Source organism: Fistularia commersonii, chromosome 5, assembly GCF_037954325.1.
Source record: "Fistularia commersonii isolate RoL2024-O1a breed Wild chromosome 5, RoL_Fcom_v1.0, whole genome shotgun sequence".
Classification (NCBI taxonomy): Eukaryota; Metazoa; Chordata; class Actinopteri; order Syngnathiformes; family Fistulariidae; genus Fistularia; species Fistularia commersonii.
Window position 1 is genome coordinate 13,222,364 of NC_141288.1, and position 143,613 is coordinate 13,365,976.

Here is a 143,613-nt window from a genome sequence, read left to right on the forward strand (position 1 = left end):
ATCACCTGGACTTCATCTCAAGCACAGAACAACAATGCCACTCAAATGCTGTGAGACAGCAGAGTATTTGATTGAAAACTATTGGGTTTCAGAAAATGTTATTCTTCATACTCAGATTATGTGGTGCCACATTCAGTTTCAAAATGTACAATGCATAAAAAAAACTTTATTTGTACAATTATATTTCACATCTTTTTTATTTCCTCTGACCTAATGTTTTACAGTGATGATAAAGCTCCCCTTTCCCTGGAACTGCTCATTGACGCAGATGTTACACCAACTGAGTCCAACTTACTTTTGGACCCAAAACAATATTTGGGAATTGTTAGATTTGAACACAGCAAGGAGGGTTTTTGAATCACATTTAAACATTGTCATACATTTCCTGTTATATTTGAGCAAAACTATTTGAAATGACATGTTTTGGTGCCAACGAAATTTTCTATTAATGTATTATGTTGAGGACAGTCTTGAGGCGAAGTAGTGATGGCCGACCCCGTGAACTGCAAAGGGCCCTCCTTGTCCTCTCAGTCCAAGACAAGGGTCCAGATCTCCGAGCCAAGGGTGGATGAGGCTTATTGTATCGGAGGTTAATTCGTAGCTACGGAGAGCAGAGAGAAACAGAGACAGGGGCTGTGTCTGCTTTTCTTCTAGCAGGACTCTGCTTTATTGGCTATAGTGAGTCCCCTTGTATGCAAAGGTTTAAACAATACAGGTATTGAGAAGTATGAGGTTGCCCACAAAACGGGTGTCAAAAATGGAAATGGAGAAGGAATGTGAGACAGAAACTATCTTCACAGCCGTTGCAGGCCGGTGAGGGCATCAATGGGATTGTGTCTCATGGGAAAGAGATGGAAAAAATGACAGAGACAGGGGTATGTCTCAGAGAGAGAAGTGAAAAAGTACAGGGGATCCCAAAAAATAGAATGGTAACTGAAAATTGTCAACAGTATTTGTTTGAAAAATTGGGAAAATTGTGCGTGAATGGTTGTCTGTCTGTTTATGTGGCCCGGTGATTGACAGTCCAAGGTGTAGCCTGCCTCTCGCCTGATGGCAGCTGGGAAGGGCTCCAGCATCACGCATGACCCTGAGTAGGATGAGTAGTCAATGGATGAATGGATGGTTGGATTTGTTTGAATACAGAATCTCATCATAATCACCATAATGTGTTTTTCAATGGAAAATGTTCAAAGTTTTGGTGGACAATGGCAGTACTAAACCATTTCTTTGTGGTCATTAAGCTTATAGTTAATTTAAATAACATATATGATGATATAAACAGAATATAGATAACATAACATAACATAAACAATGCTCTAAAATAGATTAATCCATAATATTAAAAATTATAGATACAACTGTTTTTTATAATTCTTATTTTATATTCAATGTACATCTTTGTTTGCAAGTCAACAAAGCGAACAGAGTGAAACGAGAATATATTGTAAAGCAAGTTTGACGTGAAATTCTTACAGCTGCCGGAGGACGATCTAAGAAACAGGCTGAATCCAAGCCGCAGTCCTCTGTTTATCTCAGTTTACTGTGAACGCCGCTTCCTACAAACCCAGCAAGGATGTTTTTCATGTAATTTTGCGCCCATTCAGTAAATTGACACGCAGGTGAGTCTGGCCCCGCCCCTAGCAACCAAGCGGCGCTCTTATTGGCTGATTCGAACAGCGCTGCCCACAAACATACAGCAGCGGAGAAACGCGAGTAACTTGATGGTCGGAGGTCCAGCTCGAGATTTCCTCCGGATAAAAAGCTTCTTTAGGTCGTCTCCAACGCTGTAAACCCACTCGTGATACTGGTAAGTGAGAGTTGTTACATTGTGTTACACTGCAGAATCGTCATTTGCGGAAAGTTTTGTGTGAAAGTTGTCGCCTCGCTTTGCCTCTAGGAGGTTTTCTCCCTTTTCCCCCCCAAATCCATGCGGGAGCCTCGTGGAAGCTAACGGGGATCCGGGAAGCAACGATGTAACACACAGTTTTTAGTAGTTTTTTCTTACCGAATATTGTTGGAATGCTATTGTTGACATTATTAACTTAAATTGATATCTCAGTGCGTCCCCGAAGTTGACTTTGTCAGGATTTGAATGTTAAGTGACATTTTGGAGACTTAAATGTTTTGTATGTTGTTGATTCAATGGAAAGATGCTGCTGTCATCAGCTGATTTAAATGGCGGTCGTGCTATTCAGAGTAGTTTACAGCTGCATTTGACAGACGTAAACACAGGTAATTGTGTTTGACAAGTCCATGCGTGCTTGTAACGCAAACACATGCACACACGTACGCGATTATCAGGTGAGAATAAATAGGAAAAGAGGATCAGTGGTTTACACCTACATATTTGAGTTGGCAGGTAATGCGGGGGCAATGAATTGCCTCAGATAAACTTCACAGAGGGTAGCAATTCCACTTCTTGATGTAGCTTATCTCCCAATAGATAATTTAGTTCCTATTTATTCATTTCCACAGTGCCTGGTGAATATAAGTTCAACCAATTTAATTCTACGATTTAAATCAAATGTACGTTCCCCAGTAAATTCCTTTTTTTTTTCTTCTTTTTTTCTTCAGACACATTGTTCCTGATTTTAAGTATGCACTTGTTCAATTTCCCTTTTTACTTTCTTGGGGAGAATTTCTTGTCTTTTGGCCTCTGTTAATTTATTGTTTTTGCTTAAGAAAACTTCCTGTCATTTTTTCCTTATTGGGAAATTGTCTAGAAAACTTTCCCTGAGAATCAGTGACATGCTATGATTCAGGAAACACTCATTTGAGCTGCTGTTGAGCTGTGATGCAAGACCGAAACCCACGTTTTTCCAATAAAACTGGAATTATACAACTGACTATTTCCATTCATAATCTAGCAGTTATTGCATTTGTTTTTTTATCCTGTGTTGTAATGTCTTTAAGTATTCAATTTTATTAAAAAGCCTTCGTAGTAGATTGATGCATTGATGTTTTTTGTTTACCTTGCAAAGAAGACAAAAATATAATGGTATGTTTGAGAAACATTCATTGTGAATCCAGATAAATGTTTTTGTCATCAAAAAGGTTTAGCTTGCTGATGCGTTTGAAGACCATTCAAGGAAATTTAGTTCAGCGGGAAGACAAACACAAGGGACAGTTTCAGCTTCATGTGAGCACATTTTTATCACAATAACATTTTGTGTATCTGTGTACTGTAGTTGTTTATAGTTTGCTCTCAACAGCTTTTTGATTACACCAAGATTTTGATTGATTGCATTTTAAAAAGTTATTCAGAATTGCCCCCCCCTCACACACACACACAAAATGATCCATATTGCTGGAGTGTTTATTCTGACAGAGCAATCATGCTGCACATATATGAAACATGAACAACATGTAAGGTTTCCTGCTCCAGGAAAAGGGATGAAGTAAAGGGTCAGCTGCTGCTTCCTACACCCCCTCATATTTATACACACAGACAATGATGGGTTCATTTTTCAACCTTGAATTTGCAATGTAACAACTTGGAAGTGGCATTTTATCTTTTATTGACATTTTCCTCTCTAAACTTTTTGAGCCAGGAAATGACAAAAACTACCATTCACATGCTGTTCAGAAAATGCCATTGCCGTTGTTCCTCAACAACCACATTTAATCTGAAATTTAACATTGATTTCATCATCAATTACCTAATCCAGTCAAAGTTTTATTAACCAGCCCAGCTGTTGACAAAGCAAACTAGAATCTAGGATCGTAATAAGGTGTGTGTTTAGTTACTTGAAGTTGCGGCAAGATATCAAGATATTTGTGCTGCACTTCATACAATCCATAGAAGCACAGGACAAAAGCTGAAATGGAGTGCAGCTCTGTTCCCACTGCTCTTACTGAAATTAAATGCTGCTGCTTGTGGACTTTCTCCAACCATTGAGTCACAAGTCAAGACTTAATTACAAGGTAACTCAGTTTGTTTTCTAACAAGCAGGGTTTTTTTTTTCTTTTTTCTGAGAGACACACAACTGATGAATAGAGAATCATCCAGAGAGCACAAAAATGAAGGATGGGTTATTTATTACTTCTGCCAAAGAGGTCATGCAGTTTTGGGTAACATTATTTAGAAAAACTAATGGGTTGATTTTCATAGCTCTTGGTGCAAAGGAGTTTAAATGGGCCGAAGATGCATTTGTAGTCAATCTGACTCACAGAACACCTTGACAACACCTCAGCACTGTTGAAAGGACAGCTTTTTCTTATGCATCTTACAGTCTGGGCTTCTGATGATCACGTGTTTTAGAATTACTCTCCGCATTGGTTTTTGGTTTCCAAATTGTATTGGTTTTAAAATGTCTGCCCATGTGTTTGCAACCTCAAATTAGATAAATGTTTTCAACTCTTGCTAGAATCGCAAACATTTTGAACAATGATCTGGTGGACAGCAAAAAATGTTCATGACTTCCTGGTCCCATTTATTGATCTGTATTTGGCATGTTAATTCTTTAACAGGTTATAGTAATTTCATTAGAATTGCACTAACATATTCACCTGAGTAGTATGACAATAAGACAATCCCTAATTGGCAAAGAGCTTCCTTCGAGCCTATGACGATCAATGCTCTAGCCAAAATCAATACTTGGTCATCATCCTGTCATAATGATTTGAAATGCACATCTGTGACCACATGGCTAGCAGTACACCATGTCACTGTTTCGGACCGGGCTGTCTGTGAATGAGCTCATACAAGCACGAGTCCGGCTGTCTTCATTATCTCCATCTGCTTGATCTTTGGCATCAGGCCTTGCATTTTGGGTACGCCAAGGCTGCTGCAAGAACTTAAGACCCACACACATACAATGAGACAAAGGAGGCTTAATGAGTTACATGCATATGGGCACATATGGGCTGTGTTGCTGCGTGTGAGGCCACAATGGAGATCATAATGAAATCGCAGATTACCCCTCATTCAGGGTACATTGTGTGTGTTCATAGGGGTGATAACAAATGTTGCTATTTCATAAGATTTTAAAAAGAGCTCTTCTCCCTTTTTAGTGGAGTTAGTTGTCATTTTAGAAAAAGTAGTGTCTGTAAAGTTAGAAGTTAAACTTCAGATTTGTCTTGCGGTTGTCTTTCCCATCTAACAGTTCTCACGCTGCTTGAGTCTGTTTTCACTCAGCCAGCTCACCTTGTTATCAATGACCATATGGGTCTAGTTGATCTTATGGCAGATAAAGGAAAGTTGTATTCTGTGAATTTAGTTCAAACTGCCTCATTTTTGGATGACGCAGCCGTGACATGTCAGTTTTGTATTTTCCTATTCTGAACGTTCACGCAGGAGGCAGTGGATGTTTCTTAACCAAGTTTGATTACGATGAGCAGCAGCAAAGCTACTACGGTGGATCTTGATTGGTGTGGGTGTAAAAATAAAGTTGAAGTTCAAGCAAGTTTGCTGTTATGGTAGGACGACCAGATGGAATATGGAAGTTCTATACTATAAAGAATATCCTTTTGAAGAACCTATGTAAACTTTGGTTCCTACTATTAAAAAACAGCCAATGAGGGATTTGTCATTGTTTTAATGAAACACTCTGCATTGATACTTTCACTGGTACTGCTTGAAGACAAATATAAAAATGATGCATGAAGCAAGATTTTTCTTTTTGTAACAATGCATATTTTCTGTTATCAAATGTTCGGACTGAAGAAAACGTATGTCCCATTTCAACATTAGAAACTGGAACATTTGTCCTCCCTATAATACAGAAACATGAAAACTGAAATATGGGTTTTTTTTATGGACTCCCCCATCATAGTTTGGTTCGTGGGAATATGAGTGCCTTGTTTGACACACAAAAACTCTTTGTTGTGTGTGTGTGTGTGTGTGTGTGTGTAGATCTTCACTGGTGCTGCTTGACATCTGTGCTAACAGGAAGAGGATACTGTAATTGAGAGGCAAACAGCGAGCACATGGAGTTTGTCTAACCAACATGATAAGCTTAAATTCAAATAAGCAAATGCCAGTTTGCACTCCGTCGTGATAAAGTTACTGTATTGCAGTGCGTGTTAGCGCTTGAGTTGAAATAGAAAGTTTGTGATTTATTTATTGTTTATTCATTTCATTGATGAAACTTTATTTATAGTTTCATTTTGTCATTCCCTCCTGAAGTTATAATGGATTACTTGGCATTTGATGAAATTTGTAGAGGATAGAAGTTGTTGCAGCATATATAAAACATCAGATTCTGTTACTGATGTGCAGAGTTTTTCCACTGCTCTGACTGCATAGACTGCCCTAGGGTGGTGCATCTTCTGCAGACAACTTCATTGATTTACAGCAGCATCTATCTGTCTATTTGTCTGCCTGTCTGTCTGTCAGTCAAACAGCTGGAGCATATATCGACAGTATATATGATTGGAAGTGAGATCATACTGTTGGGATTCTTAAACATACCTCAAGACCACCCTTAAACACAAGTTTAAATTAACAATTATTGCCATGTATTGCTAAGAAGGCCCCTTGTCTGGATAGCTCATGAAAACATCTGTTTCTGTTTATTTATGTGGATGTTGCTTCAAGTTTGTTGCTTCAAGTTTGTATGACTATATTTTGTAAAGTTTCATAGTTATACAAAAAAAAAAAACAACCTGTCAGTATTTATCGTTTCTAAGGTTTGCCCCCACCTCAAGTTTTAGCTTTTATGAAGCTGATCATTAAAAAAAAGGTGTCCCAGTTTTGTAATCCGGTAATTTCCAGTGCTACACACGCTCCCAGATTACGGAAAGACAAAGATGTTTCACCGCTCATACAAGAGGCTTCTTCAGTTCTGAAGAACTAAAAGAAATGGGTCTGATTATGCTGACCCTAATGGGCCCTCAACCTTTCACATTTCCATAACCTGACCCTGGGACGGGGCTGTTTGATAATGAGAGACGTATCTAACCCATCACTGATGAGCAGCAGGGCTTGGATTGTATTTTCGAGGTTGAAGAAGTCTAGTACCTTTAATAAGCAACACCTCTCATTGGTCTGATTAGATGAAATAAAATGACAGCAGCAGAAGGCATATAATGGCAGAGTCATGTTTTACAGTCTTTTTTACAATTTGATTTTTGCCTCTTTTGACAGAAGTTGATGCTCTAATAGTTAGAGCTCTAATAGTTAGAGCATCAACTACAGCTATCAGAGTCTAATAGCTCAGCAGCCTAAAGGGTGTCATGGCGAACCAAAAAAGCGGAATACCTTGGATCATAAATAACTGTTGCTGCACCTCTGTTAATGAGAGGAGTTTCTGTTATAAAGCTTTTTGAATGTAAACAGGTTTATTTTTAGCCAATGCCAGTGTCTCAAACTGGCAGTTCAGTGAGTTGGCCATGTGTGTATTAGGTCAGGAGAAACGGTCCAGATTGGGCACCCTGCCAGGCCTGCTTCAGTTTCAACGCCGTTGTGCTTGTGTTTGTCACTTCTGACTGACTCACTAATTGTAATCATGTAAAGAAGGAAAACAAAAATTTGGAATGGAAACAGAAAATCGTTAAAATACAGGCATGTGATTAGCAATTTGGCAGATGTGTGCCACAAGGAAGTCCTGAAAGCTTGACATTTTGAAGAAGGAGAAGAAATGCCTTCATTGTCACATACAGCTATATATTGAGCATAACATCAGTACAATTTGACCGCAGCATTTAACCCATCATGGATGAACCATGAGCAGAAGGCAGCGGAACAGCGCCAGGGAGGCAGTTAGGGGTTCAGGGTCTCGCTCGACAACACTTCGACAGGCTAGGAGGAACCGATTATCGATCCACGAATGTTCGGTTCCAAGGATGACTGCTCTAGATTTTTGTGCAACCCCAGTCACGAGTCTGAGAGTCCCAGCTCTAAACGTAGGTAGGTTACTGGGACATAAACACTTGTCTTTCAGGTCACGTTCCTCCATGTTTGAAAGAAAACAGATCGGATGATCTGTCGTCTGACAGTATCTCACAGCTCATTCATTCATATGTTTCTCCAAACAGGATAGAATATCTCATTGTATCCCATTTAACCATTTGAGGAACTGTGATGATTTACACTGTCAAAGGTGAGCTGTGCCGCTCACCTCATAAGTTTGTGTATTCAATAAAGCCAATATCGACGACCGCTTATTCAACTCAGGGTTGCGGGGAATGCTGGTGGCTATTCCAGCTGCCATAGGGCAAGAGGCGCGGTACACCCAGGGCCACGTAAACAGACTGACATCCATTCACTCTCATTCGTGTAATTTTCACAATTTTTCCACGTGAACTGTCGCATTTTTTGGACTATGGGAGGAAACAAGAGAACCTGGAGGAAACCCATGCAGACACAGGGAGAACATGCAAACTCTACACCGAAAGGTCCCGTTGGAATTGAACTAGGGTCCTTCATCCAGAATATCATATCGATCAACTATTTGGATTTACTTGGTACCTGTGCTTACTTGCTATCTTGGTGTCTTCAGATTGCTGTAATAGGGATACAACCAGCTACTATGTTGAATTTACATTATTAGATGATCATTATTTCCAGAAACCAAACAGGCTGGTTTGTCTTTATTTATTAAGATCACGAACATTTTCAATGCAATGTGTTCAGCAAAGACTATAAACAGTTATGAAGAAGCTAATATTTTGTAAATGTCTTCTTTAGCCAACAAAGAAAATAGTCTGGGTTTTGATGAGATAATAACTGTTTTTTGCTTATATTTTGTAGCTCGAATCTGAAAATGAACTATTTCAGAGTGGTAGTGAAAAAATGTTGAAATGAACGCTTTTGTAATTTAGCCTGTTTTTACATATATAGCTTTAATTATGACCTTTCAAATAATTGAAAGTAATATGCAGGCACTGGTTGTAAGCCTTCAATGGTTTTTTCCTCCCATATAATTCAAGGCTCATTATCTCCTTTTTATGACAGGGTAAGACTCGAGGGTGATGGAGATTGTACCACCACCATGCAAACGTCTGTGCAGTGTGAACTGATCTGGAATCAGGCAGACAGGGTCCTATGCAAGGGCTAGGGTTCTGGGAACCTGGGCAGGCATCCCGATCCTGAGTCAGCACCGAGAAGCTTTGAAATTCTAGAGGTGATGCCGTGGTGTGAAGTGAGCCTGAAGATTAGCATCAACAAATCAAAATGGGATTGGCAGGTGGTCCCCGCTCATTCAAGCCTTTAATATTGGCTTTACTTCCACTGCCTCACCTCTAAAGGAAGAATGCTCCAACAGGGATGGCAGGATGGAGCCAAGAAGTGTTTTCAGTGTCCTAACTGAAAAGAGGGAATAGTCCTTTGCCATGAAGAAAACCTACGTAAAGTTGCGCCTGCTCTGCGGAGAAAGAACTACTATTGAAAGTTTAGTTTCATTGAGGATGAGGTGCTTGCTTCGCCTACACACTGTAGATGTATATTTACTTTTGTCATTCTCCTCCACTGAATGAATTTCTCCCTTGACGTCGTGTAGCTGGGGCCCCATCTGCAATGAAAGGGGGGGGAGGCTGTGCTCTAAATGAAACGCTCCTTCAACAAGATAATTAAGTCCAGACACAAAGGGCTCAGCAGGAAGGAGTTTAATAGAGAAGGAGTTAGTATTCTCCAGGGAAAAGCATGGTCCAGCAGAACTCGTTTGGACTGCAGTGAATGGGAAGGTTACAGAAGGTTCATTGGGCTCTTGGCGCTGGCTGGCAGCCACCTCACTCTGGATAACGGGGACACAAATATATTATTCCATTTCTTCCTCACGTTATTGAACTAAATACCTAAAAATATTCATGGTCATACCAAAATAAGAAATAATCAACTGAATCCTAGCAGAAAAGCACACATGCAGAAGAAGCAGAGAACACAGCCCAGCAGTGTGCAAGCAACCAAACGGGTAAAAAAAATTATTTTTGCTAGATCAAATAGCAAAAGGACATCTTTGGAAATGCATGTGTGGCTTGTCTGAATTACAAACAAGAGTAGGTGGGTATTGGGCTGTAATAAATCTAAAATTGAAGGACAATCAGTTTATGCATGGAAAATTTCAAGAAAAAAAATTAAAATCGAGAATTTGATCAATAGCTCTACAGTTTTAAAACAGCAATTCCATCATCCCCCTGTTGACTCTAGCTTCAAGGCCACTAGTAAGGAAGGTGGAGGGAGGGCAATGATAGCAGATGCGCCCAATGATTTTTACTTCAAGGGAATTAAAGGATAAAAGGAGTGTTTCCTTTGGAACCCCCACCAAAATCACTGGATGTACTACCTCATGGTCAAACTAGTATCTAGCTCACGTTTTTGCTGTTTTTATCCCCGAGACTCACTGTGCCAAGTGGTGTAAAATCAAAAGGACATCTGGCAGCATTCTACTTTTAACATCTTACATCATGTGTTGTTTTTTTTCCCCTAATTTTTGCACTTATGCACGGGTGCACACATTACCCTGCTGGAGCACCACCGGCGGCATGCGTGTGCCACGTGCTTGGTGTGTTGTGATGATTGAGCAGCATGGACGTGGATGCGCTCTGCTGTCTGGAATAGCTCTGATCCTCTTAACTGATTACTAGCTGCGACTATAGAGCGAGGTGACCTGCGTGGGCAACATGCAGACAGATGTCTCACCCCCCACCCCTCCAGTAAAACACACATAAATACAGCACGTATGTTTATTTCAGCCTGCAAGGAAGCCCTTTCTTCGAATCAGGTCAAAGTCCATTATAATGGTCACTTAAACCCGAACAAAAGATCTTCATGTTGTATATTCAGCACCTTTTTGGGGGTATGACTGAAACCCCAGGAGGAGACAATAGACCTCTATCTATACATTTTGAAAGAAAGATGATCGTCTTTAATATACCAGTAGGGTGCATTCAATTTTTGGATAGTTTTGCTAGTAACTGGTTTCTAAAAATCTCAAAAAGGTAAGCTAAAATGGCCAATATAAACCCATATGTAGTTGTGATGATATTTTGGAAATATTAATATCTGGAAAAGCTGCCTGATTGCTCAAAGTGTTCAAGGCCATTCAGGTTGTACTCTGTTACGAGTTTTTCAGGTATAGAACCTGACACAAGTCTTATTTATTTTGCTCAAAACAAGAAATTCAAGCTTGTCTGCCAAAATCTGACTCAAGTCTTTTGTGTTCCTGGTTTCTGTGCCTTATTTGCTCAGTTAATCCCTGGCCTTAGTGATGGGACTCTTACTCCATCATAAAATCACACAAATGTGGTAAAATCCCATTCAGCGCTGGGGATTTTTTTTTTTTGTTTTTTTTGGAGGAGCTCAAGATGGTTATGTAAGTTGATCCAGAAATTGAACCAGCTGTGTTTTTGGTGAGAAAACTTTAGGAACAAAATTATAAGAACTGCTTTTTGAGATACGCATTGTTTTGCTGACATAACTCTGATCCGTAGAAATACTGCATCACAGATGGGTGTGTGGAGAAGACTATGTCAGACATTGTCTCTTGCAGCAACCATCGGGGAATGTGCGTGGTGGAGCTCCATTGCATCCACTCCTGGCCTTTCAGTAGAGCCACTCCCAAGTTCATTCCATCCATAAAATGCGTTTTGTTTTCAGCCGCCCCTCTTTTGGCCTCGGCCACTTCCCCTTCCTCCGTGTCTGACATTTGACTGTGTGTGGGAGCCTTTCGTCCCTGTGGGGAGTCAAGCTCTCAGTCTCTGCTGGGGCCCCAGTTGCACACAACTGGAGTCCAGAGCCAAAGATTTGCCCTTTCTCTTTTGTTGTTGAGTGCAAATGGTTCACAAGTAGAGCCATTCTGGATTCTTCTTCCCCTAAATGTCACAGTTCTTGATGTCAGTGTTTCCAGTTATTCTGGTTCCCCGCCCCCCCCCCTTCACACGTTGAGAACATTTGTGAATTGTCAACGTGCTTCTTGAATTTTTCTCTCGCTCAGTTGGTGGCAATTTATTATTTAATTTTTCTTATTTTAATTTTTTTTTTTTTTTAAATGAAGAGCGCCGCGGTTTGATATCCAAGTTGAGCTGTAATTCACCCATGGGTGTAAAAGGCTCCAGTTTTAGTCAGATGAGAATATATCCTTTTGTTTCTTAATGCTCCATTTGTTCATGATTTGCCTGCATTTTATGTAAAGTAAAATATAGGGGTCTCAAGGGTCCTAGGCCTCTTACTAACAGATGGGACCCTCTGAAATTTTAAATGTGCTTTACTATTTTTATGTAGTGTTTTTGGTGTTTAAGCATAAAAAGAAATTGTATCTATCTTAAATAACCTCATGCTTATGACAGTGCTTTTCTGTGTCAAAGGAAAGAAGTGGAAATTCACATTCCCCTATTTGTTTTATTTCTGTTATAAAAATGAAGCTCCTCAAATCAACAGCACTCTAATTGGCGGGTCCCTCTTGAAAGGAAACCTATCAGCCAAACAATGCACCTAGAATATCCTATCACATATTTTACAATAATTGCAGAGACTTTGCTGTACTACTGTTCACATTAAAGTCACTTGGTTCTGCTAGCTTGCTGATTCAACTGTGGATCACAAGTGTAAACTCTGACAGACTAGAATCACACTACATGTCATGTAATAGATCATCAGCAAACGCTTGCATTGATTACATAGTAGATAAAAATTAAAGGCATTTGATTCTTTACCCCTTTTTTCAGTTATTGTAATGGAAAAAAGAGCGATGCTAAATGAAACCATAGTGTTAGTGATAGGCAATATGGAAACTGAATATCTTGATTTACAGAAGCCCCTTTTTTATATTTAAATAAATTTAGATATGGATGGTGGTGGTCAGGTAATTCTTTGCTTACTTTGCGTGTCATTTCTGTTAAACTTGTGAGGATATCTTGTAGCTGACTTTTTTCTTTACCAACTTAAAGCACTTTCCAGTGATGTTTTCAATACCTGAATTTGATGAGGTAAATCAAAACGCAAAAAATAATTTGTCTTAAAGAAAATAAAATTTCCCACTTCAGCAATAATTGTGCTAAAGATACAGATTGAATGGAAGTCTTTGCCACCCGTGCCCATCACTTCAACCCATCACTGTCATACACCAGATGGAACCACAGGACACCCTGATCTCTCCCCTTATTCAAAATGGTACGTTTCTACTGTTATCAGAATAGTCACCTAGAACAGCTGGATGCTAAACATCTGTAATCTCACATTTTCTGATCAAGCAATGTTGGAGTTTGTATGCTTTAGTTGAAAAAAAGTCATGCCTCTTGTCAAAGTTTCGATATTTGATGTAGAGAGCGTAAAGGGAACACACACACACCTTCAGTATCATTCCATCCACTGCAGCCTGATTGGGGAGTTCCTTTTGCCTTCGAGATGTGAAGGACCTGTGTGTGTGTGGGGTGGGTGGCAGGCTAAACAGAACAATGGTGGCTTTGTGAGAGGGTCCCACCGTGACAGGATTGTTGGGGATGGGGGTGGGGGGCAGTCAAGGCTCAGCGATGCATAGCCACTTCATGAGTCAGGGCTCTTTTGCACCTCCTCCCGCTCCCATCCATCCTCCCTCCCTGTCATTTTCTCACTGCCTCTCCCTCCCCGCTCTCTCGCAAAAACCACAGCGGCAGCAGGCACTCTGGCAGAACGGCTCTGAGCAGTTGCCGGATTTGGTAGCTCAGCAATGACAACAATGTGCTTCTGATGCTGAGAGAAGTTGTGTTTTGCAGTTCCCTCACTTGTTCCTTCACAGCTTCTTCTCAGAGGTAAGTCATCTGGTGTTGTCATCTTTCCCATCTGGCTCTCCGCCACTGACTTGCATCTTTCTTGGGTGCAGCGTCGGTGTCGGGTGACTGGATGTAGCTCTCAGGCAGGCCTTTGATGAACAATCAAGGCTGTTTTTGTAGGCTCTGTGGTCGTGCAGGCATTTTGGCATGAAGGCATAGGGAGCTTTTTCAGTCTTTGCATGATGACATCATTAGAAAACACCATAACACAAATGCAAAAATATTGCATTACAGAAGTTTTGCAAACCCACTTTGGTTTTGAATTCTTGTTGTATGAGGCGATTCTTTTGTGGCTGTGTGTGAGTTTGAAGATGGGGGTGGATGGGGGTGGCAGTGGCGGTGGGGGAACTATTGCCTCAGCTGTGTTGACCAAATTAACTATGTTATTGAGACCTACACACTGTAATTGCTTTCTCCCCAACCTGCCATCACCACAGCCTCTCTTTGTCAAACACACTCACACACCCATGAGGACAGCGGCGTGTCAGGGTAATCCTTCACATCCTGCGTGGGAAAGGGCAGAGAAGAGCGCTGCAGCTCACCCCGTCACTTCCTCATGAGAAAGTCTGATCTCGTAGAAACAGTGCATGGGCTGATTTTTACCCAGAGGGCTGGTGGTTGTATCTCGGGAGCCTGTCTGCCGGGTTTATCCTGTTTATCGGTCACTGCAGCGTTCCCTCATGACCACTGAATCGCCCCTCAGGAAAGACACTTGGCCACAGATTCTTAAAGTAAATCACAAAGACAGAACACTGTGCAAAATGTGACTGTTCTATGGATGATCTGAAATTGTAATTCTGAATAATTGGGATCAGTTATTAATGATCAGATGTAGTTGTCAGGTTGGACTTTTCTCAAATAAGTCTCCCTCGATGTGAAAGAAGACGCAAAACAACAGCACTGGTTAAATTAAGTTACTTGATGAGAAAATAAGGTTACACTCTAAATGGATTGGCTGTTTGTAAACGGTGAAGGATGCAGGTCATTCATGGATAGACAAAGGCTTCAGTGTCTCCAATAATCTATTGGATTTATTGAACTTCTGACACCTTCCGTGTCCTGCTGGCCCATAGGTAGCCGATGTTATTAAATAAGTGTGTGTGTGTGTGTGTGTGTGTGTGCGCACATATGTATGTATGGGGTGTTTATATGTCTATGTACACATGTATGTGTATATACACACATATGTATGTATGTTTGTGTGTGTGTGTACATGTATGTATGTATGTACAAATGTTGCACATCACTCAGTCATCATTGAGTTGCTGCTGATTGAAAGGTCTCATTGGTTGGAATATCAACAAATTCCCTGCCCTTACCCTCGGATATCCCCATTACTTTTGTCAAAGTATCGCTTGTGAGGGGGAAAAAAGCTTTGCTTCTCCAGCCCAATCCAATAACTGTTCTCTATGATTTCATGGAAAAGTTTCACAACCTTGGAGCAGACAAACCTCGTGCACCTCAGTGATTGATTGTACCACACATGAACAGAACCGCTGGAAAAAATTAAATCTGTGATCGACTGTTCCTCTTTGATAAGATGACTTGAGGGATCTGCTGTTTCTCATCAATATAAAAGTAGATCAACCACATCTGCTGCCTGATGAATATGCTGCATGATCTTGAAACATTAGGACATCCATGCAAACTTGTCTGATGTCAACTCGGGAGTTTGTCATCCACTGTGAGCTACGTTGCGAGAAATGTGTATCTGGGATTTTGATGAGTTAGTTGTTTTTCTAATTTTTTATTTTTGTTCTTTTCACAGAATGAAAAAAGTGAATCATCAGTGATCAGCCATGGCCGTCCAGACTGGCATCCAGGTATCTTCATTGTATAGCCACACACGGGATTACTTGGACAGAGTGCTAGCTTGATATCAAAGTGCCAGAAAATGTTGCTGGAGTGCACCAAATTTTATGTGTAGCTTCCAGGGGGGCGGATCCCTGTTTGTTGTATCTTAGCAGTCAGTCAACAACAGTATCTCCAGGCCAAAATGAGAAGAAAGTCCCAGGGTAATAGTCAGTTATTCCAATTAAATAAAGAACTCCAGACAACTGTCTCTTACCCAACAACTGCTACAGGCCCACCTGTGTTACAGCATGCTGTCTTGTTGTTGTTATGCATGTCTGACGTTCCATTACCCAGGACCCTGAGGAGCTTCTCCACACATGTTTTTTGGGGGGGAGCGGGTGGAATGCGCAACACTTTCCTCACCCTCCCAGCAACCAAATGTCAGTCCCGCAAATATCCAAAACAATGAACATATCGAATTACAGCTTTTGTCACATGGTCGCAACTCTTGAAGAAAGGCTGTCCCCTCCAACCCTGTCATTGGGGTTGGAATGTCTGGGCTCGCCCTACCCATCCTGGCCCACAGTTTTGCAAAGTATGTATCTTGACGCAATGTGAATAATGTGTCAGGAAGCATCTTGGGATAATGTAGTTTTTGATGAACTGTAAATGTATCCTTTAGCTTCAGGGACAACAGTCAGTCCAAACATCTGGAGTTGGTCATCCCAAGCAATGCTTCTAACCACGTACAGAAGTTAATGTCTCGTCCTTGAGATTGTTTAATCTATGAATAAGAAAGAGCTAAGACAAATTATGTTTGTTTTGGCTTTAAGTAGGACCCTGACAGTACATGCACTAGACTGATCAGAATGTCTGTGATTTCATACAAAATGTCTTTAAAAAAACATACATATACTGGATGTGGCTTTTTTTATTACCCTTTTTAAAATTATTTTCATGAATAGTGTTTTTCACATCAACCCATACATTTCATTTTCAGCAAAAGCAGCTGATTCAATATCTTTCTTTCACAGTCTTGATGTCTTCCTGACATTTAATTTGCATTGAATGCTGGGGACTGTTACGATCTATGTGACAGTTGCTCATTGAAATCAACTTTATCGGGACACAATGTAACCACTGCTTTAACATCAATGAAGTCCTAGATTAATCTGATGAAATAAAAACTAACTGGGATGCTATCGGTATTGAGTACATGCACTTGTTTTGATACAATTTTCTAACACTATACAGTATTTGCCTTTAATATTGAAAGAATATCCGGTGTTTAATCAATATTGGCCTTATTTCTATGCATAAATATTAGTATATTTTACAAATAATGAGGATAAATGAAACTCCAGAAGTTTAAGCCATAAAAAATGCAGAAGAAGAATAGTTCACATAAAATCTGTGGCGTGTGTGTGTAAAAATCTTATCCAGGTTTGTTTTTATTTTTTTTGTATTGCGTTAAATTGATTCATATCAGGCTGAATGTGACTACAGAGGCTGTGGACACTGCAGCTGCTATTGTAGCCATGTCCGGGACTCCTCTGCTCATATCGAGCACAGTCACATGTGATAACTAAACACACTCTGACTGTTTTGGTCACCCATGCTGAAAATCTATGCACTCATGGAAATATAAGAAGGATATGCACACATGAATGGAGGAAGCAGTACAGCCCAGAGATACATTGAATGCCTGGAATCTAATCTAGTCTATCAAGTTTTTTAGTCCAGAGTGGCCAATAAAATTCACTTGCTTTTTTCAGCAAACTAAGGAGACAGTGGTTTTGGATTTTTTTTTTTTTTATTACAGTGAAAAAAGCAAAATTCTGTGTATATTTGTGTTTTGATATCTGTAAAGACAGTTTCTGCTACCCTTATACCCTTTTAAAAATTTCCATGCACAGTTTTTATAAACATGGTCTTTTTATTCGCTCTTACATTCATCTAGTCCAGGGGTGTCAAACTCAAAGCCCGTGGGCCAGATGAGGACCGTGAACAGGTTTAATCCGGCTCGCAAAGCTAAAAAATACCAGGTTTGAGGAGTGAATTGAACAATAGGTACGTAACAGTAGTTCATATGTCATGATTTTACCCACCTTAGAATAGATTTTCCCTCGTGTTGCCCCTGAGCTAAAATGAGTTTGACACCCCTGATCTAGTCCAAATATGTATTCTGATTCAATTTTTACAGTTATTTCCTAATTGGTGGCATTTGTATTGTATAACTCTGCCAGTATTAATGTCCTGCTCATAGCCTATGACCTTCCTACAAACAGCTATTGTTCTAGGAAGGCTCTCCACCTAACTGGCTCTAGTTAAGAGCATCAGCTAAACTCAGAGTGTAAATGTAATGTACAATGTTGTCTTTGAGATCTCAACAGTGAGTTGCATTTCTTTGCGGGATTACTGGCCCAACTAATGAGCTCAGGGTGTAAGAGAACGATTAACTGTGAACGCCACTAATCTGAGGGCAACATAGATCATAGTCTATAACATTAGACTACTTTAACCCTCAGTACCCGTTGTGTACTTGGATCCAGTCAGGTGACGGAGCCCAAGACTGGATTATCTCCGCTGCTGAGTTTACATAACCTCCCAAAGGTTAGAGAGGCAGCCTCATTATCAAATTAGCTGGATGTGGGAAACACATATGTTGTCGTGAATCTTTGAAGCGTCCGGCCTCTGTGACCTGTTATATAATGTGTGTGTTTGTGTGTCGGATCAGTTCCGTTTGAAGTGAAGAAACACTTTCAATTTAGAGCATCAGGTGTTTCTGCCACGTTCTCCCGCTTAATGTGTGCATTTGCGTGTGAATCAGGCAAACATCCTATTCCCTGTGATGTCCACTTCAGGTATGGTTAGCCAGTTACTTAACCTCACACTGAACTACTACAAACAAATGTCTTATTATTATAATTATTCATAATGCCCTTTGACTGATTTGACTAGTAATTTATGTTTACTCTTCATTGTATAAATTGACCTGGGTGATGGCATCGCTGTTCAGTGCACTACATTGTGTCATCGTGAAGGAGTGTTTTAGATTGATTTCTATATGTATTAGACCTGGCCTCACCTTTGTCCTCAGCGCTGCCTTTGGCCTCTTGATCTTCCTTGACACCAGAGTCATCCTACAAACCACCATCCTATGTTGTGTGGCTACACTCTCCCCAACTACTCCTTTGCAGTCACTGATCTCTTTTAGGTTATCTTGTCTACTTGCGTGCTCCTACCTCCGCTCATATAAGTTACCTTATGTTCCTGTTTTTCCCGGAAAAAAAGTGTTCACTACAGCCATTTCCATCCTCTTTGCAAGTCTACCACCATCTGTCCTGCGTTCCTATCCTGTATACCAAATCTACCCATCACTTCTTCATTCCTACTATTGCCTGCACCAACATGCCCATTGAAGTCTGCACCAATTACCACCCTCTCATCTCTGGGGATATTCTGCATCACTTCATCCAGCTCATTCCAGAACTTCTCCTTCTACTCAAACTCACATCCCACCTGTAACAGCATTGAGCATCACACCTTCAGTTTCCAGTTTTAGACTCATTAGTCTATCTGATATTCTTTTCACTTCCAGAACATTACTAACAAACTCCTCTTTCAAGATAACTCCTACTCCATTTTTCATCCTGTCAGTACCATGAAAGTATAACTTAAAGCCTGCTCCTAAGCTTCTAGCCTTACTGTCCTTCTACCTGGTCTCTTGGAAACACAGTATATCCACCTTCCTTCTCTGCAACTCTTCTCGACCAACTCTACCTTTTCCTGTCATGGTCCAGATATTCAAAATCCCTACTCTTTGTCCCAGACTCTTCCCTTTCCTCCTCTTGCTTCTTCTGAACACGCCTCCCTCTTCTCCTTCTTTGACCTACAGTAGCACAGTTTTCATTGGTTCCCTTTAGGTCATCGGTACTAATGGCGGTCGTTGTTAACTCGGGCCTGAACCGATCCTTAATGATCAGGTTATCAGGTTTGAGTCACATACTTGGTTTTGGCAAAATTTCTATGCCGGATGCCATTCCTGATGCAACCCTCTGTATTTATTCGGGCTTGGGGCCGGCTTAGGTAGACATTGGCCTGTCCTGCCCTGAGGCTATATATATATATATATATATATATATATATATATATATATATATCACAGTTAAAGCAAGAACCAGGCACCTATGAATTGTGTGGTTCTTGAGTATCCAGCCTGCACCCTGTGTATGTCGGCTCCAGTTCTTTCTGAAGTCCCAGTTAAGTTTCCAAAGCAAAGCCATGGACGGCTGTGAGCGTCAACTGTGGTATAATCACGCCCGTGTCCCGCTCAGCCGAAGGTTTCCTATTTGTTTGCAAAAAAAAAGAAAAAAACTTGATGAATTCAAGCCCGCTACAAGATCCAGCCTTGTTTTAGGTAAGGCGGTGAATGGCTTGCTCCATTATTGCTGGCTGACCTATGATGAATGTGAAGATTCAAGGCTGTACTGGAAGTCAAAGGGGTTTGGATGTAGTGGGTTGGGGTAGCAGGAGGTGGGGAGGTCATCCAGAAGTGACTTATGTAATGTCTGGAGAATTAATCATCACGCTGTACATCTGCTGTTGATTTCTCGATTAACCTCCTGCCACCTGCCAACAATTCAAGAGATGAATGCAAAACAATATGGTGGCTGTGTTAATGTGATTCATCTCTTTACGAGGAACAACATGACTCATCAAGAGTATCCATTTATACTACTGGTTTGTCAATCCATGGTGGTCAGTATATCTAATATTTGGCTGAAGATATTTGTCAATGGAGATTTAAAGGGAACTGTCACTCTTTTTAAAACAAATACGATTTTTCTTTCTTACGCACACCGTCCATGGAGCGGGAGAGGAATAGAAACTAGAAAAGTGAGCACGCAACAGCGGAGATGGATATGATGAGAGGCAGGAGTTGGATCAGTGACTCGCTCCAGGCTTCAGCTCTGGACTGCTGACCATTATGGCACTCTCATTTTATACACTGCCATCTGAATGTCTGCTTCTTCCTTCTTTGTGAGGAAAAGTCAGAGAGTTGTGAGGGTTTCTTAAAGAAGCCTGTGGGATAATAAGGGCTGGGTGGTTGGAAAGGAGGCAGGAGCCTTTTGATCTCCAGCAGAACTCACAGGTTTCAATGTCAAGAGTGAGAGTGGTGGCGAAGTGAAAATGTTTGCTTGCTGCTTCTTCACCCGAGCAGTAGCAGTAAAGGACTGACCCAGTCCCACACACACACACACACACACACACAAATACACTATATGGCCAAAGTATTCACTCACCCATCCAATTAATCAGAATCAGGTATTCCAGTCACTTCAGTGGCCACAGATATATAAAATAAAGCACCTAGGCATGTAGACTGTTTTCACAATGTTGTATGAACAACGGTTAGGGCTCATGATGGAAGTGTCTGATTTCAGAGATGCTCAACAGCTTTGATGACGGTGAAGTTGATCTCAGACTACTTTAAATACAGCATCATGATGCAAATATGTGTCTTGATATATCACCATGCAGAGTGGCTCAGGTGCATTTTTAAGTCCCCGGTCACATCAGATCACTTAGCTGCTTCAGTAGCTCACTGTTCTTAAAAGTGTTCACTGTTCTAAAACTTCACCAAGGAGGTGATACAGAGTGTGTTTATTGTCTTTGCTCCATCTCCCCCTAATTTGTAAAAGGACACACCAAACACTTGATAACCACATAATCTGCCTTCTGTCTGTCTCCTCCCCCTTCCTCATCCATCAGGTGTGGTTCGGCGAGAAGTTTGATGCCCCCCTCCTGAGCCCTAGGAGCCCTCGCAGCCCACTGGCACATCGCCATGGCCCCGGCCTTGCAGATGTCTTCCAGTATGACCAGTGGCTGGCGGTGCGGCACGAAGCCACCCTGGTGCCAATGCAAGAAGACCTGGCCATCTGGCTCACGGGGATGCTGGGTATGCGGCAATTATACCAGTGGCTCTCACTTGTCTCTCTGAGATGTTGAGGGTTTCAGAACGAGGCAGTCAGATTTGATACGTGACACATTTGAATCTGCTGCATGCAAACAGTCTCCCCCCCCCCCCCCCCCCCCCCAGCCCCCTTGAGGCCTGGAAAGTACTGAAACACAGTTGACACTGGTCTCATATGTAATTGGATTTGGATGCTGCCCTTAGGAAGCCCCAGAAACATCAGCGGAACAAAATCCCTCATTCCGCTGGTCCCCGCCATTATACTGACGTCCATTGTCCCTTATGAGATAATGGAGCAGTGAGGAAATTGAAACTGACTCCATTGTGAACCAGTGAAACCTTTTTTTTTTTTTTCCCCTTTTGGGGTCCTGTGACACATTCAGTTTCTCTCATGAGGAATGTGGGGAGTAGTCTCGCTCTCAGCACGAGATATTAGCAACGTGACTACAGTGTCCTGTATCCCATTTTTTTTTTTTTTTGAAAACCTTCTCACTGACCTGATCATCAGTCCTGAGGGGCCGGATGCTGCAGAAGCAGGTGGCGTGCAGCGGATTCCATTTCAACCCCCCAGCCTCGGCCGTTGTCAAAGGGGAAACAAAACTTTTGTTCAGCAATCTTTGTCACTTAGTATTATGGCCACTGTGGATTTCCATCAGCGTGAATCCAGAGGCTTTGAGCCGCCTCAGGCAGAGATTGACAATAAGAGGCTGTGGGAGTGACATTTCAGCTTCTACTGAATAGCACAATTGTTCAACATCCACTTTGGCTTTTTATAAGGCTATAAAACAGAGACAACAGGAAAGGCTCTTTTTTATCAGAAATCAGTGTTGCAATTGTTTTGCTCTGAGGACATGATGTTGGGCTGGAAAAGGGTCAGTAGATCTGTACAGGCTTGTTTGTCTCGCTTTTCTTCTGCTACATTGACTCTGTCTTTTCACCACAATTTATCCAGGAGAGGAGGTGAGGGCTGAGTTCTTCATGGAGGAGCTGAACAACGGCGTGAAGCTCTGTCAGCTCATTGGCTCATTGCAGACCAAGATTGCCCAGAGCTGCCCTTCGGCGCTTGGCAAGGTGAGTCAGACCGGCTACAGCCAAAAATATCTCAGACGCCCATCCAAAGGGCAGCTCCCGCACCAGGAGGCAGTTTGGACAAACCTCTTCCGTGTTAATTCTGTCGTAAAGTCTTCCCGTCTGCCCCACGGACCTGCTGTACTTTTCTATTAACGCATCGGGCTGAACTCGTGGTTGAAATGTTGGGTCTACCAACTGCCGTCTAATCTGTGGCAGCTAATCTCCAACACCATTGCAGAACACTCAGTTGACTTAAAATACAGCTCTCTGTTCTGACTGGCCTTCAGGTTTTTGTGTTGGTAGGATGGCGTGAGAAAATAAAATTTGATTTTGGTGTTTTATTTTGAGATAAATAGCAAGACATTATGTGAAAACACAACTTGTGAACAACATCATGCCATCACATAGTATTTAAAATCTAATAGGGGAGGGATGAAATATCCAAGAGCATGCAGCCTTTTAGAAATATTTTTATATCTGCTATATTTGCCATTCAATGAATTGTTTGATTTCTACATTTTAAAACACAAATAATGAACAAGTCAAATCATCAGATATTTTTATGTGGCTGCGGATGTCTTAAAACCTTCTGCTTGACTAGAAACGCCAACATTTTTGCCAACGAATGTATTTCTGCCACAGCTCTTCCCGACCAGGAAAGTAGCTTGCAAGCGGGATGCATCTCCGGGCTCATTCTTCGCCCGTGACAACACTGCCAACTTCCTTGCCTGGTGTCGCCACATTGGTGTGGAGGAGACCTACCTGTTTGAGTCTGAGGGCCTTGGTAGGTGGATCGCAAAGCCTCTTCTCTGCGCAGCGAAGGTTTAAAAGCATTTGTAAAGTGTTTTGATATGGAAAGAGAAGCGTCCCCAAGTGGGTGGGTGTCAGATCTGTGTATCCGAGCAATATAAGTTGGATTATTCAACTTTCAACAACGTGGCAGTTCCTGTATCTCAGAGTCTGGAAATGCAGGAAGGCGTCTACCTAACCACATTTCTTGCACCTGTCCAACTTCAGCCAAGACGTGCTTCTTGTAAAAACACTAAATCATAAGTGATTAGTTTTCCTGAATGTACTTGGCTACGGTGGCAAAAACCAATCCTCTGGAAAAATACCTGCTGGAAGCTGATTCTCCCTTGTTTCTTCTATTTTTTTTCTCTTATATTCCTTCCCTAAGTGTAACGTTAAGACAAATGGGGACACGGGGAGGTTTAAATCAAGGAAAGCTCGGACGAAAGGAGTTTTTGCTGAAATATCTAGTTAATCCCCAAGGTCTTATTTTGCTTTGGTGCTGGATCTATCAGAAGAAGGACGGTTTATCATGTGAAACGAAAAAGCACAAGTCCAACGAGGGCGATTGGAATACTGAACCAAAAAATTCCTTGTTCAGAGTCCACCCTCTGAGGGGAGCATGGCTTCATATCAAAGACGCTCTGAATGTATAACAGACCAGACTATGACTATAATCTGCCTATGAGTCGCGTCTTTCCTTAAATCTCTGAGTCTTAATGGTGTAATAGGATCCGCCATGCCGAGCGATCAGCGTTTCTTCTTCATGGGGGACCCCTTCATTACATGAAATGGTTCCCTTCGGATAACTGATTGGAATAATTTCGGGGAGACTTAAAGCGTGGTTACAGCCTTATTCTTAATCTATTTGAGCTTTTAGTTAATATCCTTCTGTACCTTTTTTTTAAAAGTCTGTCTCTTATGTGAGGCTCATTGGCATCTCTGTAACTTTTGTTTCATGTGCCCTGTTTTTCAACCGGTTTCATCTTGATCCATCTCACATTCAGGCCGTTTGTCATCTGCTTCATGTTTTTTTTTAGTGTTGCACAAGGAGCCACGGCAGGTCTGCCTCTGCCTGCTGGAAATTGGCCGCATCGTCTCCAAGTACGTCGCCGGCATTACTTATTAATTCATTAAAATGATTATGTCGTCATGGACCACTTGGGTGTCTGACCTGCGTGCGTGTCCGTCAGGTATGGTGTGGAGCCTCCTGTGTTAGTGAAGCTGGAGAAGGAGATCGAGTTGGAGGAGACGCTGCTGCTGACGGAGGAGCCGCCTCCCGCCGTCAAGACATTCAGCGTGTGCTGCCAGCACGGTGGCCTGTACCAGCCCGGGGTGAGTCCCAGCTCAGAGGAGGACACCGACGTATGATGAATTCTAAATATTGATAACCAGACGCAGGAATGTTGGCAAGAGTTCGGCCATTGCCATTTTCATTGTACCTAAACCCCCCCCCAGCGTGATGTCATTGGTTTGTGGTTTGTTTTGTTTTGAAGCCTTTGAGCCCGGCGTTTTGGCCGTAACTTCTACAGTTTTCGAACTGAGGAGGATTCAATCTAAGCTTAAAAAAATATCATCAATAAGAATGTGCAGAAGGCCTTTTTTTTTTTTTTTATATGGATGTATACTGTCAATGCTGCTTCGGTTTGGAAGATCATATCTGTGGTTTTAGCCCCCCCAAGCATGAGTTCACTTCCATTTTAAATTCAAATGTTTTTAATAAGCAGTAATTTTCACAATGAAAACAATCAAGTTTAAAACAAACAAGTTATTTAGAAAAAAGAGAAAAATTAGAGTTTTTACTCAACAGTGAGGTATTTATGGATGTTAATTCATTTATCTTTTATTTTATTTGCACCACTGAAGTCATCCCCCTGCTAGCCATTGGAGAGGTTGCAGGTTGTGCTTCGCGAAAGCCGAGCCTCAGATAGTCTCGCTAGACAATAATTTAACTCACGAGCCACGACCCATGTTGCTCCCATTGCAAAAACATGAGAGCAGCCGGGCGCCTCTATGTCACATAGGTCAAACATGTGAGTCCGACAGCCAACTTGGCGGCTGGCAGCAGTTTCTCCTGCTCTAACAACACCCTGCAGGGAACATGATGCAACACATCGGGCCACGTGACGCCGTGCGACTCATGCGTGACATTTAGGCAAGAGATATGTCGTCATACAGCCAAAGGAAGAAGCGAGGGAAAAATATGAATAATCTTTTTACGCGGCACATTCTTGCCGCCAGCTGCGGCTGCAACATGTCAGCCGACGCTGTCAGTGGGTTCGGTCCCACAGGAGGCAGCTGTGCTAAAAATAATTGCATCCGTTGAAGTGGAAGTTACGTCCAAACGTATCAGCCTGTACACACTGAAGTCAAATTGAGTTTATCTTCGCAATTCTAATGAAAGCCGATCCAGTCGGATGCATCTTCGTACCCATCTGCTTGTCAGTCCATTTGCATAACTTTAAATGTAAAATATTTCTCTTTAGTATAGTGTTCAAGGACCTGGAAAGCACAAACATGATTGAAATAATGAAATGTGTCAAAAAAAGACAGTTTTCTATGGCCGTATTTAACCTCGTATTTAATACTCAATTTACAAAAAAAAAAAATTTGATCATCTCAAATAGTTTCCAGCTGTGGCCACCGGGGGGAGGGAGGGGCAGTACAAACTGCACGTGTGTGTGTGTGTGTGTGTGTGTGTGTGTGTGTGTGTGTGTGTGTGTGTGTGTTAGCGGCTCGATTGGAATCGGAGACACGCAGTCTGTCCTCCACTCATTCTCCCCCCTATTATCCCACACATTTTCCAGGAGCACGGTGTTGACGACCCGCCCTGCAACTGCTCCAACAGGGTGTCCATTGAGTACCTGTCTGAAGGACGCTACAGACTGGGAGACAAGACCATCTTCATTCGAGTGAGAGCTTTGAGTGCACATGTGTGCGCGCGTACACATACACACACACTTATTCCAGATGAGGTGTCGAAAAAAAATCAGAGGTAGGAGCACGGAAGAAGACTACATCTCGTATAGACCAGGTAACCTGAAAGAGATCAGTGACTGCAAAGAAGTTGTAGGTGAGGGCGTAGCCAGACTGCATAGGATTGTGGTTTGTTGATCATGAAGGCAAAGGCAGCGCAAAGGACAGAGTGGTGGAAGCTGAAAAGGGAGGAGTGTTGTATGGTTTTCAGGGAGGAGTTGAGAAGGGCTCTGGGTGTTCAGGAAGGGCTTCCAGATGACTGGACAACTACAGCCACTGTTATCAGGGAGACAGGTTGGAGAGTACTGGGAGTACTTACAGTATACATCTGGAAGGAAAGTAGATAAGGAGACTTGGTGGTGGAATGAGGAAGTGCAGGAGTATTAAGAGAAAAGCAGTTTGCAATGAAGAAGAGGAACACTGAGGGGACTGAAGAGAACAGACAGGAGTACAGGGAGATACATTGTAAGGTAAAGATAGAGGTAGCAAAGGCAAAACAAAGGGCGTACGATGACTTGTATGCTCGGTTGGAAAGTAAGGAGGGAGAGAATGATCTATGCAGATTGGCAAAACATGAGAGATTAGATGGAAAGGATGCACAACAGGTCCGGGTGATTAAGGATAGAGAGGGAATTGCATTGACAGATGCTAGAAGAGTGATGGGAAGATGGAAAGAGTACTTTGAAGAGCTGATCAATGAGGATAATGAAAGAGGGAATGGTAGAAGAAGTGACTATTGTAGACCACAAAGTAGCAGAGATTAGTAAGAGTGAAGTGAGGAAGGCATTGAGGCAGATGAGGAGTGGATAGGCAGTTGGTCCTGATGATGAATGTGTGTGGGTATGGAAGTGTCTAGGAGTGGCAGCGGTAGAGTGAGAAGATGCCTGAAGAATGGAGAAGAAGTGTGATGGTGTCTGTTGTTAAGTATCAGGGGGATGTGCAGAATTGCGGAAACTATAGAGGGTGACAGTGGTGAGGTGTGCTGTAGGGGTAACAGAGAAGTTGAGGGTGTAGGTCGGACTCCATCAGGGATCAGCTCTGAGCCCTTTCTTGTTTGCAAGAAGATGCTATGCTATGGTTCTCTTTGGGAGTGACAAGAATGGATAGGATCAGAAATGAGTCTTTCAGAGAAACAGCACATGTTAGATGTTTTGGAGAGAAAGTCAGAGAAGCCAGACTGAGATGTGTTTGGTCATGTGCTGAGGAGGGATAGTGAATATATTGGTAGATGGATGCTGGAATTGGAGTTGCCAGGCAGGAGGTCTCGAGGAAGACCGAAGAGAAGATTTATGGACGTAGTGAGAGAGGATATGAAGGTAGTTAGTGTGAGAGTGGAGGATACAGAAAATTGGGTTAGATTGAGAAGGTTGGTTCGCTGTGGCGGCCCGTGAAGGGAATAGCCAAAAAAAAAAGAAGAAGAATAGAACTAATGCTTTCTTTTATGGGCATTGTGTTCATTTTCATTGGATTCCTGGAACTCGATCACTGTTTGGAACTGGAGCGAGAGCATTGTGTGTGACCGTGAGTTTGTATCTATTTAAAGCCCACATCGCTGCAGCCCGCGGCAGCCAAATGTAAGCTTGTTACCTAATAATGGCGTTAACCGATTACGTCACGATTGTGCTGCTGTCCGGTGCCAAGCCCCGGGACACACAAGCTGGTTTACTCCGATGTCACTGTCAATTGTTAAATAAAATGTGCCGTTTCTCCGGCTCCACAGATGCTGCATGGCAAACACGTGATGGTGCGCGTCGGGGGGGGCTGGGACACTCTGCGCGGCTTCCTGATGAAGTATGATCCGCTACGTGTGCTGCAGTTCACCACACTGGAGCAGAAGATCCTGGCCTTCCAGAAAGGCCCCCCTGGTCTTGGAGGTCACCACAGCAACATGTCTCCGCCACACCTTCCCGACATGGACCCACTCACTGCAGTAAACGACCTCATCTCCTCATCGGTCTCATCCTCTTCCTCATCCTCATCCTCGTCTTCCTCTTCCTCTGCCCCGTCCTGTAAGCCGCAGTTAGTGGCGGCACTGGGTCAGACGTGTCGCTCCCACACAGCATCTCCAGTCTGCACCCCCACGCTTCCGAGAAAGGGCGTGGCCTCGGCGGTTAAAAAGAACCTCCAGATAACGCCTTCCTCCCCCAGGAAGCCCACCCAGCTGCCTCTTCCCGTCACCATCAAAAGCTCCTCGTCTCTGCCCGCCACACCTGTGGGGAGCTCCAAACAGTCCCCTGGCCCCGGAGTGCAGATGCCGCGTCGGGCGCTGACACCCTCAGCCGCACCTTTGTCTGAATCTTCCTCCAAGCAGAAACTCAAACCGTCACCCTGCAGCACCCCCTCGCACCCCCGGAGCCCCGTCTACTCCGAACCGTCCTCCAAATGTCCCAAACCTTCCAGCCCGTGCACCTCACCTACCGCCGCCCCAGTGCTTCACCCCGCCACGGCCCCGGGACGTGCCCCAGCCGCCAAAGACAGCAAACCCCCAGTCGGCGCTGGTCAGCGAGCTCGCCTCGCGCAGCGACGCCCCGGATCCCCGGCATCGCGCCTCCGGCTGGAAGCTGCGAGGCGGGTGCGAACGGGAGCGCGGGCTGCGGTGTCACCAACTCCTAGAGGGGCACCAGCGGGTCATCTCGGGTCACGGACTGCCTCTCCGACCCCGACAAAACTCACTCCCGCCCCACCTGCCTTCAAAGACACCGCTGCCAAAGCCAAGGGGCTGGCCCCGACCAAGGCGGCGGCTCCTCCGCCACGAAACATCGCTGTCCCCGGGCGCGTCCTAGGGGGCAATGCAGACACCAACCCAACCAGCAGAGCTAATCAGAAAGCATCAGCCTCAATACAAAAGGCAGGGCGGAAACAAGCCGCCCTAAACCCCCTCACCAGTGGAGCCCTAAAAGCTGAGGAGGCCCCGTCACGAGCCGTTACACCGCAGACCTCCGGCACCAACGCCAGATTCAACAAGCCTGAGTCCACCACTGGCAGGAAGATCCCACAGTGGAGGGGCAAACGGGAGGAGCCTTATTTTGAGATGAACAATCGGAGACAGCAGAAGACGTAACCCCGCCAAGAGCTCGCGGCCTGGTGGCACTCGGACCAGTATGTGTTGGACTCGACTAACCCTTCCTGTTTCCTCCGCAAATTTATTTTTTATTTTATATAAATATTTAATAGTCTTTTTTTTAATTCAAAAGGGTCAAAGATGTTGTGCTTTTTTATATTTTATCTTTTTGATGACTTTTTTTTTTCTGTTTGCAAGTGCATCTCCATGAACCTACCTGTTAAGAGTTGCATATTGTTTACATCTCCTTGTCCCACGTACAAGCTACAGAGTGAAACAACCTCGGTAGGACTTTTAAAAAGGAAATAAGAATCTTTTAGAGAAACCTCAAAATGATGATGCCATAATTTAGTTCAGGGGAAAGCAGCTCCCATGCGCTTCAATAGAACCAAAGTCCGATCATTTTTGGATGAAACGGTTCATCCACTGGAGCCTGTTTGCGGTCCAGTTGTGTGTGTATGTTTGTGTCTGTGTGTGTGTCTACTAGTGAGAAAGTGTTTCCGCTGGTCTGAATTAGTAAAAACGTATGGGGGGGGGGGGGGTCTGGACAGCGCGGGCAAAGCGTCGTCAGGAACAAGCCTTTCTGTCTTGTGCCTTCAGCAGCAATCTGGGCATTAGAATGTATGCGGTGGGAGGGTGGATTGCTACCGATGAGAATTGCACAGTGTGAACAAAGCAGATGAACTACTGATCAATTGCTCTCCTTTTAGCAGATCGATCACTTTAGAGCAGAATCTACACTTGTTTTTCATTTTGTTTCTAATTTTTAGATGTGTGTATAAAATTTCTAGTTTTCTATGTGGTGTCAGTGTAAGTATGTGTGTGTTTACAAATAGCATATATTATAGCAGATTTTATCAGAGGCTTTTTTTCTCGTTTGGCACTTTACAAAAACCTGTTTGTCACAGTTTGAATGTGGGTCCTGTTGATTGTGGTTCTACTTTTTGTCAGTTTTGATTAATAAATGGACACGTCTTTATAAACAGAGAAAGCAAAGTATTCTATATTTTATTCGATATGTTCCTGTTTTTCATTTTAATCAGTCAATATCCAGCCTACTCATTCCAAAGCTTTTTCCTTTGGGAGGTGGGATTTAACCTGGAGTGGTCGCCTGTCAATCACAAGGCCACATATGGAAATTTAATCATTCACATTGATAATCAATTTATGTCTTCAGTTCCCCTCCTGACTGCTTTTGGACTCTAGTTAGTCGGGCTCAAACCTTCTGGCTAGGAGAATAAAGTCACTAACACTGCTCCACCCCGATTTATATATCAATACAAAGTTGTAGTAGTTTAATTAACAAGTGTTGAATTTTGTTTGATAAATAACAAATTTTTTTTTTTCCTAAACAGTTTATTTTTTTTCATTTTGTTTTTAATTAATAGGAAAAAAAATCCATGATTAAATTATTTTTTCATTCACTCACCTCACATCAAAAGACAAGAAGTCATTACTTTATCTGAATTTAAAAAAAAAAAGAATATTCTCTTTAAAATAATCAAACATAACTTTGAAATTAAAATAAAACCTTAAAATGAAATTTAAGGGATCACATAAATATTGGCTTAAATTAGACATTCCTGTGACTGACCGGCAGTCAGTCCAGGGTGTACCCCACTCTGTCGCCCATGAATGCCGGATAAGCGGCAGTAGATGGATGGATTAGACATTCTATTTTAACATATTTGATGCATTTATTTAGTTGAATGCATAGCATCATATGTTAAAGCAGAAAAAGGACCTTCACATTTGGCAGAAACTGACCTGGAGTCAATTTCCCTCCTGACTCCGCCACTGCTCGGCAATAGCGCCACCTGCCGATGCAACTGGGGAAGTTTTGATTCACAGACTTCTGATTCCTGTTTTTCTTGTTGGTAATATTAATTTAATGAATTTTGGTATTGTTTGATAATGATTTGATTAAATACCTTTCGGCTTTTGAGCTGAGGTACCTTACGGAAACTTAACCTTTTCTTTCCCTCTAATATAGGTTACATTTCTGAGAAATTGTGTTCACCTGACATAAATTCTATGCTTTTGAATGACAAAATTGATTTTTCAAAAACATTTTCTAAACACTTACAGTAAAATGATTCAGCTCTGATCATTTCACAAATAATGACCTATTTAAAATGTTTTAAAGACTTTAATTAATGAGAATGAGGTGAAAAGGCATTTTCATTCTACAAGTAATGTCAGGGTTCACAGCTGATCCCCGTCGTAATCTGCGCCAGCTGCAGCAGATGCCGCTAATCGAGATCCCTATAAAGGGCAGCGGCACTCTCTGCCTGGCGCCGGGGGATTGTGGTCTTCATGGATTACTGTGGGACCCTGCCCCGACCCGTCCAGTCAAGGCCCAGCTTCTGCCGTTCTGTCTGCATCCCGTCCAGTCTGCAACCCGACCCGTCCAGTCTGCATCCCGACCCGTACAGTCTGCATCCCGACCAGTCAAGGCCCAGCTTCTCCCGTCCAGTCTGCATCCCGACCCGTCCAGTCTGCATCCCGACCAGTCTGCAACCCGTCCAGTCAAGGCCCAGCTTCTGCCGTTCTGTCTGCATCTCGGCCAGTCTGCAACCCGTCCAGTCCAGTCTGCAACTTCAACTGAATAAAAGCGCTTTCCACCCATCTCTGTCCCGAAGTGTGGTTCCCTGCTCGAGTCCGCCCCAGCGCATCGTGACAGAATCCCCCGGCCATCATGGACTCGGGGAACCACACCCACCCAAGCCAGCTCCGTGGTGCGCCAGGAGGCGCCCATTGAGGCGGGCCCAGACGGCCGGCGTGACCTCTGTTCCCTTCCCGAGTCACGGCCGGGCCCAGACGGCCGGTGTGACCTCTGTTCCCTTCCCGAGTCACGGCCGGGCCCAGACGGCCGGCGTGACCTCTGTTCCCTTCCCGAGTCACGGCCGGGCCCAGACGGCCGGCGTGACCTCTGTCCCCTGCCAAAACCCGTACTGTTGAGGCCCAGCCTCTGCCGTTCTGTCTGCAACTCGTCCTGTCTGCATCCCGTACTGTTCAGTCTGCCACCCTGCCTGGGGCCCGCCCCGTCTGCAATCCGTACGGTTGAGGCCCAGCCTCTGCCGTCCCGTCCAGTCTGCAACCCGTCCCGTCCAGTCTGCAACCCGACCCGTCCAGTCAAGGCCCAGCTTCTGCCGTTCTGTCTGCATCCCGTCCAGTCTGCGACCCGTCCAGTCTGCATCCCGACCCGTCCAGTCTGCATCCCGACCCGTCCAGTCTGCATCCCAACCAGTCAAGGCCCAGCTTCTCCCGTCCAGTCTGCATCCCGACCAGTCTGCAACCCGTCCAGTCAAGGCCCAGCTTCTGCCGTTCTGTCTGCATCTCGGCCAGTCTGCAACCCGTCCAGTCCAGTCTGCAACTTCAACCGAATAAAAGCGCTTTCCACCCATCTCTGTCCCGAAGTGTGGTTCCCTGCTCGAGTCCGCCCCAGCGCATCGTGACAAGTAAACTTATAGGGGTTGAGTTTTGAAACAGAAACTTCACGGAACAGCCTCTTCCTCCAAAGTTTCACTGGCTTTTTTGGGATCCTGGTGAGAGACACCACACAATCTAACTTTTTCCTCACAAAGAACACAAATGGTAAACCAGCTGCTCTTCACCTGACATTTATTACATATCAAAACATTAAATTACACAGACATTTTCTTCAGGCTTTCTTGGTTAATCAATAAAATCCTGAAAGACATCTTCAGGCTTAAAGAAGAGCACGACCTCAGTGCATCGGAGTAAAAGCTGAGAATGCAACCCTGAGAAGTACGAGTTCTAACACATTTGATGATTTTAGTATCAATCGACACAATTAGAGCTAGAATATGTACACATTAAAATCCAGTGTGCAAATTACAAAAGTACCAAAGAATTCAGTTTTAGCCACTTTAAGACAACACATGTAGGAAGGCAAGTCCAGGAAGACAAAATTGAGATTAAAGCTGTAAGAGAACTTCAAATAATTGACTCACAGATTGAGCTGAACCTGGAATACAAAACATCTCAAACACTACATGAAGTTAAGTCTTTATTTCATGATTTAAACACATAACGCAGTTTGTTTGAAAACCAAACAAAGTGCATGTGGGGGCTTAAGGTGGGGAGATACTGATATATCTCATCTGGACTAGGCATTGGTGATCTTTTTATTTTAACAATGACGTGATGGTTAAGAGCTATTCTTCACTGAAGGTCAAGTTCTTGCACCTGCACAGAAATTTTTAGCTAATATTTGGAAGTATCAATGTGAATTTTAAAATATTTTGTCAGTTGTTCCATGCTTATTTGTGAGTTAAGTGTTTTCAGTTTTGCCAACAGGGTTTATCAAAAATAAATGACCAAAATCCAAGTTGGATTTTGGTCATTGGTCATTTTGGTCAACTCCAGGTTGTAAGTAAAAATGTGTTTCACAAGTTTCCAAATATTATAATCTGTTTTATCGCAGTAAGATGATAATTAAGGGTTTAATACTGAAACTCTTCAGAGCCACAATGCCTTCAGTGTGACTCTTCAGTATGATGTGACTTAGTGCAAAGACAGAACTGAATAGAAGCAACATATATTAAAAAAGCTACACTTCCATTATTAAAACCACATTTGAAAACAATTTGATGATCTTCTTGGCCAGTGTTGGTAATCAATGTGTTAAGACTCTCAGAGCGTCAGTGAAACGTTCCCTCTTGTTGCTGCATCCGTCGCTTCTTTCTACTTCACTGGATACTGCCTCCTTGTGGCTGACAGTTCGACACTCCGCTGTCACATGTTTGTCCCGCAGAGGCTTCACAGGAGCAGAGGTGTATGTTCACCTGCCGGCTCCATGCGCTTGGTGAGCTGCCTTGCACGAGCCAGGAGGCGGTTGGGCAGCGAGGGGAAGTGGTGGCTCGGATCCAGAACGTTGGTCTTGCGGCGTTCTCGCTCCTGCAACCACATGAGGTATGGGCTCGGGGGGAAGAAGGGGCGTGGGCGCTCGCGGTAGAGCTGCAGGATGATACCGGAGACGCCGAGCACCACCCACATGGTGATCATGGCATAATCTTGGAGACAGCAAAAGAAAGGTGTCAGTGTGTGTGTGTGTACGTTTGTGTGTCTCTGTCCAAAAAAAAAAAAAAAAAAAAAAACCTCACTAACCCACGCTTACTGTTCTGTATATTTCCTGTGCGTCGTGTATTTGCAAGTGTATTTGCAGTCCCTATGTCCTCTATTGTAAGTCGCTTTGGATAAAAGCGTCTGCCAAATGCAATGTAATGTAATGTATCAGCTGGACTTGGACGCACAGATCTGACTTCTGATGTGTCAATGGAAACTTACCTAAAGCTTGGAAAGGCACATCAGTGAACGCAGCGCTGAAGTTGTTGTTTAAGAGGCGTTTGAGGATGTTTAGGGTTATGTAGGACAGGCTGGTGTAAATGTAGGCGTTGACTGCCAGAATCACAGCGTAGGCTCCGATCACCCCGCAGGTGGTGATGTTTCCCTGGCAGGAAACACAAAAAGAACGCCATTTGGCTCAATATCGGTCCAAAATTGCAATATGATAGTGTAGAACTTTACATTGCCACTAGATGGTGCGAAACCAAATTCTTCCGAGGAAATGTGGGTTGAATTGAGTTACCTCTCTTGGCCAGCGCACAAAGAAGATTGGCGTGATGATCATGATGCTGCAGAAGGTCACCCAGAAAACTGCATCAGAACGTCGGAACATTTCCAGGTCACCTGAACAGAGACATTTTATTCAATTTGGTAAATTATATTAAACTAGCAGTAATAAGCGTTAAGAAATTGTTTACCAATAGTTTGTTTATGTTCAATGTTGTTTAATATCTACAAATGTGTGACGTTAGTATTGATCTGGGGGGTTTCACAGTGTAAATTAACAGTGAACTTTATGATCAATAACTGTACTACATTACTGGTGCCACTACTTTTCTCTTACCGAAGGGAGTGAAGAGGACCGTAGAGGCGATAAGAAAGCCGAGCATCAGGCCAACCACCACAATGCAGGCAATGACCGAACCGAATCGCCACCAGCTCATCACCAGGAGGACCCCGCCCACCACGCCAATCACGGCCGACACAGCCAGGCGGACTACAGGGGAAGCAGACATGCGATGTTTGGTCTGTCAAATGCAGTTACAGTCGAGATCTTTGTGGCAAAGAAAGTGCAAGTAAATCTAAATAGAAAAGACATACGGTCATAGTTGAGGTCGGTGGTCCTTGTGACCAGCACGAAGAAGAAAAAGGCGGTGAAGCTAAATCCCATACAAAACAACTCTGCAGTGGAGAAGAAGAGCAGGGGTAAGAAAAAAAATAGAAATTAAATGCTGGAGCTTCAGATATGACAGAAGCTGCACTAATGATTCTCAAAGCTCAGCAACTGGAACAGGATGACAACCACATGGCCCGGAATAAAGACCTTTCTTCGGGGGCATCATGGGTTCACTTTGGAACAAATACATTCTGCATCACATGTGAGGGAAACCACGAGAGATGAGAGTGTTAGTGCCATTTTCCATTTTTTGTTATTTAGTCTCAGATTTGGATATAATATTATTGCATTATATTTTGGTGATTGTTGATTATAGCATAATTATTTATAATTACTTTATTGTATTTAATTTTGCTTTTTTGTTGAGTACATGCTTATTCATGGCATATGTATTTATGTTTATGTTAACCAAATAAGGTTCAGAGCGGGTGCTGAGCTATGACGTGATCAGTTCAAATGTGAATTGAGGTAAAACTGTTGGATACCGGGGCTGATTCAGTGAAGGACGGAGCGAACACACTGTTTTCTACCGTCGTCAACAGTAAACAAGCGTAGAGACTCATTCTTTCCGTCTTAGAGTGGTTAAATGAGTGAATACTTTGGCAAATACTTAGAGGGAACTTTAGCCACTACAGAGAGCAAGAGAAATTTTACATCACTGAAACACTCGCAAACGAGGGAGACTACGGTCCAGGCAGGATTATCCAAATTTGGCTCTGCAGGGTTTGCAAGAGGTACCAGCTAATGGAGAGGGGACTTTGGAGAATGGTTTGACCCTTAAAATGTGTTGTATTATCCACACAAATCAGTAATGTCTATTTTTTTAACAGCTGCATTTTAAAATGCTAATTTAAAGGTCCAAAAAGAAGTGCTACTGTTTCCAGGTATTTGCTGAACATCGGTCAAAACAAAGAATGAAGAAAACCAAACTGTAAACACCAGTGAAGAAAACGTATTGATGCAAAAAGTATAGACTTTATGTTAAAAAAAAAAAATCTGGTGAAATAAGAGATGCTCTCTCTTAATTCATTTCTCTAAGCGCATATGAAAGGTATCAGAAGGCTACTGAAACTGAGAGATGGAAGAAATTCCCTTCATGGAGTATGGTTGCTACATGTCCATCCAGGCCTGATTAAAAATGAGTAGAAGCTGTTTCCACAGTTCAACAAATCTATTTATTAAAATCCATACCCAAAACAGGCAGCTGTCAGGCTGGTTCACTGCTGACATCAACCGACTCGTGTTTGATGAAATCAAACTACTCACCACATTTGAAGAATCTGTGCCCGAAGAAGCAGACAAACAGCCCTGCCAGGCCGGTGATGGTGAAAAAGATTTTTGTTGATACCTTCCCTAAAAATGAGAAGAGTTGCCTCATCATTGTTGATGTCAAGAATCAGCTTTTCTAACTGTCTTATGATATTTGCACAACAAAGAAGAAGTGTGTCCCTCAGAGGGACAGAACCACATTTACAGTCATGGAAGAAAGAGGTAAGAGTGGAACTGGCCTGGAAGATGATGGAGGAATATGCAGAAGGAGGGACTGATCTGAATTCATTTACATGTATGAAAAATTTCTGTTTGTGTTTAAGTGTGCATGTATATGGCGGTGATGGTGTTTGGGGGTTGCATGTCTGCCTCCTAAAGGCAAGTGTCTTAGTTTATATAACGTCCTAAAAAAGCTAAAACAGCATTTATCTCCTGAATGGGTTAAAAGCAACCTTTACTCTGTGCTGTTTTCAAAAGCCATGCCGTGTTTATTCCCACTCTATCCTTTTCCAGCTTAGTTTGTTTGTAAAAGTTGATTGCACAGTATTTATTCTTTTCTTCTTTTTTTGACTAATGTACAATTACCACCCTGCAAAATCAAATTATTCTTAGTGAGATTTCTATCTCTCTGTTGGTCAATAAACATCTGATTCTGAAGTGCAATGAGCTATGCCTCATCTACTTCAGTTATGTTAAAAGGGGAAAAAAATCAAATACATTAAAAACCTAAACAAACAAACAAATAAATAAATAAATAAGTATCAGCATTCATTATTTTTACACATATTCCCTAGTTTTCATTGGCTCCAAAGTGATGTTCCACGAAGAAATAACTAAAATCCTAGGTGTTCACATCAAGCAGAAAAAACACTTCTCACTGGAACCTCCTATACAAGGTAAGAAAAGGTCTTCACATTTGTGATTTTGAGCTGTTTGATTTTAGCCTTATCCTGATTTCCATTTACAAATTAAAAGTCAAATTTCTACATTTCAATTTATGAATGTAACTTCTTATAAATGTCTTCATGGACAATTTACTGTGATTGATTCAAATGTACAATACATGCTGATCTGATGTAATTTTTTTAGGTCAAATATTGGTAATAGCATCAAGCAACTTTGATTTAGATGTATTTGTTATAAGTTTTCATGGGATGAGAGTTGTAACGTGAATCAAAATGTAATGCAATAATTACAGCACACAAAAATAATAAATTATCTTCACTTTCTCATCTCTGCAAGCCCAAAAGGTGCTCACCGAGTGTTTGACAGCTGTCCAAGGTGGAAGCAAAGCTGCAGGCGTACGTGTGGACGGGGACGTAAGAGGCTGAGGTGTTCAGGAGCGGATCTATGACAATGATGGAGTAAATGACCCCCTGGCCAGGGATTGAGTTGAACACTGCCATGGTCATATCTGCTGATGACAACGTCATAACCTGCAGGGACATCATGTGATCATGAAGTTGCAAGTAAAGAGGCAACTTCTATTTCTTTTATCTGTCAATAATCTAATCAGGCATCGAGCCTTATTGTTGAATTTTCTGAAAACCCACCCTTTGCTCTTTCAAAGGGCGAGTTAAAGCTGATCTAATTACAGCAAATCATCAAATATGAGCAGCAATGTCTTAGACTCTCCCTCCCCCCACCAACAGAAACAGCCCTGCTCACAGTTCTGCTCAAGCAAAAACATATGACACCATTCTAACAAAGCAAAAGCTTCCTGCTTTATACCCGTTTGCCGTGTTCCACCATCCCTTGGACGTCGGCCACGGCCTGGATGCCACTGAACAGGCTGCGCTCTGATAGGTCGTTCTCGGGCAGAAAGTACTGGTAGATGTCATACTGCAACCGCCATCGTGTGTTGGCTTGAGTTGAGGTGTCACAGGACTGAGGAACATCCCCCCTTGGTGGGAGGAGATGAGAGTTAGAAGCTTGCTTTTCCTAATTTCTTCTGATAAATATGTTTTTCTTACAATCCCAGCAGGACACCATTAGCACTTACAGTAGGTTGGTTTTTGACTGAATTTAGGTTGTGCTGTCACTTAATGGAAATGTAACATTTGTTTTCAAATAAGCTGATATTGTGTTTTTTTTTTAAGTTTTGTTAATAAAACATCAAGTCAAACATCTTTCAAAAGTCAGAAAATTTACTTTAATGAGACAACATATTTTTACACAAATTATAACTAAAATCCAAAGTCTACTTTACATTACAATCCCATCTAATGCACTTAATAGTTACACAGTATTCATTAGTATCATTTCACATGTGTCACATGTAATATTGGAATATTGAACTTTGGTGTCCTAGCGTGGGAATGGTAGGTTACTTGGCTGATACCTTTTTTTTAGTGGAGTAAGACATGTGGTAATATATTTGATTGACTGAGACTAGGAATGGAACGTGTCAGTTTTTTTTCTTACAAGAACTAGTGGCTAACGAATGTCATTCTACATTTCACTGTGCCTGTCTGTCTGGTCCTGAATTCCTGTTGCCTGGTTAGCTTGAATGGGTGGGGCACAATATGAGGGATCATGATATTAGAATCCAAACCCCTGATACTTAGCAGGATTTCGGTGCACAATGTTAGCAGTTAATAACTTTTGTGAAGGACAATGTTAAACAGAGTTAAATCAGTGGTGTCTTGCTCTGTATTTGTAGGGTTTAGCAAGCTCACATCACAGTTATTGTTTGTGTTATTGTCGTGCCGCACAGACAGTTTCTATTCCTCTAAGTGAAGGTGTGAAGAGGATGGGGGCTTTTAAACATAACGGAAGTAATTCAAAACAATGTTTTTTTATGACCCGAACTGCAACCTTGTCTTTTTTTATCCAGTCCAAAGCCCAGACAAATCCAGTGGGTTGGGAAGGGCATCCAGTGTAAAAAACTTGTGATATAACTAAATATGCAAATCCAACTTATGACCTGTAGAGAAGCTTTCTGGATTAAGTGGGTCAAGAAATGAAGTTTTTTTTTGGTGTGAGAGAAGAGGATACAGAGAATAGGGTTGAATGGAGGAGGTTTATTCTCCATGGCAATCCCTGAAGGGGGCAGCCAAAAGAAAAAACAATAATTTTGTATGACCTAAAATTCTACCACATTATTGCATGCTGTATGTAATTTCTAGGAATGGCATTAAAAGTGAAGCTGTGTCAGACAGAGTTTCAGCCTTTTTCTTAGATACGTTAAACATTGTTATAAAGAACTGAAATCAACCATTGTGTTAACCTTTTTGAAGTTCCTACAAATGAACAGTCCCCTTAGAGTCCAGGACCTTTGTTTACAAGTGATAGCTATGTAAAGTGAGCAAGTGAGACTGTCTGCTCTGTTTGATTTCTGGAGTGTTATGCACAATCTTCACAAATATACAATACAGTAATATTACCAGGGAAGAGAGGAGGCTGTGAAAAAATGAGAAAGACATGAAGCATGACTACATTTCAGAGCAGAGACAGTGTGAGGCCGTTTGACCAGGAGTCTTGGCAGGTGTGAAAAAAAGCTGAAATGGGAGGTCATTACCTCCCATATCCTAAGTTGGCTGGGGCAAAACGGATTGTGGTCTCATAGAGGGTATAGTGGAGATGGACGTTCGGGTCAATGTCCAAGTTAAATTCTATGTTACAAGCTCCAGGGACTGGGTCTGAAACATAAACAGTTAACACTGATTTGACAAGTACCAGCAATTTCAGGCAAAAGGAGAACAAACAAAAAAAAAAAATTCTATTGAGGCAGGGTGACTTGCTGGGATGATGTGAGACACAACAGGCCGGCATGATCAACCATGCAGTCAGTCCTCAATTGCACATGAGCTTCCTCATCATAAACCATCATACACTGGGATTATTCAGCTTGTGGCAAAAGTATTCAGGCTTTGACTTTATGGAACTACAAAAAGCTACTTCCTTTTTTTTTGTAAAACAGATTGTACAACAAATGGACAGTGAGATAATGTTCATGGTCCATCAGGTTACGGTCAGAAGTCTTACCTGTGCTGGTATAAGGGAGAATAACCCCAGTGGCTGAAATGGTGTCACCATTAGGAGAAAATAAGAATAAAGACAGGGATGTTTGTCCTGGCTGGAGAGCGGTCAAGAGGCCAGAGTCCACTGCTGTTAGAGAGAGCCCCAGCACTGGAATCTGAACGAGATCAGAAATGCACACAGAAAATGTATAGAAACACACACATAATACAGAGCAATTGAGACAGTTACCTTGAAAAACAACATGAAAATATAATTGTCTGAAAGTCAAAGCAAAAAATGTATACAAAACACTTCCCAAACCAGGGGGCTAATAGTGAAATGAAGTAGCTGATACAAATGAGGACAGTTGGCGGGATCAATCTTGCAGCAAGTGATATTTGCCCTTCATAAACACTGATAACAGAGCTAGTAGTTTGTTTCTTTTGTGGATTAACATGCGAGTCATTAACATAGTCCTGGTTAGGAATTTGCATCCACAGCACGAATACTTTGACAGCTGCCATTTTTAATGGCTCATCTTAAAATAAGATGAGTGAAACACATTTGACCAAAAAGTCAAAGTAAGTGTTTGTGTCTGGAAAGTCTTTGGGCAATTAATTAATTTTGAGCCTATTTTATGGTTTTAACTGTGAAATTTGTGCAATGAAGCTGACATAATTGCAATTAACAATGTGGATAAAGCACAAATAAAATAGTCCACAGCAAATGCACCAATTACTTTGGATGTAAAGTATGTATATAAATGTCTTCATAAAGACATACTCAACATTTTTAAAAACAAAGTTGTATCTGTTTTAGGATTCATATGTTAGATTTGCATATTAGAGTGCCAGGCTGTGCGGGGATTTACTAATTTCAAGATTAACCACATATATGCATGAAATATAGGCATGCATGCCTTCGTTCTTACTTGTGGGTGCACATCTTAACATTAAGTTTTTCTGTGTCTAAACAGAGTTTGTATGTTATTTAAGTAAAAGAAGACTACAACAAGAAGCTTGATAAGATTCATTTGTTCGTTGATGTAGACTGATTTTGTTATTCTCAGTCTTACTCAACTATCATCAAAGGCTACAACCACATATACTTTAAGATAGTAAATAATTCCAGGGAAATGTTTTGTAGCATCGAGGAGTTGTTACATAAGATATGGATTGATGAAAGTTATTTGGTGTTGAAATCAGTGATACATAGAAAATCTTCTATAGGAGGACATTAATAGGGTGAAGAAAATGTGAAACAAAGAGGGCTGAATAGAGGAAGCCCAACTTGCTCGTCATTGATGTCATATTGTGATGTGCAGGGAAAACATTTAGATACAATTTGGGAGAAAAGCTTGAATATACTGCATATTTTCATTTGACTAAGGCTGAATTATTGTTGTGTAACCAGCCTGTAGTACTGTGCCAACACAGTATGACTCTCAGCCCTTCAGCAAATACAATTACTCCTTTGTACAAGCCTAGAGATTTTCAGACCGTACCCGAATGGATAGTGGTACTCCATTTGCTTTGGTTTTGCCTCTATTTATCTAATCTAAATTTTGTCTTATTCTAATCTTTATCCACAGTGGTACACAGGCTTCACAAGATAGTTTCTTGAAATGTGTTATTATGTTGACCAACAATAAGCCACAAATGAAAAGATTTTGCAAAACGGAACTGATTTGAATCCTTATATATGACATGTTGTTACTTTATGTGTTTCTAATACATTGTTTCTTATTTATCTTTCTCCCTGTTAACTCATCATCAGAATGTTTTACACTTACCATAATGTGTTTTGCAGGTTAATTTGATAGGAAACAGTCATACAACAGAATGTTTACCTCCACATGTATTACTTTCCATTCGTCTTTCTTCTTTTGATTTGCTATTTTTTGCTGACTTCCTTTTAAACCTTTGACTGGGACCAACTCTTAGGGTGAAGACTTTTCCTGCTATTAAAAATTTTACATCAATGTCAAAATTTGTTTTCCTTTTCCCTCTTTCCTCCTGAAAAATAAGGTTTAACTTTATTAAGCTACTTAAGTGACCGTGAAGCCTGGACTCGGGTCGAGCTTTCTGGGCCTGACGCCAGAGGGCTTTCCCTCCGGGCTGCCCTGTCTGCCTCTTATGACCACTGGACTGTATATCAGCTGACCGCCACTTCCCACAGTGGGTCAGATGGCCTCAAAAACAAAGCGTCATTCATTAATCAGAGGTAGCTTTAAATTCTTGCCTACCTTCAACTTCACCAGCCAATTTGCATTTTTACCAATTCATCAAGTGTGATACTGACAGAAAGACTGACTTATGGACACAGAGGAAAGTAATTGAGCATGTCATTTGCTCATCATTATCATCTTGCAGCCTATTTACTACAGTGGCCCGAACAGATCAATGGAATCTGTGTGCTCCCTAAACAAGGTCAAACAATAATGTTAGTTTTATAGCCATTTGTGAAAAGTATGAGTATACTGAGGGGTAAGTCAAAACCACACACACACACACACACACACACACACACACACACACACACACACACACACACACACACACACACACACACACACACACACACACACACACACACACACACACAGACAGAGCTGAGAAATAAGAACTAAAAACTGAAATAAGTTAACAAGCAGCCTTTTACCCCGCTGTACACCATTTGTGTATCCTTGTGTATCTCATTGGTTTCACACAACACTAAACCTACGTACTGAATACATAAGATTTTATTCATTCATGCAATGTTTATTTGTTGCAGCGATCAAATTTTCAAAAAAAAAAAACCTTGTAAGTCTTGAGAATAGAAACACTAATGTTGAGCTTAGTTTAACCAAATCAAATTAACCAAATCATACTGTGATGAGTTAAAAGGCTTTTTTGTTTGTAATTTTTTGTCCTTATTTGACTTTACTGGACTATAGTTAGGGGTACTGTGACACATACCATATCTACACATTTGGAACACCTTTCCATTAAGCAGCACATTTGCCGCTTTCCTTTCTGACTCAACATCCGACACGATACTTACACAATATCCACGTCTGAAGTAAGTTTTTTTTTTTGTTTCAACTTTCTGATCTCATTTGTTTTGTTTCCAAACCACCTCTGTGGTACCTTGCATTTCAGTTGAATTTGCAGAGATTTGCTCTTTTTTTCACGACATATATAGACTGGTGTGAACATAACATCCTAACTGCCGGATGTTGTGGTAACTAACAACACCTAACAGTAAGTAGATAAGTGAACTGATGTATAATTCAAAGTTCTTCTACAGGACTGCTGCTTTGTACTCTAAAAATTGACAAGTGAGTCATGAAACACTCTTCAGTGTAAAAATGTACCTGAATGTGGTACATGTGTGGTAATGTGGTTAATGTGCCTTAATGTAGAATGTACAATTGCTTATTCATCCATCCATCCATCATCTTATCCTGCACTCAGGGCTACAGGAGCTTCACACACTCACTCATTTGGGGCAATTTTCCCAATTTTTTCCAATTAACCTGCTGCATGTTTTTGGACTGTGGGAGGAAACACAGACACGGGGGAGAAAATGCAAACTCCATACAGAAAGGTTCCCTTGACAGAATCGAACCAAACTGGCTGTGAGGCCGAAACACTAACAACTGTGCAACCGTGCCACCCGCAGTTGGTTATTGATTATGACCAATCGAATTAAGATTGCAGAAAGGGACATTTTATTCAGCCAGACTGTGTAAAATAAAATGAAGTTAAAAATGTGGATAAAATTGGTCATTACTTTCCAAATCCTTTGCAACTAATTTAGTCTGTAATGTGAGTGATTAATATTTAATTTCGGTTTAGAATCAGTCATTTGGTTATTGTCAATATCTTATTTTGCACATAAATATTTCAATGTGCTTTTCTGTTCTCAATATTGTCTACTGACTCCATTTAACTTCATATACTGAAAATCCCCTCACCAGTAGAATTCTGGTGAAAACAAACCTATAATGACTTGAATTATTGAAATGCTTCAGTGAAACTGGTGGACAGTTTGGCAAAAATAAACATATCAGTTACCAATATCAAATATCATTCATGATTGAGAATATGTAACACACAGATATCGTCGAATGAAATATTAAAGAAATGAGTAACACTTAAAGCATTGTTAAATATGAAAGGTTTACCAGCTAGATGTTTGACAGAGGAAGTAGACCATTCAAGACTTAGATTAACTGCTGGTTCTACCCCATGTAACAAATGTCTCTCAAACAATGGGGAACTTCAGCACTTCCTTACCTTAGTATAAGAGAGTGTGGCATTGTGGTGCTGCGTATGGAACTGAAGGGTCACAAAGGCAAAGTCTGAGGGGATCCTGGACACCTCGGCCTGCACCGTTTCATTCTGGGAGATATTTACATTCTGGAATGTTCCCGGCAAGAAAACCACCCGGTCTGTCACAGAGAGGAAACAGATTTATTTTCACAAATCACATGATAATAACTCATTGATCGAGGAGCGCTGCTAATCACTCTTTCTATACCATAGATTTTATGAAATGTTTCACATTCCTTGGTCACATGCAGAATTATTGGTTAGTTATAGATGCTGCAAATATCTCTATGTTAACTGAGAAATAGTAATCTGGAACAGAACTTGACTGAAAAGTGACAGAAACCATTAAATTCTCAAGCCTTCATCTCTTTATGATGAGACAGCAACTATCTATTGCTAGGGAATCGTTTAGACCAGGGGTGGGCAGTTAATTTCTACAGGGGGCCACTTAAAAAATCTAAAATGTGTTGGGGGACCGAACCAACAATGACTAATAATTTAAATACTGCTAAAATACATTTTCTCATTCAATCTTTTTTATGCATCACTTAAATCAGATTCCTTTGATAATAAGAAATAAGAATATTCTGTTAATATCTATAAAAAATTACAAATTGTCATTTAGGTTCGAAGGGAGTAATTATTAATAATCCTATAAAAGTAAGTTTAAATAAAAAAGCACTATCATACCATCACATTTTACTTTTTTTTTTTTTTTTTGGTTAATTTCTTCACAACTGTAATGGTATGTATTATGCAACAAGTGAATTTCTCCATTGTGATATTAAAAAAAGTCTTACATCTTAAAGATGAACAACTTATCAACTTTATGCATTAACAATAAGTGATTTTAATCGTGTTGATGGTTCAGTGAAATGTTCAGTGAGAAAAGTCAAATCTTTCTGGGCTTCAACAAATGCATTGAAATCTGGTTCAATGTCTTATGTGGATATGTGCAGGACAGATGGGAGGTGATCACCAGTAATGGAAGACCTGTATCTGGACTTGTTAAAACTTAATCACTGAAAATGTCTGCTCACATACATATGTAGTTTCAAAGAGCACAAGGATCTTTTGAGCATGTCCTCTCATGTGTGGAAAGTTCTCTTTGAGTGAAGAGTAAAAGTCAAGCAGTGGGACAGAACCACAGCGCTCTGCCAAAAGTGTCAGACTGCATGTCAATAAGTTCCATCTAAACATCACTGGATGCATTATAAACACTGCAAGTGAAGGGAGAAAAAAAACATGTGCATTTCACTCTCAATTGTTTTTAAGTCTTAAAATCACCTTGAAAACTAAAAATGCAAGGAATCTAACATGGATGAGTACCTGTGGAGCTGATCTGCTGATGGTGTAGCTTGCATCAGTGTTGAGATGTGAATAAGAATATTATCTCTCAGTTGGCTTGCAAGAAACTGCACATTTCTACTGAAAGTTTTGACTGCTCAGAGTTCTCTCTAAAAGACCAACAGTAAGATTTCCTGCGATATTTGGACAGGCATCTGTTGTCACAGCCACCAGCTTGTCCCATTTCAGTCCCAAGTTTTCAACACATACATTTACAAACTCTCTTAAGAAATCATTCCCAGTTGTTGTTCCTTTCATTGACCAAATGCCTGCCAGCTCCTCCATGATTTTGAAGTCTATATTAATCCCGCAATCGAAGATGAGCAGCTGGCAGTATCCCCTATATCACAGCTCTTATCTCAAAGTCATTCATGCTGTCCTTCAGTTGTAGCTCCAGGTTTTTAGCTATGTCCTCAATCCTTGTCGGTACGGCGGAAAAGGAGATATTCTCAAAAGCACCCCCTTTTTTTTCAGGACACATTAGTGCAGACATGTCCACCAAACACTCCTTAATAAACTCTACATCAGAAGATGGTTTGTTCATTCTAGCAGTCTTGTGAGATCTGACAAAAGTTGTCTTGACTGCTGCACCGCTGGATGCCAAGTGTTTTGTTCAAAGTGTCTGTTGAGTTTGCAACTTTCCTAGCAATACAGACGACTCAGTGGCGCACTCTTGATCTGAAAAGTTCTTGTATTTCTTCTCAAGGTTAGTCACGGAGTGACGATGGAGATTGTAATCCTTTAACACAGCCACTTGTGCAAAACAAACTAAACACACAGCTTTACCTTTGACTTCTGTAAACAAATATTTCGCTGTCCATGCCTTGATGAAAACGCAGCATTCAGAATCAACTTTTCTTTTTTACCATGAGTTGACATTTTGAGGAATCAGGGATATTTTCCAGCTAGCATAACTTGTCACTGTGCTGTCAGTAGCGTCAAGGTGCGTGTACCCATGAACAATGTTGTGTTGCATCCACGCCAAAATACTTATTTAAGACTGGCAGAACGCGGGCAAGACAGGGATGCCCAATGGGCTGTAAAATGCCAAGGCCTGATTTAGACCATCACTTAACAGTCCAGGTGATTGTACTGCATTCGAGTCTCACATTCCCTGATGATCAGATAAGCTACATGGTCAGAAGGTTCAGTGACCAAGAGGAGAATGTCAAATTAAAAGCAGTGGGCTGTGATCATATGTCCTGTCAACTATCATAACTCAAAAAAGTATAATTTGTACAAATTGCACTATTTATTATCTTATGTAGGCTATCTGCGATTCAGCCAACATTATGCCCAGGTGGTAACTCATCGGTGAATGTCACTAACTTTTAGCACAGTGGTTAACGCGTCTGCCTCACAGCACAAAGGACCCTGGGCCAATTTTGACAAGGGAACCTTTCTGTGTGGCATTTGCATGGTCTCTCCCGTGTCTGCACACCTCCCACAATCCAAAAGCATGCAGCAGGTTAATTTGAAAAAATTGTGAAAATTACCCCGAATGAGTGAGTGTGTGAATGTTGTAATTCTGTGTGGCTCTGCAATTGACTGGCGCCCTGTCCAGCGAGTATGATGGATGGGTGGATCATCCAAATGGGTCTCACCTAAAATTCAGAACAATGGCTGACTTTAATGGCCACAGAGTCGCTGCTATGACATCATAGCAGCTTTGACCCTTATTACAAAGCCTGTTAGGATACCTAAAAGCAGGGTAAAAGCACAGTTGTCAGGTCTTCTATAAAAGGCCAAATGAAGAGGTTCTGTCTGTGACCAACACTGAGAAGTCACACTGCCACATGACACATTCCATCACGGCAAGTTGAACTAGCTAGTTAAACTTGTAAAGACTCTCAACATCTTACAGGCAATTGTTTGAAATTTCCAACTGATCAAAATATAGATAAAGGCTTTGATTTTCTTCTTGCATAAGTCTGTTGTTCTTAAAAAAAAGGGGAAAAAAAGACAATGTCAATACCTATGATTAAAGGATGACTTGGCTGATTGCCCATGCACTTTACCTTAAGATTTTAAGTGTTTTCATCTGTTTAGCGGATGGCGGTTGCTGCCGCCACCACTTCAGATGACTGCTGTAGCAGCAATCCAACGGTGACATCTAACAATTTGAATTCATTATAAAACTGAACTGGTTCCCAAACCAGTCTGTAGAGGATTACATTGTAGAACCATTGAAATTCTATACCTCAGTTTGAAAAAAAAAAAAAAAAAAACTAATTAAAAGAAAAAAAAAAAAATTACTTTATTATTCCAAGTGTTAAATTAATACTCTTGCTCTATCTTATTTTAGTTGATGGCTTTTGTCTGCTATGGCATTCGTCTCATCTCTGACCTTTCTTCACTGTTCACCTCTAACTGATTGACAAAAAAAGGCCACAAAACCTTTCAGCAAAAGATTACAGATAGCTGCTTTTAACATTGTCTATCACATGCACAGCATCAGCTATGGTCTTTTCATAAAGGCAGAAACAATTATAGTTTAGCAATTGTCTTTGGCAGGTTTCAAGGGCTGACATATCACTAGCACTGCACTGTTGTGTCTGAAGATGGGACAAAACGCTAGGATCATGAAACCTCTGCTATGCTATTGTCTGATATGGTTGCTTGGCTGATAAAGAAATGGAGATCGATTTACTCATCACATTCAGTTATACATACAGCACAACAGTAGTGAAATTATACCACTGCATTTAACCCATCATTGATAAACCATGAACAGAAAGCAGCCACTAAGAAGCGCCAGGGGGGTAGTTAGGGGTTCAGTGTCTTACTCAACAACATTTCAACAGGCTAGGCAAAGCCGGGAATCTAACCAGGAATGCTCAGTTCCAAGGACGACCGGGACATAGAGAATTGTGTACATGATGAAGTATCTTATATATTAATCTGGATTTGTTGCCGAGGTTAGACATAGTACCTTATCTATACTGAACTGGTGCTGCCAGTGTTTGATTTTTCCTAAGTGGACTACAACCCAAAATCCATCTTATAGTGTTTATTTATGATATTGTTAAAATATAAACAAGCCTTACGTTGCGCTTGCATATGAAGCTGCACGTCTAACACTTAGCAAATGATTTTAGTGTGAAAACCAAAATGAATTTCAAAACAAGCGTCTCTTGCTTTTCGTGTAGATTTGGATTATTCAATCTAGATTTTTTTTTTTTTGAACCTGTTCTAGCTCTGTCACTGCATACAACAGAAGTCTTCTCACTTGTCTCCAGATACACAGATTACAATGAAATAGAAGTTCAAGATGATGGTCATTCTCTCTTTGTTCAGGTCTCCATGCAAGATCTCACCTTGCACCATGCAAGATCTCACCTTGCACCATGCAAGATCTCACCTTGCATCATGCAAGATCTCACCTTGCACCATGCAAGATCTCACCTTGCACCATGCAAGATCTCACCTTGCATCGATTATCATGAGGAAGGTGAGGGATCTACCCAGAACTATACGGCTGGACTTGTTTGCTGACCTGTAGAGAGCTGGGACCACAGTCTCAAAGAAAACCATTAGTACCACACTATACCGTCATGGATTGCTTTACTACAAAGGGGACAGGACAACTGCACCGTATTGAGGGGAGGATGGATGGGGTCATGTGTCGCAAGATCTTTGAGCATTGAGGAGAGTCTGGTCCACCATTTGCCGGCTCAGGAGGGAGAACCAGTGCTCTGTCAACACTGTTTACAAAGCTGACCTCAACTCGAGACATTGTGGATTATTGGTAGGAATACTTCAGAGACCTTCTCAACCCTATTGAAACGCCTTTCAATAAGGAAGAAGAGCTGGGGGACTCTGGAATGGACAGACCTAGTTCCGGGGCTGAAGTTGCTGAAGCAGTTTATAGGTTTTTCAGTACTGGGGCTCCTGGGGTGGATGAGGTCTGCCCTGTGTTCCTCAAGGCTCTGGATGCTGTAGGGCGGTCCTGGCTGACATGTCTCTGCCACATTGCATGGATGTTGGGGGACAGTGCTACTGGACTAGCAGATCGGGATGGTGATCCCCCTTTTTATAAAAGGGGGATCGGAGTGTGCTCCAACTACAGGGGGATCACACTCCTCAGCCTCCCTAGTAAGATCTATTCAGCGGTGCTGGAGAAGCGGGTCCGCCAGGTCGTTGAACCTTGGATCCAGGAGGAGCAGTATTGTTTTTGTCCTGGTCGTGGAACAGTGGACCAGCTCTATACCCTCGACAGAGTCCTCGAGGGGGCACAGAGGTTTGCCCAACCAGTCTACATTTGTTTTGAGGACCTGGAGAAAGCATTCGACCGTGTCCTGCAGGAAATCCTGTGGTGGTGGTGGTGGGGGGGGGTCTCTGGGAGTATGGGATATTGAAGCCTGTCTTACAGGATGTTCGGTCCCTGTATAATCTGTGTCGGAGCTTGGTCTGCATTGCTGGTTGTAAGTCGGACCCATTACCGGTGAGAGTTGGACTCCGCCAGGGCTGCCCTTTGTCATCAATTCTGTTCATAACTTTTATGGACAGAATTTCTATGCGCAGCCAAGGTGCCGAGGGGATCCACTTTGGTGGCTGCAGGATCGACTCTCTGCTTTTTCAGATGATGTGGTTCTGTTGGCTTCATCAGGCCATGATCTCCAGCACTCACTCGAGCGGTTCGCAGCCTATTGTGAAGCGGCCGGGATGAGGATCAGCACCTCCAAATCCAAGACCACAGTGCTCAACCGGAAATGGGTGGAATGCCCACTCCAGGTCGGGGAAGAAGTTCTGCCCCAAGTGGAGGAGTTCAAGCTCGATGGAGAGCCACTGCTCCTCCGCACAGATAGGAGTCAGATGAGTAGGCTTAGGCATCTGGTCAGGATGCCTTCTGGACGCCTCCAGGTACAGGTATTTCGGGCATGTCCGGGGGAGACCCCGGACATGCTGGAAAGACTATGTCTCCATGCTGGCCTGGGAATGCCTTGGGGTCCCCCCAGAGGAGCTGGACCATGTGGTGGGGGAGAGGGTGGTCTAGAAAATATATTCCAGATCTTTTGATCTTTATTGAAATTCTAGTGGATTACGCTTTCAACCCCTAGTATCTGCACAAACTGAACCAAAGCATCTATGTCAAAGAACCCGCAAAGGATAAGGAACTCTCTTAATAGTGATTTAAAGCATTGTCCTTTTTAATGCGATGACTTCAGTTTTTTTTCCATTAGTGTATCAAATTATGACATGTGAAATTATAATGACAATCATACTTTTGCTTATATTTTTCCAGTAATATCCGGGTATGACAGAAGGACAGAGTGGGTGGGTAAAAGGGCCAGCCAGCAACTATCAACTCGATCATCCAAAAGATAGTCTTAGTTGTTGTGTTGTTACTCAGGAACTCTTAATGCCAACATAATAAAAAAATAAATTAAAGCCTGTTTTGTTTTTTGTTTTTTGCATCTGAAACATCACAATGTTCATGCTATTTCCTAAAGGTAAAATTTTCAAAAAAGATGATAGTGTATGGCATCACTTGAAAAGGAAAAGATCAACAACAGTCAGATGGTTTATTATTACAAAAGTAGTCATTTATTCTTTTTATTTGTTACCCTGGCTTATGCCACATCCACTAACATGAAGTGGGTGGAATAAATAGTGATCTATGTACTATACAGTCAGTCTATTCCTGTCTAAATGTTTTGACTTGGCTAGACATGTGTATATATATAAATATGTAGCTTCGATGTTCTGGAATTGTTTTGTTATCTCTATTGGATGAATAAAAAAGCAATACGCATCTAATGTTTTATGGGGGGGTCTCGGGACTTCACAAAAAAAAAATAAGATTATGGCGCAGTGTATTACCAGAAAATGCAGTGAGCTGCTAGAAACAATAAAGATGTTAAAAACAACAATGATAAATTTAGGTTGACAACAAGCTGAAATAACTTAAAAATAATAATAACTTATTCTGAAAAATAATACAGACCTGGTCGACTTCTCTTCGACGTTATGGTAAAATGGACAAGGAAAGTCCAAGAAAAACTATTTTACCGTGCCAGCGTAGCTCCGCAAATTATGAAGTGACAAAGTCATATGAACAATAGTAAATTTAATCCTGAAAATAATGTTCACATGTCTCAAAAAGGTAACTTAAAAGAACGGCGTATCATGTCGTGGAAAGGATAAACTAAAGCCCGTCCAACTGCTAGCAACAGTTACTCACTTTCCACTTGAGCTTGAATTTCACCAATCACTGGAAACAGCAGGAGCAGCAGCGGGGAACAAATCCATCGAAACATGTTCCCTTAACTTGACGACGAAATGCTTCTAACTTTCAACTTTCAGTCATTAATAACATCCGGTGTTTTGGTTGTACAAGTCCATGTAAACACAGAAGTGACATGCTGAGACGACGACAGACGGGTCAGGACGCTTTTCGCCGCTCTGCCTGATAGCTGAGGGAATTAGCTACGGAGAGAACTACGCCTTAAAGTCTCGCGATAACTCCCCTCAGTCAAACTGGAGAAATTTCAGTGGCGGGCCCCCCTGTCCAAAAATTTGCATGCATTGACGAATTACCTCTCCTCTTCGAGTCCCATTTAATTCCCAATCCGTCGTTGTTTGATAATTAGAATTGTTTTACGACAATTATAAATATATGACACAATAAACAAAATCAGCTATTGGTCGACCTGAAGCAACATTGTGTTCAAATTTCCAATGTATTTTTTTATGACAAGCACACGCGCTTACATGTTGAAAGGGTGTCAAGACTCCCCCAACTTTTAAATGTAATATATTAGAAATCATTAGAAAACTTTTATCAACATCCCATTTTAAGGCACGCTAGGGTATAGCAAATCAACAATTGGAGTCAAAGATATAATGCTCTTTGGAAGATAGCTTTAATTAAATAGAGCACAGATAATGGAAACCCAGGGGGTCTTTCTCTCAGCGCTAACAGTTGGCCTGAGGGTGCACTCCCCTGTTATGGTAACTAACGGTGCAGGTTAGTGTCACATATACAGGACAGTCTCAGAAAATTAGAATATTATGATAAAGTTCTTTATCTTTTGTAATGCTATTACAAAAACAAAAATGTCATACATTCTGGATTCATTACAAATCAACTGAAATATTGCAAGCCTTTTATTATTTTAATATTGCTGATTATGGCTTACATCTTAAGACAACTCAAAAATTCTATCTCAAAATGTAAGAATATTATGAAAAAGTAATTTTTGTTTTTTTAATTGCATTACAGAAGATAAAGAACTTTATCAGAATATTTTAATTTTTTGAGAAAGTCCTGTATAACACAACATTGTACTGTCATTCAACCATGGTGTTCTTTAACATAGAGCCAAGAGACGCTCCCAACAGTCATCAACATTATTTGCAAAGGATTCTGGGGTTCCGCTGGCCAGTCCCCATCCTCGCTACAATATGCTATTGAGGTCTCTATAAGCTCTTTTTATTATAATTTCTGCACCTCAATATTATAATCATAAATTATCATAAAAAGGACTTGTGGAGTCACTGAAAAGCACAACATACTAAAGTAACAAAAGCTAGTTTTGCACCTAAACAGTTATGGTGGTATGTTCCTACTAAAGCCCACTCCTGATGCAGAATAGATGAACACAATAACAAATACTAAAAGTAAGAAGCTGAGTACTAACCAGATTATGGGATGATAAAAATGTTGGAGTCAACACAGATAATTACTTGTTCAGAGATTTATTTTACCTGAGGCTCTTTTCTTACTCATTCACACTTTAAATCAATGCAGATCTCACAAGCAAAAACATGCTGGCAAATTTGGAGACTACAATAAGAGTACCTAAAACAAAATCATTGTGTGTGCACTAGTAGTGCCTGAATCACCAGATAAGGATGTCGCTGTGGAGTCCCATAAAATGACTGCAGAGGGAGAAAGAGTTGGAGTCATGAAGTGGCAAGTGACAGGACACAGATACTGCAGTACTAGCTTTGTCTTTTGGTCTAGACTCTAACTCTTTCGTAGGCTGGCATCAGTGTTGGTCAGAAGCGGCGATAGTGAAGTGCTCTCTGAGGCATCATCTCTCTTCAAAACTAGGAAAGCTTCCCGACTGATTCCAAGCAGCTCTCGAAGTCCGCTGTTCTCCAGCTTAAACAGAAATATAAGAAGCCATGTGACACAGAGCATGATTTAGGTTTATCATCAATTAGCATGTTGCAAACATACAAAACCTGTTACCAAGGAGTGAATGGACCACATGAGGACATAGAGGACACTCAAGAAAGTATGTGTGGTCTTTTCAAAATATAAGGGAGAGGGCTTAAGCACAATACTCATAGACAAACAGTTTCCAAATTTTGTTAAATAATTGAAGTCTTGATACTGAAAGAACTTGATAACATGGTCAGCGCTTCCCGAGTGCCACCAAAGCAGCTGCAGAAATACAGCTCTTTAGCTGGCTGAGTAGTGCTTTATATGATTAAACTGACCTCCAGTTGTTTTATTCTTTCTTCATCTTCACAAACCCGCCCCTCATCAACCTCTATTGCTTTCCTCATCACAGAGGCCATCTCATTGATTTTGTCAATGTGGGCTTGCATTTCCTATGAGGGAAAAAAAAATCACAAGTGAGTGGTGCTTGTAATTTCAAATGGCATGCTTCAGGTTTGAGAAAAGTAAAACTCTGTTCCTTTTGCCTCTAATTGTCTCATAATGTCAGGTGAAACATCTTCAAATTCTCCATACCACAGGGAAACTCAGGACAAATTTTGTCCACCATTTTCATCACACAATCTTTGATAAATTCACCCTCATTACAAGGTTTGCAGTGATTGGCAATCAGCGTTGCTGCCTCGTAGCTTGCTTTTGTGGCATTTACATTTGATTCGTAGCCTCTTGTAAAAAAGGCGCTACTGTGCCGTTTAACAGCTTCCAGTTGCTTCAATTTTTTTGCCATGTTCATTTCTAGTTAGATCGTTGTAGTTTGCCTGTTTCGTCTGGTAGTGCCTCTTGATGTTCAATTCCTTGAAAACAGCCTGTCTCTTGGCATATAAGGCAGACACAGTTGTTTTGTATTTTGGACAAAGAAATACTTCAATTTCCACTGAAAGCTACGTCCTTCAACTTTCCTTTTTTATATTACAGTCGCCATTTTTTAAATAGGCGGAAAGGATCACACAATGCCCTTTGACCCTTGTGACAAAGGTCAAAGTTTCCCACAAGTGTGGCCACAGGTCTACTGCCATCTTCTGGGGAAATATAAAATAGCTTTTTGTACAATGTGTTTTATACTGCTGTCAACAGTGCTGGTGGCCGCATAGTACTGATTTTATGACAGAGGTTACAGGCTGGTGTAAATTTGAACACGGGCCGCATTTGACCCATGGGCCATACTTTAGTCATGCCTGATCTAGAGCATGGATGGTCAATTGTGATTTAAGGAGGTCCACATAGAAAAAAAGTTCTACATGTACAGATCAGCAACATCATCATGTTGAAGTTTCATTATAATTCAGTTATACATTGCAATTTGTCCTAAATCTTAAAGTGGCATTTTCAGTATATCTGCACTGTGTGATGTTCAGACACCTAGCAGATCTTCATAAAACTCACTTTTCTCCATGTTGATGAACATGGAGTGAATCCCTTAACTTTTTATATCTTAAGCAAAAAATTATGGTTAGTTATGGTTAAACAAAATAGTAAATATATTGGTAGACGGATGCTGGAATTGGAGCTGCCAGGCAGGAAGTCTCGAGGAAGACCAAACAGAAGATTTGTGGACGTAGTGAGAGAGGATATGAAGGTAGATTGTGGGAGAGAGGACATTACAGAGAATAGGGTTAGATGGAGGAGGTTGATTCTCTGTGGCGACCCTTGAAGGGAAAAGCTGACAGAAGACGAAGAAGTTGTGTTTAAACAAAGTTGATGTCTAGCAGGATCTGGATAGAACGAAATGTTCCGATAATTTAAGAAGAAAATATTGATCTGGAAATACTTGTTGACAGAACACATAAATATGCTTTCACTCTGGGAATAGGCCTTTACTAACCGTTGTGTGCTGTTCCTTAAGCTGGGTCACAATAGTGGGGTCATCCCTCTTGCTGGCCATGAGTAGCCGAAACACCTGCTCCCTGTATTTGGTCATGATGAGCTCTAATGCAGACTGGTGTTCCTCCAACGAGGTCCGTAACTCTGCAAAAACAGTTTCCATAGAATTCAATCCTGCATGGACCAACACCAAGAACAGCCACCTGACTTAAGTTGCTTTACTCTGTCCAGCTCAAAGTGACATTATTAAAATCACTATATAAAAGATTAACTGAAGTATCTTTAAAAAAGATACAACAAAAATCAAAAGCAGCTACAGATTAACTGCCCACCTTTGTTTTCCTGTTGGAGCTCTCTGATTTGACGGTTTTCCTGTTGAATTCCAAGGATCAAACTGGATCGAGGCCGATGACGTGCAACCTGATTCAATGCATCAATCTCTTCCTGGTACTAGTAAGAACACACAATCACACTTGTCAAAAAAACTGAAAATTTTAAAAAAGGTTCACTCTACTAAAGCTAATTCATGCTGCTTCTTTAAGTTTATCATCACTCTACCTGTTTCATGGCTTCCACTCGCTTGTTCAGAGAAGTGGTTTGTTCAATTACCAGCTCTGCAGCATTATCATGATTCCGCAGTCTTTCAACTAACGTTTTGGCATCTGCCAGAACTTTCTCCAGGGTGCAGTTCATGTCTGAGGAAAAACTAATTATCATTAGGAACTTTTATAGTTGGCTTCTTGAACTTTGTAGCGTGTTGATGGAAAACAGTGGAGACTGACATCTTTGCTTTAAATTATGATGGATCTACAAGAAATGTTGCATGTTTGGTGTATTTAATAATAGGATAAAAATATGTACTTAATGCATTTTGAGTGAACATTGAACTCTTCAGTTTCAGTGAATGAATGAATCTCTACTTGATGGTTGGTTCAATATATTGTGTGAAAATAATCATTATCTACATGCTGATAATAACAGGATTTGTCTTGAAAGTCCGGTTTGTATTTACAAATCACCTGACTTGTGTCACAGGAATGAAATTGAAAATACAACCGCACATCCTTCGTACTTGAGCATTCATCTATTGATAAAGTAGAATGTCTGTACCATAAATTAAAATCCCCTTAGCGCTCAACGCAAATATGAAGTAGATATGATTATTAAAATAAAGGACACTTAATTGTTGCACACTAGCTTGTTGCTAAGCCTCTTCGTCATTCCTCGCGCCAATGCTGCATGGTCAGCTAAATCGGCCAAACATTTAAAACTCGCGTTTGAAATATTGTCAATAGTTTATATTTCAAGCGGGTCGTATGTCTATAAGGTTGTAGTAAAGCTGAATGGAACTAAACAGCGTCAATCATTTAAAAAAAAAAATGAAGTGCCAACAACAAAACGAGTAGTGTCTGCTTACCCATTTATTGACTACAGTCATGTTGCTGTAATACGTTCGGAATGAAATAACACAAATGATTTGGTTAAAGCGATGGAAACACATAAAACATGCTTTACCTGGAGAACCCAAAGTGCAAGACATTGGATTAGCAAATCGGTCCGTAACTTCCTGTTGATGTTTGGTAGCTAACATTAGCTACAAGCTAACGACAGTCTCCATCAACTATTAACAAGCTGTGGTCCTCTTTTGTAGGAAGTCACGATCCCAGTTTAAATCACAGCAGACTGTCAACAATTTCATTCAAATACGTTTCTATGCGACAAATAAACATTTTGGTCTCTAAACAGCTACAGACTATGCCAACCAAATCATCCTCGTCTACGTATAGTCCCGCGAGAGTTCAAGTTACCGTTAACAAGACAGAGTCTATGTGGCTATCAACAAAATTGCATGTTTACAGTTAAAGAAAAAATGCAATTGTACAATGGGTAATGGATCATACTTAACGTTGTCTTTAGGCAAAATCGACCATTAATAACATTAGTAATTTTACTCCGAAGCAGAAGGTGGCAGAAGAACTCAAGCTATCCTACCGTAATATGTTGCTCATGAAAAACGAAGAAGATTGCCGAAAATATGGCGGACAGGTTAACGCAACTTCAAGATGCTGTCAATTCGGTATGGCTATTTACTTACTTTTAAGAGATACTTGATTCAAAAATTTCGTTAAAACCTCTGTCATAACATTTGAATAGTACTCCTATTTTGGGGCAGCCCACCCTATTAATTCTGATACTTTACCTACTTTATCTAATAGCTATTAGCTTTAGCGTGCATTTCAAACATTTTAGCCTTAAATTGTCCCATGATTAATATATTGCCACACATGACCGAGTTGCCTATCATCTCATATCGATATGAAATGTTACCAAATGAAAACTTTATATTGTGTGTTCAGCTCGCAGATCAATTTTGTAACGCCATCGGGGTCCTACAACAGTGTGCTCCCCCAGCCTCCTTCAGCAACATTCAGACCGCTATCAACAACGACCAGCCGGCAAACCAAACTGAAGGTACAAGGATATATGTTTTTATCCATTTAAATTGCCATCGCATGCTGATTTTTTTTCGACATATTTGGGTGTTGGACTTGTATTAATTAAACGTTACGGGTGTCTGTCTAGAATATGCTCAGCTGTTTGCAGCCCTGATTGCAAGAACGGCCAAAGATGTGGACGTTCTGATCGACTCTTTACCGAGTGAGGAGTCTACAGCAGCTCTGCAGGTCAGCAAAAACAGAAGCTTACTTAAAGCACCTTCTTCATTCCTTCAAATTGACGATTACTTATTTGCTGGTTAAGTTCCACTCATAATTTGCCAAAATTTTTAAATCGTTTCTGGGAATTGGGAGTTCGTTTTGACAAATATATGTTTGAGTTTGTTGAATCCAAACACAACTGGTTGGTTTCTCATTCAGAGCTAAAAAAAAAAAAAAAACTCAGCTGGTTCCTACTAATCTAAACCAGCTGAGATGCTACTTAACTATAGATTAACTAGTGCTCATAGGTAGCGTTTTGAGACAGGTGGGGGATCCCCAGTAAGACCAGACACACGTAAACTAGGTGACACCCAAGCTGATGACCATTTGTACAGTTCAGGAGGGGAAGCCCTTTGCACTTGTAGCTGCGCAGAAGCCAATATCTCCAACCCAGGCAGTAAGACAAGAATGAAAAGGTTGTTACATTGTTGTTTCAATGCAATTACAGTTCAGAACTTCATAGCAGGAAAGCAAAAACCTTGTACATTTATTGAAAAACAGTTTTTACTATTCCTGTACAGCTCAGGCTCTTCTGTTGAAGGACACTTAATTGGACTATGACATTCATCAATACGGCCAATTACTCTGAGGAAGGTCCCATGGTCATAGAACTGCACCAGATAATTTAATGTAATCCTTTCTCAGTTCACATAGAGGTTTGCAGATTTTGTGTTTAATTTTGCACACAGTTGATTCACTTAGGCCACACAAATATGCTGTTCACAATGGAAGGTTCCATATGTCAAAAACCTCAAATTTCTGAGTGCTTGTACTTAGAACCTTGGAGGCATAGGGGTTCCCCTTGTGAGTCAAGATTTCAGCTGCATTGTCTTTGTGCAGATGGAAATGGTCACAAAATCCTGTATCATAAAATTAATTCAGTCTGTTACCCCTGACTGTGAGCAATCTTCTCACTGGTCTTGGTTGTGGTCTTTCAGCATCATTGATCTAGTCAAGACAATCCATCTTCACCACTCACTGTGAGTTGGTGTGGGGGAAGCCGATTCAGAGAACTGGGTTCGATAGAAGAAGCTTATTTACTTGAAGACTCCTATTGGGAGCAGAAGAAAGAGGTATACCGTGAACTAAATTGCGTTCACTCTGAAGTTAAACCTGTCTTTACTTTAATCCTAAATCCTCATTGAGACCTTGACAAGCTCCTGTCATCCATCAAGAAATGAGATTGTATAACCTATGACTAGGGGAAGTCTGAGACTTTTTTTATCCATGTCTTAAAAAGCCATTTCTCTGGTTTCATTTTAGCCCTGGTTTAAAACATGATTTCGTTTAGAACTTGGGCTTGTCCTCGTACCTGAATTGACTCTGAATTTATTTAAAATAAGAGATACATCATTTTATCACGGACTGGTAGGAATAATTATCTGCTGAATATCTTTGTTATCTTCTTCTACTTCTCCTTTAGTTTTTTCCCTTCAGGGGTCGCTACAGCGAATCAACTTTTTCCAGCTAACCCTATTTTCTGCACCCTCCTCTCTCATACCAACTAATTTCATATCCTCCTACTCCATCAATAAATCTTCTCTGTGGTCTTCCTCTAGACCTCCTGCCTGGCAGCTCTAATTCCAGCATCCATCGTCCAATATATTCACTATCCCTTCCCTGTGCCTGACCTAACCATCTGAGTCTGGCTTCTCTGACCTTCTCTCCAAAACATCTAACATATGCTGTTCTTCTGATATACTCATTCTAGAGCCTATCCATCCTTGTCACTCCCAAAGAGAACCCTCAACATATTCATGTCTGACCTCTAGCTCTGCCTCCTGTTTTTTCGTCATTGTCACTGTTTCTTGGCCATACAGCATCATTGGTCTCACCAACTGTCATGTACACCTTTCCTTTAATCCTGGCTGATAGTCTTCTATTGCATGGTACCTCTGACACTTTTCTCCTCCTATTCCAACCTGCTTGAACCAGTTTCTTTACCTCTTTTACACCTCTCTGTTGCCCTGGACTGTGAACCCTAAGTACTTGAAATCCTCCACATTCAAGTTCACTGCCTGCTGCCTCACCATTCCAACTGGGCTCCTCTCATTCACACACACATATATATGTCTTGCTGCGACTAAACTTCATTCCTCTCCTTTCCAGTGCATATCTCCACCTCTCTAGAGTTTCTTCAATCTGTTCCCTGCTCTCACTGCAGTCACAATGTCATCTGCAAACATCATGGTCCATAGAGATTCCTGTCTAACTTCATCTGTCAGGCTGTCCATCACCACTGCAAACAGGAATGGGCTCAGAGCTGATCCCTGATTAAGTCCCGCCTCTACCTTGAACTTCTCTGTTGCACCCACAGCACACTTCACCGCTGTCTCAAAGGTAGCATACATGTCCTGCACCAGTCTTAACAAACTTCTCATCCACTCAAAACTTCCTCATACATTATCAGAGTTTTTCTCTCTCGGCACCCTGTCATGTGCTTTTTCCAGGTCTACAAAAGTATAATGCCGTTCCCTCTGACCTTCTCTGTACTTCTCAATTGGCATTCTCAAAGCAAATACTGTATCTGTAATACTCTTTCTAGGGACGAAGCCATTACTGCTGTTCACAAATGCTGATTTCTGCCCTGTCTAGTTTCCACTACTCTTTCCCATAACTTCAATGTAACTTTATCCCTCTATAGTTAACGCAATTCTGCACATCCCCCTTATTCTTAAAATTGGGCACCTTAACACTTCTCCGATCTTTAGGCATCTTCTTACGCTCTAAGAGCCTGTTGAATAACCTAGCCAGAAACTACTGCTGCCCCTCCTCGACACTTCCATACCTCCACAGCAATATCATGAGACCAACGATTCATGTCTCATCTTTTTCGCACTTTCCCCCTTAATAAGGATAACTTGGAAGTTTCCCTTTAAAATTAGATTACTATAATCTTTTAGTCAGCAGGGGGCACCGAGTGAATAGCTGCATCAGCAGTCAACTCAACAGTTACGTAATCAATGTATGACAAACAAATAATCTTTATTTAGACTTCTCTGCTCTTTGTTTTAATAAAAAAGACTAAAGACTAAAACTGTACTAGGGTATACATTAAATTATATAAGTTTGTCAAATTGTTCCTTTCAAACTGTATTTGCAGTGTTTTTACCTCTTTCACATTACATCATTTCAATGTAGCCGTTCTTAAAAAAAAAAAAAACACTGTTGAACTTAGTCCTCTCAATCATCTCTGTTGTTGTTGTTTAACTAAAAATAAACAAATTACAGCTTGTGAGTATATATGCTAAGATTTTGGTTATACACAACAAAAGTGCTAATTTTAAAGTTTGAAATGTGCTGTACTTGGCAAGTTCCTCCAGTGTCTTAATTTACGTGTTGAATGTTTTCCTGAAAATAGATGGTATATATTGAGAAAACTCCAATGACCCCTGTGGGATAAAATGATGCAAGTGATATCTGAGTGGCTGATGTAAATTTAGAATGACAAACAAGGTACCAGCTGAATGAACTGCTCTTTATCTCTGATTTGTGATTTAAAGAGCACCATCTAGGTTTTAAATATGACAGCTGTAACTTTATGAAAATATTGTATCGTGTGTTATTCTGAACTTGTTTCAACGGTTCACAGTGCAAATGCAAATCATGTGTTGTTGTTTTTTACATGTCTCATGCTTTCAGTGTGATGGTGTTTTTGCCTTTCACTGAAAATAAATAAAATGCAGTGTTAGCCTTAGCCTGGGCCAAGCCAGATGATTACTTTGCTAATAATTTTAGTTCACCTCAAATTTGTCTTCCTTGCCTCTTATGATTTGTTTCATGTGTTCAGTTTTCATTATTCATATCATGTTCACGCATTCTTTTTAAACCAAATACTTTTTTAAACTCCAGCTTCATTTGTAAATGGTTGAGTATGGCTGCCAGAGGTCTCTGCTGCTTCAAATTTTGGGTAAAAGGAAGAGGAATTCCAGTCACAAAGTTTGGAATTTTCAGATAATTGAGATTAGACGGATAAACACACTGCTTTTTACTTGTGAGTTGCTGGTTTGTGCTTCAGTTTAATTTGCCATTACATCTTGGTGAGTAGGAATGACATTAAATGTTTGTTGCACAAACCGCTTCTAAATGGTTCTAACCCCGTTCGACCTTTCACCAGGCGGCCAGTCTGCGGCAGCTAGAAGAAGAGAACCATGAAGCAGCAGCTCGTCTGGAGGAGGTGGTTTACCGCGGTGTCATGCTGCTGGAGAAGATCCAGAGTGCGCTGGCTGACATTGCCCAGTCGCAGCTCCGCACTCGCAACGCAGCACCCAGCCAGCCTTCGGCAGCAGAATCCTGACCGTGCCAAACAGTCACAACACATTTGATTTACCTTCAAACACCAGCCAGCAGTCCCACAGCAAATGTGGAAGGCAGACAGAAAAATTTAGTGTAAGGCACATTTTTTCTGATTTGATACTTGGAGATGAATAAGATTCCTTCAGAAATAGGGATCAGTGTCAAAGAAGAGCAAGGTTATGGTCCAGTCTTTTTACGCATGGGGAAAATAGTAGCTATGTGTTTGGATAAGACTATCTGGTGTCCTGAAGTAAAACTTATTGAACCATTTAACTGTAGACAAAAAAAAAGCATATGTCCTATGAATTCAAAAACTGAATGTGGAAATGGCTACCCTGTTTGTGTTGAGGATTGCTTTTGAAAATATTTATTAACTTCATTATTAAGTTGCTTTGATGAACATTCACTTTAAATCCTGCCTACACTTTCGTGACTGCTTTATCTTTCATAAAATCTTAAGTCACTCAGTTTACTGTAATTCCGTGTTCAGTATGTTTCTTTGTTGTTTTTTTTTTAATAAAGGCCGAACAAATGCTTTGGTGTTATTTACAAATCGAAACAATAACACATTGACATTATTCATTATTCTTTCCTGAATGTTATGTTTGTATGATTTAATAATTTCTAAGCTGTCATTTTACCATACACTGCTTGCTGCTCATAAGCAATGCTGTCTCATGGTTTTTGCTTGAGGGGGAAGATATATCCTAACACTAATTTAAAATGTTGAGAACTTGTGTATATTATCCAACAACATAATGTTAGACAGCTTTTTTCCATCATACTGCTTGAATAAAAGTAAATAACCCTGAAAAGCAGAGATGTACAACTATACAAAATAGATCCGAATGTTGAATTGTAATAAATGGGATCAGACCCATCTTCTGTCATTTAAAAACTCAAGGGTTGCAATGACAGATTTATTGGAAAATATTATCTTGTTAGAACCGAAGTTTTTTTTCCCAAGAGATAGAATTTCTACAGTCTTTTTAAAAACATTAGAACTATGCAGCAAATGTAGGAAAAGCAGGCATCCTCGGGTATCACTCCTGGATATTTTAACTACATTTTAAGTTGTAACTTATCAAAAAAAAGAATTGATGTGTATGTGCTATTTTATAAAATATATTAACTTGTAAAACATTAGCTTGAATTGTATCTAGTTGAAACTGTTTTAGACATTATAACAAATCAGTTATGTCCCTAAAGAGAAAATGTCATCAGTGTCAAGGACAATTCGTGGACTCAGTGAGATTTTTGGAATTCTGTATCTTGATTATGTCTTGCATGACCTGTTTGGCGTTTTGCAAGGAATTTACTATTTTGTCAGTTTGGGGGGTTGTTTCAGATGTAAAGGTTAAATTTTGTGACTGGCTGAGCTGAGCAACAACTCACCTGGCTTTGCAAACAGCAGGGATTAATCTTCACTTGTGTGAGTCTTACCTTAATAACATGGGACTCACTTTTAACTGTCTTTTAACTTGCTCATAATGAACTGGTTAAAATAAGTACTGATCTTGGCTTAATAGATTTTTACCAATGTAGCTTGGAGCTCAAATGTTAAGACTTAAGACTTGCTTGTGGTCAGCATTTCCTTTTGGTTTGTAATAATTCTTAATGAAGACATTTTAATTATGTCAAACAGTTCAGGAAACTTAATCTGTGGTTGTATGGGTCAAATAGAAAGCGCTTTTGTGTAGAGAAGAAACCTGAGATAACCTTAATGTTCCTTAATATAACAAAAATCCACAAGCAATTAACTGCATATTCCCCAAAATATATTCTGTTTAAATTTGAGGATGAAAACATTTTTGCTTTGAATTTGATTAAAGTATGCTAGTTAAAATTCTCTAACTACTGTTTTGTTGATCACAATTGAGCATTGCTTTAAGTATATTTGAGCCTGGATTTGAAAAACTTGGGCTGAATGCCAGAGAGTTTATTGCCAAAATCTAAATATAGCCGCTGCGTCAGTTCAGTGGGCCCCGCTGATGTGAGAAACATAAAAACCGCCTTGTCTGCTGGACACCACACCCAGATGTGTTAGCAGGGTAAAACTGCCTCTATTCCCACTGACATCATGGCGCTAACAGAAAAAGCCTCCAAATATGACTCAGAGACACAGTCCGTCCAAATATGGAGACTTATGGTTGTGAAACTTCACCTTGCGGCTGCTTAGTGTTTCCTGCGACCACTGTCATGACTTCTCATAGTTAGTAATTAGGAATTTGTTTTTTCAATTTGCCAAATGATAAATAAAAAGAGCAAGAGTATGTATGTATGTAAATGTATTTGATCAATTGGTGAGCTTTAAGTACATTTTAAGTATATTTGCCAAACTTGAGTAACTAAGTTTGATAAAATATTATAATTCCACTCAATTATGAGAGATGAGAACAACTTTATTTATCCCGAAGGAAGTTTTTGATAAAAAAATAAATTCAATTAACTAAATTGTTACTAAAGCAAGAAGAAGTAAATAGAAAAATAGAAGTAGAGAATTTAGGAAAAAGAGACACTAAGGTGAGGAGAAACTCTGAAGAAAATTATTTTTCAGAAGGCAGTATTGTAAACGCTTTACTATATTTTAGTAACTTCACAGCCTTACCTACATTTTAAGACCACATTTTAAATAAAGACAAACCACATTCTCTGTTCTTTTCATTGTTGATGTTTTATTTTCTTATTTCAGTGTGGTGACAATTTTCTGTGAAAGCTTCTATGGAACTGTGTAAAGAGTCAAACTACCCACAACATCTAAACTTAGATGTATGTCACTAAATTCTTTCATTAAATTGTCTAACATGTGAATGTTGTCCACAATTTTATATGTCCAAAACTTGATTTTGGTTTGTTCGTATTTATTGCCAGTTTTATTTTATTGTGTTTGGTGAGTGTTCTTTGTGATAAGAAGTCCTGCTGTTTATGTGACAGAGCCATCTGTGGAAAACACAATAAAAAACAGATTAGGACTTTTGGCATGGAAAGAGTCTAGGAGAATTCCAGGCTGGGTTCTGCCTGCTACCTTTAACGGGGTGAATGGAGGAAATAACAGTTTCCTAAATTTCAAGATCGTAAAATGAGAAAGACTGAAAACACATAATAAATATTCAAGTTGGGATCATTATATTTTATGTAGTCTAACAGAGTCAAGTTACATTTATTGTGAACTTTTACAGCAAATGTGTCAGCTCTTCCCATAATGGATAAAATCAATGTAATTTTACCTCAAAAATAAATGAAGATGCAGTTTTTCTTATAATTCACCTTCATCATATCACACTTTATTGGATATTTTATCCGCTGCATTGTCACTGAGCCAAAACTGTAAAATAGGCTCACATAAATTAGATTTGCTTGTTGGAGAATGATACATTATGCATTGACATTTAATAATTTGTACAATTCTATAGGAACTCCAGAAAAATCAAATTCATCGCTATCAATATCCTGCAATTTTTACTTTGTTTTGTTCCCAGTGACCTTTCACTGACCTTAAATAGCCAGCTCTAGTCCATGTGGTATTTGATATCTTTGTTGGTTGGAGATGTTGCTTTTCATTATTTATGTGACATATCATAAGAATTTACAAATATCAAGCAAATGGTTTCTAGTGGCCCAACAACCAAAACGATAAAAATAGGTTTATAGCCATTATAACTGCAGTGAAATCTATAAAAGCGCCAAATGCCTGTGCGCCTAATGAACCTGCGTCCTACAACCATTGCGGGGCGGGTCAGACTTTCTTATTCAGTGACGCACTTGTCCTTCTTACGCATATTCCTGATATGATTGGTCAGTGAAGCCATTGGGTCCTTGATATTCATCGGCGATTGGCTGATACTCGCGTCAGTCAAAAGCTACGCAGTTGCGTGTCCGCAGCGTCTGTTGAGTCTGACGGTCCCAGGAAGCGCTGCAGCCTATTTCATATTTTGTAGCGATAGAGACGGCGAGACGCCGAGGTCTGAGGTCAAGGGACATCAAAGAAGACACTTCTCTTGGTTTCCGTCATTTCAGGGTAGCTTTCTGAAAGTATTAAAGGACGCTTCTCCTCTTATGTTTTAATGCGATGTTTACGGTGCCGCTTTTTAAGGACCCCTGGAGAGGGTAGCCAATAACTGCTGCTTCTTGCCTTCTCTGCCTAATATTAGGCAGAAAGCCACACTAAATAACAATATATTTGTTTCTTCTGGATCGTGGGCTGGCGGCAAGCCAACAGTTGACTCTGGAGCAAGACACGGAGGTGAGTAAAACACTTCCTAGCTTCATGTCCTTTATTTAGACGCGTTTTATTTATTGCTGTTGTGGTACCTGCTAGACAGATGCCAATGGAATACAGCGGACAAATAACGTTAGCCGGCGTTAGCTAACACAACGCTGCTGCTAACTGGCCCAATGTCAGCACAACATTACCAAATAAGTGTCCTGTTCATCTGTACTTAAAGACTAAAAATACTTAAATATCTCCCATCACTTCTCAGGTAGCAGTGATGGACATTGACGGGGGAGGGGTGAGGGGGAACGAGGGGGTTGACGGTGTGGATAGCCGGTCAAACACTAGCTTTAGCTGTACTTCAACAAACCACTGAATGTTTTCTCACTTTATCCTATTTTCGCCTCACTTTTCAGCGTTAAATGACTGTAATCGTAATGTATTTTAATGTATCTTTTTTCACATGTCTCACATTTTTTGAATTCTAACATCAGATGCTCCTTGAAAAAATAACAGACTGTGTCTATAAATATTCATGGTTAGTCTAATTTCCTGCCACGTGTGATAACTTCATATCTTCATAATGAATTGGGACTAGTGGACAGTATTATTAAGTTGCAATAATTTCCAGAGATTATTTCAATCATTGGAACTTTTTTTTTAATTTGTTATTATTTTCTTTCTTGGTGGATCTTGATGTCCATGGCTTAACAGTATGACACTTAATGTGTAAAATTACTTGGTTATGAAACACTTCATTTTCAAAAACATTTAGGGAGTCTGAACAGAACCTTAAATTACCTCACTTAACCGCAGTCCTTCCTTTATGTTACAGGCCCCCGTTGTGTTGGTAAGCGCCCATTCTTTTCTTCAGTGTAATGACTGAACCCTTTCATTCAGGACGGAAAGAGTTTCCTGCCCAGTCACTTACAGTACTTAAGGGGTGTAGAGTGTGTCTGTGTGTGTGTGTTTGTATTTACACACACACACACACACACACACACACACACATATGTGCGTGCATGCATGCACACACATTTTAAAAGAAGAATTTGACACCAAGTTAAGAGATCCACCATACGTAGACAAATTTTATGCTCTGGATTCCTTAGGGATGTAATAATTTAATTACACAACTGTTGATAAATTTCCCTGTATACTTTTACTGGTATCATCATATAATTACTCTTCCAATGGGTTTAGTAAACTCAGCAGGATCCTCTGACCTTGGCACTTGTTTAAAAAAATGCCATATTGGAACAAACAAAATACCAAGATTGATGCTGAATAGCTGGGACCTTTTTAACTTTGTGCAGTTTTATTGTTCAAAAATAATTTACCAGTGTGCATCAGGCAGTATATCTTTAATCTGCAATAATGAACAATGGATTTTATGTTTGAAATGAAAATTTTTACCCTTTTTTGCATTTATTGTTTGTTTTTGTATGTTTGCTCCAACTTCATTTACTTTTTCCTGCCACTCACTAAAATGTTTCAAAATAATGGAGCAAATGCCACAATTAAATTAGCAGGAAAAAAAACAATTTCCTCAAAACGATCAAGAATTGTCAAAACAATAACTGAAATTAAATGGGCAGAAATCACTCCAAAAAAATAGCCAGAAAACCAAGTTAAATCAATAAGAGCTTCTGTATAAAGTTAGTTAGACAGGATTTTAATAAAACTTTGAGTATTTTCTCAAGCACTCAGTAAATGTATCTGCATGAAGTTATTCTTTTTCAAATCAAAGCAGACATGATGTACATTGATAATGAAAAGAAATTCTGAATAACACAGTACTCTGTTTTTCCAATCCGTTCATCCGTATTTACCAGTTGCTTGAGCAAAGAAATTCCTTTCACCTTCATCACATTGTGTTTGTTTGGACATAAAGAAGATGAGGGCACAAACGTTACAAGAATTCCGCTGACGTAAAACTACTTTTCAGATAACAATTTATTTGTGATGACCACAGGATGCCATTTGTAGATTTTACTTTTGACAGCCTGAGTTGGCTGTACTGAAAGTCCTTGAGTATTTTTGCAGCATTAAGAATGTCCTCCTTATAAGAGCTTGAGTGGCACACTTGTATTTATTTAGTTTTGGGTGGTTCTTGTTAACTAGGATCCAATGTGAATCCCTTCAGGCCTGGCTTACTTAGCTGTGATGCAACAATTCCTACACACTTGCATGATGCTTCATTTTCCACCTTAGTCAGAGGAGGAGAACAAGTTATACTCTTGCTCTAGATGCAAGTTTGTACATTAGTTTGTTCCCAGTGAAGATGAAGGGCTGAATTCCATTAAAGTCCTTCAGATTCAGAGTCCTGTTCTTTTGCATGCTGGCTCACTGGTTTACTGGAAAATTTGTGAAAGCAGATCAAGGCTTGGCTGTATCATATCACTATAAAATGTTCTACTCCAATTATTGATGATAACTTATAAAATAAGTTATGGTAACTGATAAAATAAAACAGCAATGAAATCATAAGCCTTCTAGTAAGCAGTATATTTAAGACAAGTTTTTAATCTGATATTTTTCATAATAGTAAATAGTAATTTGTAATTTTGTCATCTTACTTGTGGAATGCAGCCTCAGGGCGGCATGGGTCAGTGTCTCCCTGAGCTAGCCTCGGGGAGCCAACCACAGGCCAGTGTCGCCCTGAGCTGGTCCCAAGCCCAGATGAATGCAGAGTTGCGTAAGGAAGGGCATCCGGTATAGAACTTTTGCTAAAACCAAACATGCGAATCGAACCTTATAATCCCATACTTGATCGGTCGAGGCTGGGTTAACGACTGCTATTGGTACCGATGACCTACAGGGTACTGGTGGAAATGGGGCTACTGTTGGTCAAAGAAGGAGAGGAGGAAGGTGTATTCAAAAACAGAAAGAAAAGAGGAAATGCAAGAGTCTGGGACTAAGGGTAGGGATTTTGAATATCTGGACCATGACAGGAAAAGGTAGAGTTGGTCAACATTATGCAGAGAAGGAAGGTGGATATAGTGTGTGTCCAAGAGACCAGGTGGAAAGGTAGTAAAGCTAGACACTCAGAAGGCTTTTTGTACTTTCAGTTGTACTATCATGGTATTTGACAGGAAGAGAAATGGAGTAGGAGTTACCTTGAAGGAGGAGTTTGTTAGGAATGTTCTGGAGGTGAAAAGAATGTCAGATAGACTTCTGAAACTGGAAATCGAAGGTGTGATGCTCAATGTTGTTAGTGGCTATGCCCTGCAGGTGGGATGTGAGTTAGAGGAGAAGGAGAAGTTCTGGAATGAGTTGGATGAAGTGATTCAGAATATCCCCAGAGATGAGGGAGTGGTAATTGATACAGACTTTAATGAGCATGCTTATGCAGGCAATAGAGGGGATGAAGAAGTGATGGGGAGATTTGGTATACAGGATAGGAGCGCAGAGTGACCGATGGTGGACTTTGCAAAAGGGATCGAAATGGCTGAAGAGAACACTTTTTTCCAGAAAAGACAGGAGCGTAAGGTAACTCATAAGAGCGGAGATAGTAGCATGCAGGTAGACTACATCTTGTATAGATGAGGTAACCCGAAAGAGATCAGTGACTGCAAAGTAGTTGTAGGTGAGAGTGTAGCCAGACAGCATAGGTTGATGGTTTGTAGGATAACTCTGGTGACAAGGAAGATCAAGAGGACAAAGGCAGCACAGAGGACAGTGGTGGAAACAGAAAAGGGAAGAGTGTTGTATGGTTTTCAGGGAGGAGCTGAGAAAGGCTCTGGGTGGTATGGGAGAGCTCCCAGATGACTGGACAACTGCAGCTAATGTTATTAGGGAGACAGGTATGAGAGTACTTGGTGTATCATCTGGAAGGATAGATAGAGGTAAGCAAGGAAAGCTAGAAGACGTAAAGGCAAAACACAGGGCGTACAATGACTTGTATGCTCGGTTGGACAGTAAGGAGAGAGAGAATGATTTATACAGGATGGCAAAACAGAGAGATAGAGAGGGAAAGGATGGACATGTAAATTATTCAACAGGAGCTTGAGAGTGAGAAGATTCCTGAAGAATGGAGAAGAAGTGTAATGATGCCCATTTTTAAGAATAAGGGGGATGTGCAGAATTGCAGCAACTATAGAGGGATAAAGTTGATAAGCAATACAATGAAGTTATGGGAAAGCGTAATGAAACCTAGACTGAGAACAGAAGTCAGCATTTGTGAACAGCAGTATGGCTTCTTGCCTGCAAAGAACACTACAAGCAGTATTTGCTTTGATGATGCTAATAGAAAAGTACAGAGAAGGCCAGAGGGAGCTGCATTTCATTTTTGTAGACCTAGAAAAGGCATGTGACTAGATGCCAAGAGAGGAACTCTGATATTGTATGAGGAACTCTGGAGTAGCAGAGAAGTATGTTAGACTGGTGCAGGACATGTATGCTAGCTGTGAGACAGTGGCAAGGTGTGCTGTAAGAGTGACAGAAAAGTTGAAGGTGTCGATGGGACTTCATCAGGGATCAGCTCCGAGCCCCATCTTGTTTGCAGTGGTGATGGACTAGCTGACCGATGAGGTTAGACAGGAATCTCCGTTGACCATGATGTTTGCAGATATCATTGTGATCTGTTGTGAGAGCAGAGAAAAGATTTGAGGTAAATCTGGAGAATTGGAAGTATACTCTGGAAAGACAGCAAGACAAAGTACATGTGTGTGAATGAGAGGAACAGCCTTCCATCTACATCAACTTTTCTCTCCCTGGACATTTAGGAATTATTTGTATTTCACAAATCCACTTGTTGAAAATGGCATTGATGTGGATACACTGCAAGCTAACGGCGAGAAGCTGTCACTTTGTGGGTAACGTGGTCGGCACAAATTGCGGGAAATGTAGTTTACAGTCATTCACGCATTTGACTTATTTATTTTAAGACAATCAAACTTTTTAGGCGTACTGGCGGGCCACATAAAGTGACGTGGTGGGCCACAAATAGCCCGCGGGCCTTGAGTTTGTCACATGTGGTCTAGAGGAAGACCGAAGAGAAGCTCTAGTGAGAGAGGATATGAAGGCAGTTGGTGTAAGAGAGGAGGATACAGAGAATAGAGTTAGATGGAGAAGGTTGATTGGCTCTGGCGACCCCTGAAGGGAAATGCTGAAAGAACGACTTGTGGTGGATAATTTACTCACTCATTAAATAGTATCACAAAACAATTTTCTAACCAAAAAGAACAATATCAACCAGAGAAACAAGTTTGATTGAGTCTTCTTTAAGTACTCATGGAGGATTAGTGGACAGTGTGGATGGCCTCTGACCAACTCAGTCATAGAATTTCAAAAATGTGACTTTTTCGAGGCTAGTCCGTCTTGAACTGAAACAAGCCACCTGAATCAATGCAAATTTTCCTTTGAATCTGTTTAAGAATAATTAAAAATGGACTACAAGATTTTCAAAAAGTTTCTAGAAAATGATAACTTGATCACCTGAAAATTATATTTCAATAAATAAATAGCTTAAATTGTGCCACATTCATTACATCACGTAAATTCTCAGCTACTCTTTAAAACCACCAACTTCCATGCTTCCTTTAAATGATTTTGTAACACTTGGAATGTGACTAAATATTGGTTGACTTAATGTGTCAGACTAAGGTGGTAATTCAAGACAGAATATGACTGAATGTTATCAAGACGTTTCTGTATTCAAGACAAAGTTGAATTTCTCTGAACACCCATCATGTGATGTACAGAATGCAGTAACACCCTTGTTTGCCTTGTTCTTTGTTTTCTAACCATCAGAAGGCACCCAAATTGAGCCACAGTTATTCTGTGATTTTTCTCAGAAGTCAGGAAGTTTCTTGTTGTTTGGACCGGAGACAGGGAAATGACTAGAAAGTGACTCGACGACACACAGGTCCTATCTCTGAGCTGCAGGGCTGTTTTATCTCTGTGTGAGCTAATCAGACCATATGTTCATACTGATGGAGTGTTGAAATGTTTAGATGGTGTCAACATCCACCCTTCTTACCTTATTGTTTCCATGTTAAAATGCTGCTTGTCTTATTTAAGGCAGGGACAATACAGTCCCATATCTTTGTGCTGATGTATTTGTTTTTATAACATCATTTTTCGGTTGATCTTTATGTCAACAGCCCAGTCAAATTTGCAGGTGTTGCTGCAATGGTCTGGTTTCCACCCAAGCAAGGCTGACATGTTAGCCTAAGATGTGTCATGGACTTGTAAAATCCCTACCACAGAGCTTGTTAAATGTTAACATTGGCATGTTATAGTTGGATCCATATGAAGGAGTGTTCCAGTTGCATCCAAGGCTCAGTTTACACATATAAAATGATCACTTTCTCCTCTGCTGACAAATACATTTTTAGAATAGCTTTTTATCTTTTTCATCATTCTGTTCTAAAAACTTTTGCGCTTTGATATTATCATTCTGAGAAAATGCATTGGAATGTACTTTGTGAACAATCATCAGTTCAAGATTTCAGTGATTCGTTCCTGGAATGAAGGTTGTGAGCCTGCCAAAGCACATGATCCCCTGTCTATCGGCACAACAATATTTTAAAATCAAAAGAGTTACTGAAACTTGAAATACCGTCCCAATCAGGAAAGTGAAAAGATGAAATTACGGTGTCTTTGGCATTTAAACTTTCTAATGGGCAACAGGGGTTGATCTAATAGCTTGCAAACATGCGTGATAGAAGTGGGTAGCTGTGTTCCATATTTTGTGACCAGTGCCCAGCACCCCCTGCTCCCTGTTTGGAGAACACTAGACACAGCCAAAGGAACGTCCCTTCACCAAACTGCTGCATTTGGAATATTTAGCAAAGGCACCAGTGCTGCGCCTTGGCAACCGAAATACTTTAGATACTTATTGCATGTGCTGTGGAAATTTTGCAGTACTAATGATCTGGTCAGTGTCTATGTCTCTAACAAACTTTCATAAGACCTGCCAAAGCTGCGACAAATAATTGATTTAAAATTGAGTTTTCAATTTTTAACATTCATTTTCAGTTATTTTAATTATTCATGGTGTTTGAATCCTATTGTATGAAACCAAAGGTAACATTCCTTGATGCCAGTTCTTCAAGTCTGACTATAGAGTACTTACCTTTTTAGCACATTCAATTTAGTATCTTTTTCATCTTGGAATTGGTGTTTGCCATTCTTACTCATTCTTAGGTTGTGGAAGTTATTAGCTGATGGGACTGCTTATATTTTTTGATGTATTTCATCAATTAATCAGTACTGAGAACTGATCTGACTCTGTTCAAATATCCTGAAATCATTGTAAAATATAAAAAATCTGTCTGACGATGCCTTAATGATAATAATCATGGAAAGTGACGACCTTTTAACTTTTGCCTTTCCAATCAATTAGCCGAGAAGTTGCTGCATGAGGGTCGGTTATTGCGCTTTCACAATTAAGTTAATTATATTCAAGTCATTGAACAGTACATTTCATTTTCATTTCTTTCCTTACCAGGTGAGTGGCACACATCCTAAAAATGTAAATGCCACATCTAGTAGCAAAAGTTAAAGGTGTCTTCAAATGTTCAATACTTCAAATGTTAACAGTTTGATTAAAATACAGCAAAATGGAAAGATCATTTATCCCTCTTTAAAGTGAGAGGCAAAACATTGACTTAGTTGTCAACAACACAAAACAAAGAGAAAAAGTTAATGTTTGGAATCTGAACTTCTAAATGACATGAAAACATATAATAATTTCAAAGTAAGCTCCGAATACTCCAGCCTGAATTCTGGTGTGTTAATGCAAAAGGTAGTACGGCCAGTGTTACTGACCTATATTTTAACTCAAATGAGTCAAATTAACCCTTTGTTCTTTGATCTGTGTAGGAATGCATGAAGAATCTGGAGTATTTGGTGAACAAATTATTTAAGAACAAATTGCTGGTCCAGACATTGCAACCAATTTTTATATTGACCAATTTTATGTTGCAGTTATATAATGCAATCAAGAGTACAGTGATTGTTGGATTTCTTTCATAAAAAATCAAGATACTGCACAAACTTACTTTTTTGTGAACCCTGCTGCAGTACCCTGCTGTGTTTTTTGAAAACCTGTAGTTGTTGTTTTTCAAGCCTCAGAAGGCATTCAGTTTTACTACATTACACCAATAACTCAAGCCTTAGCTTGTCATAGAGGGGACAGAGAGAACTTCACATTCATTCAATTCACACTCCTCACTAGCTGCCAGAGGTTACTACTGTTTTTCCATCAAGCCTGATACCTGGTAGTATGCTTAAGACTGGACACAAGTAAATCTGAATAAGGTTGTGAAAAAATCTTGATGTGCCTATATATCACAATACTTAATCTTTCAGCATGAGACCATTGCCGTATTTCAATGACAAAGTCTGTTTTTACAACATTTTGTGCCCCTAATTTGAGAAGCTGTTTTCTGAGTTGTTAAAGAGTCTGAGCCTCGGATCAATTTCTCATGTACATTAATTTATCTAAAGTTTTGTGAAACCGACATGATGGTGAATGAATGCAAAATTCCTGCAGTATTCTTTTTTGCTGCTGCCCTTACCGGTCTTGCAAAATGTTAGAAATCATAAATTCTGGGAAGAACATCACTATCATAATTCCTTACGTGATATTGTTTAGTGCTACATTGATGAAGTTGCATAAGAGCCTACTTCAACAGAACATTGACAATGAAGGAAGTGACTAAACATCTGCGTGAGAGACGCTCGGGTATGTTGGGTGTTACTCCCTGAAAAAAATTGAGAAAATTCAGCTAAATCAGATAACCAACACTTTCCACAGTTTTATAAGTAGTAACTGGAGCACTAAACTAATCACTATAGATTTTTTAGCCTCTTTTGCCAATATGTTGTCGGAGAAAAACAAGATGACCAAATAAGAGAAATTGCACGTTGCTACTATTTTTTGTGAATTTGCATCACCGATAGGCAGATACTGGAATTGAAGGTTGATTCGCTCTGGTGATCCCTGAAGGGAAAAGCTGAAAGGAAAAGAAGATATTGATAGCTTTCAGTCAGGTGATCAGTCTACCAACCAGACTTTTTCTTGTTGTTCTGTCTTTTTCCAGGATAGTATGGCCATGACGGGGGGGACTGCAGCTGCCCTCCCTATGAGCAACCACACCCGAGAGAGGGTGACTGTGGCCAAGCTGACACTGGAAAACTTCTACAGCACTTTGCTCACGCAGCACGAAGAGCGGGAGATGAGGTGAACCTGCAAAAATGGTTTCCTGATGGCTTACTCACACATCTGTGAAGGCACAATGACCACTATTAAATTGTATTCCCTAAAGCTCCTACTGTACAAGTATTTCAAGACCTAAACCACACAGTGCAGCCAGTATTTTACTTCCTTCCTGCATGTAAATGAAGCTGTTGTTTAACGCATCAAATGTCACTCTGACTGCCACATGAGGTGGTGTTTTATTGCAGGTGCAAACACAAAGGCCCTCTCATGTGTGATCGTATTACCTGAGAGCTGATCTCTAGTCCTGGTAGCATGGTTCAGTGCCCATTTAGAAAACAGCTGATTGTTAACACCCCTGTGCAAACCTATGGGATTCCCTTTCATGATCCAAAACATTTATCTCTCCACTTAAATATCCCACCTATGTCTTGTCAAGTATTCTAAAGTTATACTGGTTTTTATGTTATATCCTCCACACTGTTTTTCTTGAAATGCATTTTTATTGAATTCTTTTCTTTCTTTTTATAGGCAGAAGAAGCTAGAGAAGGCAATGGAAGAGGAGGGGTTGCCAGACGAAGAGGTGAAGTTTGCTTGTCTGATTATTTCCAGAACTATAGATGGCACATCTGCAAAGTATCTTGAAGGCAGTAGTATTTATCCACTGATACACCATCTGGATGAAAATTCCCTAACATAAAATAGTGATGCTGGACAAGTTACTATGTAGATTTACTAAGTAGCAAGTGTCTTGTCCGTCCGTCCGTCCGTCCATCCATCCATCCATCCATCCATCCATCCATCCATCCATCCATCCATCCATCCATCCATCCATCCATCCATCCATCCATCCATCCATCCTCTCAGGATCACGGGGATGCTGGAGCCTAACCCAGCTGTCATTGGGTGAGGGGCGGGGTTACAAACTGGACTGGTCGCCAGTCAATCACAGGGCCACACATACAGACAGACAACCATTCACTCACTCACTCACTCATTCAGGGCAATTTTTCCCAATTTTTTCCACTTTACCTGCTGCATGTTTTGGGACTGTGAGTGGAAACCGTAGAACTCAGAGGAAACCCACGCAGACACAGGGAGAATATGCAAACTCCAGAGAAAGGTCCATAGAAATTGAATCAGAGTTCTTCATGCTGTGAGGTTGAAGCACTAACAACTGTGCCACCGTGCCACCCTGTCATAAATAATCCTCTCTGAATTCCTGGATGTCTGTCTTTAGGCTAGGTATTTAGGAGAAGAACTGTTACATCATAAAACTTTATTAGTTTTCCTTTTTCTTTTCCATCACTTGATTAAAGGTTCTCTTCATGTTGCAGAAAGTTATGCGTCGCTCGCAGCATGCTCGTAAGGAGACAGAGTTTTTACGACTGAAGAGGACACGGCTGGGCCTGGATGACTTTGAGTCCCTTAAAGTCATTGGACGGGGTGCTTTTGGAGAGGTGAGTAAAAAGCGAGGAAAAGGTGATGCACTTTTATGACCGCGTTACTTCATTTACTTAAATTTTGCATATGAGCATCATTGCAATCTTCAAACAACAATTAGGCACAGAAATATTTCTCTTGTATTTGACTGTGAGGTTGTTTCTATCAGGTACGTTTGGTGCAAAAAAAAGACACCGGGCACATTTACGCCATGAAGATTTTGCGAAAAGCAGACATGCTTGAGAAAGAACAGGTAAACTTTTTATCATTAGCACTGATATCATGTTTGTATAAACAGCTGCTGAAAATTCTGTATTTACCATCCCCGCAGGTTGCTCATATCCGGGCTGAGAGGGATATTCTTGTGGAGGCCGACGGTGCTTGGGTTGTCAAGATGTTTTACAGCTTCCAGGACAAGAGAAACCTCTACCTCATTATGGAGTTCCTGCCTGGAGGTATGAGCCAACATTTGGATACTCACTTATTAAAATTGCTCATACTAGCACCCATGGTTTATCTCAAAAAGTGTAGGTTCCCATCATGAGCCCGTTCAATAGTAGACCAATCACAAATAACTCCAGGAATTCCAGTCTGAACACATTTTATTTCTTTTTGTTTTAATGGACAATTCGCTGGTTACTTAATGTCAACAGGTGCTGGGATTTCAGTTACTTATGTTTCAATGACCTTTTTTTTGCCCTTTTCCTCCGTGATAGCTATTTCGTGGTTGTTTTTCTTTCCACAACTTTGAATCCTCGACAGGAGAGCGCTCTGATAAGAAATCAAAAATTTAAGATTTGTTGATCTGGTGGCATTGCAGAGGTTGTACATTGTGAATTTCTTAAGAAATGTGTCATTTACTGCCAGGTGACATGATGACCCTGCTGATGAAGAAGGATACACTGTCTGAAGAGGCCACCCAATTCTACATTGCGGAGACGGTGCTGGCCATCGACTCCATCCATCAGCTAGGGTTCATTCACAGAGACATCAAACCCGACAACCTGCTGCTGGACTCCAGGGTGAGAGCACAAACACACCAAACATACAAACGCTTACCACCATATTTGTTTTTTCTGCTAAAATTTTGGCTTGTCCTGAGTGTAGTGAGGCACGCAGTGTATTTGATGACTGCCCTCAGAAGAACTTATTCTTGCTGTGTCTTTCCTTACAGGGTCATGTGAAGCTGTCAGACTTTGGCTTGTGCACTGGACTGAAGAAGGCCCATCGCACTGAATTCTACAGAAACCTGACACACAACCCGCCAAGTGACTTCTGTTAGTTAAACACAAACCTTCTCAGTACCAACGACTTATAGAAATTATGTCTTGTTTTACCTTCTCTTTATTTTTTCTGCTTTTGTAGCTTTCCAAAACATGAACTCCAAGAGAAAAGCAGAAACCTGGAAGAAGAACAGGAGACAGCTGGTACTGTTATCATTATTATTATTGATAATAACTGATTGGATGTGGCTTAGTTTTAAGAGCGATGTCCTGCTTGGCAGTTCACTTCCCAACTCCTCCTGTTTGCAAGTGTCCTTGGGCAAGGCACTGACTCCCTCAGTTGGCCCTGACAGTCTGACTAGCACCTTGTGTGTCAGCTCTGTCGCCATCAGTGTGTGTGTCACAGATTGTCGGATTCAACACTTTGGCTCAGTTGGCCAACTTAACATATCGATCACTTGCTCTTAGTGACTCAATGCTGCATTTAATGCACACTGCAGTCATCTAGGAGATATTTCAAATGCAACAGTCATGTCATTGTCACAAAAGTGTGTGTTTATAAACACGCCTTTGTTTAATTTAGTCTACTTTAAGGTGATGCTTTTTTTAGTTTAGAATTTCCCTATTTGGAGAAACTCAGTGGGCTTGCAAGCAATATAAAGCATAATGTGAATTACTGCAGTGCCCCCTGGAGGTCATTAGTGACGGTGGCCATGAAGTAGGAGTTTGAGACAAGATTTAAGGACGCTTCTCTCTATGCTGTTCAGAGTGAATGGCAAACAGTTTAGATCTAATTATAAAAAACACAATGATACATAAGAAAAGCAATTTTAAAAGCAAGGGCCTCAGACTAGAGTCACTGCGCCTCTACCTGGAGAGGACCCAGATGGGGTTGCTCCGACATCTAGTCAAGATGCCTCCTGGACACCTCCCTGGTGAGGTGTTCTGGCCATGTCCCACCTGGGGAAGACCCGGGATACACTGGAGGGACTATGTCTCTAGGCTGGCCTTGAAATGCCTCGAGTTCCCCCCCCCGAGAAGAGGTTGACCAAGTGGCCAGGGAGAGGGAAGTCTCTGCCTCTGCTGCAGCTCCTGCCCCAGCAACCTGATCCGCATAAGCGGAGGAAAATGGATGAATGGATAGAAAACAGTGTATTTGTGTAGTTTTTATATGTTAGCAGATTTGGATATATAAATTTAGAATCAGTCTTCTGAGTATTTTGATTAAATAAAGTGATTTGTTTCAGATGAATATCAAGATGTGAGAACAAAAACACACACCTAAACACTATCTCCCTTCTTTTATTTTCTTATGTCAGAGATCCATTTAAAGTTTTTACTCTGACAGTCATTTATCTATTCATCCTGTTTAAATATGCACTTACCTTCCAATTTCCTGTGTGACTGTCAGGCTTATTCCACAGTGGGAACTCCAGACTACATCGCCCCTGAAGTTTTCATGCAGACTGGATACAACAAGTTGTGTGACTGGTGGTCTCTGGGGGTCATCATGTATGAAATGCTGATTGGTAAGTAAGCCACAGCTAGAAGAGAGGATGTCAGATGCACCATCATGAGAAACACAGAGAAGGGAATTACCGGTATTAGAAATGTCAAAATTGACAAATTGAATGGACTCGTTTTTTTTCAGCTCCATCATAATGCAGTTTTAAGGCAACTGCATTTACCTTCTGTCTAGGCTACCCTCCTTTCTGCTCTGAGACACCACAGGAGACATACAGGAAAGTGATGAACTGGAAGGAAACCCTCGTCTTCCCACCAGAGGTCCCGATTTCAGAGAGGGCCAAAGACTTGATATTACAGTTTGTATTGAATTTACTTTTCACCTGTCAGCTCACATTAAGATGCTATCTTTGTGTGTCCTTAGATGGACCAGTAAGGCCATTGTAGTTTAGAAAACAATATGGAACTGGGATGTGGTTCCTATGATCCGTCTGCTTTTTGTGTTGCAGGTACTGCACTGATGCTGAGAACAGGATTGGGGCAGTGAGTGTGGAGGAGATCAAAAGTCACCCATTCTTCGAGTCTGTGGACTGGGAGCACATCAGGTATGTTGAATTTAAGAATATATCTGTTTCTCACCAAAGTGGAGAGCAACCACCAGGAGTTGAAGCTATTTGACCTGGGTTGAAGTGTTTTAGTAATGTGACTGCGAGTGAATGTGTGGAAACACAGAGGTCTAGTCGCTCACACCACATTCTGGGCCACATTCCTTTAACAATGTTAATGTAAACATGACTTTAGCCCCACTGAAAGGCCAACTAGTGAACCACTGAGTAAGCACCACAGACTCACTCATGTGAAATGTTACAACTTTACACATCACTTCGAAACCTCAGGGATGTTTCACAAATGCCTTATATCTTCAGTGATTCGATTGGTGTCTAAGTCAAGAAAAAACACGTTGACTATATTTCGAGTTGTCCCTCAGCTGCCTTTAATTTCCAAATTCATTAAAACACCCTGTTGCACCTCTCACTCACCAATAAAAAACAATAATTGCCACATAAAAAAGATGTGGCCTCAGGAAGGAGGCATAACATGTTTTTACACAAAATGAAGGGAAGTGTCAGCATTGCCCAAAAGAACAACCAGGAACAAAATTGGTGCTGTGTTTCACTTTAAGATTTGACCATTATAGCCATTTCTGTTGCTTGTAATAATGAATATTGTGGGTAAATAATTCCCACTGACTCTAACTAATGCATTTATTTAGTGCCATATCATTCAAAATATATGTTCATAGCATGGGGTTTAAATCTGTGCATGCCCATGTTTCTTCCTGTTTCCTCCAAAGGGAGCGACCAGCAGCTATCTCAATTGAAATCAAGAGTATTGATGACACCTCAAATTTTGATGACTTCCCTGAATCAGACATCCTTCAGCCAGGTTTGTCAATTCATTATTTCTTAACCATCCAAGTTGATACATCACAATTTGTCCTCAGATTAAATATCTTTATAGCCCAATAGAAGATATATTTGGAGGGAAATGCCGTTTCATTTGACTCAAACTCCATCTATAAATCAAGTATTGATGTTTTTTGTCATCTTTATATGGCAAACATGGAATTCATATTATAGAACAATTAGCTTCATGATGTTGTTCTCAGCATCTTTTGAATCAATACATGTGAATTAAAGACATCACAGAGCAGATCGAACCCTCTTTAGTAGGAGTGTTGTCAGGAAAATTTAATGCCGTTTCATTTGTTTAAAAAAAAAAAAGCAAGTCTTAATTTCACATGATTTTATGAAGGGGTGAACCTTGTGCTTTCCTGTACGTAGACTTCTTGACTTTTTACTGGAGTGAACCACAAATACTATAAACTACCATTCATTGTGCTCAAGTAATAGCAGGACCAACTCTATCTGTTAGCCACATATGAAGAAAAAAAGGACATCTACTTTCTTGTTTTGTCATAGAGCTCATGTCAAACTAGAGACTTTCACTCCAAAATTGGTTCATTCTTTCTCTGATCTTAAAAGTACTGAAGCCTCAGGTTTGTGTGCTTTCAAAGGATTATACACTCAGAATAATACACTCTTGTTGATTTCTGTGTTTTTATAAACAGCAAACGCCACAGAACCAGACTTTAAGTCAAAGGACTGGGTGTTCCTCAATTACACCTACAAGCGCTTCGAGGGCCTGACTCAGCGAGGCACCATCCCCACGTACATGAAGGCAGGGAAGGCCTGACAGTCTCCATGGAGACTAACAGACATTTACGGACACAGGGTCGGGCCTCGGAGCCCCGCTGGTGCTGAAGGCTCCACGTCAGCCTCTCAGTCTTTAAATTTAACCCTCATCACAAGTTGTATAGGTCTGCTCAGCCACCACGAAGATCTCAGAACGCAAGGAGAGTTACCGCATTACCTCGGTTGTTTATATTGTATACTGTACATGTGTCGTCTTTAGCCATAGCTCTCAGGCCAGCTGACTAACTTGGACCCTAAAATCAGCATCTGTGCATGTTTGGCAGCTTGTCGCTCCAGGAAAGGCTTCCCGAAGACAATGAGGCTGGAATACAAATCACTGCTTTGACATCCTCACATTGATCATTTTTAACACTGGCGACTAAATTAGCTTTAATGCAAATGTGTTCTGATTCTGAAGACACTGTAGTCCATCATATATGAGCAGTGACCCCCACACTTAGGCCTGCCTGCACTCTGCACATGGATTTAAAGGATAATTCCAGCATGATTCCAATTTTCACTGTAAATCAAGATTATTATTTTTTTTTAACTTGGTAGACATTCATTTTTAGATTGAGAGAGCATTTTATTTGGGTTCATGATGCAGCCAGACTCAAACAAACTTGGCATTGGTTGTTCCTTATGTACCAAGAGATGGTGTTTTTAGAGATTAGAGGGTATAAAAATGGCTGTTTGATTAGCATTAAAGCCATGAGCTGAGACACTGGTATAGATGTTCAGAAAGTGCAATGTATTTATATGTTACAGGGTTAATTGAGTAAACTTGCTAATAGATCTTCAGAAGGGTTAGTTTGTCCTTCAGTCAGTAGGTCCAGCAAGAATGACTTGGGTGAGGATTCCCATGTAATTTGCTTTTAAGCTCCATGGCATTTCACCAAATGATTTCTGCTGATTTTAATGATTTTCTGAGGTTACCTCAAATCTTATTTTGTGAAATCTGTCAAAATGTATTTGAAGGTTGGGATTCAAAACAAACAAAGCACTGTAACTGCTTCATCACTAGGTGGAAAAAAATGTACGGTAGTTTGTTTGTTTCAGTACCATATTGTCAGTTGTTCACTTTCTATCCACGTTTTTATGCACATTAACAGGTTGCACATAAAACAATCCAAAAAAAGTTGGGTTTTCCAGACTTGTCTTTCAAGAGATTATGTTTTATTCAAGGTACAAAAACTCTGCAAATAAGATTAATCATAGTTTACAGCCAAATCTCAAGTCATCGTAGGCCTTCAGCGACTTGATTATGAACAGAGTAACTGTTTTTTCATATAAATATGAAAACAAAAACTATCTATCTAAAGAGATCACAGATGTGCATTAAAGCAGAACTACAATATGTAGTTGGCCAGTATCATGCAGTTGTTAGAACTCAAGGCTGAGAAAGAAGTTCTTGAGTTCAGGGTAGACAGGGTTATTTGTGTGGAGTTTGCATGTTCTTTATGTGCCTGAGCGGATCCTTGCCAGGTTCTCTGGTTTCGTCCCAGTCGAAAAAACATGAAATTGGTTCATACAAAACTATAAATTGTCCCTACGTATGGATGGGTAAGTGAATGTTTGTGTCTGTATATGTGGACTTGTGTTTGACAGATGTTGCTCCCCCCTTCAGCTGAAGGTCTACTCTGATTGGCTCTGTACCTCCTCTTACCCTGAGCAGGATCAGCACTGTAGACCATGAAGTAATGCGCAATAAAAATACATGTATATGGAATATTGTCCGTATTAAGAAAACAACTAATTTTGTCTTGCGGATTTGTAATACGTCAAAAGATGTGATTCATATTACATAATATATATTTTTGTTATCATGATATCATATCATTTTGTTAATTATGGTTAAAATCCATGAAAGATGAAGTAACCACAAAACAGATGGAATTTACTTGAAAATCTGCCAAGAAAATTGAAAATGAGTTGGAAGTTATTTAAAATGGACTGCATGAATCAGGAAATAAAGCACTGTCTCTGAAAGACAGAGAATCAGAAACTCAAGAATTGCACCGTAAAGATCATCACTTAATACAAACTCTATACTAAGTATAATTTAAAGTCTAGTTACACTGCATATCTATATCTAGATCGGTGAAACTTTTCATATCATGCTGGAATGCTCCTTTAAACCTCTCGGTGGTGGTACAGTATGTCTTTGGAAACTCTGTTTGGGGAAACAGCTGATGAGAAGTTGCTAGGAAACCTGCAAATGCTGTTTTAACGCAGTGCTTGACATCCTGTACCGTGAGGTGTTGCCTATTCATGTTGCCACTGCTGATTGTCACTTCCCTTTACAGCCTCTTGTTTTGTCCATATCGGTGTTCCAGAAAATGACTGTGCCCCCGATTTGAATTCTGATAAGTCCAGTTACTTCCTCCTTAGGTAGACAAAAGTGCCTTTAAATAGCTGGTACATGTTTAGTATTTTATCATTGTTATTAGCAGTTAATCCGAAGGCTATTAGTTACACCTAAGTATCAGGAAGAAAGCCTGCAGAAAAAACATGATATAAAATCAATTCTGATCTTATTTGCTCAGTTTTTCCAGGTCAACCTGTGGGCAAGCAACAGTCGCCATGTCTAGGAACATAAAGCCCTTGTGATAAAAAAGCAATAAAGCAAAGGCGGCTCCAAACAATGGCAGGGTTTTTATGGTTTCGATAGTAAAAGAAGGGACTCGTAAAAGCATATCGTGTGAAAGCAAACGATGAATCAAGTGTCTTTGTCAAGTAAAAAGTAAGCTAAAAAAAAAAATCTGAGAAACAGTTTAACAGGGTGGACATCTGATGTTCATATATGCCATTTGTTCATGAGAAATGAATTTTCCATTGAAATGCCTCCGACATCACAAATAAAAATCATTCAGTACACGTCTGCTCAGAGTCGTAACTAGATGCACCAAAGAACTCCGATCTTCACTCGTCGTTATATGAACACAGATGTAGCTGTTGCTTCCTGAAACTGAAACTACCTGACATCCAGACAGGCTGAGGACCAGTTCAGCGGTAAATGGCATAAAAAGAATGGCATAAGAAATACCGGTTCTAGCTCTGCGTCCCATAGTAAAAAGATAGCCGTCGCTTGAATAATCAATGAAGGAACTCCTGGAAATATTTTCTGCTCTTAGATACACAAAATCAGAGACATGCTTTGAAATGTAATCAGGAATTTTCAAATTTTACTCCCAAATTTATAATGAGAGGAAAAGAATTGACATTTGAGAACATACACAGTTTTGGAATCAAAGATACCAGGATAAGAAGGAAAAACACACATTATGATACTAATTTAATGCATGGATTCAACAAGTACAGACTTCTTAGATTAAAATACAAGACTTGTGAGTAGGATATCTTCAAATTGAACATACATAAAAAAGTATGCATGTGGGGAAAAAAGTTAAAATTTCAGTAAAGTGGCAAATATGAAGAAAAACAGATTCTGAAGATTAAATTGGTACATCTACAGGAAAATACACGACTGAATTCAGTTGACAAAACTACAAGAAAAACTGAAATCCTATATTATCAAAGAAAAAATGAATTAGAACTTAGTTGTTTTCTCGTAGTTTGATCAGTTGTGACATTTGTCTCTTAAATCATGAAGTGTTTTTTTCCCCCCTAGCTCTCCTCCTCTTCCTTTTGGCTGCTCCTTTCACAGTCGCCATAGCCAATCATCAACCCTCTCCTCTGCATCTTCTTCCCTCACACAGACAAACTTCATGTTCCCTTCCTCTACATCCACATAGTTCCTCTTTCTATAGGTCTCCTGCGTGGAAGTTCCAACCTCAGCATCCTCCGACCAGTATGTTCACTATCTCCACTGTACATGTCTAAACCATCTCAGTCTCACCACCGTTTTGTACACCTTAACTTTAACTTTTTTTCTTGAAAGGTCCAATATAAATATGAATTTGGTTTCCCTTGTGTTTAAAGGGGCACTCCAGGGGATCGCGTCCTGCATTTCCACAGACAAAAAACAAAAAAAACCAACAAGGAACAATGGAATAATACAATGATAATTTTCTAGCTTCAACAATCTGTGATTAAAGATGAAAGTATCTATTGAAAAATAAGGTTAAAAAATTAGAAAATAAATTTACAAATTTTGCTTGTCAGAATTGTTCCAAAGAGATTTTAATGCTGAAAACAGGATTCTTAACATAAGTAAAAAAAGTCAAAGTTTTGAACAATTGGTTGTATTTATTGCAGTTTCACACAAATCTGCCTTTTAAATTTTCTACATGGTTTTAAATGCTCTTTGTGGATACAGATGGGGATGAAGAGGCCCTTGATGCAATCCAGGATGTCACCATTGTGGACCTTGCTAGCAACCTAAATGAGGTTTATTATGGTCTAGTCAGTTAAGAAATAATGACATCTTATATATTCCTTATCCTTGACGTTGCTTCTGCTTTGATCAAGAAAAATGCAGAGAAAGAAACTGAAGGGAAGAGGCATCGTTCTGACACATTTCACTGCTGTTGAAGGCTGAAACAAACTGTGTCACTGGAGTGTCTCTTTAGATTGAGACAGGAAACATAAGAGATACATTTGTGTCAATCTTTGATGCATCATCAGGACAGTCCTGCCTGACAAACTTGTGTTATATTTTCCATATGAACTCCATGCTGACTTAAAAATAGTAGTCAAAGGTGAGAACCAAATAGGGCAGATGTATAATTTCTACCCCTGTAGGTTGTGTTCAGTGACACATCCAGAGACAACAGGCCTCAAGGAGTGTATATACACAGTAGGGTATAAAAGTCAGCCAACAATTGTGCAAGTTCTCCCATTTAAAAAGATGATAGAGGCCTGTAATATTTATCATAGGTACACTTCATCTATCAGAGACAATGTGGAAAAAAATCCAGAAAATAACATTGTCTTATTTTTCAAGAATGTATTTGAAAATTATGGTGGAAAATAAGTATTTGATCTTTTTTAAGTGGCAGAAGTTGCACAATCAGTAGCTGACCAAATACTTTTAAGTTGTGTGTGTTTGTATAAAATGTATACATTTATTTTTAATGACTTGAAGTCCCTCACTGTCATTTTATTTTCCAAGGAGCTGAATCATTCTGACATCTCTCTACCAAAATAGTGTTCAAGATCCAGAAAAGAAACGTAGGTTAAATAAGACAATTTGCCTTCTGATGGAACAAACCTACGTGATTCAGCATCATGCGTGTTTTTGAAATTGTTAAAGGGCAATTTAGTGAAATTTGCCCATCTGTACTTTTCCATGTGAAGCCCCTACTGCGGGTGATCAGAAAAATAACTGATGAAATAGATGGTGTTCTATTTTATCTGCAGCCTACCACCACCATTATTCAAATATTGACATTTATTCTTTTAAGGAAATACAACTCTCATTTTCTTGCTTAATAGGCCAACCCCTGTTGACATGGCTACTGTGAACAATCATGGCAAACTGGGTTTCCATCAAAAATAATCATAACTTTATTTAGTGAGATACTGAATGGACAAGTCACAACATGTACATGAAAAAAGTTTCGGAGTGTGAGGATTTGCATTTGATGACTTTTGAAAGAGGGGAGGTGGAAATCCCATTAACTGTGGTAAGCCAACAGGACAGAATTTCAGTCTTTACTCAAACACCAGGAAGTTGTCTGTTTTCTTTTCTTACAAAGCGAAGATGGCAAATCGGTGAATATCACAATAAAGTCTACATCATCATAAACCACTAGTACAGAATTAAAACGAACATGTCTGAACAAGCCTTTGCTTCTGGAACGCCGGTGTTCGGTCTTTAAGCTGGTTTAATCTCTTACTTCTCTGCCTCTGAAATATCTCAGCCTCATTTGAGTTGTACAATGTTTTAATTCACTGCTAATTAACAGACAATTTACTAAAAGCAGGTTCTTGGAGAATCGTCTAAAACACCCTCCGTAGGCCAGAATTATGCTGTGAGGTATTTTATGTGATGTGAACGTACTGTTGTAACTCAGTGAGGAAAACTGTCTCTGGAGCGAAAGAAGAAATCCTTGTTAATATATTAATTCATTCATTCATTCACATGACTTTTTATGTAAATAAAATACTTCTTAAAATTAAGTGTATTTTGTTTTTTTGTGTGTATTTATCTCAAATTACACAGAGTAATGAATATTCGATTTGCTGGCACACATTCAGGTACATTCCTGCTGTGGGCAGGTCACGTGCCCACTCCCTTCATACTTACGTCACCTGTGACTTTGTGCTGTTATTTTTTATGGGAGTGTACATGTCAGGCAAACATTTTATTGTGAAAAGAACCAAGAGAGTCTGTGTAATTATGATGGTGTCATGTCCCAAGAATATATCCTTGCCAAGTCAGGTGTATGCAATGTCTTTAGAAACGTGAAATGCTTACTGACGTGGTTCTCAAACCAACAGTGTGATGACTATTCAAGAGGGAATACACTGAACATCCTCTACAAAACAACAGAGATCATTGTAAATTGATTTTCTTTTTTTTTACAGTGATACAGTAAATTTATTTTTTGAGTGATTGATTTTTTTTTTATGTTTATTTTTTATTATCTATTTAGCCTTGTCGTTTTGGGTGGAAAATGATATAGTGTCCAAGTGCAGGTGTTCAGCAAAGAAATTTAACAAATGTTTCTTTATTTAATTAAGATTATGTTTACAGTAAGTTAGAATCATTAAATATATGTCATTGTTGCTGACTCTGACTGCTGCATCACTGAACTTGGTACTTTATTGATCTGAAAAAAACTGTCCCCTCTTAGTGATGAGGATGAACACTTGATCAGAATATCAAATCAAGAATTTGCAAAAAAGGGATGGTGAAAGGGTTGAAATGGAAAAAAATGACTAAAAGTATCTAAAAAATCGCTAAAATAGTCACAGGAAGTGATACTTGCTCCATGTGAATACAGTCCGTGATCAACATCAAGCATTATGAAAGGGATCATGAAATACCAGAACAAATCAACTATTTGTCATCTATTAAATCTGACATGAATGGAAACTAAAGCAGAGGAATAAGAAGCTATAGTTAATCTTTTAACTCCAAAGGTCAGTGATGTTTTTCTATCCTTGAGGCCAGACTGTGGAATGACCTCTCACCTTTTACCGTATCAGCTGACACACTGGACTGTTTTTCAGGCAACTGCAGAGAGTAAAACTTTTAAAACCAAAAGTTAAAGGTATGTGTCTTCAGGATATTCCATGCAATGACTAGTTACGCATGTTTTTTTCTGGGTGTATTTGTGTACCGTATATATTATGTGTTTATACACGATTCAAAATATCCCCCCACCTTTAATATTATATAGTTATTTCTATATACAACCACTAGGGGGAGACCCTCGTACATTACAGTTTTTTTTCAGCTGACCGGTACATGTCAAAGCAGCACTTATTGCTAAATCTTCTGCTTATACTTAATATATTTGTTGTTGTCTTATTCTTTTTAATCTTACCTCTCATTACGTTTCTTAATTAATTTCATTTACTTAATTCCATTCCCCCTGCTCAGAGACTGCAGGTGGAAACCAGCCATTAACTGAGATTAAGGTTATAGGTAGGTTAACTAAAGAATCATCTATACAACCTGTAACATCCACATGGTGAATGAAACATAAATTAAAAAACGAAAGGAAAATAAAAGGTTGTGACCCATAACTGGTGTCATGACTGTATAACCAATATGAGAACCTCCACAGGCAGATCAATATGTCATTTATCAGCATCAGTGCTTTATATGCTGATAATAATCTATGGGGGTTTTAACTATAGGTTCCTATAAAAATCCTCTGCAAACACTGATAGTAGAAGAGGAAACGCTCACAGCCTGATACCATTTGTGATGCTGGAATGAAAGAGCTCCGCATGTTCTGTAGGATTTTGTGATAAACAATCTCTTCCCTTAAAAGAGCTTGGCAATGTATCTACACACCTAAAGTGGTCGGACTGGGGTAAACCTGGCACCCACAGAGGCAGTTTAATTCGATAAATTTAGTGTTCTGTTTATTTTCCAATTCTATTGCTTATAAAAACCGTGAATGCATCACTTTAAAATGAAAGAGTGGAACACCACATATGTGGTTGGAACTTTAGAAAATACAATATAAGTACCTGGACATTTTAAGAAAATGCATTTGTTTCCTAGTTGCTGAATACTTAAAATTGATGACAATTTTACATGCAATCTAATTTTAATTGACTTATTTCTGTTTTCTGGAAAAAAAAAAAAAATTTAAGTCAGGGGTAATTTGAAAAGCCTGGCTTTTGTGATGGTAACAAGGATAAATAACTTTCTTAACAACGTGTGAATTACAGAATCAGTGCAGGAAGGTTTTATTCAGACTTTCCAGCAATGCAGCTCTGCCTCCTCACTCCTTTCATTCAGGATTCTTATTGTCATGTACGTTGCAAGAATGTGGTGAATCAAACAATGCAATGAAATCCTTTCTTTATACGCTCCATTCTCAACAGGCGGATAGCAATAAGAATAAGTGACGATAACACGTAACAATGTGATAACACATATGGGAGACGGCTTGCATAGACGCACGAAAAACAACACAGGCAGTAAGAAGATTATTGCACAGTAATAATTTAAGTGGTTAATAAATAATAGCTGAGAGGGAAAATACTGTTTTAAATTAAGGAAGGGCTTAAAGTGGTTAGGAGGGGGAGGAAAGAGACACAAAAAGCCTACCAGTGTCGGAGCCCCTTATGATGAAATACTTATCCCTTGTCATGTCACTATCTAATGCTCCAACTTCACACTCCAGTAAAACCAGTATTTTCAACCCCCCAACACACACACACACTTGACTTTATATGAAAGAATAATTAAAATAACTGATGCCATATAACTGACTGTACCCTGACAGAAATTAATATTCTTCCAAATTATTTTTTAACTTTGTTGATATCTTTTTTGAACGTCTTAGACTGCTGAAATAAGACAAATAAATGTGTTATCATCAAATCTAGACTTGAGTTTGTAGGTTAGGATAATTTTGTCATTTCTCCTTACCTTGACATTTTGACATGTTCTGAATGGAAAAATCTGGAAAAAAAATTGTGCCTGCTAGTCATAATGGAAATAATGTGGCTCTGCATGATATGAAATCTTTTATACAACGATGTGAAATCTTTTTTTACAATGAACCAACTACATATTCCACCCTTAGGGCCCATCAGAGGAGATTTGACAACCATACTGTGGACGATTAGGTTTTCAAAAGCCAGTCTGCGCTATGTGGTATCTCTCTATTCATTACACATTAGTGCCTTTAAAAAGTCTTCAGGCCTTAACTGCTGGCAATAATCCCTGTCTTTGTCAATAGACTTTCTCAATTAACAGTTTTTTCTTAAAATTCTGTGATACTAGCTGTGGGATCCACTCAGGTATTTCTATGCTGTGTTGGATGTAGTGCCATGTGAAACTTCCAAAATTTGTTCCAGTCTTCAAGGTCACCTGAGGAAACATGGTGTCCTCTGGAATAAAAAATTGTGAGTTTCACATTTATATCATGACCTCAACTGGCTTTACAACTGCAGGCTTGGACTTGAAGCTATGGCGAGATTCCTCTGTCATGTGTGAGAAATCACAAACCTACCAAGCTGCCAAATGGAGAGGCTGGAGCTCTTACACAGAAGTCACTGAGTTCATATATTTATTTTTTCTCTATTTTAATTGAACCTTCCCACTGAGTAGTTCATAGGGCAGCAATTTCATAAGCATTCATTTTCTACACACAACATGAAGTAGGAACATTTTTTAAAACTCCACATGAGTTTTTGTGATGTCACAATAATACAGGGAATAAGTTATGTGCACATACACAGTCAGACAGAGAGGGGAAAATATCTGGGTCTATTGTGTGTGGGACTTCCAGTTAAACTGGGGCTGTGCGGCTCCATGCAGTCATGGTTTTACTAACTATGATTACTGTCTCGTTACTATGACAGCATAATTTCTCCACTGACGGCCTTGAACACTTATCTCGTGTTCTGGTCAAATTTGACTGATTTTAGAGTTTTGTCTCTGAAAATTGTAGTTAATTTGTGCAGATAATAAGATAAACGTTATTGATCCCCATTGGGGAAATTCCTCTGTCATGGCAGCGTAACAGTTATAATGTTAAAAAAAAAGGGAAAATGAATATAAATTTAAATAGAAAGACAGATGATAGCATCAACGAACAAATAGACAGCAGACAGCAACAACGACAACAGCAACAACATCAGGGACAACAATGGGCAACATCAAGGAACAGTGAGGGTGGAAAAATACACAACCAGAACTAAACAACAACAAAAATAGAGTGACAGACTTCAACTTTTTACACTCTTAATGTACATTATCCATCTGGCATAATCATTAGAAGTAAATAGGGAATACAACAATTAGTGTATAAACTAAGCTCAGGTACATCATCATTTGGCAGATGGACATACACTAACACACACCCTGGATGCCCCCACAACTAATGCGAGAACCTTTGCTCTGTAGAGTCTCTCTGCCACAGGAACAATACCTGTTGACAATCCTTACAGAATATATATACCGTAAGTGAGATTCTTAATTACAAATTTGATCGTGACCACACTGATGAGGAGGGGAGCTACCAGGAAAACTCGAGCGAGAACTGATTTGAGGAGGACGTGTCAGAAACCGAAGATGACACGGGATATAATCCAAATCAAGAAATAACTGACGAGGGGGAATCCGGTGACGATGACGATGGGCATACTGAGGATGCTGTCACATTCAAGTCAAAGATTTAAAAGAAAATGAAAATGGATAATTTTGACCCACAGGTCTCTGTAATAAACAGTATACCATATGCCATCTGATAATATCTTGTACTCCAAATAATCCAGAAATTGTGATTTTTTTTAAAAACTTGCTTTTAAGTGTCTAAGATCAGACCAAGTTAAACAAATTGTAATATTCACTTGAACTTTAGGTAATTAAAATATATAACTCAACAAGTGGTTAGAATGTGTATTATTACAGTTTTTACTGTGAGTCTTAGTGGAACAGTCATTTTTGTCCAGGAACAAAAAAAAAATAAATGTTGAACAGAAAATGACTACAAGGTAAGGGTTAAATGGGTTAACGAGCCAGCCGTCGCCACGTGACGTCAAGTTATATAATATGTAGGTCAACACGTTTCTCGCTGGCACGTGCAGGCCTCCCCGCTTATGTAAAGTCTCGTGCAAAGGTCTCGAATTACACTATGTAGGTGATGGCCGAAGATCGTCAACGTTCAAGAAGAGTACCCACTTCAAATTTTTTTTTCATTAAAGAGGAAACGTGAATAGTAAATCTTTTAAAACATCTGTCCTCGTTTTCATGATTCCGTCAATGTTTGATGGTAAGATGAGGTCAGAAAATACATATTTTAAACAATAGAGAAAAAAAAATCGCCTATCCAATGCGTTATGTTTGTAGTAGTCAGGCCTTAGCGTTGCGGTTTTACAAGGGGGATAAGCTCTTAATTACTCATTATGTGTAACGTTTGTGTTCATTTCATCGCCAAAAGTGAATGTTTCTAATTAAAGGTTATTTTTGGGCATTTTTGGGGAGTTCGCAATTTCTGATTGAGACATATTTTCTCTTACTTCTCTAACTGCTTTTTTATTTAAAGACCATCTTATCCAGGCAGATTAATTTAAACTTCTTCTTTCATGTAATCTGCTCACCGAATGGCGTATCCCACCCTTATATATGGACAATTTTACAAAAAGGCAGCGAGTATACTTTGTGTAATCGTCATGACCATGCCAGGGATTATAGGCAGAGTGAACCCTCTATCCGCTCGATTAAAAACGTGACAGAGGCAAAGTCAGATCGGTGACACGCACTTTTTTCAGGTCACAGAATGAGAAGTCAGCGACCAGTGCGGCTTGGGTTGGACAGAGTCTGAAGCTATTTTACCAAAAAAAAAAAAAAAAAAAAAAAAAAAAATTGGAGTCAGATCGCTCCTAGAAGATTTGACTGAAATAATATACCTAACTGTCAAACTGTTGTGGAAATATTTAAGTTATGTATTTGTCAACGAATGTGTAAATTGGGGGTGAAAACTATCTATTTTGAAAAAAAAAAAATCTTTATGCAGCTGTTGGCTCTGTCGTATCAATAATCGTGTCAATACAACCGCAGTCCCGTGTGATCATTTGCATGCGATCACGATTCTGAGTCATCGCCGGATGTACGTATGGCCTTGGAAAATGACGTGAAACCGTCACGTCGGCGTTGATCGGATATGAATGAACAAGTGAGGAGATAAAGGAAAACACACACACACACACACAAGGGACATATGTGTTTTCCCTTTTTACCTCGTTTCCTAGAGGACGCATGTGTTCCGGTCTCTCCCATCCTTAGCTACTGACACCCCCCTCCTTTCCACCCCCACTCCGCCTCCTTTGTAAAAAAAAATGCGGGAGGGGTGAAGGGGGGAAAAAATGAAGTCAATTATACAACTTGCCGGCTTTCGGTGGCTCCCTCCTCCTCCTCCTCCTCCTCCTCTCCCCTGTTACTACTACAGCCGGTGGCTCCACATGCGCCGCCGCGGTCCTCCGTAGCCTCCAACGGCCACACCGGCTCGAGAGTCAGGCATGTCGGACGGCGGCTCCGAGGGGACTCCGGCGGACAGAACAACCGGTAGGGTACAACATGACGTCTCATTTGAGACTTTTTAATGACGAGTTATTTTGCGTGTGTGTCTTTTTCGTTTATTTGGCATTCGTTGAATCCGTCCAAGTGCCGGTGAAGGTGAAGATAGTTGAGAAGTTTTTTTTTTTTTAATTCCCCTTCGTGTTAGCCGTGAAACAGTAGCCCGAGAATCACGGGCTGAGAAACCTAGGTTTAAACTTGAGTTTTTGTAAATGGAACTTTTTTTTTTTCAATGAAAAAGAAGAGACTAGCACAAGCGCTTTCTGAAGAAGAAGAAAGAAATAATCGTCTTCTGAACATATCAGTGGAAAACGTGCCAGCTAGCTTAATTGACTTAAGCGCTTTCACAGTTCTCCATTCACACACCTGCCGGTGAACATACGCGGATTAAAACGCCAAGCGGTAACCGATGAATTGCCGTGCCGCGCGTCCATTCATCAGTGCGTGTGTACTACGTGCTCGTCTCCGGTGGGACACGCATGGGAGTGGGGTGTGATCACATGACTGTAACCATGACGACACACGCCTCATCTTATCGGATATTTTGAAGTTTCCACCCATTTTAAAATCCGCATTTATTTGAACTGACAACAAAGCTCCGTTGTCTTAGTAACCAGAGTGTTCATTTGCACCACTTTTCGCCAAACTGCTATCGAGGAGCTTAACTCGTCACGTGGTTTCGTGAGGCTGGCACGTTTGATTCTGTTCGAAGTGGGTCAGTAGATCAGTGGAGCAGCGCTGCTTCCTTCACACACCAGAGGGAGGTAGTCGTCACCACACGAAACTTGTCAAGTTAATATCTCGACTCTTAGAACTCATGAGACATAAAGAAAAAAAAAACACTCATCGTATCCATGCCTCGCTAGGAATGGGCTTTTAAATCGTACTTACAAGCAACTCAATTCGATAAATTAAATGAAACGTGTCTTCTATTAAAAAAAAACACTGAAGTGTTTATCATATGTTTTATCATCTGTTGTTAGAGGATATAATTCATACCTCTGATGACAGAACGAGTTGAACAAGTGCATTCCAATTTTATTCCATAACTGGTGAACTGGAATTAACATTCAGGCAAAACAGGTTTTAAGAATATAATTAACTAATCACTTGTAATTATCCTCATATTGATGGCTGGAATGCAAAACCACCTATCTGCAAATTTTTCGATTTTGTCACATGACAAAACTAATATGTGCACAATGAAACAGAAAAAATGAGGAAAAAAACACTTTTCAGCATTGTCAGCGGTAAAAATACATGCTATGTATTTTTAAATTATAACATAGAAATATAGTATGTGAACAAAAGAATATTCTTGAATATCTTTAACAAAGACCATACTATAATCAAATGAAACGTTTTTTTCATTTCCTGAAAAAAGTTGTTTTTTCAGATAGGAGGTTTTGCATTCCAGCCATCGATATGTAACTTACACTGTAAGCAGTTGAGCCGTGTTAGCAGTTAAATATATATTTAAAATGGGTTTTAAAATAATAATGTGATAAATAGCATAATACCAATGTTGCAGTTTCAAGGAAGTCTGAATAATTACCCATTAAATCACACAGTACACATTCTAAAAGTGACTAGCTAAATTTAAAGCATGTAGTCTTGATGAACGGAAGAACATTTAAAAAAAAAAGCATAATAGCCATAGTATAAAGCCCGCCGTTTAACAGCACATACAGTATAATTTATTTAATCAGTAACAGTCCGAGTTACGATTAATGAAAGAATTTGTTGTTTTTTTCATAATTTTTCATAATTTGCATTTCTTGTATTGTAAAACGTGGCATTAGTAGGTGATCTTTCAGCTTACTTTTTTCTCACTTACTTACTCATTGTTTTGCTTATTGTTGTAATAAATAATTTTCTTTTTTTTGTCATGAGGAACAGTATTTAAAAGAGCACATTCCATGAGGTAATCAGCTTGCTAGTACCACATTATCAGGAACTATGATTAGATTTTTACCAAACTGATTGGTAATTCCAGATAAGAATGTAGACATGCAATAATTTTATAGTGTAAAAAGTAATCAGAATGTCTACGACTAATCCTCTGACCACTCCTTTAACACAACCCAATCCAGCTCAGTTTTCCTCTGCAATGAAATTACTCTGAAGTGTAAGTAGTTTCCAGAGAAATGATAATCAAGCTGGTTGCTTGTCACTGAGTAAACATTGATGGTAAATCTCTTTTAGCTAAGCGTATCATGGAGGAAATGTCAACAAACCCTCTGTCAGTTCATGAAACAAATGTCAAAGTACAAATGTCTTAAACTCAGTAACAACTACAAATTTTACAGTTTGGCTGTTCTGCTACTTCTGTGATTGGTTTATAGCCAAGTAATTGTTTAACTGAAATAAGACCCTTCACTAAATGCCAGTTCCAAAAATTCAGGTAACATAAGGTTAGAAAGGTATCATATCATTTGATGTCTTATTGACTTGGATGTTTTTGGATAAAACAAGTGTCTTTAATAACAATTTTATCAAATGTGATTAAAATTAATTTTTATTTTTCTATATTGTATTGCTAAACCTGAGTATACAATATAAGATTTCCTAAATATTTTTTATTGTAACTTCTTGTCTACCTGGTCCTTGTAATAAATAACACACATATTATAACTCTACACACACACACACACGCATACACGAAGACACGTTCAAAGCACTAATTAGTTGAGGGAATTGCAGGTCAGACAACGAAAATAACTGAGAACATATTGTACACTAACTATAGGGTTTAAGCCAAGCATCCGACGAAGCTCAACACCACTGGTTATGTTCTTCAAAACTAAATGCCTCAAGTGGATCAGATGGCACAGTGACCCTAGGCTGAGGTTAATGACCACAGTTGTTTTCTAAATGGCTCAGAACATCAAGACAACTGGACATGAGCATCTTTCAAATATTATAGCTATTTACTGATTTTCTTGAGCAAGAACTTCCTTCAAAGTCTTTATTTAAGAAATGCCACTGGTTCTCTCAGGTTTTGTTTTTGGTGTTCATTCATTGTATCATTCATTCTTGTATCTCAACATTTGTGACAGTGAAGGGTCAGACAATATTATTAGACTGTATCCACAAGTTAACATGCTTTTATTGATTGACCAAATTAGTACTGCACATCATTACCAACAACATGCATCTCAAAAATTAAAGAAAAACTAAAATCAAAATTAAATTGTAAGAAATACAATTAAATTGAAAGACAGTATAAAGGCAAAGGTAAATTAGTAGAAAAAGGCAAGAAGCATGACATGCAACATCCATCCATCCATCCATCCATCCATCCATCCATCCATTAAATACTGTTTATCCTACACTGGGGATGCTGGAACCTATCCCAGCCCCCCCGCCTCTCAGAGGAAGCTCTGGTCTGGTCGCCAGTCAATTGTTGTCACAATTTTTTCTCATTTTTCCAATCAACCTTTGGACTATGGGAGGAAACCGGAGAACCCGGAGGAAACCCATGCAGTCACAGGGAGAATATGCAAACTCTACACAGAAGGGACTTAAGTGCTGTGAGGCAGAAGCGCGAACCACTGCACCGCCGTGATGCCCTGCACAGAACATATAAAATGAAATCAGTATTCCTGATTAAACAAAATATGTTTACATCTGATAATTGTTTTTACCGTTATGACTGTAATGAAGTCCATTAAATACCTTTCAAATATATTTCCTTATGACAACTCTCTTAATATTGTATATGCAGTGTGTGTGTGTGTGTGTGTGTGTGTGTGTGTGTGTGTGTGTGTGTGTGTGTGTGTGTGTGTGTGTGTGTGTGTGTGTGTGTGTGTGTGTGTGTGTGTATTCTTGATGAAATGAGCTGTGCCATGACAATAATTAAAAGCTGCTTAACTCTTAGTGATTATTAAAAGAAATAATCTTGATACTACTGCTCATAACTGATACTGCTTGTACTACCAATCTCATTAACACCTAAAAGTCCTTCACATTTTCAGGTTTCTTTCAAGGCAACTATGATATTGCCTTGTACGTCAGCAACAAATGGACAGAAGGACAATGCTTAGAGTCTCTAAAAACACATCACTACTGACGAATATGGTCAAAAGGTCAATGATTCGACTCACTCTGTGACTTGAAGCTGTTGCCTTGAAACCGCAATGGCTGTTGAATACCTACACAAGGAAGTTGTGTGAAGATTTTAAATGACCTTGTGAGCAGAGTGTTCACTACTGGGAATGCAAGTGTTTCTTTTCAATTTTGCAATTTGTGTAAATGAATGATTTGTGCACTTATAACAAAAAGTAGTCCGATTAATATAGTATTGTGATTTAGATTAATTTGGTTTCACTTGAAAAAGTTGTGACTTTACATTTAAATAAATGGCAATTATGTTAGAAAAATCTGTCCTGTCTTGTGATAGAATGAAATAATGATAATATAATAATGATAATATAGGGTTAAAAACGGAATCCTAATTCGTCTCGGCCAACATAATATTAATGCATCTGCAAACAATCAGTTATATTTAGCAATTAAATATGAAGTTTCTGTATCATCATTGTTGTAGGGACATTTTAAATGAATAAATCGAAAATATAAATGCGTTTTCATGGAACTTGTGTAATTCAAACAATGCTTTTTTCCTGTATATTTTAACAGCTGATTTGTGTCCAATTTAGGATTAAAATGTAGTCCTCTACTTTTATATCAAATATGTTTGTATGAATTGTGAAACTTTAGTTAGTGGTTTTAACCGGATATCAGTGGCAAACATCTAAAGTCTATGAGGTCCAAATTTAAATTTGGCTTGCAATTTGGAATATTCAGTCTAGAGCTCGAATGGATTGATGTAAACAAGTCTTGAGAAACTTGAAAATATTGAATATAAATTCTAATGTTCTGCATAAGCTTATCGAGTGGGATACTGCCATAACAACCAGCTTCACCAAGCATTATTTTAATGTCAGAAGGATGTCAATCAAATATATAATTTTCACTGCAAATGAAAATCAGATGGCCATTATAAACAACATAAAAAGCTGTTAAAATATCAGCCATTGGGGAATTTAATATTTTGATATTTTGGAATTGATTGATTTGATTCTGGTTAATACATGATTTCAAAACCACAATATCAGTGTCAGCTGTTGCCAGTATTTACACAGAGCAGTTGAGAGGGAGACATTATTTCCTTCAGGGAGTGTACATGCATCAAATCGATCACAAATACCTGCATCATCCATTTTTTTTTTCGTCTTTCAATACTTTAAAAACAAGTCAACAACCACTTAGAATATGAAGAATATGTTTGATTTCAACAGAGCAATGTGGGGAACATTCAACTTGTTTTCTGATTTAAGATATTGATGTGTTGGACTGCATTTTACCTAGGCATTCATTATGATGCTGTATGTTTCCAGGCAAGGAGTGTAAATTAGAAAATCTTTAATTTCCACCTGTAAATACTTTGAAATAATTGGAATAGATGGAACTAATGTAAGGTAAAGCTGTACAGAATGCGTCTAGGTCATATCCTGCCTGCTCATACTAACTTTCTTACACTCCTCCATATCTCTATTAAGGAGGGTGGTCAGCATGTCTGGCTTTCAGTAATATGGTATGTCATCTACGGCCCTGTAGGCTTGGCCTCTGCTCAGCAGTCTTGTCACGAGTTTTTGGCACGGGCATGACTAAGAATGTAGCTGCTTACTATGTGTGTCTCTCAGTGTTGCACAAAGAAGGCACTGTCCTTTCCTAGATGTCACATCTGAACCAGCTGGCTGGGCTCTGCCAGGTATCCAGGGATCCTTCATGGAATATGAGAAAACAGGAAAAAGAGTATGACTGAAGCAGAGTCGTGCAGCATCAGCGGAGAGGAGATGCAGTGGGTGGAAGAGAGCTGGCAAGCTCTCGTGCCCACATTCCACTTTTGCGTCAGTGATGACCCAGTAAACTCTCTCGGAGGGATTTAAGAAATGATGTCAATATCCCTGTGAGTCTACATGGTCTTTGTGTGGCTCGTGACCAATTGAACGTTGTTCCTCTTTTTTTTTTTTTGCTTTACAGTTTAAATTTGTTAATAGGAAAAGTTATGAATGAGCCTTAAAATGCACCCTCACACTTGAAGGTTTTTGCCTCTGTATTCTTAATAATAATATATGGGGCTAACTTTTAAAGACTCATTATCAGTATAAATGACAGTTCCCCTTTGAGACCAGCTGACCAGCAAGATATGGGTCAGCTGTGGTCACACTGTCAGCGTTCTTAGTTTTTCTCAACAAATTCTTCTTCAAACTGGATGTCACTATTTGAAGTATGTCCTGAGAAGGAAGTGGGTCAGTGTTACGACATTATATAAATGTTAGGTAACGTGATAGCCCAAACCCAGTTCAACTTCATGTGCCTTTTAAGGCAGACAAACTCCCAGATATTTGGATATTTGGCGCCGTACAATGGTAGCCCTCAGCCAGTACAGCAGGTCTTCATGTACAAACAGATGACTCCAGCCTTAAGGCGTTCAGTTTTTGTGTATGTGGCTGCACGTGTATTTGGTTGGTATCTAAATAGAAACACAAAAACAAAGAATACTTGAGGCTTGGATGGGTCAGATCCAATTTAAAAATAGTGAGTGCTGTTTTTACATGGTGAGGGAAGCAATCCTACATGTGAAACATCAACCTTTTAAAATAAGTTTTGCTCACTGTTGAAAACACTGACTCATTTTTGTTGTTGCATACAAATAGCCCACAAATAAAGCTGGGCAGAGTCTGACATAATGAATGGCTTTTTTGGTTTATAAAGCTGTCCTAGAATGGTTCTATTTAAATAGAAATTCAATATGAATGGTAGAAAATGACTTAAAAAAAGAAAAGAAAAACAAAAGTAATAATAATGAAGTCATGGTGACTCAATCACATAACTTTAACAAAAAAGACAAAGAATATATTTCTATTTTAGCATTATGCATTTAGTTCTTTGGTTGTATCATTAGGTTGCTTTTTTATATCATAAGACATAGTTATCATAGGGGATTACATACATCCTAATAACATTTAGAGCAAGTTAAAATAACTTTCAAGAGTATGGAAAGATGGAAAAAAAAAAGACTGAGCAATCGTTCTCGAGAATTATACAGACGCCACCTCCAAATATATGAATTAAAGAATACGACTGCCATATGATATTGTTCAAACTTATACCACATGGTAAAAAATTACAAATATATAGTTGGACTGTAAATTAGTAAGTATGGATAAATATTATTGAACAACTCATGTGTATCTCAGGCATGATAATCTCCTGTCTAGCCATGTCAGGGAACCTTACAAAAATGGTCTGATAAGAAAACTGTGGTAAAGATTACTCTGTAAGAATCAAGCGTGGATCAAGAACAGCTGCCATCCCATAAGAAAAATAAGCATCAGTCTCAAGACACACCCTCTAAGAATTAGGGGTTTGTGACAATTTTGCGTGTGAGTAAGACAGTGAGCTTTTCCCCATCCATTTATTAATGTTTTTGAATGACTTAGAATATTCTGTTGCAGATTTTAAGAAAGTTTCTACTCTTAGACAGATGTATAAATGAGTACATTGAATTTCTTAATTTTCTGTATACCCAAGATCACTTGTTAAAGCTGTAGATTCATTGACTTGTTCTCACCGATAAAATGCCACTCATTAATTGACATTTACCGGTAGTTGTATTTGAGAACAAAAATATTTGTGATGGTAATTTAACACATTACAATCAAATAATTACCCAAAAGAATCAAGAATTGTCCTATTACCTAAAAAATCTGTATCAAAAAAGGAATGGTGCTAATGATGGAAAAACTGACGGAAATCATTAATAAATCAACAAATAAAAGTTATTCTTAAATAACATCAAAATTAGTTATAAAATATCAGATTCGGAGAAACAAACCAACCAATTATTGACAGGGTAGATTTAGTGTCAGTTCTGTGATGCTGCATTAGGGTGCCTCTCATCCAGACTTAAACACAAGTTATTAATTTGAATTATGTCAAACAATATGGTTTCTCAAAGCAGATATTCAACTGCACTCCCTTGCAGTTATTAATAAAGAATATTCAACTCAAGAAGCAGACTTCACAAATTGCACATTTAAAGTCAAATTTAGACTGTCAAGTAGATCAGCAAGTGAACCTGAAAAGCAATTGATTTCGTAAATGTTCATCCTGTGTTTAATTGATAGTGCTTTTTTTAGCAAAGTGTACGCTGTTTTTTATCGTGGCTTGTTCTGAGATCTCCTACATAACCAGATGATATGCAAGTCATCATCTTTGATATTTTTTTTTACTTTTGCCACATTTGTCTGTCTCATCTTCCCATTGTAACAGACAATCTGTTAAACTATCCTTGTTTCTGTGGAAATGCATCTGAGCTTGATAAAAGTGGAACTGTCACTTTTCCAGCTCATTGCTTTATAATTCGCTTCTCAGTATGCACAGTGTTGTTCAGCAGCAGAGGAAGATATCATTCATTTGCTGTGAATAATTGATAGAGCCATTGACAAGCCAGGTTATAGAAATCTCAAGGTTGGTCTCTCATATCACATGCGATGCTTGACGACGGCTGTTTCCTTGTCTCAGACACCAATGTAGAAGAGGAAGGCCCAAGCTCAGCAGGCTCTGCATTGCAAGCTGTCGAGCTGCCAAGAAAAAGAAAGGGGGATGTGGAGGAGAGGTCGGACACCCTTGTGCAGTAAGAGGACTGCTTTATTGTTTTATATAAAAACTAACAAACTAACTAACAAACTATCTGGTTTATTTCACTTGAATAAATGCTAACTGAAGTACATTAGTTTCTGTCTGATACTAAATGACATACACCTCTGAATGTGACTTTCCAGGCAAAACCTCAACTTCCAAATGGATGAATACCTCAACAGGTAAACAGAATTCTCAGATTTTTTCTCTTCCACACCATTTTATCAGAACAGGAGATTCAAAAAGCTTTATTTGATTATGTATTTCCAGATCTGAGGGAGAAGATCAACAAGTGAAAGTGAAATGCTTCAGGTAATTCAGTTTTTTACAATTTGTGTATCTTGAATATCTTGTAATTTAATTCAGTGTGTTGTATGGGTTTCAGTCATAAAAATTTCATGCCAATTTGCCACTTGAAAATTATTTCATCCCAATCTGTTGGCAATCATTTGGACAATTAAATTTACAAATTGGTGAAAAAGTTTCCTGTGACCTAATTTTTTATGAAATTAACTTTCAGGGAACCTCACCGCCAGATTGAGAAGCGCCGAAGGGACAAAATGAACACTCTAATTGACGAACTGTCAGCCATGATCCCTGCCTGTCAGCCCTTGGCTCGTAAACTAGATAAACTTACTGTGTTGCGGAAGGCTGTCCAACACCTGAAAGCCCTTAAAGGTAAGACTTGACTGATGTGATAATTTAAAATTTCTTGCCATCATTTTACTGCGTGTTTAAAAGCCTTTGGTTTCAGTTGGAACGAGCAGCGCCTTCACCAACACCACCTATAAGCCTTCCATCTTGCCATATGATGATCTCAGGCCCCTTCTACTCAGGGTAGGCCCTTTTGCAAGATCAGTTAAATCCATTATTGGGAAACAACTCTGTTTGTCTCTTTATTCTTGCTGTTCTTTGTGTATAAATATGTACCTCTAGGCTGCAGATGGTTTCCTGTTAGTTGTCAGTTGTGAACGGGCTAAAATTCTGTTCATCTCAGAGTCCGTCTCCAAGATCCTCAACTTTAGCCGAGTGAGTAAAAGTATTCACCGTCATTTGTACCCTGCAGTTTGTTCAGTATGTTGAAAAGAAATGATGAAGCACATCCAGGTATTTGAATTACACTAGCACATCTTGAACACATACTGTATTGTTACATGTTTGAAAAGGACTTTCCATTTTTCTTTGATAATAGAGAGTGACTTTCTGTGGCTACATTGCTGGTTAGTACCGGTATAGGCTTGCCACCAGACATGCTTGGGAAACAAACTTGAAATTTGCACAAGATTACTTTTGTAAATTAAATGCACATGTACTACTTTGCAAGGAAAGCAACAACCACTATCAGATGATGAATTAAGCTACCCTGTATCTTATACCCACATTGTTACTTCCAAAGCAAGTTTTTCTCTTATTTTAGCAACCACTCTGATTTATTTCTCATTTTGGACATGATAAAGGAAAATTCATACAAAGACAAAAAAACAAAAGATTTTTTTACAGTCCTCACTGGATCAGGCTTTAATGCTGTCATCTATCCTGTGTAAAACAAATCTAAAAAGTTGTTAATTTTAGAGTTTGGTTTGCTATCCTCCATTTTTCTTGCTGTGTCACACGTACATGTATAATCCTCTTGTCTTCCAATGGTCTGAATTTATCTTTTTAATGTTACCAAATCCAAATACATCTCTTGTCAGTGTCAGTTTGTGCTGTTGACATATGATTGAGGAAACAGTTTGTAGTGAAAAACTGGATTAAATGAGAAAACCATTGACAAACTGGACTAATGCTTGATAAAAGCTTGACAATAATCATAGAAATCTGTGGGAAACCAGGTCAAATGTCATTTGAAAACTCCCTTCGGGGTTTAAAATCTGTCTGTTTTCATATGTTGTCTGAAAGTCTGCCTAGTGCTTCACAGCCAGAAAAATAATCACACCTACTCTACATGCTCAACCCCATTTTCCATCTTGAAGACAGACACAAAGAAAGCAGAAAGAGACGGAGATTAGGAGAAAGGCGAGAATTGGAAATATGACTCGTCTGCATTGGCAACTTTTGACATCTATGGGCTTACCACTAAACCATGACAGATACATGCTTGTGGCAATTCTGTTTTTCATGTTTCTTCTCATAGCTTTGCTAATAGTGCAAACTCTTTCCTGTATGATCATAAGAGATTAGGTTGTCAACAGTAATTCATGTAAAATCATTTCACTGACTTGTGCAGATGTAGAAATACAGTGTTAGCATGGACTGAGCAAGGAGGGCAAAGAAGAATTTTTTTTTTGTCTTTTCTGTGCATAGGTGGAGCTAACAGGGCAAAGTGTCTTTGATTTCCTCCATCCCAAAGACATCAACAAGGTGAAGGAACAGCTTTCGTCTTCAGAGTTGTATCCTCGCCAACACCTCATTGATGCTGCAAGTAAGTTTATTCATGTTTTCTCTGAAATTCCAACTGTGATTGTTTGTGGAAGATTTAAAGATAAGAAATCAAGGTGGTAGCATGATGTAATTTATCTACAGTTACATTCTAAACCATTTATTTTGGTTGTAGCTGGGGTTCAGGTTCCGGCAGATACTTCTGTCATGGAGTTCCAAATGTCCACTGGAGCCAGACGATCCTTTTTTTGTCGAATGAAACACAATCGGTCAGCGGGAAAACACAAGGATAAAGTCTCTTTGCCCAGTACTTCCAAAAAGAAAGGTGGGTTTGATTAGGACGGAATTTATTCAAGAATAATTAGTGCTTCCTGTTCAGGTGCAAGCTGCCTACTGAAAATCAGGTCAGAAAAAAGAAAAGGACTGAAATAAAGCTCACAAGGATTTTTTGTCTATGGCTCCCAAATGCTGTACCTATTTAGCTAGTAATGACGATGGTATCACTGTGTGAGTTTCACTTTCATCCCAGACATAAAAATATACTTCACTTCTGCACTACTTATATCTTTTCTGATGGTTAGAAGGCAAGTAAATATAGCACATCTCTTGATTCAACACTTTTTTGAAATTTTTAACTTGTTTCTCCACAGACATGGGCATTAACAGTTGGCAGTGTCTGTGGCCTAAAATTCCCTTGTAAAATTGAATATTTCTCGCAAAATGTCAGTATGTGAACCACAAATTGTGAAAAACTCAAAGATCATGGCTACATCCAGAGTCCCGGCTTCAATTTATGCCCTTGACTGAGTTTCTTTCTATAGCAATTAAACCACAGACTCATGGGTATTGAAGTAAAAAAACAAAGGGAATGTTGTTTGTAGTCTTTATTGGAATTTAAACTGTCATAGGTGATTGTTTTTAGTGTTAAAAATGGAAATTAAGGGGGGCTATGCCTTTGAGAAATAATAGACCTTGTTTGATAAAAATTTGCTTCAGGTTTAAAAATGTGATCTTTAAAATACTTCAGATTGTTTAGTTTTTATGAAATTTAAAAAATTAATTTCACCTGCATGCTGTCATTGTTGTTGACAAACAGTTGCTTTCATCTCAACCCCATCTAGCCCCATCTAACCCCCATTCTGCCTAAAGTCTTCTATTTAGCCTTTTTAATTTTAACCGGAGCGCACTGATAGGGACAACAATATATAAAAATCGCTCAAAGTGCATTTGAAAGTGAAGAGGATCGTATGGATGAAGAGGAGATAGTTGGCCAAAATAGCTGGTGTTTGTGAAGAAGTTGCTCACTAACTCAGAGAGGGTGTTTGCTTCCAAGGGTACTGCTTTCTGTCAGCAGCTGTTCACAAGAACCATCACAGTCAAATGTATTCAAGTGTAGATTAGAGTTTTGCTATACTAGAATGCAATAATCTATACTAAACATAGTAAATAATAGACAAAATTGATCAATTTTGATTGTAAGTGGGTTGTTTACATCTCAGCAGAGGAGCATCAAGCGTCTTTTCTCAGTATTTTGTTCGATAGCATACTTTCCGGAATTGTTGGCATGGCATTGATTTCATCCTTCGTTTGAGAACCAAATGCCCTGTTAGTTCCTTTAGCAGCTGTAGTCAACAAAATGATTGAAAGGCATCAGGAGAAAAGGTTTGAGAAAATAAACGTGGGTCCTTAGAAAGGTGTGTTTGTTTACAGGCTTTCTCTCTTTCTGTTTTTTGGTCTTCTGCTCTCGAGTGCAACTGATTTATATCCACAAACCCAGAATGCGTGAATATAAAATAATGGCATCCTCTTTAGTCAGAAAAATAATAAAAATACAGATTTTTGAAGTAGCTAGGAGTTTTCATATTCTACAACCAATGAATTTTAGTACAATAGGTCAATAACGTATTATTAACTGTAAGTCTTACCCTCATGAAATTTAGTGGCCATGACTAATTCGATGATAAAGAACATCTGCTGATTGACCCAAACTCTCAGGTTCTCTTGAAAACTTTTAAAGCTAGTTTCTTGAGTTTTTCCTGTAAAAGATGCAACTATTCTGCTTTGTTGATACAGTAATGTTGATGCCTCTAGGCTGGTATCACAGACACAGTTAAAGACGATCACTCTATCTCTTGTGCCATGCTGCCCCCCGATGACAGTACAGTAATGTGCTCTCATTGTAATGACAGGAATGACAGTACTCCAAGTGCCAGTAAAATATTTAAATACATTTCGAGGTAATGAAGTCAGTGTCCAGTCAGTCAGTGGAAAAAAAAGACACGTGAGAGGAAAAATTGGTCCTGCCAAGGCTGGATAGGAAGAAATTAAATAATTAAATAATCTGATCTGGATCTACTGGAGAGCAGCACAGGGAGGGTTTTTTAGGGTTGGCCATCATTCTGTTTTAGTTTGCCAAGTTTCCAAGGTGTAATCTAATGCCCCTGGTAATGATTTTAATAATTCTACTACATTAGGAAATATAGAGAAGGTTATTTCTATCAATGACCAAACCATTAAGACATAAACACACTGCATTATTATTGTTTCTCTACAAACTATATATAAACTTTTCTTTTTCTAACTTTGCACAATCTGGGTCAGTTTGATTTATAGGTAGAAGGAAGTAGGTCACTGTTACAGCATTGTATAACAGAAAAGAAAGGTGGCCAACATGACACAAATGGTAAACCTAATTGTGATGACAGAAACAGGAGAATGGCGCCCTCTAATGGTATTTGGTAGGACTTGCAGCTTAAAATTTGTTAGAAAGTAGGGGTTTTACTCTTGAATATAAAGTCTACTTTTTATTTAGCTTACATGATAAATCAATAGAATCATTTTATTCACTTTTTGAACTTGTGTTTAAAAAACACAAAAAAGCATAATGTCCATTTACTTGAAACAAGGTCTCGAGTTCAGAGGCATTGACATACTACTAAAAGAAGTGTGTTACTATAACATGGGCAGCTGCATTGTCAGTGCTTAATATACATAGAGGCATATCGACATAGTATGTACTATAGGGACAGACTCTACTGGCCTTTGAATGGCTGAAGAAGCTCATCGAATATCATTCTGGTTCTATTTTTGGTTATTTCCATAACATCAATGACTTAAGTGTGTGGATACAGGATATACATGATGCAAGTTGTGGCCTGATTATACAACCCTCAGAAAAATTCTACAAGTATGTGCTTTTCTCATAGCAGCCTGTAACTGCATTACCTGCATTTATTGTAAAAAAATGCAAGTTTTAGAAAAAAATTGTATTCAAACTGCCCAGATTTGTGCCCAAAGACTCTTCCAGGTACTGTACCCTCCACTGCACTGGATATTTGCGCAGCTGGCCAAGCAGTCAGTTGGACTTGGAAGGCGAAGCTGAGAAAGAGGTCTCGAACCTGACCTGCCTGGTGACTGTGTGTCGCATCCAAGCCCACGTGCCTCCCCAGCCCACCAAAGACATCAATATCAAGCCCACTGAGTTTGTCACTCGCTGTGCGATCGACGGCAAGTTCACTTTTGTAGACCAACAGTGAGTTTCCCTGATTCTTTATACCTCCAGATGCAGCTTTTACCTTTTGGTGGTGAATCATGGGTTTGTTCTGAGTGTGATGTTCTGCTGAGAAAGAAAGGGCAGAGATGTGTTTTTGATGCGGAGGCTCCTGAGCACACAGCATGAGTTTGTCAGTTCACTGTCAGTGAAGATAATACTTTGTGTCTTTGCCGTTGTTTCTCAGAAGGAGCTGTGCATCTTGATGACATCACTTGAAAATATCCTCTCATTTTTTGGGAAGTCATTTCACCACCTAAAAATGGTGAATTATTTGATCAAATTCCCCATAAGTGTGTATGGTGAATGGAAAATGTCCAAAGCACCGTTGAATGTTAAATGTTCATGTAACCCTTACTATCTGATGGACATACTCTTGAGGGGGAGAAAGACCAAATGTTCAGGAGACCCAATCTCCTTCTCACCCCTCTCTTCCTCAGAGCCACGACCGTCATTGGCTACCTGCCACAGGAAGTCCTAGGCACATCGTGCTATGAATACTTCCACCAAGATGACCTGCAGCACCTCGCTGAGAAACACAGGCAAGGTGATGTAGCAATGCTCAAAGATGTAGTTTATAGATCTATTTTAATTTTATTTTTTCTTGTCGTTTTATCAACCAGAATAAATTTAGTTTTGGAATTCTTAAAAATAAATGTTTAAAAATAAAGTTGAAAAAGTACATTGACGAACAGGACAAAGCAGGATATTTATCCAGGCCAGTCAAAAGCAAGACTACATTAAGAAAATAGAAAATGCCAATGTTGAGCAAAAACACACAAGAATTTAAATGACAAATATCACTTTCAATAATTACAATTAAAGTATAACAGTGTTAACCTTTGGCATAATAAATGAGATAAATCTGAAAGAAAAGCATTGATTTCATTAATGTCCAAAATAACTTAAAGAAATGTGTGTAATGTTTGATTGTGTTTCAGTTTAATTTTTTCAGATGTAACTTAGTTTGACTATTTTTTTTAATTTCCTGTTGCTCTGTTGACTTTACTCTAACTGGTTTGAAGGGCTCAGTTAGTGAACAGTGTGTCTTTCAGGTCCTTTCTGCGTGATCTGACTTTCCACTTGATCTGTTGCAGTTCTTCGCAGCAAAGAGAAGATTGAAACTCAGTGCTACAAGTTCAAAGCAAAATATGGCTCCTATGTTTTGCTCCAAAGTCAGTGGTTTAGTTTTACAAATCCTTGGACCAAAGAAGTTGAGTTTATCGTGTCTTTAAACAGGGTCATAACGTAAGTACTAATGCATTTATGGTATTTAAACAACTGCTCAAATATTATGTAATTATTAGAGGAATAACATGTAGCTTGAATCTATTATATATCTCCTTCTCAATTAAAATTAAATAAAATGAGCATTGGCTCCCAATTTTATTTTGCATTTTTATGCTATGGACTTTGATTTTATGCATTTTATCATTATTATTTTTAAATTCTAACAGTTGTATCAAAATTCTGTACAAATCTTTTTGTACCAGCAGGGGCCCTGGTCAAACAAAAGAAGCAGAGGAGGCAGGCTCTTCCATAGTGCTTCAAGGTAGTGAAACATATCATTCTAATATGTTTATGTATTGGCTTATTTATATAATTTCATCCATTCACCATGAAGCTAAACCTGCACATTGGATGTTGTTTCTCTGTATGCATCCTTTGATTTAAATGTTTTTTTTGCCCTTTTCCACAGAAGACACAAAGCAGTTACCCATAATTCCCGGCCTCACAAGTGGTGTGGACACAATGATTTACGCAGGCAGTATAGGAACCCAAATTGCAAATGAGCTCATTGACTCCTACAGGTGCATTATGTATATATTAATGTGAGATTTTGCACACATGTTGTATTAATGGTTCCTGTTTTTTCTATGAAATTCTGATTTAAGCTATTGTTCAGGCTATGACAGACTATAGATTTTTTTACACAAACTTCCAATATTAACATAGATTATACATATACACAAACACATCCATCCATCTTCCCCTGCTTATCAGGAGTTGGGTCGTGGGGGCAGCAGCCGGAGCAGTGAGGCCCAGACCTCCCTGTCCCTCCACCACATGGTCCAGCTCCTCTGGAGGGACCCCGAGGCTCCCACATATCACATATTTTCGTTAAACATTAAAAAGTGCTGTATGATGTTGAAACTGAGAAAATTAAGTCTTATTGAGCAACGATTGCAGAGTAGCCCGATAAGATTTTCTTTGCCTGAAAATAGTAATATCATTATGTGGGATCAGTGCCAGAGGACTGACTAATTGATGATTTTTGACAATTTTATGATATTATTTGATTTCTTTTCACATAATGAATTTCTATCCAGGAATAGTTATTCTCAGTTATTATTAAGTTCTCTTTTCTGTTCCCTCTTAAGAAAGGCACAAACTATTCGATTCTATTCTTCTTCCTGCATCACACGACTGTTTTTAGCACTGAAAAAATGCTCTTGGTATCAAAGTTACACAGATAATTACTTATTTCATGTCACTGCCTTCCCTCATATCATATACAACTTGAAACCTGAAAGAGTAGATCAGTTTAGTCTTATTGAAAACTGTTGCTTGGAAAATGACTCAACTTCTATTATTTATCAACAAAATAGTCAACTGAAATGGCCGAATTATGCTCTATTGTCATAGCTTGAGTGTCATTAAAAATCTCTTGAAAAACTATTGCCATAAAAGAATGTTAACATGGTCATACTGCCGCCTTCCAATCAAGCACGTGAGTCATGGATAATCATTTTTCTTGAAATACAATATTTGTAGTGGCTTTCCACCTGGCAGTGCTGCTCCGGTCAGGGCAAATCAGCTGGGGAGACTTGGGATTTAGTTATCGGTCAGAACTAAGGGAGAGTCAGTAGCTCCTAGGTTGTCGTAGTGTTTCAAAGAAGCAGCCATCTAGTCATAAGTGGAAGCAAACAAGGAAATGCTTTGAAAAGGATCAGTAAAATAAGTTGATCGCTGGAACTTCTTCCCTTAACATACTGTTTTGTCTGCTCCATTGTGTCATTGAGCAGGGTAAACTCCTCTCCTTCAAGTGGAATCTCCAGTCCATTTGGATCATCCCAGGAAAAGCTGGTCTCTCCTCAAACTAGCAGGAGCGTGAGTGTTTTCTTTATGATTACATGTCTTTCTTTTGAACGCAATAACACACAAGATATCATAGTTTTGATGTTGATGGGGTTTTGTAAATCCAGACAACTATGGAACTTACATAAACTGGCATAAGGCAGCCATTTATCATTATCTTTGTTTTTTGATCTGTTCTCACCTCCGATACAAGAAGTAATGGCAGAATAGTCATTGGAAATACCCCCCCCCCCAGTTCTTTATGTTTGATTTTTTAAACAAAGAGCAGTTTTCTTACTTATTTCAGCCATCAAACAAAGAGGAGGCAGCAGGCAGTTCATCACAGTCTCAGTCTGACTCCAGGACAGCAGTGGGGCCCAGCAGTGCCACATCTGGAAGTACAGGTACTGCTGTTTAAACATGCAAGTAAAAAGTAACAAAAATGTTTACAATGTAATTGAATACAGATGTGTAATATTTATGTTTATATTTTACACCATGTTATGGGCACTATATTATTGTTGCATCAGCAAACACATCAGAGGTTTCAACACAAGTATACTTGCATCCCAACACACCTGGGGAGAACAATAAACCAATCAAACAGTGACTACTTAACATCCATCCATCCACCCATCTTTTCCTGCTTATCCGGAGTCTGGTGGCGGGGGCAGTAGCCGGAGCAGTGAGGCCCAGACCTTCCTCTCCCCCGCCACATGGTCCAGCTCCTCTGGGGGGACCCCAAGGCGTTCCCTGGCAAGTCTGGAGACATAATCTCCCAGAGCGTGTCCTGGGTCTTCCCTGTGGTCTCCTCTCAGATTGACATGCCCAGAATACCTCCCCCAGCAGTCATCCAGAAGGCATCCTGACCAGATGCAAGAGCCACCTCATCTGGCTCCTCTCTATGCGGAGGAGCAGTGGGTCTACTCCGAGCTCCTCCACATGGTCACCACCCACAGCTCGTGACCATAGGTGAGGGTGGGAATGTAGATTGACTGGTAAATTGAGAGCTTCATCTTTTGGCTCAGCTCCCTCTTCACCACGACAGACTGGTACAGAGTCTACATCGCTGCAGACGCGCGACGATCCGCCTGTCGATCTAGTGCGCCATCATTACCTCACTCGTGAACTTGAGATACTTGAGATACTTGAGATACTTGAACCCCTCCACTTAGGGCAGAACCTCTTCCTCGACCCAGAGTGGGCATTCCGCTTGTTTCTGGTTGGAAATGGCCGGAGCACAATGGTCTTGGATTTGGAGGTGCCGATCCTCATCCCGGCCGCTTCGCACTCTGCTGCGAACTGTTCCAGTGAGAGCTGGAGATCACGGGCTGATGAAGGCAACAGAACCACATCATCTGCAAAAAGCAGAGACTCGATCCTGCTGCCACCAAACTGGATCCCCTCGACGCCCTGGCTGTGCCTAGAAATTCTGTTCATAAAATCTATGAATAGAAACGGTGACAATGGCAGCCCTGGCGGGGTCCCAACTCTCACCGGCAACGGGTCCGACTTACTACCGGCGCCTCTCACTCGGGGCAACTCGGGGCAACTCCAGAATAAAAAAAAGAGTCCAGCCTTTCTCTAGAAGCCTGGTTCCAAACCCCACGCCGTGCGTCGAGGTGAGTCCGACTATATGGCTAAAACTAGTCGGAATCCCTCTGCCTCATGCACCAGCTCGGGCTCCTTTCCTCCAGAGAAGTGACATTCCATGTTCCATGACCCAAAGAGCAGACCGCCAAGGTCCCCTGCTGCGGCTACCACCTAGCTCACACTGCACCCGACCCCCTTGGCCCTTCCTGTGGGTGGTGAGCCCAGGGCAAGAGGGACTCATGTCGTTCCTTCAGGCTGTGCCCGGCTGAGCCCCATGGGTAAAGACTCGCTGCCGAGCCCCATCCCTGGGCCTGGCTCCAGGAGGGGCCCCGGTGATCCGTGTCCGGGCAAAGGAAAACTGGATCCAATCATATTCTTCTTCATGGCTGGTCTTCTGAGCCACACTTTTTCTGGTCCCTCACCTGGTACCTGTTTGCCTTGGGTGATCCTTCCAGGGGCATAAAGCCCCTAACAAATAGCTCCCAGGATCACTGGGAAGATGGCAGCTCACGGAGGGGGACTACTTAACAATAAAGCGATAATAAAAACATCCGGAGTTGACTGTTCATGCTGTTCATGCTCTGGGTAAGAAGCTACATTACTGATTCCCAAAGCAGAGAAGCCAAAAAGGATGGTTTTCAGGATTTAAAAAGTCTATGATGATCTCTTTTTACCTTTAAAAATGTGTTGATAGGGTGCAGGGTTATTAGAGGAGATGGGAAATCTGTTGATATAAGAGGTCACGGGCTTTATTCACTGTATCAATCGCATTCATTGAATGATACATTGAAACTGAGAATTTCTCTCAATGGCTAAAAGCACAATATCTGTTGCTCTATTATGATACTGGTCTGTGTGCGTGTGGATTATGGGTGTTGATTAGATATGAAGCTGAGAAATGTACAATATTTAACCGTGCCCCTTGCTGTTGGTTGCTCATATGATTCATTGTTATTTAAATGAATCTGATTATTATTGTACCGTCTGATTATTTCAAAACCTTGGCTGAGCTACAGTGAAATGTGAGGTTGTTGGTGTGAAGAAAGGAAGTACTGCAGGGGGTCCAGTGTTGAGACCCATAGAACTAAATATTTTAGGACCCACTCGGCTTTTTGTTGCCTGTTAAATAGCAAATTGGGTAGCCAGTGGCACATGACTGGATGAATGTTCATACTTGTGCACTCCAAAGTCATTGTGACTGAGCTTGCATCTATTTAAAGATGCTGAGCTCATGTTTGTCTGAAGTTTCGGATGACAGATTTTAAAGTGTATTGCTAACGTAATGGTGTCCTCAACAGACCTTTATACACGATAGGCAGAGGTCTGTGAAGTGAGGGGCATGTGATTTCAGATAGGCTAGAAATAGTTGCTCAAAGGTCTGAAAAGTGACTCATGTTGGTTACTCCTTTCTTTAGTCATTGTTTGCTATCATTTGGATTTTGATGTGAAAGATTATCAAGTCAAGTCAGGTTTTGTCTATATAGAGCCAAATCACTAACCAATTGTTATAAAACACTTCACATGGTCTAGACCACACTCTTTAAATTATTTGCAGAAACACAACATTCCCCCACGATCAAGCAGTTGAAGAAGGTGATTTTACCAGGGAAAACCTACAACACATCAGGGCTCTAGTTAGGGTAAAAATAGAGAAAGTGCGAGAGAAAAAGGGACAGAGGACCAGAGACAGGAGGTAAAAGTGTGATTTAGACAGAGTGGGAGGGGGGTTGGGAGGGACAGGCACAAATGATCTATGACTGAAAATAGTCAAGATAAATCAAGAACAGTCCAACACACAAACTCTATCTGACTATTTTTGTTTGAACACAAATGAGGGTATCCAAAAAGGTATTTACCGGTTGTCTCGTTTTTTTTGTGTGTGTTTTGCTAGGCGAGTCGTCCCAGCTGGACTTGGACAGCATGGTGGTGCCAGGCCTGAGCAGCTTCAGCAGTGATGAAGCAGCAATGGCAGTCATTATGAGCTTGCTGGAGACGGATGTAAACATGGGTCAATCGGGGGACTTTGAGGACTTGCATTGGCCCTTCTAAAATCAGCTCAGAGATTCAGCTGGCTCATATGTTCACGCTATTTGAAAAAAAACATGAACAGATATTTTGTTCTGTGATTATCTGATCCAGCCTTGCGAGACTGAATCCTCTGGACAAGCACCTCAACAAAGCCTCACCAGGTTGTGCCTGAGGAAGCCTAGGGGATAAAAAAAAGAGAAAGTTCTGACTATGATCACCCCATTGGTCTCCTGGCCTGATTGAAATTGAGGTAAAGTGACTCTTAAGCCTGCAGTGATTCAGTGTCTTCCTCAGTGACACATCTGGAAGGGGGCTTATATTGAACTCACAACAACAGAAAAAAGCTCTCACTTTATGTCTGGAGGACATTCTGACTCCCTGCTCTAAGTGAAACTCTTCATATTTTTGAAAGTAGTAGAAAATGGTGCACATGTTTTTTATGCATAGATGGAATGCTCTTTTTTTTAAACTCTTACTTAAAAAAAAGCTAGCCTCCATGTCATGTGAAAAGATTGCATATTGTGCGCGGGCTAAGTACTGACAAGGCAACCAACAGAATTTCACACCTCTCCCCACAGTGAGGATGCCAGACTCTATGTATGTCAATTAAATGTCACAACCCTGGACTCACTGAAGTAGAATCAAGTTGACATTTGAACTTAAAGTCTGGATTCAACATGAAATTTGGTCATGAAAATTAGACAGGATTTTAAAACATTAACATTTTAACTTGAACTGTAATTGTCCATATCCGGATACTAGTATCATCACAGTTATAGGAAAATGAAGTTTGAAGTTTGGTTCTGTATCAATACAAATTCATTAAAAGTGCAGATGGTCTCGGCAGTCATCACTAACCCAGGGTCAGTGTGGCACTAGACAGTGTTTGAACATTAACCTCTGGCCACCCGATGTCAAAATATTTATTCAACCAAATATAAATCTAAACTGACTGCCACTGTGTGGCAAGGTGGGTGCTTCACAAACTACATGTGCTGCAACATTTAAAGTCCATTAGACTATAATAATGTTGATTTTTTTTTCTTTTTTTTTCGAATCACAGAAAGTTCCATCTGAATGTGACACACCGAACTCACAGCATTTTCAACTTGCAAAGAATCATTATATGATCAATATCAGTACAGTCAGACACAATTATTCAATGTTTCCTGTATTTCGAACCTTTATCCACTTTACACCCTGAGAGATTCATTGCGCCGAAAAAATACTGGGACCAAGTTTTACTCCTAAATCAAAAATTACCAACATCAAGTCACCAGTTTACCAACTGGCTGAGAAGCATCTAGCAATATGTGCCAATTGTTTCAAAAACTACCAAAAATATGTGTTTAGCTGTGGAATGTTTACTTATAGACTGTTTATGAGAATGAGTGCTTGACTTCTGTTTACGTTTCACACATTGATTAACTGATAAAAAAACCCTACAATCAAATTCCTAATTTACTTGAAAGGTATGATATGGTAAGTCAAATTTTCCTCTGCAGGGCTGTGTAATTATTTGCCATATTGCCTCACAAATATTTGTGACAGTAATATACGGTTTTGCAGAAATGTATCCTCCGCAGAGGAATGAGACTACGGAGTTAAGCACGGCCAAGTGAAAGAGAAACACAAGGGCATAACCTTACAATGTGGGGGAAGGGAGAGTCTCAACCATGAAGGTTGTCAAATGTCTGTATTCATATTGAATGTGCACTATAGAACTGAGCCCTAGTCTGCCTCAACTGTCTACACATATCACACTCTTACTGTACTTCTAGTACTTCTGTGAAGGTTGTCCAAAGTCAAGTGGAACAATATATGGAGAATGTTTCACAATGTCCATAAAGGCAAGCCAAGATGCCACTAGAAGGAAAAATATTTAAGAATGTTTCTTTTCATGTCTGATGTCATCCTCCTGCGTCCCATCCTTTTTCAAGACAAAATACAATTTTCTAGAAAGTGTGAATTTCGAAAGTTTACCGTTCAGAAAGGTACAGGTTTTCAGTTAAGAGGGAACTTATCTACCGTTAGAAAGGGAGCCACAATGCTGCTGATGGAAACAACAAAACTGATGAAAAACACATTCATGTCATCATTTAAACCAAGGTGAAACAAGGCCTTCAAGGTCAAAATATCTCTTGATTGCTGTCATCGGTAATGATATGTAGCTGAATACATACAACAGAACCTGTTCATGCATTAGAAGTTGAGAATGTCCACAGATCTCATTTGCTCATGAATATGCTATTTTTTTGCTGTATAACTTGAGGTTATGTGTTTCCATTCACTGTATGAAAGTGCTGAAAGAATTTAGTTCACCCCTGCATGGCAAGCTCATTATATTACCCAATATATTGCCCAATTTTTCATAATTTTTCAGACCTAGCAGGTTTGTCAACTTCTTTCTATACAATCTCTGCTTGTTTTCGAATGTTCTGTTACCACAATAGCCTTGTGTTGAAATAATTCCACCTTTAAGCATCTGAACATTGTTTATGTTTATTGCAATATTGTACACATTTGCTTTTCTTTTTTTAAAATCAAGTAACGGGAACCAATTGGCCAAACCATTAATCAGTTAGGATATAACAACTGATCAGAGTATTTTGGACACCATTAAAAGTCATTAGACACCATTCCAGCAGCAATACGTAATAGTCATTCAAAGTATGTAATTCCACCTACTTTGACAAATGGCTTTTGAAATGATGTACTAGGCCTTGTTTTAGAAAATTCCAGTTGTATTTTCATAATATGATAAGATTATTTGAGTTTGAAATAAATGATATATAAAACATTTACATGAAGATCATCAGTTGAAAATAACATCAAAAAGGATCTACTTCCACATTATCTGTGTCTGATGGTTGAGGAAAGGTCATGGCTGAATTTCAAAGTACTGTATTTATTTCCCTTTAAAACTTACTTTCAGTTCATCAGGCTTCCGATGATATCTTTTGCTTTTCAGAGTGAATGTAAAGGGAGTTCTTCACAAAAAGTCACACAGATAATTTACCAACCTCCACTGAAATGTAATGGAGATTGATATTCACAGTGTAGGAGAGTGACAGTGGATTTTACTTCTATACCCAGTGATTGGCCTTCATTTTTCATCACTGGTTCTTCTGATCTTGAACGCATAATGTGATTGTGTTGCCTTGAAAACATGTTGTCATGTACGTGGTTTAACTGTTGTGCACTGTTTGTGGCTTTAAAAGTATGGATACAGGGTAATTATTGCTGTTTTTATCTTTGTCATTGTAATAGGACACTGAAGTATCATGAGAGTTCCCTGCTACCACAAGTCATGATGTCTCATGTTTGTATGTACAAATTGTAGTTGGTGTATCTGCTGTAACAAGGAATGGAGGTAAAAGACTTTACAAGTAAAATCCTTTTTCAGTATTTTACAGTTTTTATTTATTCAGTGGCATTGTTGGAAAACAATTTTTTTTCTCTGCTGGTTTATTTGAACATTACATTTTTAGACTGATATCCCCTTCAACAGTCTACATCTTTAGCTTTGAGAAAATCTTCTCATGGAATATTTCATCCTAAATTAAAACTCAGAATTCCTATTAAGATGTTAATATAGTTGCAACACCTAAAACTAAACAGATATATGAATAAACCTAAAGATATATGTAAGCAAAGACTTTGCTACATATTAAAATCAGACAACGGACAACAGTTTGTAATTATAACGTTATATCTTATGCAAAGATTTCCAATTCACCTGAATAGGAATAAAGCATCTCATCCAGTTAAGTGTCAAGACCATTGATACAGTTCTGTGTGTTCCAGTTCAAAACAGACCTGTAAATAGTTGAAAATAAATCCGCATAAATCCTAATTACCGTTGTCTGTTCACGTAGCTCATATTTTTTCATGCTGATCAGCAGTCTGTCTCTTGCATTATCTTAAATGTGGCCCTCTTTCCTTTTGACTTTAGTGAAATCATGAGTGAGGTCCAAGTTTTCATGTGTACTTGAGGAACAGACAAAAAAAAACATCAATGTCTTTTGTTTCTAATTATAACAACATTTTATAATTGCAAAATACACAACATTGTGAGGCGACTCATGTAGCAATTAGCATTTTTATGTGATTAAAATATAACTACTGCAGGTACTGCAGTAGCATTGTCAAGGTTGACTTCTCAAAGACATATATGCTTTTGATTTCTAATGTATAAACACTCAAGATTTCTAATGCAAGAGGAAAGCTGCTTGTCTTCCAGAGACACTGTTTTATGTGCCACCTATTGAATGGAGTGTCTTAAGATGATTCGGATGTTCACCTGTGGCATTTCTTATGTACCCCCTTTCCTTTAAATATTCATACAGGTGCCGGGTGTTATTATCAGGAATATTTGATCCATCATCGCAAGATTCAACCCAAAGACCTTCAAGTAGAAGATTAGGTCAAACGAGCCAGGGGTGAGATTTTTACCTTTTTTAACAGTCTCTCCAATCAATTTTAAATCAAATCCTCGAATAATTACCACTGGAGTCCCTGGGCCAGGTTACCATACCAGAAGTTATCCCACTGGTATCGTAACCAAAAAGGAAGAGAAGACTGTTCAATTAGTAGGTATCAGTGCATATGTTTAAAATGTTATTATACAGAGATCATTATCGCTTCCTAAAGAGAATAGTTTTGTCTTAAACTAATCTGGTTGCTTCGCTGTGGCGATTCCTGAAGTGAAAAGCCGGAAGGAGAAGAAGAAGAAGATTGGTATTTCACCATACAACACATTTGTTAGCTGACTCTCCAGGGCAGGAGAGCGCCTTAACCCACCTTTGCAGCTGCGAGAGATTTTGTCTCCTTAAGAAATAACCTGAGCTGGGCCCAACAATGACAATGGTAATGTCCCTTATGTACCACTGATTTGTCCATCCATGCTCTTCACAGTGACTGATTATCAACTTGTGATAGTTTTCTTTAATTCTAAAATTATTATGACCCATGCTGGCAGCTATTATTCATGTGCAAGTTTGAAAAAACTCATACCAAACAAAAATAATGATCACCAATATGCCAATGTCTTGAATCATATTAATTACAGATTTGTGTCATCTAGCTAAAGCTACTTTGTTTTATTTTTTTGCACATTTTTATTATTTTTTATTTATTTTATTTATTATTTTATTATTATTTTTATTCCAAGTGACATTCTTCTATGTCTAAGCATTATCATGTTTTTTAGAATTTTGAAGTTAGACGCAAATAGACGTGACCGGAAACGCTGGCCCTTTAATTTTTGTGACATGACGTCACTCCGGTAGCTCACAGCACAGGTTTCCTAGTTGTTCTTTTAAACTGCATTCACGCGGCAACTACCGTGCAACGAAGCTGTGCCGGGGGTGAGAAAACAGGGCTCCAAGACAGAGTAATCTTCTTGGATTTTAGCGATTCAAGTTCAGTTGAACGTGAAATAGAGGGAAAACGGCACTTTCGAACAATACTCCTGAGGACCTGAATTTATAGTGGTTTACTAATCACTTCCTTCAGCTGACCTGGATGGAAAGCTACGGCAAACTACAGTCAGTCAAGAAGACAGTTAGTGTAACCACTGTGTTTTCCCACCACTATTTCGAGGTTATAGAACTAAAAACCCCTCAACCTGTTGAGAGGTTTAACACTTACTAAACAATTTAATTTAAACTGTAGGCCATATAGTGTGTAACCACATCCACTTCATTATTGCCTTTATTTCTCTTTTCTTATTTCTATATTTAGTTTGGTCTATGCCAGGGGTGGGCAATTATTTTGACGGGGGGCGGGGGCATTTCCTATTTAATTTTTATGCGTGGGTTATCATGTAAATTGTATATTGTAAATTAAAAATTACAATATAATATTTAAATATAAGGGCACTTTATTTTGACTTAAAAAACTACGAATGATCATATAAATGTCCTGACATTATTTTGTATGTAATCATCCATACAAAATTACAAAAAAGGAAAAAATAAGGATTTTTTAAAAGTTTTTTATTCAAATCAATTGAAAATACTTGTTAAAATATTCAAAGAAAATAGTTTGATGGGCTGGATAAAAAAGCAAAACGGGCCCGATGTGGCCCGCGAGACGTAAAATGGCCAGATCTGGTCTGTGCCGTGACTCTTGCTTGCTGTGTTGTGAATAACCTCTGTGACTAGGCTCCTGTTGGTGTGTAGTGAACAGCTCTTGTGAGTTGGTTCCTGTTGCTGTGTAGTGAATAACACTTACCATTGTTATCTGGCTATGTTTTGTGTGGAGTGAATTCCCCCAAAAGGTTGCATGTTTACTGTTGGGGTGAAGGTGTAATACTTAGTATTTCCTCTGGGGTGTCGCAGTCACAGCTGACCAGTTACACTTACTTTGCACTCTTGTAAGGTTGTCCATCCTTGTAATCTCCAATGTTTTTTTTGATCAGAAATCAACATATGAACATACAATATTACCTGAATTATAAATTTATGCACATAACCTTCCTTCATTTCTTCATTCACTCTCATAAATAAACCTGTGTAGAACTCCTTGTGGCTTTTAGGTGGGTTACACAGATAAATCCCAAAGTCCTGTTTACCTGCTGTGGGCATCTCCAATGTCTCTTCCAGCTATTCATGTAGATAGTGCGCAGATTGTTACAGCAGCCCAAAAGTGTTTTTGTCTAAAACAGATGACCAGGTGTTAATTGTTTTTTCAGCCCTTAAATGCAAAGTGATATCAGGGTTGTGTAACTTTACAGTTGTAGTAATTTCCATCTCCTTCAGCCTCATTTTAATGGCAACTTTCCTTTTTTTGGCAAATCTTGCTTGAGGTGCAAAATTCAGTATTTTGATTTCAGTCACATTTGTTTTTTTTAACTTACAGCTCAGTTAGATACCAGCAGCTCCAATATTTTCTACCCTTCAAAATTTTAGAGTCATATACATTTTGGTGAATTTGCAAAAATAATTCCTTGGATTCAGTCTTTCAGTCTGCACTGATACTTTCCTTCCGCTACTTACTGTATATGTAAAGCTGAACAAACTAACTAGTTGGGTATTACAAGGGAACATTATGCTACAAAAGTAAATAAGTCTAGGTGAGAATGCCAATGTAGTATTTTAGAAGTAAGTTATATTTGCATTATTTTTGTGAACAAAGCACAGTTGCAGTGTTACAGAGGAAAAATATTAGTTTCTAAGTAATATTAAGAAGTTGATACCTCAAGGATAACTTTTCAGTGAAAAGTAGAAAATGATTCATATTAGACATTTTAAAGTATCACAGTTGAGAACATTTAGTGGAAAGCTGAAGTCTTAACAGGAGTATTTTGGAAGTGAGTGATGGATAGTTTTTGTATCATGTAATTGTAAGTTGTGGGGATGATAAAAAGTGGTAATCTTTATCCGTCATCCATCTTGGGATGACAGATAAATGTGACGCTGCTGTCTGTCTTCCCCCAGGTTAAAGTAGAAAATAAGGCTGTTGTCATCCTCTGACTCAGTTTTCTGTCACACATAAAGCACAGCACTTCCACATTTGTCAGCCATTCTGTAGGCAAATGAGATCATCCTCTCCCTTTTAGCTGTCATGACATTCTGATAAATTACCTTCATCTTCCAATGTATTGCCTGTCGTGTCTTTTACGCCCATCTATTGCCCTCCTCTTCCTTCTGTTTGTCAAAAACAGGGCTTGCTGTGCATTCAAAACACATAGGTTGAAAAATCTGTTTTTATTGCAGTCCTATTGTCGTACAACATATTTTACAGTAAATGTAATATCCAGGATGTCCAGTCAGAGCTGATAAATTACCAGCTGTCGACTGAAGGCCCAACCTCTTTCATCAATGATAAAGTGCATATTTATTAACGTGGATACCTGTGTTCTATTAAAAATATAAAAAAAAGCCCCACAGCTAGAATGTAAACTTACTAAAGCAACAGTAAATGGACTCTCACATTTAATCATTTCAAAATGCAAGTACATACAACAAGGGAATAATAAGTGTATGAGATTGATGATAACTAACAGAATTATTGTGGGATGAATATCCACACCTGCTGTTTAGCTGCAGAAAGTTAAGTTCAAGTGAATATGGGAAAAAGTCATCCTTGTCTTTAAACAAGACATTTACTTGTACTTCCAGCAGAGAAGCGGAGCGTTCACATTATTACAAAGCCCTTTCCCAAATATTAACCTCAAACCTATGAACCTTTAAACTTTTTCAAATGATAATCAAAAAATGGTGTTCACTGATAAGCCATTGACTTGTCTAGTTATTGTTGCTGTGCTAGATATTTCTAGATGTTTATGTCATGTAAAGCCCTAAAAAAAGTTTTATAATTCAAAACGATGAGAGATAAGATAACGATAAGATTTTATTACAGATGATTGAGCTACACTTAGATCCCTGGTGAAATAGACTGAAAATACAGAGATACTGTGTTTGGAAAGAGGGAAAGAAACAGCCAGTTAAAAAACTGTCATTTTGTCATTGAATCCACACTAATGGCACAAAACTGACTTCGTCCAGTGGGAGAGTTACTAGTGGAGATTTATGTACAGTGTGCTTATTCGCCACAAGTCCCTCAGAATATCAGGACATCCTGACCTGTCCAGGACTCAATGCCAATACACTGTCAGACCATCTATGGCTCAGGTAAAAAAAGGACTGACATTTCAGGAGTTTATATAAAAGTATTTTTCTTTCAAGCAGAAGTACATTTGTTATCTTTTATTTTGTTGACCTGATTGGAGGGGATAACTTGCTTCCTGAACTCTAGTGGCCAATGACGTACTTTTGGTGTTGTGGGTAATCTTTCCTAGGTTAGTAAAATAAAACTTCTTATGTTCCCTGTTTAGCTGGCTACTTGAGGCTACTGGGAAGCTAGATAAGCTCTTCTCTGGCAGAAATCGCAGCAGTGGCAGCTCAATAAGCAGGAAAGAAAAGCAATTTGTTCACTTTCTGTTGAGTCCGTGTGGCAGAGGCCCAGCAAGCATGCAGCAAGTGGAGGAGTGTCTACTCTGGTTGCATTTGTATGCTTATCCTCCACCTCTGCACACATGCACTGTGTTTTTATGGAAAAAAAGACCTCATGTGTCTCATAAATGTTCCACAATAATGAGGAGCAGTACCCCTTAGAGCTGGCTTGTGTTTTTCATTTCTGAAAAAAATAAGCGGCGGTGGAGGCTACTGCCATGGCTGCTGTGGTTTTGGGTTTGGGTTGGGGTAGATTGGAGCTGGGACTGGGTGAGGGAAGTGGGGCACTGCTGTGTTGGGGTTTGGTGGGTAAGTTGGGGTGGGGTACTGGGCCACAATGTGAGGCTGAGATTGGGTGGCTGTGTGGGCAGGTGTGGAGGTGGTGGAGGTCGTGGGGAGGTGGAGATAGAGCGGGGCGGAGGGAGCTGAAGGGGCTGAGGGTGCTGTCGGGGGTAGGACCCTCTGCAGGACGACGTGCGGATAAAGCTGGGACTCGGAGCGGTAAACCCCTGGGACAGGTGCCTTCAGCAAGCTCTCCTGACTCCTGTACAAGACAATCAGAGGTGGAACAGCTTCATTAAGAAAATGCGGCTGGTTTTACAAAGTTAAATTTCAACACAATTTCAGTCTACGACCCACTCAAAGGTTTCTCAGGTCTCTCAGGGATCAATTTTTTGTACTATTTTAAGGCAATAGGTGACCTAAAGCACCTAAAATGTGCCAGGTGATGATGACATCAAGCAGACTGCTGGGCATTATTGAGAATTTTCAGCAAACTGCCATGAAAAGATCAAAACCATGAGTGCATCAGTCAGCCTCATATTCTGGCGTCCAACACATTTCAGTGGTTAATGCTCTTAACCTTTAAATATGATCTGGAAATATGAACAGCTTTTGGGAGCAATTGCCCTGTCCGTTTAGCTATGATGAACCGAAACTGATCTTTGGCCAAGTACAGGAATAATCTTGCATGTTGGCTACGCCAAATTCAGCCTAAAGGGAATGAAACTATGAAAAGGAATATCAATAACAGCTGAAATTAGAAGCTGAAAGTATTGTTTGCTGCAAAAAAGAGTGACAAATGGCTTGATGAGATTTGTTAGTGCAGGAGTGGAGCAAACCTGATTTTGTTTTGCCCTAACTCAAAATCCAAATTTTCACTACACGTCTTGCACAGTAGGTTAGTATAATGGAGCACTATTCATGTCAGTAACTTCGATCAGAACAGTCTCATTTTATTTTATTTTATTTCCAGAGACACATAACATACAGTATTATTCTCAAACCTCACAACTCAGAGACTGTATGAGTGATGTAAAAATTATTTCTCTGGCGAAAGTAGAATTCTCCAATCTGCTGTGTCTGAGCTTGCTCTTCAACTGACTTACATATTCAGCATTCCAAGTGATAAAACATTACCTAATTATCATTCACTGAAAGACTGAGGTAAACCTCTGAATAAGTATGTGCAGTGTAGGTTTGTTGCAGGCTGCCATTTAAATCTTTCTTCAATGGCAATACTCATCAATTATTTGCTAATGGGCATTTATTGTTTGGGCCATTTTCATTAGTACTTTTCCAAAGCGAACTGACCATGTAAGATGTTTTTACCAAGTTACCAAGCCGTAACTGATATTTACTTTTATTTGCCTCACTCAGCTTAATGATAATGATAGCCTTAACCGTTACGAAATCAGATGAACGTCAGACATTTTGCTCCGATTATGCAATTTAACAATAGGCTGACCAACCAGTATTCATGTAGTATTTGGGAAGCTTATATCCTATTAACCAGGATGTTTGATGCTCATTTCAGCTTAGACTAATTATCCTGGGAGTTCTTTGTGAAACATTGTTTCTAAAAATCCTTTTAGACTGAACCTGAGTTCATTCTCTGGAAAAACTCTTTGGATCGTCTTTTTGTCTCCAAAGTGCTTTCATAAAGTGATAGAATGTTTCTAATATGAACAGATGAAGTGAGAAGATTTTTTTTTCTGGAGAAGAGGAAAGCGTTTTTTCTTTGAAGAGCTCTTCAGACATTCAACAAAATTTAACAAGAGAAATACAGTACCATTTGTATTAAAAAGGACATTCCAATACTGATCAGGATGAACTACATTAATATGATTTAACATGAGCAGCAATAGATCAATGATTGATTCTCGTGGCAGCACATGGCTGAGAATATACTGACAGTAATTAGAATATTGTGATAAAGTTCTCTATCTTCTGTAATGTAATTACAAAAACAAAAATGTCATACATTCTGGATTAATTACAAATCAACTGAAATATTGCAAGCCTTTTATTATTTTAATATTGCTGATTATGGCTTACATCTGAAGAAAACTCAAAAATCCTATCTCAAAATATTAGAATATCATGAAAAAGTAATTATTGTTCTTTTAATTGCATTACAAAAGATAAAGAACTCTATCATAATATTCTAATTTTCTGAGACAGACCTGTATATCTATGTCAAATAACATTGTAAGTCTCAATTTAAATATTGGATTTCTGCCCGGTGGGTTGTTCATTGCAGCGCAACAGTCTTACCTTTGATAACCTCTATTCTCATACCCGCCAAGGCCTCCAGTCAAATAGAGTGGGCTGTCTGGTGCCAGGCGAGGGTTCATCCTCTGAGAGAGATGAAAGATCTTGGGAGGAGGGAAGGCCTCCCACTCGCCCTCCTCTCTCTCCAGCCAGCACTCGCTGCGATGGGCTGAACGCTTTTCTCTACGTCTGGGGAGGAATTAACCGGTTTAGTGTCAGGGAAAGACTATGCAGTAACTCCCTGTAAGTGAAAGGGTAACACTGGGGGGCTGACATTCACCTACCTGCTCCGTCCCTCCCTCTTTGCTCGGTCCCTGCTGGATCGTTCCTGCAGGCAGCAGATGAGGAATGACAGGGACATGGCTAGGATGACAACGCCACTCACAACTGAAGCCAACACGGCCACTCGCAACCCTCTGTCCTCTGGCCTGGGGATTGCTGTGAGGAACAAACTTGGTTAGCTGATTAAAAACTTACCATTTGACCATTTACCTCAAAATCTAACTTCTGCATTTGCTGTAAATGGATCAGCTATGTAAGAGGCACAGCACACCACTGGGGTTTGTGGAGAATTCTTTACAAAGGGTTGTACACTAAGGCAAACATATTTAATACAGCACTAATTTCAAAAAACCCTTAAATAAAACTCAAAATGTATATTTTTTCCTTGATTATTTGATTTACCCCGTGGTAAAGTTTTAGTTATGTGCAACATTTTTTTATATTGCCCCTTAGAGGGCATTATACTTCATTTCAATAACCCATTGTAGCTTTGGAAAGGGAACCCGAAAAGCAATTGAGATGTGCTTGAATTTGCCTGAGCGTATTTTATGTTTTCTGCCTTTTGTGCATAAAGAGATTTTGATTAAATACAATGAAACAAAGGTCTTTTGTACAGATATTTAAATGCTTTTCTTGTGCTCAGTTTAAATTCCATTCCCTCTTTTTGTTTGGCAACATGTCACAAATGTTTTTTCATTCTGAAGGAGATTTTAAAATGTCTCCTAACCACACCAGTGTAAGAGTTGAGTTCACTGGGATGCAGTACGTGCACATGTTGCAGCCAAATTTCATGCACAGCTGGAGCAGTGTAGTGAAGGCTGTGAGAACTTTTTGGGAGGAGTACTTACTTACTTACATAGGAAACTTCGTACACTTTTTTAGCAATATGAGGGATTGTAAAGTGAATCTTAAACAATCTTTTCAAAATCAATCTTTTGCTAACCTTCGCAGACCGGCAGGTAGTTGCTCCACTGTGGTTTTCCATTTTTGATGCTGCAGTAGATTTTGTCACTGCCAACCAGCTGGTATCCCTCGCGGCACCAGAAGGCCAAGACACTGCCAACTGATATCCCAGTACCGCTTTCCACGTAGAAGGACCCCCGGCGTGGAGGCAGAACCGGGATGCAGGACAGACCTGAGTGTGAGATTACACAGAAGGACCTGCTTCATACACAAGAATTAGATAACAGCCGTATCAAATATCTGCAAGAAATCAGTCCTAAACTGGACAAAAAATACTGTGTAATTGTTTTTTTAGAAAAACTACAAAAATATTCATTTCTGGTGAGTGCAGTGATGCTGTTTTCTTGTTGTTGGATGTAACATTTACATAGGAAAAAAAGTGATAACTGGGGACCCTATCAAAATGGTCAAGGATATGCTTAGAGTACGAAAACATCACCTAAGGAGGAGGAGCTCAAAAGAAATTATTTTATTCTGAGCTAAGCTCTGGTGACCCATTTTCTTGATCTTCTGCATTTCCCCCCTTCTTTTCTCCTCTACTGTTTCTTTCCAGTCTCTTGTAAAACACAAATACCTTCACCCTTGCGAGAATATCAGTCATAGTGGAAGACAGAAGCACTAGGTACTATATTCAACTTTATTATGTTGCATTAGGCAAATGCCTGTCAGGTCTGGTGATACAAATGCTAATGTTATATTTTGCTGCAGGGATACTTAAGCTCTTAGGAAATGTTATGGAAACCTTTAACTTTATGATATGTGCAGTGGTGGTTGATAAAAAATACATTAATATGAATAAGGTGATTGATCATTGCTAATGACTCAGTAATTGCTGTTCTAAATGCTGCTTTGTCTGGCTTATCAAAGTCTCTGAATTTATTTATTCTTATTAAAATAATGGTTATGACCTGAATGCCAGATAATAAAATTTTGTAACCAGTTAAAATCAGAATTTTACAAGTATTTCAAAAAAATACCATAGAAAAGTCTGATTATGTTAGTCTTATCCTTAAATGTCATTCTATCCAGAAAAAAGAGGATCTTTTTAGTAAGTCTTAACCCCTCCCACATATTCATTCAGCTTTTAAATTATCTATATGTTTACAACTCAGAGAAAAACACAGTAAAAGTGAAGTAATCTAGTATAACATACCGATAACAATGATGGCTGTAAGCCATAGGAGCATTAAGAACAGTGGAAAAGTGAACAGTGTATGTGGAAGATCACTTTGTGGACGCAAGTAGTAAAATAATCATTCAAAACAATAAAATTCCACCAGTTTTGTCTCATGTGACTTTATGAATTGAGAAAAAAAGTAAAGCTAAGAAATGTCTTAAAATAATAGCAAAATAAAATAAAATGGTAGTAAAATAAAATAAAAAATGAAGGTTAAGTCTAGTCATGGTGTTTCACACATTTGTGTTTGTCCGAGTTTTCCCTGCTCTGCTCTGCTCCTCATTGTCCTTGGGAAAATGTCTCCTCTTTGTTTAAAAGGCTTCTCTCCATTCACAGGCCTGACTAAATTTGTGTGTCTTGGGTGCTGGGCTGCACACAGTAGGTTTATTGTATAGGATCAGTCTTCACTAATAACAAAACTGCTGGAGCTCAAACAGATTAATAACACACTGAGGAAAGACTGAAATCCAAAGTTGTGAAATCAAATATTTTGCAAAGATTCTTAATGAGGATTTCATGATGGTTTACTTTCACATTTCCCAGCAGTTAGGATGAAAATCAAGAAAACTACTGATACTGCTTTAAAAACTAAATACTGTAGAATCTAAGTGACTATAGAGAGACAGTGCAGTTTGCCAACTGAAGTCTTCCTAAGAAATGACCAAGGGGGCATTTGATGTTGCAGTTTACTTTGCTGTGTCAGTATTAGTGTAATCTGTGTGTGTATGTTAGAGAGGGAGAGACAAAGATGTCATCCCTGTGTAAAACCCTCTGAACATGCAAGCTGCTCTCTGCTGATTAGGAGTGACAGATGGGAGGATTTCTGCAGCGGTGGATGGAGAGGGGAAGAGAGAAAGACAGGATCTCGTGATCCGATGTGAACATGACCCCCCCTACACACACAGAGGACACGTGCATTATGATAGCAGTACATGGATACAAGGACAAGCTAACTCTTTTTAAAGAGAGAATCTATAAGCCATTGTGTTTCTCCCCCAAGACTTTTTACCCAGCAATCATTGTGCATGACATTTGTGTGTGTCAGATGACCACCATCATTGTTCAAAACCCAAGGAAACCCTACAGCTAGGAAAGAGAAAACATTTTCTTTCACAATAAATTGATGAATTGTTCACCTTGCTTTTGAAGCTGTTGTATGTGTAAACGATGTCACGGGTATAGTAAACAAAAAGCAAAAGTTAGACTATCTCACGCCAATGCAGATTTTCAACAACAGCTTTTATTGAAACATTGAAAAATTTAGGATATAAAGCTACTAATGTTCTTTATGTATAGAAAAGACCCATATCATTCCCTACATCACAACCCAATTATGACTCAGGCTACCTCAAAACAAGTCACCCAGGCACCGATGCATCATTGAATTAGACTGACGTGTGGATACAAACAAGACGAGAACAAAACATCAACAGTGTTTTTTTTTGTCCAATGTCCAAGTGGACATTTCAATATGTGGTATAACATGGTTCAAACAAATGCCATAAATGTATAATAAGCCCTGAATACAGACTCAGAAAAGGTTTTCATTTCATTTTTATGAAAAGCAAAATAATTTATGTTTGGTTTGACTTCCAAAGACTACCGCTATAAGAAGTTTCACATTAGCACACTTTACTGACATTGAAATATGAGCAGAGAAGTTCAGTACTAGTAATGAATGTAAAAAAAATCCAGCTGAAGGCATGAAACAAAAAGATGAGAGGGTATTAAACGTATAGTTAATTATAATTCTTATCAGCCTCACCTGCCAATCTATTGGGCTTTGTACATAATTCAGTTATATTTCAATATTGACTTTCTGAGTCTGTTGAATCCATAACCAGGAGTCTATTTGCTCTGGCCTCCTTACTCTGTCCGAGCACCAGGTCTCAATCAACCGATTGCACCCAGCTGAAACTGAACACCGGTAATTGGACCAGTATAAATACACCGACTTAGGCTGTTGTGTCTTATAGTTCATTGTTACATGTGATAGGAGGTTTTTTTTTTGGAGTTTCTTCTACTGTTTCTGTTCCTGTCCGTCCCTCGCTGAGCTGCCCCACTCGTCAGCCTTAGTGCTTGGTAACTCCCTCCCTGCCTGTGCTATACTCTGTGCTGTTGACCAAACACTTTTTCAGAAAAGACCATATGGTTGGTTGTTGTGTTGCAATTGGGTTTATAAAAATCCTTGATGGTTTTTATGATTTTCATTTAAAACTAAGAGACCACCTAGTTTTGTATCTCATATTTCATATGTTTATATTCAATTGCAAAGGTAAGCTTCAACAATACATCTGTGTAAACCCTCTTCTGTGGGATTCACATTGTCTATATTTGTAAGATGATGGAGGCATTGACTGAAGAAAGATAACAAATGATTTAAGTGACAAGAGTAATGTAGTGTTTTATCATTAAAGATAAAATGTATAATTTCTTGTCAACATGGTTTGCCTCCTTAACTTGATTCTTGTATTGAACACTCAAATGGGAAGACTATGGAATCTGCAGGCAGTAAGTGATACAGGATCTACAACATGATGTTTTGCTTCATATGTGCAAGGAATTTAAACGTGCCTAAATGCTACTTTTGTCATTACATGTAATTGTTAAGATGCTGCATTTTTAATTGTGTGAATCCCCCCAGTCTTTGAATGCTTGACTTATTATTTTATTTAATAGTATGGTTATGACCTGATCCCTGTATACTGTTCCTGGAATTTAATGCTCAGTAAATGCATGAGTGGAAGCATGCATCTGGTCACTTTATTTGGTTGCGCCCCCCCCCCCCCCCCCCCCCCCCCCCAAAAAAAAAAAAACAAACAAAAAAAACCAACAAAACAGAAAAAACCCATTCCTCTTGTGTTCCAGTAATCAGTGTCCATGCTATAGTGTACATCTAAGACTCTGGCTGTGTGCATACACACTCTCTGTTGCCAGGCTGCCCCCAGGAAACTCCTAGCCATCCTTCCAAACACTAAGATGCTGCAGCCACACCAATCTCTCCTTTTAGCTGACATGCTGGGATAAACAAAGAACAACGCTGGTGTGGAGCCCACAAACATTAGTGGGGCCCACTCAGCAAAGGCAGAATTAATGCCGAAAAGATTGAAAGCGAGTTAATTTTGTTGTGTACTGTAGTTCACTTTGTCTGATGCTCAATGCGTGTTGCCCGTGGGGGAAACTTTGTGTGTCCGTAACCTCCGTCCTCTGGTTTTTGTTGGTTAGACCTGACTCAAAGCTCCTGTCATTTATGGACCCCTAAGTTACAAATCAGAATTCGGCTGCCAGAGGGATGCACTTAGACCCCTCAACCAGGCAACCAGTAGCCATGAGCCAAACCTCTACTTTGCTGTATTCCAGCGCTCGTCTGACAGGGATGCAGTCTGAGTTTTTCTGTAAGTTTGATTAAATAAAGATTACTTGCCGCATTAAATATTCACAATCAAACACTCACGCGCGGAGTGAGCGTGCAGGACACTCGGGATGATATGCACATGGGGGGGACTTATTGCATGAACGATTTTAGTCTTTTTTTTTTTTTTTTTTTTTTTTTTTTTCTCTAAGAGTCAATGTTTATGCCTTTCAGGACAAACCCTGTGATTGGTTTTTCCCCTGTTAAAGGCTAAAAAAAATAAATTGCAGTCAGCCTGCAATTCAAAAAGTTGACATTAATGAGAGATGGCAGCCTTTGCAGGCAAAGCCGCTCTCATTCTTGTCTCTCTCCATGAGGATTTTTCAGTTTCTTTGTTCCAGCTGCTCTTAATGTGACGTGACCTAACAAACATCATGGCTCTCTCAAGCCTCCATCATCTGTGTATCTATTTCCGTGGCACTTCTCATGCGTTCCATCTCAGCTGATTACCTAATCCCCCCCGGCTCTTGCTCTGCATGTGTCATTTGGGTTTATCAGCAAACTCATTAAGGCATGCATGTGTGCCTTTGCCATGCGAGTGATCATTCCCAGAACTTTCTTGCACTGTTTCTCTGCCGGACGGCTCATTTCTTCATAATGATAAACAAGATGCATAAGATCGTTTAATTTAATATTGAATGGGCTAATATTGAACTGTCTTGCATGAATGAAGCCTTAATGAACCTGTACTCCGTTGTGAATTATGTCAATTTGTCCTGATAATCAATGGAATTGGACCTTACTAAGGATCAGAATGAAGCTGTCTAATGGCTAATGGCACAGAAAAACAGGACCTAACAACAAAAAGGTCATTAAACTTACATGACAATATATGCTTTTTTTTTTTTTTTTCTTGCTTGGCAATTTGGCACGGAATAGCTCTTGCTGGAACTGGAAAAAGTCAAAGACCTTAAAAAGGAAGTTAAAGTGGCAGCTTTTGGATGTAGGTAATATATACTGAGTGGAGGGGGAGTGATGGTAATGGATATTTAAAGGGATTCCCCAGTTCCAAAGCTGCTGCTGTCCTATTTGATCAATATTCGTACCAGCTACATAAAAATGATTAAAATCTCTTTATTTGCTGTGGCGACCCCTGAAGGGAAAGCCGAAAGGAAAAGATCTTAACTTGTATAAAATTGTAGAAGAAAACCCTTTTCACTTGTAGTCTGCAATTGTTTGTTTACATTGCAATACTGTCAAGGTGGTAACATTATTGAGGTTGAATTGGGTTCGGTTGAATTAATTTTACCCTACTGTGCAAAAAAACGTGTCATCTGTGCAACCCTTTCCATTTGAACCCAAGGAAAACGTGAGTAAGGAGGATGATCCTGGAGACTGAAATCAAAATAAGCAAAAAAGGAATGTGAAGAGGCAAGCGTTGGCAAAAGTCGCTGGTGTGTGTGCGACAACTTCGTTGCTATGCTAACAGAGGGAGCGCCTGTTGTAAGAAGCCCCATTTTTTTTGGTCATTGACTGTAGACTCAGAGACTGCTGTGTTGATTGACCGGGTTACTAGTTGTCAGCTTCCTTCGTACTGGTCTATCGTTATCAGATGCTACTTCTGCAGTTGCGTGTTGTTGACATCCATGAAGGAGAACATCCAGTATCCTGTCTGACATGTATTCAAACTCGTCTTTCACTTGTTTCCCAAGGACTTTTTTTATATGCTTGTGAAAGAAAATTGTACGCTTGCCATTTGGTTTTAGTGTCCGTTTAAAACTAGCACTACCTGTGAGCTCTTTCAGCAATTTAGCATGGCAAAATTTGTACGTTGCATCTGGAGAGAAACAGTGAGACCACAGGTGCGGATCCTTAGAAAGATGTTTACATCAACCAGCAGTTTCCCACTCCTTCCCTTCTTGTCCCTCGGAAAGCTATGTAGATTAGCGTCTGTCCCTTGTTTTCCCTTGGTCTGGATACTGCACCCAAAAGCAGTACAATGTGGCGTACTTTAGCGGTAGTTAACTTTAGCAGAAAGCCAAAGTTAACACAAGTAACCTGTATATGTAATCAACCCTGTCAAACGCATGTCAGCACAAAGCAAAGAATCAAGATTTCATTTATTAATTATTGTCGTGCAGACACCGTGAAATTTTGCAATGAGAGCTCCCGGCATGGAGCATGTACAGGTTTTTTTATTTTATTTTTTATAAAAATGAATAGACCGACCAGTCTTTCGGCCAGTGGTGACAATCGTGATGCCCCTGTGTTGAAAAATGTTCCAAATTGTGATCAATTTTTTTTTTTCTATTAAAAGAAATAATCTTTAATAAAAAAATGATTCTTTTTAACATGTCCTTGTATGAGACAAACAAAGCATATTTATGCCTCTGGGGTTCCCTTTTTTTTTTAAAAAAAAAAAGATAACTTGACAACAGAAAAATATACCTCCTTTCCAAAAAAAGAAATGGTCAAATGCAAACATTGCACCTTTATTAAGAAAAAGAATACAAATTTGATGCTCCTTTTCAGAAGGAGTAGGCGACTGAAATTATGTCTCCAATCTAAAGCGTAGCATCCCTCATATGTCTGTTATTTGTAATTGTCTACAATTGCTACTTGGAATGGCAACGTCAGTATTTTCCCCTGTCTTTGGTTGGTGCCCCTAATTTTTTTTTCTTTTTTTTTTTAAAGTGTGAAATGAAAAATTTATGCAAACTGTGATGAACAAAATGCATTTTAGCAGGACTTGAATAATGGGTGGGCAGCGTGGTGTTGTAGTGGATAGTTCTTCTGCCTCACAGGACTAAAGTTTGATTCCCACAGGCCTTTCACAAGGGAGTTTGCATGTTCTCCCTGTGTCTGTGTGGGCTTTCTCTGGTTTCCTCCCACAGTCTAAAATGCAGGGTATAAACTGGAATACACTGGGGAAAAAAATGTCTAAATGTGTACCTGAGAGTGAATGGTTGTTTGTCTATATGTGGCCCTGCAATCATTGTCTGTTGCGTGTGAAGCCTGTAGGGCTCAGGAGTGCCAATAGTGTTCTCCCACTGACAAATACCTTTGTGCACCGTATGTATGTGTGTGTCTTTGCATCTGCAGCAGTGTTCCTGATTAACCACTCTTAAAAAAATCTAAAGGGCGAGTGTGTAAATGTTTGATCCCCAGCTCCTCTTGCCCATGTGATGCTTTCACAGAAAACACAAAGAACATGATTGTACCAGCTGATCAGATCTTCACTTTGCATGGTAGTTCCATAGAGTGTGTTCTTGACTAAGCAATGAGAATTATGAATACTTCTGTCCAGGTTACACCAGGTTGGATCCATTGATTAAAACAGAACCAGATTGTTCCCTCCTCTAATGCTGCAAAGATAGCCAGACAAAAGTAATTGGCTTTAAACTGTACTATCCCTGCTAATGTGAATATGTCGTCAGTAGTGCCCCTGTGTGTTACCGTGTCATTAATGTGATTTATTTCACTTGAAATAGCCTAGAATAGAATAGACAAAGGTAATTGGCTTTGCCAGTCAGATAATCAGATTAAAGGTATAGTAATGCTCCACAATTACGTTTTAGATTGACGACTGTCTCAAAAAAGACCCAGTGAAGAACAGGCAGTTACCCTTGGTTCAAGGTAGATGTAGAATCTGAAGCGATTACATTTGTTGTTGCTGCATTTAAGATGTGACATAAAAACTCTTGAATGCATATATCTTTTAAACTCTCCAGATTTGAATAGAAAGAAAAAAAACAGGGAGTACAACCTTATTTACATAAGGTACATAGATGTGGATACTATTTTCACTAAACTACCCACTGTAACCCTAGTAAGAAATAAATCCACTACAGACTAAAAGGATTCACAATTAACTCCATTGAGTAGCTGAGTGTCTGCTCATTAAGTAAGATAGAGGCCTTATTTAAAGATTTACAGTCACAGCTCAAGCTGTTATTGTTAATTAGTAGTATCCCTATTAAAGATGCTACAGTGGTTTCATTCTGGGTTAGTGCAGAGTACAACTCAACATCACTCAAACCCATTCGAAAAAAAGACTATCGTTCCTCTTTTCTCCGGGAGTGGAGATCTTTTGTAACTGTGCCAATGAGCCAGACTGGTTAATAGCTTTTACAAAAAAAGACTAGCGATCAAGCCAGTAATGTAGAAAATAAATTAAAAAAAAAGCAAGTTTGTCTCTTGATGTAATGTATTCAGATTTCTGTACAAATTAATTTTCTATGGTGGTGGAAATTTGCTTAGGGGCTAGAAGGTGCAAGGCTCAAATATCTTCATTAAATTATGTTCAGACTCTCACCCTGCTGTGATCTCTTATCGCTGTCCAGAATGCATATTTAGCCTGTTTGTTTTTTTTTCTTTATTATGCCTTTGTGGAGAGTCTTGCCTTGCTCAAACAGTGTAGAAAATCCAGCAAAAAAAAAAAAGCTGCACGGATGCTGAGCTGCAATAATTCATGTGAAATCTGTTGTAAGACATATGAATGTGTACAGTGAAAGCAACACTAATGCTACAGTGGTGCTGTTTCCTCACTCGATTAGTTTGTACCTTTTTCATTTAAGAATCTTTGGAACTTGGTTTAATATTCTGGTGCATGATTGCATGGATACCAATTCAGACAACAAACATCATAGAATCCACTGCCGAAAACGGTCTCCCCTGAGATTCCTTTTAAATAGTCAGCCAAGAAATATCCATCAAACACAGTTTGCTTGACTTCCTTCCTGCTTTCTCCGCTATGTTGCCTTCTCTATCCCTTTTCTTAAGTGTTCATAATAAACAACCGCTTGGGCTGTTGTGGTGCATGTCAGAAGATAAGAAATTTTCAGTTTGCCTTCTGAGCCAACTTCTCTGTTGACTTGATGTATTTGGCTGACTAGGGGAGATATTGTTGAAACACTAAAGAGTTTGCAATACAGCAGTTATGGCTTCCACCCAGTCCAGTGTGAATGTTAATAGCTCATTTTCCATTAAGTACATCTATCTCAAGGTTATAGCCTTTCCGCTTTTAAATCAAGGGCACATCATCACGTGTGTCATCACAATGACACATTAGCAGATTCAAATCAACTTTATGCTTGTGGTTGTATTGTTTTGATCTTTGAAAATAAACTGGAGGAAAGACTTGATATATGGGGGAACAAAAAGACGTCCATGTAATTCCTAATAGATGTATTCACACAATGCGTGACACATCTTAAGCAAAGTTGCTGTAAGAAATAAAGTTTGAAATGACTTTGAGTCGACAAAAGGTCATCAGCATGTGTTTACTGTCTGAGCTGCTGGCAGCGCTGAACACTGAAGGACAATATGAAGGACTCCCATGGAATCCAGTTCTTCCAATAGTCTTTTATGTCCCCTGAAAAACAATGAAGGAAGAGGGTACATCCAGTTTCTGTATTACCTAAATGAAAAAGATACATGCTTCTGGTTGTTATGATATATTTTTTTAAAGGTAGTTTACTATTCAACAGCGTGTCATACCATACTGCTACATTTGCAGTTTAATCATCTCTCCCAAGAGAGTTCATCCTCAATTGCTTACATTGTCATCCCAAAACTGCAGATTGTATAGTGGACTTTGGTAACTCTTCTCAGTGCTATACCTGCTGCTACTGCTAATTGGTGCTATTGCAACAGAAAATACTTGACAACCTTCTTTTAATGATAATTTATTAATCCCTTGGCGGTAAATTTGTTCTCTGCATTTAACCCATCATGGATGAACGAGTTAGGGATTCAGTGTCTTGCCCAACAACATTTAGACTCACTAGGAGGAGCTGTGAATTGAACCAGGAAAGGTCTTTGCTCTACCTCCTGTTCTACGCCGCCCCGACAGGTGACAAAACAAGGTGCTTTCATGATGGGAAAAAGATCCAACAATGTATTTCTCAGTCATTTGAAAACAGTCCTATTGTGGATTGCTGCTTGTAAGGAAATCAGTGAGTTGCCAAAACCGATATGCTCTGCAGAATCACAGTGGTGTGGAAACCAGGGATGTTGAACCAAGCTTTCTGCCCTTGTTTGCTTGAATTACAACAAATGATTTGGTGGGCAACTATCTTTCTGGTTAGTCCAAGCCCAGAACCCCTTCATACAGCATTGTCATTATAAGACACCTGTTTTGATAACCAAGAGGTGCAAAGGTTTCTATCCTCTTCCATTTATATGTTAAGCAGTAGACTGTGGTAAATTCTTATTTACAAACCTTTTCCTTCTCTGAGAGTACTTATTTGATGACTGTTATTTGTCCTTTTGCCGGACAAAGCAAACTCTCTAACTGATGGAAACCGTGCCTGCTTGTTTTTGTATGACCTCTGTTGCAAATCAGTTTCCCTTTAAGGACACTATAGTTTACGCTTTTAACAGGAAATATATGAGAAGAGCAAAGAGACACATATGTACATTGAAATAAAATGGATAACAGAGGGAGAGACAAAACACAGGACTGAAGCAAAGCAGAAACACATGATTTGAATGTTTTTGGAAATGTAGTCTGCAGTAAAACAAGGATCCCTGGAGGACAAGTGAATCAACTCCGATCAAACTCAGATCAATGTGCTTCCTGAAATGACCTGTTGTGGTTGATCTGTGTAAGGATTTGTTTAGTTTTGATCCATGGGGCTCTGTGAATGAAATTTAACTCTACGTCATTGATTTTTAGGTAGAAGATACAGTAAGCAGGCCAAGTAAATGTGTCCATCTTGCAGACACTGAACCTTGATGACCTCAAGTTGATAATTTTTGATGAGCAATTGGTAGGGCAGGTTCAAGCTCATATCACCAAAATGTCAAAGACGGACTTCCGTAACAAAATTTTATCCCAGATACAAAGACCAAAGGGTGAAATCAGGCACCTTTTGGTGTCCTTATCTGACTTCTATGCTTTTTACCAACTAAAGTCAACCTATACCTAGACTTTCTGAAATAGATACAATTTGCATCAGTGACTTTAGAGTGATGGTGAGCATGATACACATGTGTACCACTGCTTTGTTAGAACATTTCTTGATTTGAATTATTGTTCAGATTTCCCTTTTTCTATTAACACAATATGAAAAAATGTAAAAGTAATGTGGTGCAATAAAATGTAAATTAACATTTTACATGAGTGACATGGACGTTAACAACATTCAATTTTAGACAGGGGTCAAATATAATTTGACTGAGATAGTGGTTGCTATATGAGCTGGATAAAAATGTTGATATACAGCAATGAACACTTGAACTAAAATGTTAATGTAAACACCTTAAAATATATCTACAAAAAAAGACTGGAATTTATGCTTCTGAAGTTGAAACTAAAATATATTCAAAACAATGGTACTGCTGCAATCTTTAAACAGAAGAAATAGTGTGACAGTCCAGTAGTTAAACAGTAAACAATGAGAATCACTGCATTTATTTGTGAATGCTTGTGGGATCAGAGGGTTTAAACGGTCACACACAAGTACTATGCACATGTTTTGGAAGGAGCGTTATTAATCACACCTTTAGGATTTAGAATTTTTGGATGCAAAGGGGGGGATCTCTCCTGATGTAATTCGTGCATGGGATGAAACCGGGCAGGCCAGTTCATCATCTGAATATATGGCCGCTTTGTGTGTATTTGTGTGTTATTAAAGTATAAAGTGCTTATTCCTCCTCTGCCAGACGCAGGGCTGGGGTTATGAAACAAACAACTGTATTTATTCTCTAAACCTTTAAGAAGATTGGTATCGTATGAGTCCGTCCGTTTCCGTGTGTGTATGTGTGTCCCCGCTGTGTGTATTCGACACGTGAGGTTTGCATTTTGTCATCTGCTGAAGGCTATTTGCGTGTACACGTGAGGATAAGAGTTCTGTGTGGGAGCCAGCGCCAGTAAGGGAGAGATTTTATGCAGAAAAAGGAAAGTGAGAAGGAAACAGTGGGAGCGGCAGACGGAAACAGTGACCAGAGCTGAGAGGGAAGGAGGAGAAATATAGAAACAAAGGAGACTGTTAAATAATGAAGTATTCAATAATAATAAAAAGTATTTTTATCCTTATCCTTAAAGGAAATCAACAAACAGGTGCGGCAGAGGTGAATAAACAGGGTGAAAGAGTAACTGAGGTGAAGCGGGATGGACAGAAGTTTGGGAAAAGAGGAAAAAGACGCCTAATGCTCCACTGTAGGTGAAATCATGTGAGCAGCGCTGGAGCTTTCTCTTCAGACTCAGCAGCTCTTGCCTGGACACAGTGAACTGTCTCTAACTGCATCATCTGCCTGCTCACACACAGACTAACAAAAGTGCACATGTGATTGCTTGCAGTCACACCTCTCGGATGAGCAAACACAAGAGTTGGAACGCAAACACACAAGGATGAGATTTGCTTCTTTAAACATTCTTAAGATCTCCATCGGCATGATTGTGTACATCCCCTATCCCCTGCTTATAATCCAAACCATTAAAATTTCATGTTTAACCCCTGTATCACCTCTATACATAAGCTGAGGTAGCAATTTTTCAAATTCCCCAAGAGACTGAAATATACTTATTATACAATTTCCAAAAATAATCTTGTACTCCGCTTTAATGCCAAAAAAAGACCAGGGCAATGCCATTTTTATTAATTCAAATAAATTCTAGTGGTATTACCCTCCAAAAAAACATCCATATCACACAGCAATTGTCTCAGCAAGAACACATACACATGCGCATTTACCATCAGAAGCAAGCAGTTTTGCACACACAAACATTGACTCATACAAATGAAACTATTTTGGTCAAGTGAAAAATACAGCATTTAGAGCTCTTTGATGGTAGCTCAAGCAAACCAACCGTCAGTATGCGGAAAATACAGATGAAAATTAAACCTCAAATGAAAGGTCCTTCATTGTTGACGAATGGCTATTTAATAATGAAAAGGAGACATGACCACCTTTTATCTATTCACTGTTCAGATTTACTGTCTCAAAAACACAATAGAGCAGGTACGAAACCAGTCAGGATGGCTGACAGGTG

General features: G+C 39.6%; 7 protein-coding genes and 2 long non-coding RNA genes across 16 annotated transcripts in view; 5 read left to right on the top strand and 4 right to left on the bottom strand.

The window, feature by feature from the left end:
- Positions 1 to 1,698: 1,698 nt before the first annotated feature.
- On the top strand, positions 1,699 to 30,336 carry gas2l3 (growth arrest-specific 2 like 3). 2 transcript variants are annotated; one of them, XM_086146890.1, is made up of 9 exons: positions 1,699 to 1,807; positions 15,455 to 15,509; positions 21,256 to 21,442; positions 22,410 to 22,528; positions 23,171 to 23,312; positions 24,358 to 24,421; positions 24,511 to 24,652; positions 26,125 to 26,229; positions 28,014 to 30,336. In XM_086146890.1, the coding sequence occupies exons 2-9, from the start codon at positions 15,486 to 15,488 to the stop codon at positions 29,352 to 29,354; spliced, it is 2,124 nt and encodes a 707-aa protein (XP_086003016.1). In that variant the 5' UTR covers positions 1,699 to 1,807; positions 15,455 to 15,485; the 3' UTR covers positions 29,355 to 30,336. The 2 variants fall into 2 exon arrangements, with proteins under 2 accessions (XP_086003016.1, XP_086003015.1); XM_086146889.1 differs by lacking the exon at positions 1,699 to 1,807 and adding an exon at positions 13,513 to 13,665.
- A 3,284-nt stretch (positions 30,337 to 33,620) lies between these two features.
- Positions 33,621 to 52,939, bottom strand: tm7sf3 (transmembrane 7 superfamily member 3). Of its 2 annotated transcripts, XM_086146891.1 has the most exons (12): positions 52,705 to 52,939; positions 45,138 to 45,292; positions 40,879 to 41,029; positions 40,412 to 40,532; positions 38,623 to 38,794; positions 38,150 to 38,327; positions 36,889 to 36,975; positions 35,547 to 35,627; positions 35,290 to 35,442; positions 34,969 to 35,069; positions 34,668 to 34,830; positions 33,621 to 34,393 (listed from the first exon to the last, which is right to left on the bottom strand). In XM_086146891.1, the coding sequence occupies exons 1-12, from the start codon at positions 52,778 to 52,780 to the stop codon at positions 34,140 to 34,142; spliced, it is 1,692 nt and encodes a 563-aa protein (XP_086003017.1). In that variant the 5' UTR covers positions 52,781 to 52,939; the 3' UTR covers positions 33,621 to 34,139. The 2 variants fall into 2 exon arrangements, with proteins under 2 accessions (XP_086003017.1, XP_086003018.1); XM_086146892.1 differs by lacking the exons at positions 45,138 to 45,292; positions 52,705 to 52,939 and adding an exon at positions 41,104 to 41,219.
- On the top strand, positions 34,233 to 37,649 carry LOC147234121 (uncharacterized). The gene is made up of 2 exons (XR_015106158.1): positions 34,233 to 34,414; positions 35,295 to 37,649. It is a non-coding gene; the product is annotated as an uncharacterized LOC147234121 (long non-coding RNA).
- A 1,266-nt stretch (positions 52,940 to 54,205) lies between the features above and the next one.
- fgfr1op2 (FGFR1 oncogene partner 2) lies at positions 54,206 to 58,325 on the bottom strand. Its single transcript, XM_086146894.1, has 6 exons — positions 58,048 to 58,325; positions 57,091 to 57,227; positions 56,865 to 56,982; positions 56,534 to 56,676; positions 54,972 to 55,085; positions 54,206 to 54,630 (listed from the first exon to the last, which is right to left on the bottom strand). Exons 1-6 carry the CDS (start codon positions 58,121 to 58,123, stop codon positions 54,493 to 54,495), a joined length of 726 nt encoding a protein of 241 aa, XP_086003020.1. The 5' UTR covers positions 58,124 to 58,325; the 3' UTR covers positions 54,206 to 54,492.
- A 98-nt stretch (positions 58,326 to 58,423) lies between these two features.
- med21 (mediator complex subunit 21) lies at positions 58,424 to 63,693 on the top strand. Its single transcript, XM_086146895.1, has 4 exons — positions 58,424 to 58,609; positions 58,890 to 59,004; positions 59,116 to 59,216; positions 63,367 to 63,693. Exons 1-4 carry the CDS (start codon positions 58,568 to 58,570, stop codon positions 63,544 to 63,546), a joined length of 438 nt encoding a protein of 145 aa, XP_086003021.1. The 5' UTR covers positions 58,424 to 58,567; the 3' UTR covers positions 63,547 to 63,693.
- Positions 63,694 to 67,486: 3,793 nt separating this feature from the next.
- On the top strand, positions 67,487 to 86,073 carry LOC147234124 (serine/threonine-protein kinase 38-like). 2 transcript variants are annotated; one of them, XM_086146896.1, is made up of 14 exons: positions 67,487 to 67,788; positions 76,812 to 76,951; positions 77,459 to 77,510; positions 78,265 to 78,387; positions 78,540 to 78,623; positions 78,702 to 78,825; positions 79,238 to 79,392; positions 79,545 to 79,647; positions 79,736 to 79,797; positions 81,005 to 81,122; positions 81,293 to 81,416; positions 81,567 to 81,662; positions 82,412 to 82,503; positions 83,189 to 86,073. In XM_086146896.1, exons 2-14 carry the CDS (start codon positions 76,818 to 76,820, stop codon positions 83,311 to 83,313), a joined length of 1,392 nt encoding a protein of 463 aa, XP_086003022.1. In that variant the 5' UTR covers positions 67,487 to 67,788; positions 76,812 to 76,817; the 3' UTR covers positions 83,314 to 86,073. The 2 variants fall into 2 exon arrangements, with proteins under 2 accessions (XP_086003022.1, XP_086003023.1); XM_086146897.1 differs by lacking the exons at positions 67,487 to 67,788; positions 76,812 to 76,951 and adding an exon at positions 77,795 to 77,833 and having other exon boundaries at positions 77,462 to 77,510.
- Positions 79,534 to 81,073, bottom strand: LOC147234125 (uncharacterized). Its single transcript, XR_015106159.1, has 3 exons — positions 80,979 to 81,073; positions 79,708 to 79,772; positions 79,534 to 79,619 (listed from the first exon to the last, which is right to left on the bottom strand). It is a non-coding gene; the product is annotated as an uncharacterized LOC147234125 (long non-coding RNA).
- A 7,516-nt stretch (positions 86,074 to 93,589) lies between the features above and the next one.
- On the top strand, positions 93,590 to 120,708 carry LOC147234126 (basic helix-loop-helix ARNT-like protein 2). Of its 4 annotated transcripts, XR_015106160.1 has the most exons (18): positions 93,590 to 95,976; positions 104,584 to 104,695; positions 104,844 to 104,882; positions 104,971 to 105,012; positions 105,221 to 105,378; positions 105,455 to 105,537; positions 105,637 to 105,729; positions 107,005 to 107,122; positions 107,255 to 107,404; positions 110,377 to 110,611; positions 111,070 to 111,176; positions 111,727 to 111,877; positions 112,123 to 112,181; positions 112,329 to 112,440; positions 113,656 to 113,740; positions 114,015 to 114,111; positions 117,192 to 118,298; positions 118,392 to 120,708. XR_015106160.1 is itself a non-coding variant. In XM_086146898.1 (17 exons), exons 1-17 carry the CDS (start codon positions 95,931 to 95,933, stop codon positions 117,347 to 117,349), a joined length of 1,845 nt encoding a protein of 614 aa, XP_086003024.1. In that variant the 5' UTR covers positions 93,590 to 95,930; the 3' UTR covers positions 117,350 to 120,708. The 4 variants fall into 4 exon arrangements, 3 of the variants coding, with proteins under 3 accessions (XP_086003024.1, XP_086003027.1, XP_086003025.1); XM_086146898.1 differs by having other exon boundaries at positions 117,192 to 120,708; XM_086146901.1 differs by having other exon boundaries at positions 114,028 to 114,111; positions 117,192 to 120,708.
- Positions 120,709 to 125,994: 5,286 nt separating this feature from the next.
- The window catches only part of LOC147234127 (uncharacterized), a 19,992-nt gene continuing 2,373 nt past the window's right edge, over positions 125,995 to 143,613 (bottom strand). For both annotated transcript variants that reach the window (XM_086146902.1, XM_086146903.1), the window contains exons 3-6: positions 130,067 to 130,258; positions 129,126 to 129,279; positions 128,845 to 129,030; positions 125,995 to 126,832 (exon numbers count right to left, since the gene is read on the bottom strand). In XM_086146902.1, the coding sequence (XP_086003028.1) occupies positions 126,499 to 126,832; positions 128,845 to 129,030; positions 129,126 to 129,279; positions 130,067 to 130,258 (866 nt within the window). In that variant the 3' untranslated portion in view covers positions 125,995 to 126,498. The remainder of the gene's footprint in view (positions 126,833 to 128,844; positions 129,031 to 129,125; positions 129,280 to 130,066; positions 130,259 to 143,613) is intronic.

Bases quoted from the DNA above. Each gene is read 5' to 3' on its own strand.
- gas2l3 (XM_086146890.1), top strand. From the start codon at position 15,486: ATGGCCGTCCAGACTGGCATCCAG. The intron at 15,510-21,255 runs GTATCTTCATTG...CTCATCCATCAG, and splicing joins CCGTCCAGACTGGCATCCAG to GTGTGGTTCGGCGAGAAGTT. The intron at 26,230-28,013 runs GTGAGAGCTTTG...CCGGCTCCACAG, and splicing joins ACAAGACCATCTTCATTCGA to ATGCTGCATGGCAAACACGT.
- tm7sf3 (XM_086146891.1), bottom strand. From the start codon at position 52,780: ATGTTTCGATGGATTTGTTCCCCGCTGCTGCTCCTGCTGTTTCCAGTG. The intron at 38,795-40,411 runs GTAATGACCTCC...CCTCCCACCAAG, and splicing joins GCCAACTTAGGATATGGGAG to GGGGGATGTTCCTCAGTCCT. The intron at 36,976-38,149 runs GTGAGCACCTTT...TCTCATTTTTAG, and splicing joins GGACAGCTGTCAAACACTCG to GGAAGGTATCAACAAAAATC.
- fgfr1op2 (XM_086146894.1), bottom strand. From the start codon at position 58,123: ATGTTAGCTACCAAACATCAACAGGAAGTTACGGACCGATTTGCTAAT. The intron at 56,677-56,864 runs GTGGGCAGTTAA...CTGTTTTTGCAG, and splicing joins GCTCCAACAGGAAAACAAAG to AGTTACGGACCTCGTTGGAG. The intron at 55,086-56,533 runs GTTAGTAAAGGC...TTTCCCTCATAG, and splicing joins TTAAGGAACAGCACACAACG to GAAATGCAAGCCCACATTGA.
- med21 (XM_086146895.1), top strand. From the start codon at position 58,568: ATGGCGGACAGGTTAACGCAACTTCAAGATGCTGTCAATTCG. The intron at 58,610-58,889 runs GTATGGCTATTT...TTGTGTGTTCAG, and splicing joins TTCAAGATGCTGTCAATTCG to CTCGCAGATCAATTTTGTAA. The intron at 59,217-63,366 runs GTCAGCAAAAAC...ACCTTTCACCAG, and splicing joins AGTCTACAGCAGCTCTGCAG to GCGGCCAGTCTGCGGCAGCT.
- LOC147234124 (XM_086146896.1), top strand. From the start codon at position 76,818: ATGGCCATGACGGGGGGGACTGCAGCTGCCCTCCCTATGAGCAACCAC. The intron at 78,388-78,539 runs GTGAGTAAAAAG...TGTTTCTATCAG, and splicing joins GACGGGGTGCTTTTGGAGAG to GTACGTTTGGTGCAAAAAAA. The intron at 79,798-81,004 runs GTACTGTTATCA...TGTGACTGTCAG, and splicing joins AGAAGAACAGGAGACAGCTG to GCTTATTCCACAGTGGGAAC.
- LOC147234126 (XM_086146898.1), top strand. From the start codon at position 95,931: ATGTCGGACGGCGGCTCCGAGGGGACTCCGGCGGACAGAACAACCG. The intron at 95,977-104,583 runs GTAGGGTACAAC...TCCTTGTCTCAG, and splicing joins TCCGGCGGACAGAACAACCG to ACACCAATGTAGAAGAGGAA. The intron at 105,013-105,220 runs GTAATTCAGTTT...ATTAACTTTCAG, and splicing joins GTGAAAGTGAAATGCTTCAG to GGAACCTCACCGCCAGATTG.